Consider the following 144,179-nt stretch of genomic DNA (forward strand, 5'->3'; position numbering starts at 1 on the left):
TAAGGATGGCCCAACCAGTTACTGGGTTTAGGGGGCAAACACTTTTTCACACAGGGTAATTTAGTTTTGGATTTTGTTTTTGCTTAATAATAAAAACCTTCATTTGAAAACTGAATAATGTGTATACTTGTGTTATCTTTGACTAATATTTACATTTATTTAATCATCTAAAATATTAAAGTGTAGCAAACATGCAAAAATTAAAAAAAAAAAAAGTCAGTAAGGGGGCAAACACTTTTTCACACCACTGTATGTAACACGGAGGACTGGAGTAATGATGCTGAAAATTCAGCTTTGAATCATACAGGTTTTTAACTTTTAACCACAGACCCTTATGCTTGCTTTAATTGATTATAGTGACAAATGCGCCAACTTTCATTAAATGTACTTGCCTTTAAATACAAAAGCATTGCCGTTTTTCTGCAATTAAATTATTACATAATGACCCTCTGGTTTATCTTCCCTCTTTTATGTAATGAAAAATGTAACTGCAACACACCTGCAGCTCAGACAAAACTCTTCCATATATGTTGCTTTGAAGCTGGAGGGAAAACAAAGAGGCCTGACCCTGAGATAACAGATAAACAGCCTATCACGTCTCCATTCAACTATCTCAAAAGCAGAGATATGAAAGCAGAAACAGAGCTCCCATCTTTGATTGTACCTGTATGTGATGCAGTACATCACTGTATCTGAATCCAATAGCAAAAGCGAGACTTCAAAAGAGCAGGGAGGTCTTGGATTTCAGTTTTTGGGACCCCCTGGCCATCGGATAGATGAGGTAGGGCTTGTACGACGAATGAAGACAACATCACAATGAAGAACTGTCCTGAGAGCCACAAATTACATTGGGAGGACAGTTAATGAGGGTGATAATGCACATCTTTGCAGATGAACGATGAGGGGACGGCGATTACAGGCCAAATGTGTGAGATTTATGGTTACATTTTTTTAACGCACTACAGGCTAAATACGACAGTTTTTAAGGATTTGATATGCTCGTAAATTATTATTTAAACAATGGGGGCCTGGGATGCAAAAGCATGCTGAATGGAATTTAAGAATTGTCTTTACAAAAGTTCGGTACATATTTTTTTTTCTAAAAATAATTATGTTTATTGGATTTTCACATAAATACAGACATAACAATACATCTTCAAAAGATATGCAAAGAAAAAATATGAATAGAAAACGGGAGAGAAAAAAAGAAGTAAAAAAAAAAACAAAGAAGCAAACATAAAAAAGCTCATGTTATATATAAAGCAGGGCTACCTCAAATAAAACAGATCAGAAAAAAGCTAAAACATTTGCTTATTTTCCAGATAATAATACAGTTACAATATTTCTTTTAACAATGACTAGGTTCCAAATAATCCAAGTAAGGAGTCCAAACTTTGAAAAATTCTTCAGTTTTTTTGTGCATGGGTAAGATGTTCCAGGGAAATTAACTCAAAAATTATCCTTTAAGTAATGGAGATTTATCACTAATCCAATTACATACATACATATACAGTTGAAGTCAGAATTATTAGCCCCCCTAAATTATTAGACCGCTTGTTTATTTTATCGCCAATTTCTGTTTAATGGAGAGAAGATTTTTTTTCAACACATTTCTAAACATAATAATTTTAATAACTCATTTCTAGTAACTGATTGATTTTATCTTTACTATGTTGACTGTAAATAATTTTTTGCTAGATATTTTTCAAGACACTTCTATACAGCATAAAGTGACATTTAAAGGCTTAACTGGGTTAATTAAGTTAACTAGGCAGGTTTGGGGAATTAGGCAAGTTATTGTAAAACAGTGGTTTGTTCTGTAGATTATTGAGAAAAAATATAGCCTAAAGGGGTAATAATTTTGTCCCTAAAATGGTTCATAAAAAATTAAAAACTGCTTTTATTGTAGCCGAAATAAAACAAATAATACTTTCTCCTGAAGAAAAAATATTATCAGACATACTGTAAAAATTTCCTTGCTCTGTTAAACATAATTTGGAAAATATATAAAAAAGAATATATATATATATATATATATATATATATATATATATATATATATATATATATATATATATATATATATATATATATATATATATATATATTTATATATATATGTATATATATATATATATATATATATATATTTTTTTTTTTTTGGTGACAAAAGTTAATATACTATACAATTTCTTATTAGCTGATGAAAAAAATGTGTCCATTAGGTATACCCCAAATCGGGGAAACTGGGTCAAAATCCAGTTGCATATTAAAGATATTTTCCATTTACCCTATCACCAAAGACCAATACCTTTGCAGTCTGTCATATGACCACATAAAATGTGTTAAAAAGGCCTACATAAGTTTTACATTTTACACAAATTAAAAGGGTTAAATAGATGTCTGTGGTTATCTGCAATATGAAGTCTGTGTATTATTTTATATTGTATTTCTCTTGTATGTTTACAAACATACATTTTCTCAGCATTAGACCAAATATTATCCCATGTTTCCTCATCAATATCAGTAACTAACTCTTCCCCCCATTTGGTTTTAATACTCTGTATATCAGAAGATGGGATTGAACATACAAACCCATAAAATCGACCCACAGACATCTTTCCTGATGATAAACATAATAACCGATTAATGGAAGACATCTATTAATTTATAACAACTGTTGTGCTGTCAGCGATGCATTGTCCCAATTAAAGAAAACGAAAAAAAAAAAATAACAATTTTGACTAATTGGTATTTCTGAACTAATTTCTTCATAAAAGAAATTAATAAATCAGTACATTTTTTGATAAAAGATGCAATACAGCAAGGCACTTGGAGTGAGCTGGGAAAGTTACTAGATACCTGCACACAAGTGTGTGAGTCCAGTAATGTAATACTGGAATAAAGTGTGTCACCATTGCTCACACTGTCTGGACTGAAGCAACATGTTGGCAAAGTTCTCATCTGTGACATTTATTCATTTATTTATTTACAGTAAATGAACTATGCATCTTTTTTTTTTTTTTTTTTTTTTACGGATTTAAAATATTAATGGGTCTTTAGTTCAACAGAGAATATATAAATAATAAATAAAAGAAAAAGAAAAAAAATAATAATAACTTAAAATAATCAACATGTATTTACTGGAATTTAAGTAAAATAAACACTTTTCAGGTCTTAATGTTACAATGTAATTTTTGCAGTAGGATAAGTTGGCGGCCCATTCCATTGTGGCGACCCCTGGTTAATAAAAGGACTAAGCTGAAAAGAAAACAAATGGTTCTCTTTAATAATATAATATAATATAATATAATATAATATAATATAATATAATATAATATAATATAATATAATATAATATAATATAATATAATATAATAGATAATTTAGTTACAGTATTTTTCTATAAGTTAGAAAAAATATATTAATCTATTTGTTTAATCTATTTTATATGTATCGTATATGTATATTTTTATTAATTAAATTATTATTAATGTTATAATGTAATTTTTCAAGTTTGGTTCTCTTTAATAATATAATATAATATAATATAATATAATATAATATAATATAATATAATATAATATAATAGTTACAGTATTTTGTTCTATAAATTAGCAATAAATATGTTTAATATATTTGTTTAATATAATTAATTAATACATTTTATTAATTTATGTTTAAGCATAGCTATTATTAAATATTCTTCTATTGTTTAAATATCTGAATTAATCACCATGCTTTAAAAAAGCGGTCCTTTAAAAAACATCACAGCACATTCATAATGCGTTGTGCATTACCTGACCTAATCCTTCAGAAACTGTAGGTCAGAACCGTTTTTTTTTCCTGCATGACAAGGTTTCTGACTCAAGCCCCGGGCGACGTCACTGCATGTGAGATGAGTTCTGAGTCTCTTCCAGCACCAAAAAGAAAAAAAAAAGAAAAAAAAAGTCTCCATCTGAGAGCAGGAAAAAGCTTGACGAGACGATCACGAAATGCCTTCGTCTACCTGTGTAGATCGGGATGAGCTCAGGAGCGCTCGCAACAGGGCGCGCGCGCACAGGTTCAGCACATGGCACTCAGATCAACACTCCTGCGCCTCACGAGAACATCTAAACAGCTTACATTCCGCGCGGAAACACTTTTTAAAACTTCTGGCATTTTAGTAGTTCAGGAGGTTTGACTGCATTCCACCAATCTCGAGATCTAAGTACGCTTTTGACTGGATATATTTTTTTCCTCACTTGAGCTGGATGAAGGTGTCCCAGGAGCAAGAAAGAAGATGCTGACCACTTTACAAGCGGATTTTGCGTTCTCTCTGTGTGGAAGTGTATTGGTATCATTCAAGGGTGCTGAATCGCCTTAGAAATTGTCAAACTTCCGAGCCTCTTTCATCACTGAACTGGCATCAGACCTACATTATTGTTCTTCGAGGGGCATCAGACCATGACGATTCCACTTTCCAGAACGCAGCTTGCCCTCTTCTTCATCCTCCTTTGTCCGGTCAACATAATCGGGCTCTGGTGGTAAGTAATGTGTCTCAGGCGCGTGCTCTATCGCCTCCAGATTTTTTAGCAAGCTTAAGAGTGAAAGCTCGATCTGTTTGATTATGTGGAAACTTCGAGGTGAACGCGAAAAAATAAAAAAAAACGCCAACACTCGTTCGCATAATAAATGCTTATCGGGTTTAAAAATTATGTTGTTATCAGGAAAATCTTACTGTATTTATGAAATGTTTCTCTGGAGGTTAAAACGATGTCTATGTTGCATGTAGGTTCAGATCAGTGTGCTTGTTTCTGAAGTTTTCAATGCAGAATAAGATACACTCATAAAATAGGAATTTATCATTGGTATCAATTGATCTATCTATAACCTTTAAAATCAACAGAACATTCCCATTATATAAAAAGTTTCAGCATGATAAAAAATTGTTCTTTATATATATAACTTATATATATATATATATATATATATATATATATATATATATATATAACTTTATATATATAACTTCTGTTCTTAATATATATATAACTAATATATATATTATTATTATTATTTTTTTTACTGTCTTGAAAGAGCCCAAAAGTCTGATGGCATCACTGCAAAATCTTCCTTACAGTACATGTATTTGTATATGTGTAATGGGCAAAGGTTATTTATGGAAAATATTGTTTCATGTGCAAGTGGTGCTGTTTTCGTGATTACAAGCATAACATTTATGTATAATATTACTTAGGATTTAAATTGATTTAAAACATGTTAAAAAGGAAAGTTATGAAGCCAAAGATGACAGTTTTGTAAAGCCTTTGTTAATAAAATTGAATTGAAATGGAGCATGAACAGCGCATCACTCTAAATATGCTAGTAAATGTTAAATGTGCTCAGAGAACTTGACATAAAAGTTGTTGATCATAGTTTTAATTATTAAGGGTTTCTAAGGGTTAATCTGTACTCAGAGGCAGACACATTGGGGGTCAGAGCTGGAATTTTAGGTGGACCTCCGGGCTGTGAGTGTCATCATAAACTACTCCTTCTCTTAACACTCTGAAATGCACAGGTTTGACAAGTGGGAGATTGTTTGATAAACAGAGACGAACCAAAGTGGCTCATCACCTGTTATTTAGCTTCTCAACCCTTCAAATTTCCAGCTTACACAAGGTCAGCTGCACCTAACGCTCTCCTCACACACACACATGCACGCACATACACCTGGAGGTCTGAAAAAGTTTGCAGAGACAATGATGCTTTCTTTGGGATACGACGCATGCCATCACAAAGCTCTGGTGTGGTGCTGGGCTGTGCAGAGAGTCTCTGACAGACAGCGTGCCATTCACATGCTGAGAGGAGATGAAACGGAGGCAGATAAACTGGCTCTCAGGCCTCTGATTGTGCTCTGATCTGCGAGACTGAGAGCTGAGTGCTTGAGGAAATGATGGGAAGCCTCACCTCCTTTGGAGTCTTCGGGGTCATGTGCTGGCAGCCCGCCAGGAGTCTGTCGGACAGGTGTGCCTGTGCACGCGCCATACCCTCTCACTTTTATGTCTGAGAGTCCGCTCTCAGTCAACATTTTTGCATTGAGATACTCATGTGTGACCTTTTAAACACTCTGTGCATTCACATTACTTATGCTTACGTAGCGGCTCTCAAAAACATTTTACTTTGAGGCCTTCTATTGTGCAGCATTTTTCAAAGGCCCCTCATATGAATGTTCTATATACAGTTGAAGTCGGACTTATAACGGAAAAAAAATTGAAAGGGGGCTAATAATTTTGACTTCATATATATATATATATATATATATATATATATATATATATATATATATATATATATATATATATATATATATATATATATATATATATATATATACTTGACCAACCCAGACCATATTGTTTCAGGCTGCTAAAAATGTCTAATATATATATATATATATATATATATATATATATATATATATATATATATATATATATATATGTCTAATAATGACCAAACGCCATGTAACGAACTATTTTGCAACAATTTAAATATTAAAATAATTAGAACACAAATAATGATAACAACATATGCGCAGTAACAATTAGATATATTGTTAATTCATAATTGGATATATTAATTTTATCATAAAAATCTAACATTTAGTTTATACTTGTATATTTCTGCATAAAACAAATCTAGACTAAAACACAAAAATAAATTTAAATTGGTTTGGACAAAATGAACATTTTATATAACATGTGCATTAGTAATACCTTTCATTCAGAAATCTCCCACTTGTAATATGTAAGCATATTTCCTATACAAAACTTGTCAGAAAACTGATTAAAAAAAAAAAAAACGTGGAAAACTGGGCGATTTGGCCTAATATTAAAATCTCGATTAATTGAACATTTTAACTCTTACAATTATGATAAATGAACAATTATTTTATATATTTATTTTGTTTTTTTTGTCCTCATAGTTCACTGACAAGTTTTGTACAGTAAATAAACTCACATATTACAAGTAAGAGATTTCTGAATGAAGGGTGCATTACTTGATTTTAAAATAATTGAAGAAAACACACACTATCTACCATCTATGTCTATTTATTGAACATAAATGTTAAATAACTGAAACGAAAACACTCATTGCCTAAAACGCGATCTCCGCGCTGTCCAACCTCATCACCGCTACCAAGGTGACCAATCACAACGCTTCATTGTTACTTGTAGTTACATTTTTTGGAGAGGTGCACGGGTATGCGAAGGCTGCACTGGACCATACGTGTGCGCTTGGCAGATGTATAATATCAGAATAATATAATAACTATAAAGCATAATATAATAAATATAAAGCCTAATATAATAAGTATAAATCAGCCTTAACAGAGCGGGGTCATGTGACTCCACACACTGTTTGGGAAAGTAATTGAAAAAATTTACCTGAAAAAATTAGATCGATCATAGGATCTGAATATCAATTTTGCTTACTTTTCAATTAATCGCCCAGCCCTAATGTGTATTTTAGAATTTTTGATAAGTTAAAATATTGGAATCTAACTTAAATTAAACAGTTTTCATAGCTGATGAAAGGATAATTCACCTTATAATCACAATTATGCTTTAATCACTTTTGTTTTGTGTCATTTCAAACATTTATTGGTTCACTGGAACAAAAAAAAAACAAGAATGTTTTTGTCCATGGAGTGAAAATCAATTAGGTTCAGTACAAAAACACGAACATCAGTTTTACTATTCAGACGAAAAGCATTTTTCAGAATGTCGTCTTGTGTGTTCCACAGAACCCGAAAAGTCAAGTTTGGAATGACATGATGATGATTAAATGATGACAAAAGTGTCGTTCTTATCCAAGCACGGGTCTCCAATTGGACCTAATCAATGTACGCGAGTGTGTCCCAGACAGCACAGTCTCCTCTCTCTGATGTTCAGCCTGGGTCAAGCGAATCTCATTTGGAGAATGGACAGATATCCAATCAAGCGGTCTTGAGAGATGGATCAGATAACGATTAGATGACAGCTGCTTGGCCCGTTTGGCCGCACTTACAGTGTTTCACCTCCAAACATGCGTCTGCTGCCGCTCTCTTGCTCCTCTGCTCTGGCCTGTCCCATCTGCATGTGACAGACAGCGTCGTAGTGATGGAGCTGGTTCCACTTGCATGATTTAGTGGCGCGCTCCAAGAAGAGATTGTGCCATGGCTCTGCGCCACGCGCCACAGAAATGAACCCAAGCCACTCTGCGCTGTTCCAGCCCTGTCGTGACTGACTTCATATCCAGCATACTTGGGGGATTAAGTAGGGATGAATTTCGCTCTTTCACAAAGTTAAAAAAAAGAACAGACTTATCTGTAACCGTGCAATTCATAATGTAACCTGAGGTCTCAGCAGACGCATTGGACGACAGGCCTATGAAAAGATAAATGCGCATGTATACGTTCGCACTGATTATTTGGATAACTTCTCTTAATCACAGTTCCTTCCTCCACCCCTCATCTGTATTATCTCTCTCATACATCACATTGTGGCTTTTTTTTGGGGATATTCCTGATTGCACAAGATGGGTACATCCTTTTCCATGTTATGATTAGGCCCCATCTACGGCTTATCACATCCAGGGGTCTCACCAGATAAAGGCCAAGCAGGAAAGAGTGACTTTGAATGAAGCCGTGAGGATGGCGGTCGATCTAGAGCGTGTGGTCTAGAGCTGACATCAGATCAGCGTTTCCTTTTAAAATCAAAAAGTGAATCATTGGATGAGAAGTGGCAGAAGTGAGCTGCCATCATTGTGTCCAGATTGACTCTTTCTGCAGGCATGTTATTTTGCCTATTGTTATAGCTGGTTTTCATTAGAGCCAGGGAAGGGATGGTTCATCAGACGCAGATGAATATCTTTATATCACCCAAGCCATAATGGGACCACATATGCATCCCAGGGCCGCTTATGTGATACTCAAGCTTTCCGTTAAATCCAGCGCTTCGCCTCGCCCCTTCTGACAGAGAAACAGGACTGGGAAAGAGAGAATCGCTCCAACACTGTCTGCTCTTTTACGAGTCTACACCTCCTGCTGTAAAATGTGGCTCCATTATTTGAGCAGTGATCCTGGCTCTGAGAAGCTCACCAGTTTATAGATAATCAGAGACAGAATGGACGAACTTAGTATCTATATTCTGGCATACTCATGTAGTGTAGGGTTGTGTAGCCTGTTGTGTGTGTGAACTCATAGTTTCAACTAACTTTATTTTAGTATTGAGAAGTATTTTCAACTGAAATGGAATACTGAATAGAGGATGGGGTTTTATTTCATTGTCCGAGCCATCAAGCTGACATCATGAGAGTAGGAATGCCATTACAGAGCAGAAGCTAATTTTTAGATTCTGTATAGATTGAGATTTGTCTGGGGATTTGTTTGAATAGATTAATAAGTATAGTCATGTGTACAAAAGATTCTGATTTTGTGATGACTTTAAGCATTGTGGAAATCTAAAAACTCGGGTTGTCATTTTATTACGTCCTAACTGCCTGTCAGTCTATGTATATACATACCCCTGCTCAACTTGTGCTACATTTCCCAAAACCATCGTTAGCTAACTAAGGTCACATGTTCCGTTGTTACAGACATAGTTTGTTGATTTGGTGTTTCCCAAATTCGTCTTTCCAATATACATTTGCAAACTAAGTCGCAAACTTGTTCATTTGTAACTACACCTCTAGAGCTGTAGTTAAAAGCAGAGTTCCTGTTGTGTTCTATTCCCCGTTATCCCCCCTTTGACCTATTCATTTGCAACATTCAAACATTTAAACTTGAAATGATTGAAAAAAACAAACATTAAAGCCATCTCTCTCAGGTAGGGCTGGGTCGATAGACGATGCCAGCACATCATGTGACCACACACACACATACTCACACACACACACAAACTCTTTCATGCACTGCAGCATGTGAGCTCCAGCAGTAAGCCCAGAGTGCAGTGCTAGTCGGACAGTTTATCAAGGATGCTCCACTGGATCTTTTCTCACTATAGTTGTTAAAAGGGATTTTTAATTAATCTTGTCTCTATCTAATGACTCTTCGGTCTTTAGATCAGGTAGCGTTATATCAGGTAACGTGTCACAGCGTCAGAACACTGCTTCAGTCTTTCTCTTTCATGCTTGTATACTTAGTAATTTTAACGAAAATCTCAGATATACTGTTGGTTGGTTCCTGTTGGTTGTGCACCTTTTTTTTACTAACATTTTGTTGACGCCATTATAACAACACCGATCACTATATATACGCCTATTTATGCCAGTGTCCTGGGGAAAAAGTGATTGTCAAGTGGTCATTTGTGTGTAACTTATCTTTATTTATTTATGAATTGGTTATGAGCATGCGGGTCAGGTAGTTGAAACAGAAGGCTACAAATAATTTATTTGTTATCAATTAATTAATTATTCATAAATAATTAATTCACAGACGACGATGCCATTTTCCATCGCCATGTTTCACGTTAGACATGGTACAATGCTAAATTGGTCATCATCGCTCAACCCTACTCTTAGGTGTATTTGCTTTTAATGTATTTTTACAGTTCAGTTTTAGCCATCTTGATATTGACAATTGCGTTCCCTTCGTAGTGCACTTTGAAAACATTTATGCCATTTTGAACACAGCCGTGGCTCATGATGAAAGATGAAAAATTTACACTATGTAACGTCTTCAAAAGCTTTTGAAAACAAATGTATATAAATGAATAGCATATGTTAATGTTTTTAATTTGTAGTAGGTTATTGATTAAGAAATGTATCTGTACTGTATATGACATGGGCCTGTTGGTTAGAACATTTCTGCAGTGGTTTGAATGTCAAATTGTATATTACTTAATAATAATAATAATAATAATAATAATAATAATAATAATAATAATAATAATAATAACAACAATTGATCAAAAATTAGCTTTAGTTCCAAAATACCATTTTTGCAGTGATGCCAAATAAGTACCATTTTAGATTCCCTAAAGAATCAAAAAATCTACTTTATTTTCTTATTGTGAAGAATGTGAATAACCAGTATAAAGAACCTTTTGTATCTATGAATGTTAGGTTATTTTGTTACCATCAATGGTCATTTTTTTTTACCAATCATAAGTTGTTTACACTCGTTACTGTAATGCCTTGTGTTTTGTAAGGAAAATGTACATAGACAGTTATTCTCACAGAATAAACTGAATGACCTGATGGACTGAAGGGCTTCATTCTGTCAAAACAACTGCCTAGATGTACATTATTCCACTCATCATATGACAACTTGCCACAATCACAGTAACAATAAACAATCAGAGACAAAACATTGTTCTGAGCTGTCATGAATGATGGGTTAGAATCAAGTATTTCAGAGAGCTGTAAAATTGCTCACCGGTGAATGAGGTAGAAACAAATCTGAAAGCAATGTGTTCAACCTTACAAAAATGACACCTCATCTTGGTGCTTTGCAGACTGTGCTCTGATTGTGAATGATCTTGTGTTTTGAGGAGGCGTGATTTTGGAGAGAGCTCTGAAGGGGATGTGGGATTTTATGCTTTCAAAGCTAGCTTGCTCTTTCTAACCTCTTCAAAATTCCCCACCCTATACTCAGCCATTGTTTGCATTAAGACTTTTCATATAAACACTTTTCATAGATCGTAAAGATTTAATGAAAGATAATAAATAAATTATTTTAGAAATAAATATGACATTGTTATACATAAATTATGGCATCTGTATAACTGTTACCATGACTGGGGTGGAGTGACAGGAGACAACAGGAGGTAAGATCCACTATGCAGTTTATTCAAAAGTCAGGCAAGCAATGGTCATCAGGTGCAAACAGGTATATAAAGGCAGTCCTGAATCGTACACGTATAAACAGGCAAATGGTCAAAAGGCAGGCGGCTAAACAGGATAACTGGGATACGAGGCTAGGGTCTAAACACAGAAAAACAGGACAGGGAAACGCGTTGTAATGTACACAGGGAAACAAGACTCGGCCAACTGGTAGCGTGAAAGAGTGACTTATGAATGAATGAAATCAGTCTGTGAACAAGGCTCAGCTGGTGCTTGCAATCAGGATACATGAGTGAGCAGGCGTGCGTGTTTGGGAGCAGTGCATGTATGAATGTGTAGTCCTGGGGAATGCGGAAATGTAGTCCTGAGATCGCGTGAGAACCAGCTATCCTCTGGGGAGCGATCGCTGGTTGTTACAATAACAAACAAAACATTACGTATTCATCTTAACAAGGTAAACAATTTATGTTTTTGCCTGGTTGAAAATAATTTTCCTGGATAATAATTCTTAAAAGCAGGGTTTGGCAATAAGGATGGTCCAATATGCATGCAAAGATGATCTTAGAATTGAGCAGCAACATGACTGACAAAAATAATTGCATTCCCGCGAGCAATAGAAAGCAGTGAATACCGAATGAGAGGATATTCACCTGCACAGCTGAGGTGATGCGCGCGACTGTTTATAATGTGTACGCGCTCTCATTTCCTTGCGTGAAGCAACTGTTTAAAAACACAACTGATGTGATTGGTTCTCTTTCAAATAGACTAGACAAAAAGTGATAAACATGCACCCTCAGTCTTACTGCTTTCAAGTGTTCCAGATTTGTCTTTTTGTAAGCGCCACCGGTTGCTTTTGCTTTAACCATTCGTTGAACAGATTATTCATGGGTCTATTGTTAACCGAGTGTGTGTGATCATCCTTTCATGGGAGATTAACTCCCCATTTATGTGTAGTTAACTGGTGATCTGGGACCTTACGCCAGGACAGATTAAAGCCTAATGTACATAGGTTTTGTTAAATAAAAAGTGTAGTATGCAGCTATATTTTACTTTGTTTTGACACATTTAAAATTTTTGGTTAAGAAATAATTAATATTTTATGTTTGGTGTGGTCATACAAAAAATTGGTAAATCCTTTATTTTGGGCTCTGAAAATTATGTGTAATAAAAACTAATTGTAATACTACGAAACCATGACCCACTTGCCCATGATCATGTGGACATAACACAAGATCTAAATCAAGTAATTTCAGCATGTCATAGTCATATATATGTATATAAAACATATTTTACCAACAATAAAATTGTGGCTAGTAATGTTGGAAAACTACTAGCCACAGTGGCTGGTGATCAAAAAAGTTAATGTCAATGTATGTATGTATGTATAATTAGGTAATTAGGCAAGTCATTGTATAACGATGGTTTATTCTGTAGACTATCGGAAAAAAAAATGTATAAAGGAGCTAATAATTTTTTCCTTAAAATGGTGTTTAAAAATTTTTTAACTGCTTTTATTCTAGGCAAAAGAAAAAAAGATTTTTTTTCCAGAAGTTGAAAAATTATCAGACATACTGTTTGCTATGTTAAACATCATTTGGCAAATATTTAAAAAAGAGAAAAAATTCTAATAATTCTGGCTTCAACTGTATATTACCCATATTCACTGAGAAATGTATCAGAATATTTGGTCCCACTTTATATGAAGTGTCCTTAACTACTATGTACTTACATAAAAAAATAAATACAATGTACTTACTGTGTTAAATGTATTTGAGAACACTTGTAATGCTTTTGAGTTGGGATAGAGGTTGGGTTATGAACAGGTTTGGTGGCATGGGTAGGTTTAAGGGTGGATTAAGGTGTAAGGGATGGTCAACAGTGTATTTACAAATGTAACTACAAAAGTTAATTACAGATGTAATTACATACATGTATTTAATCAAGCATAAGTACACAGTAAATACATGTATTTACACAATTAGTACATTGTAACAAACTATTAATTCCTGTTTAAGTACATATTAGTTAAGACCACTTAATATAAAGTGGGACCAAATATTAATTTTCAAAATGTGGTGTACTCATATATGCTAAGCATTGATTTAAAAATTATTTAAAAAAACTAAAAAATGTAATGCTGATAGGGTTTAAACATGGTTCGCTGTGTTCATAAACATCACATATTTCTTCTCAGCAGCATTACTAGAGATTTATGGTTTACTGTCTCTTTTGTGCTTCTTTTGCAGTGTAAAAATGCCTTTTTGAAATATATAAAATATTGTAAAAATCAATATATACATGTGTATGCCCATCATCCATCAAAATCTATCATCTCCTGCTAATTTGTGCTATAAGCAAGGTCCAAAATGAACACTGTCCAGGCGCCGAACGCAAGTAAAAATTGACATTGGCGAGTAGGTGCCAGTTGGCCTGCAACTTTATTAGGAACTGCAACATAATACAAGGTTTAACTCAAACTGTAAAAACAATAGTCTGACCTTCAATGATGTGAGAGACATGAGCGATTCAAAAGAACTGTCTACTAGATTTACCACTGTGGAAAACTGACCATGAGATGTTTATTGTTTGTAAGTTTTTTTATGTGGCCACACAGAGTGAAATATTCCTCATCATTTCTTGCCACCAAAACAAAAATGAGCTTTTATATATGGTTATTTTTTACAAAAAGAATCCAAATCAAATCAAATAAATGTACTTAATTTGGCTGCATAATATATCATTTTCTAATGTGCAATGAAATGAATCCTCTGTGGCCTTTTGCAAATGAGCGAAACACGCTTGCGCTGCTCCATTGCTCAGACTTCTGTTGAGTGGTCATATGTAAATGAAATATTAGGCCTATCAAGATGGGATGCATCACTTGTAAAGCCTGTTATCTTCCCTCTCATATTTCTTATCAGACCGCCATGGAAGGCGACTGGCAAGAGCGTTGGTTTGACTTTTTAAAACAAACTCGCACGGCAGATGAATGTTATTAGTCTGAAAGATTAGCCCTGACAGGGGTGAATGAAAAGCAATGAGGTATTCGCACAGAGCTCTGCTCCCCCAGACGGCAACGTAATGATAAAAACTGACTTCAGCTGCACGGATCACAGACGCTGAACTCCACTCAATACGGCGAGAGTTATTAAAAAGAGAGAACCGGAGGATTGTGTCGTTCTCACATTACGTCATAGCGGCGGTCACGGGAAGCTCTAGCAGGCGCTCCACGCTTTGGACCTGAGGCCTCTTCTCCCATTAGCAGTTGAAATAAACAATTGATTCCAGTGTAAACACACGTCTGTCATCACTTTTGATAAAAACCCAGCAATTAAGATGTGGCTTTTTTGCTTTCAGTGTTATCTGTTTGTGTTCAAAGGGGTAATACCATTACCGCTGACATTATAGTGTGTCTGACTCTAGTAGTTGTCTTTTTTCTGTATATTTTCTTTGTCATCCGCGAGGAACAATGAGCATGCCTAAAAACCAAGAAAAGCTCTAAATAAATGAGGATCCGCTCAGACCTTGAGGTGAACCTTGCGGTAAAGCAAGAGAATGTTAAATTTATAATGCTTTACATCATTTAAAGTGGTTTGTGTGCCGTGCAGTTTGAGAAGATAACCACACTTTATCTTGTGAAAGCTTGTGTAGTTCAGATGAGTCATTTGATGAAGCTTTGTTCGTTTCAGGGCAGTGGGGAGTCCCTTGGTCATGGACCCGAATAGCATTTGCAGGAAGACCAAACGTCTGGCGGGCAAGCAGGCCGAACTCTGCCAGACCCAGCCGGAGATTGTTAACGAAGTCGCCAAGGGTGCCAAGCTGGGCGTACGGGAATGTCAGTACCAGTTTCGCTTTCGACGCTGGAACTGTACCAGCCAGAACAAGTACTTTGGCAAAATTCTTCAACAAGGTCAGTGAAAAAGAATATTGTTGAAACATACATGTCAAGCGCTCCAGTGTGTATATGTGTTTGCACTCTGGAGAGCATCAATAGTTTGTTTACAAAGTGTTTTTGTAGTGATGAGCATACAAACCATTCACAGACATATCAGTTGATGTCTTGAATTCAAAGGCAAACCAAACTTTACATTGATGGTCCAAAATATTGTGGAAGCTAGCTTTTTTGCTATACCCTGACATCATGCATCTTACCTATTGTTCTTGGTTAAATTCAGTGTATTTATATAGTGCATTTATTGTGGATGACCATACATCCAAATTGCTTCACTATCATGAGGGGGGTCTCTCCAAACCACCACCAGTGTGCAGCATCTACTTGGATGATGCGACGGCTGGCACTGATGATGCGCTCACCACACACCAGCTATTGATGGAGTGGAGAAACAGTGATAGAGACAGTTTCGTGAATGGGGATGATTTGGGGGGCCATGATCAGTAAGGGTTGATGGAGGGAATTTGGTCTGGGCACTGAGGCTAAACCCCTACTCAATATGAGAAGTGCTATGGGATTTTTAATGACCACAGAGAGTCAGGACCTTGGTTTAAAGTCTCATCCGAAAGACGGCGCCCACTGACAGTATAGTGTCCCCTTCACTATACTGTGGCATGAGGACTCACACAAACCGCAGGTTGAGCTCCCCCTACTGGCCTCACTAACACCACTTCCAACAGCAACCTAGTTTTCCCATGTGGTCTCCCATCCAGGTATTAACCAGGGTCTGCACCGCTTCGCTTCAGTGAGTAACCGGTCTGTAAATAGCCAGTACAAATAAGTAAATAAATAAAACTATATACATGATGTACATGAAAGATTCATTGTGCACAATTTCAGGGACACACTCCCTAAAAACTATCTTTAAGATGAGTACAGTATGTGTGGTGAAAAAAAATTACAATTACGTCCTAAAAAGTATTTTAGATCACCAAATCAATTATAGTTTATTGTAATTAAATGTATTACATTTAGACTTTCATTTGGACTCTATTAGTATTGAATATGTATAATGTAGCAACATGTTACAAATTGCTTACCAAGTGTGTATTTTTGATAGGGTACCTGATGCAAAGAGTAGGCAAACAACTGTTAGATGCAGAGTGGAAGATCCTGCTTATTCTGTGGTTATTTATAAAGAAGTTAAAACTAGATTTGCTTTTTGCAGAGCAACATTTAACAGCATTTTCCTAGATCTTCTAGTTCCCACATTGAATCAGTCCCAGAGTGAATGTGTGTGTGTAAATGACATAGGCATATCTAATACTCTGTAACGACGAGACTGACACGGAGGGATCCATTATGCAGTATTTATTAATCACACTCTCACTCAAACAATCAATATGCACAAAGGTGCAAACACACATCAACATTAGTAGTAAGGGTTTCAAGGCTGGCGGCTGACAGACACGGAGTGATTTACCAGGAATGGGTCAGAGGCAGGCGGCGAGATTCAGAGTCCGTGTATCAGGCTTGGGTCGAGGGCAGGCAGCGAGTATCAGAGTCCGTGTATCAGGCTTGGGTCGTGGGCAGGCAGAAGGCAAAGCAGAGTCAGAAACGGGCTGGAATAATTCACAGGAGATCAGGCAGGATATAACGCTCAGTAATGCTGGCCGGGGCTGAACAAGACTTCACACTGACTGAGTGTTTGAGTGCGGCTTATAAAGAGTACGTGGGTCGTTAACTGGAATGTGAATTAGGTGTGCACGATCAGTGTAAGTGGATGATGTAATGCTAGAAGTCCGGAGATGGCGGCCTCTGCTGGCCAGCGAGGGGAATGCCTGGGACCGAGTCGGTGACATACTCATAGTATTGCATGTTAGCTACATCCTCACATATATTTTTGACCATATTTGTGAGTTGGTTGTTCAGTATCGGCTCCCTGTACATGTTAGTGTACTCGAGATCACACTGATGGATGAAGACTGCATCAACTGACCCTGAATTGCTATGGCTACTATTAATGTTTAGGGAAGCACATTTACTTCAAACTGTGACCAAAACAGAGTCCCTTTAAGACAAGTCATTTCACTTTCATGCGATCTTTGAAATGCTGCATTCTTTTTGAATAGGGAAACATCAAATTCTCCAAAATTATTTGCTAAGCTTAAGATTACATTTCATATTTTGAATCACCAATAAAATTAAACAACAACTGTCTCATAAGTTTTGTTTCCAAACATTCGAATCAAACAAAATTTTCAGGTTTCCCAAGCTGATGCGCATACGCACTCGAAAAGAACGAGATCACGACACCAACCTCATTTATGACCGTGTTTATACATTTTTATTCTCTGAATAATGCTTTGTTAGGTTGCGCTGCTCTTCAGAAGTACTTCACAACTTGGTCTTGATGTCCAATCTCCTCCAGCAACTTTGGGCTCTATTTTGACGGTCCATGCGCAAAAGCATTAAGCGCAGGGGGGCAAACGCTTTCAGGACGTGTCAGAATCCACTTTTGCTAATTTAAGGATGGAAAAATACGCTTTGCGTCGTGGCGCATGGTCTAGAAGGGTGGAGTTTATTTTCTTAATGAGTTATAGGTGTGTTTTGAGAATAAACCAATCAGAGTCTCATCTCCCATTCCCTTTAAGAGCCAGTTGTGTCACGCCATGGCACATTTGCTATTCACATGATGTAAAGTAAGTGTAAGTGAAAAAACGTTCGAGGTTACTAAAGTAACCCTTCGTTCCCCGAGGAGGGGAACGGAAGCACTATAAGTGGATTTGATTGTAAAATCCACGCATTGGGAGGTTCGGTTCAGAAGCTACTCGTCTGAAAGAGTATTGAACGGGCCAATTAAGAATGAATTGGCAGCGCAAGCCTGCGCAGGTGAGCGGCATAAGCAATCAACTGAGTATATAAGCTCACCTGGCGCAGCAGACGCTATCCTTTTTAAGCTGAAGAGACTTTCAACAGCTAAGGGACAGTCATTATGGCGACGGAGTATAGTGCTTCCGTTCCCCTCCTCGGGGAACGAAGGGTTACTTTAGTAACCTCGAACGTTCCCCTTCGGGGGGAACTTCAGCACTATAAGTGGATTTGATTGTAAAATCCACGCATTGGGAGCCCATTGAAAGCGCCATAATGACTGCACCTTACCAACACCCCCGATGAGGAGATAGTCAAGCAAGCGTGACGCACCCACATCATGGGGGGCGCGGTCCTCCAACGTGTCCCTGGCCCTAATTTATCCTACTTCAACAGAAGTTTTACGGATTCATATATATTTTTTGGGGTGTCGTGAGCATCTAGATAATTCTAGGAAATACGACAGTACGTTGGGAAGCGTGCAATCCCGATAGGGAGGACGCTGCGGAGGCCATCCGTTACCCAAGGGGGGATAGATGGCAGAATTTACATATGGACTAGCCCTAAAAAGGGGGAGTACGCATAGCAAAAGAGTGGTTAGCGGGGAGGGAAGACACGGGTCCGCCCAGGGGGGGGGGGACTTAACCGTGGCTGAATAAGCATATGGGATCGCCTAGTGGGGACCACGCATAGCAGACACCTTTACCCAAAACGCGGGCTGACCAGCGGGCAGACCTACAACGTAGTGGGCCAGCAAGTGACTCCTCCGCTGAGTCAGTGCTGGGGGCCACGGAGGAATCTGCAGGGCTCACCTGACGGGGAACTTTACTGACAGATAAAAAGGCGCACGTATCTCCGTGTTAGGGAAAATGGCGCAGCAAGCGTGTTTCAACACCCTACCGAGTTGTTTCCTCAATCACCAAGGGTTACCTAATACCCTTGAGGAAACCGGCTCCACTCGCAGATTGTAAAACCTTGCAAATGTGTTGGGTGTTACCCAGCCCGCAGCTCTACAGATGTCTGTTAGAGGGGCGCCGCGTGCGCGCGCTCGAGAGGATGCGAAGCTCCGAGTGGAGTGCGCACGCGCTCTCGGGGGACGCGGCTCATCTCGGCTCTGATAGTGAAAGAAAGGCATCCACAATCTAGTGGGAACTTATTTCTGTACGGCACTTCCCTGCTGCCGACCGCTATAACAGACGAAGAGCTGCTCAGATGATCTAAACTCTGAGTGCGGTCCGGATAATACGCAAAACGCGAACTGGACAATAAATAAGGGCTGGGTCTGCCTCCTCCGAGGGCAGCGCTTGCAGGCTCACTACCTCGTATTAAAACGGAGTGGTAGGAACCTTGGGCACATATCGCGGGCGGGGTCTCATACGTGAGAGAAGCCAGCCCAATTACAGGCACGAGTCACTGACCGAAAAATGCCTCCGGGTCCCCGACCCTCTAATCGATATCAACGCGACCAGCAGAGCTGTCTTCAGGGACAGAAATATACTGAGTCGAGGATCGAAGGGATCTGACGCGGCTTGTGTAGCGAGGGCGAGATCCTAAGAGGGCATGAAGGGGGGCGGGGTGGATTAATTCGCTTAACGCCCCTGAGGAACCGGATGATGAGGTTATGCGTTCCCACGGTGCTGCCAGCCACCGCGTTATGAGAGCGGAGATGGCAGCCACGTAACCTTGAGTGTGGAGGGCGACAGCCTGCGCTCCAACTTCTCTCGGCGTAAAGAAAGCACAACGCTGATCTGGCAAATTACGGGGGTCTTCTCAGCGAGAGACACACCATTCAGTGAATAGACTTCACGTCAGGGCATAGGCGCGCTCGGGGAGGGGGCTCTAGCCCGAGTGACGGTATTAGCCACCGCAATCGGAGGTTACCTAAGTCTTCCTCGCGTCTAAAAATCTCTTCAAAGATCGGCGAGGGTGCCAGGTGGTGCCCTGTCCCTGAGAGAGTAGGTGCTCTCTCGAAGGGACTGCCAGGGGAGGGCTATCGCGAGGGAGAGCTCTGACATCCAGGTCCGGTTGAGCCAGAGGGGCGCAACCAGCAACCTGTTCCTCGTCCTCCCTGACCATGCACAGTAACTGCGCGAGCAGGCTCACTGGGGGAAACGCGTATTGCGCGTGCCCCGAGGCCAGCTGTAAGCCAGTGCATCCGTGCCGAGAGCACTCGGTCAGGGAAAGAACAACTGGCAATGAGCGATCTCGGGGGAAGCAACAGATCGATCTGGGCTTCCCCGAATCGCGCCCATATCAGCTGAACAGACTCGGGGTGGAGTCTCCATGCTCCAGGACGCAAGGCTGCCGTGAGAGCGCATCGGCTGCACGGTTGAGCTTGCCTGAATATGAATGGCGTGCAGCGATTTCAGCCGCGGATGACTCCAGAGGAGCAGACGGCGGGCGAGCTGAGACATGCGGCGAGAGCGCATACCCCCTATACGGCTGATATACGCCACCGCCGCCGTACTGTCCGTCCTGACCAGCACGTGTTGCCGCTCCAACACCGGAAAAAAAACGGTGGAGAGCGGGGAACACTGCCAACAGCTCCAGGCGATATGCCAATGCAACTGGGTACCTTTCCACAGGTCCGCAGCCGCATGCCCGCAACGCACAGCCCCCCAGCCCGTGTTGGAAGCGTCTGCTGAAACGACAACAAGACTGGACGCCTGTTCTAGAGACACCCAGGCCTGTAGGAACGAGGGGTCGCTCCAAGGGCTGAGGGCGCGGCGACACAGCGCAGTAACAGAGACTCGGTGTGCGCGCGCGTGCCATGCGCGTCTGGGGACTCGATCGTGAAGCCAGTGCTGAAGTGGTCTCATATAGAATAATCCGAGCGGCATGAAGCGGCTGCGGATGCCATATGCCCCAGGAGCCTCTGAAATTGTTTCAGTGGGACCACTATTTTACTGTCGAGCTCTCTCAGACAGTACAGCATCAGCTGAGCGCGCTCTCCGGAGAGGCGCGCTGCCATGGTGACCGAGTCCAGCTCCAGCCCGAGAGAAGAGATCCTCTGCACGGGGGCGAGTTTGCTCTTTTCTCGGTTGACCTGAAACCCCCACAGGTGGAAGTGCCAGAGCACTTTGTCTCTGTGCATAATCAACTCTGTGCATAATCAAAAGAGAGGGCAATTCAGCCAGTCGTAAAGAAATTGAGTATGCAGATGCCCGCGAGCCGAAGGGGCGCTGAGGCACCCTCCGCGGGCTTGGTGAGGACCCGCGGAGACAGAGAGAGCCCGAAGGGGAGGGCTTTGTATTGCCAAGCTCGACCTTCAAACGCAAACCGCAGAAACTGTCGGTGGCGAGGAAGAGTGGAGACATGGAAATACGCGTCCATCAGGTCTAATGCTGCAGACCAACCCAGAGGACGAACGCACCGGAGGATGCGCTTCTGCGTGAGCATTCTGAACGGCAGCTTGTGCAGGCAGCGGTTCAAAACGCGCAGATCTAGGATTGGCCGTGACCCACCGCTCTTTTTGGGCACGATGAAGCGTGGGCTGTAAAACCCGCTCTCCATCTCGGCTGGAGGGAGCGGCTCGATTGCATCCTTCGCCAGGAGGACAGCAATCTCCTCTCGCAAGACAGGGGCGGACAGGGGGCTGACCCTGGTGAATACACACCCGTGACTTGGGGGGCCGTTTCGCGAACTGAATCGCATAGCCGAGTCTGATTGTGCGTATGAGCCACCGCGAAGAGCTGGCCCGCGCTAACCAGGCAGGCAGAGCTCTCGCTAATGGACTCATCGCTACAATCGCTGACGTACCAGCAGTGGGGCAGCGCGGAGTGGGTGTGCTGATCCGGGAAGCTCGCGGGTCCCACGGAAAAGCTGGAGGTGGGATATTTGCTCTCACTCCAAACCCGAGCTCCGGAGGGGAGGCTCGAGGGGTGGGAGAAAGGAGACCGTCCTCCCAGCGCTCGTGAGCCACTGGCGAAACGCACCGAATCTGCAAGCTAGAAAGCATAGCGTCCCAGACTGGCAGATTTCGGGCTGTCACATCTGGGGAAGTGAAAAGTGCCCTTTCATAATGTTTTCATGGCAGTAAAAAGTGCCGTTGGAAATGGGGCCCCGCCCTCCAGCGGGGAAAGAGCAAGTTCCCTCTTCTCCAGATGGCCTGTCCCAGGGGCGCTTCGCGGTCCGTTGCCGGACTTAGCGGCGTTCTGGGCAGGGGGGCTGCCTGCTTCCGAGGTGCCCGACGCGCTCGCTTCGCCTTAGGCGTGTGCGGGGGCGGAGCAGCTCTCGTAGGCGGACGCCTTCGGCGAGGAGCAGGTATGAATGGCACGGCGGGCGGAGCGGGCTACGGACCGCCGATAAGACATCACCCACCAACTGCTCTCTCACCGCCTTGAATTCCTGGGTGAATTCACAGACAGTGTCGCCGAACCTGGCTGGGGATATGGGGAAGTCAAGAAAGCGGACTTTGTCGACTTTGCGCATATCAGCCAGGGGTGGCGCTCCTGGACCACTAATGTGGACATCGTCCTCCCCAACGCACACGCAGCGGACTCAGTAGTCCGAAGAGCTAAGTCGGCGGCGGTGCGAAGCTCGTAAGCCTGGGTTGGACCCACCCTCGTGCAGCTCGGCCAGCGCCTGCGCTTGGTAGCGCTGGTAGGTGGCTATCGCATGCAAGGCGGAAGCAGCCTGGCCCGCAGCTATGTAAGCTCTAGCTCCGAGGGAGGTAGATAACTTACAGGCTTTGGATGGGAGACGAGGCGGACCCCGCCAAGAAGAGGCGCCGCGCGGATTTACCGCCATCGCGCACTCAACCTGAGGAATCGCCACATACCCCCTGGCTGTTTCACCGTCAAGAGTGGTTAGGGTGGAGGAACACGCAGCACGAGCAGAAAAAAGTGCTTTACAAGACCGCGTGAGCCTACTGTGCACCTCCGGGAAGAAGGGAACGCCCCTCTAGTCGGTCCGGCCGCGGAGCTGGGGGATAAACCATCTCCAACCCACGGCCGAAGCAGCCCGGGAAAGCACGGCTAACATGTCCGTTTCAGGATCCGTAGTGACAGCGCTCACCAGCCCGAAGGGGGCGAGCGGGTCTGGATCATCATCGGACAATGAAAGCCCACCCTCCGATGCCGCGGTGGACATCTGGTCTCCGGTGTCATCGGGCGTAAGGGCTACCATCTGTTAGACGGATCGCTTCCTCCGCCCGAAGCTTGGATGGAGCGCTTAGAGGAGCGGGAGGTCCGCGGGCCCGTGGGCGACGGATTATCTCTCGCTGAAACCCTCAGATCTGCCCGAGTGCCCGCTGCAGAGCAGGGGACAACTGGGGTGGTTCGCCTTTTTGCAAAGGCTAACCGCGATCTTGCGCAACAGTCATGGCATCGCAATGACGACATGAACTGCCCGCGAGCAGCGCATTAACATGCTGGACCCCCAGACATGTAACACAGTGCCCGCGCCCATCATCCGAGGACAGGAAACCACCGCATCCAGAAACGCACAGTCGGAGCGCCGTCCTGATAAGGACGTGCTGCACGACTGTGTTGCTCTTTCTGTGAAGTTTGCAACTTTATACGCACCGCTCTGGAGGACCGGACCCAAAGAACGCCAGGCAAGGGAGAAACCCAGCTCGACCGTCTGCCACTGCGTGTACACACTCTGGACCGGGAGAATGCTCTCGTTCGCTCAGAATCGCTGGTCACAGCAGGAGGAACCCTCATCGACTCGATCAGAAAGTCTCTGAAGCGAAAAGGATAGCGTCTGCTGCGCCAGGTGAGCTTATATACTCAGTTGATTGCTTATGCCGCTCACCTGCGCAGGCTTGCGCTGCCAATTCATTCTTAATTGGCCCGTTCAATACTCTTTCAGACGAGTAGCTTCTGAACCGAACCTCCCAATGCGTGGATTTTACAATCAAATCCACTTATAGTGCTGAAGTTCCCCCCGAAGGGGAACTGAGCATTTCACTAGCAAGAAAACAGTTAAACAGAGCATCTGCAACGCGAGAATGAGAGATAAGGCATCTCATAATCTAGTAAAGTATATATAATAAATAATACTGCTAATAATAATGACATTATAAAAAAGCTAATTGAATAAACTGAAAAAGCCTCCCGAGATAAAGAAGGCATGAAGGCAGTGGTTTTTCATATTTATGTAGGCTAGAACATAATATGTTTTATAATATTTTAATCCTTTATATTTATATCCTATATATCCTATATATATCCTAAATATTTTAATAAAATTTCATATATAAAGATATTTGCGTATTGCTCTACATCTTGTGTGTATTAAGCAGTGTGTAAGCGAGGCGCACTCTGCCTGGAAAAAAAGACAGGCTTTGTTCTGGTCTAAAGAACAGACTATTATAGTTTCTCAAAATAGCAACGCGCCAAAACACGCCTGCTTTTTTAGACCAGAAAGCCTATTGGGCGCACATATGAGCGCAAATACATTTGCTATTTAAACAGCGTGGCGCAAAATGTCAAAACAACTTTTGCACCGAGCTGAAACTAGCAAACAATGATTGTCTTTGCGCCACATTGCGCCGGGTGTATGATAGGGCCCATAGTTTACAAGTTTGATGGGCGTTTGAGTAGTTTCCGTCATGTGATGTGGGTTTGACAGGACGAACTGTACCTCGCGTTGTTTCATACAGATTACAAAACCAAAATCTTTTGTTTGAAGTAGGTTATTTAAAAGTAGAGATTTCAAGTTTTACATCGATATATTTCAAATGTCTGTGAAGCGAGTATTCGCTGATATTTTAGTGTGTTTGTTGACCACAAAAACTGCTGTAAAAGCACACGTCTGGTTCAAGCTTCTCCCCTAGAGTAACATTGATGATTGGCTCCTGTACTAGTAGGCAGGGCTTCATTTGCCATGTTGATCATTACACTTTTCCCCAATCAAAACTATACAAGTGACATGTCTTTTGTTTTCTATAGTCTTTGTCAAAACTGACTCAGCCAACCTGCGCATTAAATAATTTAATTACACACATTCCAGGCAAATATACGCAAGAATTTTAACAGACCATAAAATAAATTAAATGTAACTAAAACCTGATGCATTGTGAAGAGAAAAGAAACAAAGTGATTGACTGCTGCTTTACCTCGTGAAAACTATGCAATGAAGGATACAAAAATATCCTGTGTAAAAATAAAGCATCCTCACTAGCTCCAGAAGCACCATCTGTGATTTTATTCTGGAACCGGACCTGCCACTCTCCCACCAAAATTAATCAATCTTTGTCTTGATTATGGGTCAGCTTCATCCATCAAAGGGCATGAACTCTGGCCCTGAGACCTAGAAACCTCTGCCATCATTTCAGCATGTTTCATCCAAGTTCAAGAGAGAACAAGGACAGCTGTTGTGTCCAGTTTACCTTCGTGCTTAAATTGCTTTCTAAAAAGGATCCCCAAATTGCATAATCATTGATCTGCCACATTTTTCAGCCCTTTGAAGAGTAATAAACTTGAGCAGCCTCAACAATTATTAGTCCGTCCTCTCAGGGTTCAACCCCTCCCTTCTCACGTTTGCTAAAATTGTTCACTAGGGGCCATTATTTTACCCCACAACAGTGCCGATAAATTGCAAATATTTTCTTTTAAAGATCTGACAAACAACACAAAGAGAATGGACCCTTTTCACATGTCCAGGTTTCTCAATAGTGGAAGTTGTCAGAGTTGGGTAAACTTAGAGCACAGTCAATGGGACATTACATTTTTTTTTTTTTTTATATATATATGATCCTGTTTGCTGAAATAATAAAAGAAAAACTCCACCATGGTGTTCTCAACCTTTTTCACTTCAAGGCCCGGTTCTTTCGCCAATCAATTTTTAAAGGCCCACTTTTCTGATTTTTCTCTAAAATGTTTGTTTAAAATGCTCATTTAAACCTTTATGCATTAATTTATTAAATTTTCAATTAATTCATTTAACTTTATTTATCTTTATTAATCTGTGGCGTCTGATATTGCACAGATAATATTGACATCTAACTTATTATTTGAATAGGTCATCTTATCATATAACAGTCTTTTCATGAGCTAGTAACTGGATACATGATCACTAATCAAATCTGGCATTATTTGTAACTTTAGGGGGTTTCTAAAACTAAATCTGTCAGTGTTGTTTTGATTCTCTCGTATCCAGATCTTTACGTTTTGAGGCTGTAGCTCCCTGTCATTGGAACTGAGTGATTGACAGCAGATATTAACCAATCCATTCAAATTCTGTTATAGCGCAGTGGGCCAATAAGAAGAGCTTGAAGGCGGGGCAAGCATGGCAGGCTTTGTTTACTGCAAGTTGATGTGTTAACTGTTTTAAACCATTTCTGAGCATGAAAATAATATTATAAAAAATATATATATATTAATAGTAGATCATATTCAGTCAGTCCAGAAAAAGCAGAAGCTGGTCTTTTGCAATCTCCCTGTTGACCTGTGGTTCTCTTTGAATCTGTGTATGCTTAAAAAAAAAAAAAAAAAAAAAAAATATATATATATATATATATATATATATATATATATATATATATATTTATATATATATATATATATATATATATATATATATATATATATATATATATATATATATATATATATATATATATATACAGATTCAAAGAGAACCACAGGTCAACAGGGAGACAGGGAGATTGCAAAAGACCAGATTCTGCTTTTTCTGGACTGACTGAATATGATCTACTATTAATTATCCACTATTAAAAAAAATACAGACATTTGTAAAACACAGTAAAACACCCTAAATCTGTTGAAACTTGTCGATCTGATGGCAGTTGAGTTTGCAGCTGGATATTATTGGAAGATCACTGATAGGAACAGTGAACAGCTCAGCCAATGTGCGTCTGATGCTCATATGCAAGTTTATTTTACATTCTATGGCAGAACCACCATTGAGCCTTGCTATATCCTCATGTATGGGTGTGCGTCCATTAGAAAACACTCACAGGACATTAATTTATGCGTATATAGTAAATAGTTCACACAAAAATACACATAGAGAGACTTTCACTTTCACTTCACGCATAGTTTGTGAATAAACAGACTTACGTCTACTAGTTGCAGACGTGATCATGAGGCTGTTTTTGCACAGACTTTCAAGTAATCAATCAGGGAACATTTCCCTAAATGATCAGGGAATCCTTTAATATAGCATATTAATAATGAAATCAAAAAATTATATTAAAATATTGAGAGCTAATTTTAATCTCGCAGCCCACCTGCAGGATCGCTGAGACCCACCGGTTAGAAACCCTACATTACCTGACAAAAATTTTGTTGTCAATCCCAGTGGGAAGAAAAACAAATAATAGCTTGACTTCTAGTTGATCATTTGAAAAATTGGTTGAGGGTAGATTTTTCAGATGAGTCATCTGTTGAACTGCATCCCAATCATCACAAATACTGCAGAAGACCTACTGGAACCAAATATTCTCATAGAAATCAGACAAGATTGGTGAAGAAAAAATTATGGTTTGGGGTTACATTCAGCATGGAGGCGAGCGAGAGATCTGCAGAGGTGATGGCAACATCAACAGCATGAGGTATCAAATCATTTGTGCGGCCCATTACATTACAGTGGAAAATTCTTCAACAGGATAGCACTCATCCTTATACTTCAGCCTCTACATCAAAGTTCCTGAAAGCAAAGAAGGTCAAGGTGCTTCAGGATTGGCCTGGCCATTATTGAGCATGTCAGGGATAAGATGAATGGGGAGGCTTTGAATATGAATCCAATGAATCTATACAAATTCTGGGAGTCCTTTGTCATTTTACATGACTTTATTAATAAGTTATTAGAGTCATTGCAGAGATGCATGGATGTATATTCTACACTGTACATTATTTCTGTTAAATGACAAGACTTTTGTCTAAGCAAACTCAGACCTTACTGCCCTAATTAAATAATTAAAAATCAAGGCATGATTTTATTTTGGTAATTTATTATTAGCCCATGATAATTATGTTGCCTTTAATATTAGCCTATATCATACTAAATGATCAACTAGAAGTCAAGTTATTATTTAGAGTTCCTTAAACTTGGACAGGCGACAAGTCTTTTGTCAGGTAGTGTATAAATATTCATACTTTTTAAAATAAATCAAAATATTAAAAACTTTCTGTTTGACTTTTAAATGCATCATAACAGTCTTGTGGAGAGGGTCCATACAGTGGAAATAATCTCCAAAATGAATTTGAGACTGATAGCAATCTGATTAAAACATAATAGGCCTAGGGTCAGTTCTTCGTACGTGGATTACTCAGTTAGCTGGATTTGGATGTTGACGATTTGACACGATCCAGGATCGTTTCGTTCTTCAAAGCTGATCCGAGAGTTGTTGTCATGGCAACAGTTCTGCTAGGTCAAACCTGATCGGAAGCAGGTTCAATTACTATAAACAGGATTAGATCGGCTCAGTTCAAGCAAAGATAATACAGAAAGTATGTTCCGAATTCTGATATTTTCTTACAGTAGTAGTTATATACACTTGGGAAAATGGTACATATTTTTTTACTATATATATAAAGTTATAGTCATTATTAAAATAAATAAAGTTATACATATTAATAAAACTTATGCACCCTCGAAATGAAAGTACAAAGACTGCCATCTGGTGCAAAGAGAAAACTTATTAATATTAACTTTTTAGATCGCTTTAGTACAAATTGTGTATAATAGAAATGCACAATATGTGACTTTTTTTTAACGCAATAATACATTTATGCAGTCATAAACATATTTTGATAGTTAATATGCCAGTGATTTGATGCTTCACAAAAGTTGCAGACACCTTTACCAATGTGAAAATGCTTTTGTAAACAACCAGTTATTCTTTACACCGATTAAAAAACGGCTACTATAATAAAGAAAATCTTTTCTAAATGTAGAACTAAATACATTGATTTGCATTGAAATACATGATGAATACTCTTGTCTTGACAAATGAAAGAGTAAAGCCTGCAGCTCACAACAAATGTGTAAAGTTCTTGCGTGTCATATTTAACAAACTGTTTACTGCTAATTTGATGTAATTTTGCTCACATGGATAATTGAATATTAATCAGATGATGTCATTACGCTGCTGTGCCGTCAGCCAATCGTTGCATTGCTGATCATGATTTCGAGGATCGATAGATCTGTCCTTCATAACACATGCAGCGATCTCAGATCAGTTCATCCAGACATTCTAATCTAATCCGCGAACTTGTTTGAAGAACCAAATTAGCGAGAGATAAATTATCAAGATTAAAAGATCCAGGATCTGCCAAATAATCTTAGATCATTTAAGCGAGGTACGAAGAACGGACCCCTAGTCTCATGCCATCTTTTGCACGTTGCCCACATTTCTGTTTTGAATCAGGTTGTCACCATTAGAGGGCACAATTTTGGCTCAACATTCTCCATCCTGAGCCAGCAGGGTGTGAGGTTAAGATGGTCAGTAATTTTTTTGCCTAATTTCACTTGAGATTTCTCTGTAGACATGCCCATATCGCAGAGATGTAGAGAGATGCAGGCTTGTCATATCCAGGTCTGGAGCTGAGAGTTCACGATTTGGCCTCCAGTGTGGACGTGTTCACACACGGATTGCAACATGATTCCTCTGTCTGCATCAGCCCATCTTAGACTGAGCGCTGGAGACCGCCTCACAAAATGGAAATTAATCATAAATTCCTCTGTGTCTATAGGTGAGGCTTAAGTGCTCTTCTGTTTTCATGCATTTAGTACAATTACCATGAGACTCGGCTGTAATGACCACGTGTCAGGGCTTAGAGTTCTGCAAAGGCAGGTTCACTTCCTTCACTGTGCGATAGGGTTGTACAAAGTGTCTCGCATATTTCTTCCATTGCTAAATAACTGGGGGCTATTTTCTTCCCCTATTCAAACATGTAAACCAGAGCTTGTTTTCTTGGCCCAAGGGAGCGGCCTTCCAATGCCAGAATTTGCTGGAAATGCTGCCGGCTGCTCTTACATGTTGTCTCTGAGGTTGTAATGAAGTCGTTAAAATCGCTCAGAGACAATATGCGGTTCCAATTAGAAACCCCAGAAATGATAAGGACGCCGTGTGTGCGTAATTTGCCCTGTCACCTCAGGAATGCAACTCATTATTTTTGCTGTCAAAACCTCTTGTTTCTGTCTGTGTCAGTGAGTGTTTGGAATGGCACATGGTCTGATGTTCAGAGGTTACTGAATATTCCTCAGGTTTAAGTCTTACAATGACAACAAACTGAGTACTTAAGTTATATATTCCATTTATAAATTATGTAATTTAATGTAACTTAAATTTCTATCCAAATGAGGTATATGTATATGTAAATCATATTTGGATAGAAAGTTTAGATTTATTACACTTCATTATTTATTTATATGCAGTTAAAGGCAAAATCATTAGCCCTTCTGTGAAATTTTAATTATTTTTTAAGTATTTCCAAAGTTGTTTAACAGAGAGAAGATAAAAAAAAAAACACATTTTAAAACAATAGTTTAAACTAGAACCTAAAATTTGTTGACAAACTTTGATGTTGGCTTGATAAGGCCAACGTGACTGCGCTAGGACTAGGAATGGCAGTTAGCAAGAAGCACAGCGGTTGTTAAGTGGTTGCTAGGCAGTTGCTAAAATGTTTATGGCATTGCTAGGTGGTTGCTAAGCAGTTGCTAAATGGCAGCGCTCGTGTACATGTTTGATCCAATGCTAATACTTAGTAGGCATTTCTAGCATGTGTTATTGCACCTAGATAATCATTAATAGCATGTAACTAATTGTTATTAAGCACTTGACAACATTTTCCCCTTTCACACATACAGAACTTTCTGGAAAATGACTGGCAATTTTCCAGAAAGGTCTGTATGTGTGAACAGGCCCTTTTTAAAAATACCGGTAAATTTGTTCTGGCAGTTTTCCGGAAAGAGAAGTTGTAACATTACCGGTCATTTTCTGGAATGCTGCTCTTCATATATATATATATATATATATATATATATATATATATATATATATATATATATATATATATATATATATATATATATATATATATATATATATATATATATATATATATATATATATATATAATATATCAGGGTGACGCAGTGGCACAGTTGGTAGTGCTGTTGCCTCACAGCAAGAAGGTCGCTGGGTCACTGTTTCGCTGGTTCGAGCCTCGGCTCAGTTGGTGTTTCTGTGTGGAGTTTGCTTGTTCTCCCTGTGTTTGCGTGGGTTTCCTCCGGGTGCTCCGGTTTCCCTCACAGTCCAAATACATGCGGTACAGGTAAATTCGGTAGGCTTAATTGTCCGTAGTGTATGAGTGTGTGTGTGAATGTGTGTGTGGATGTTTACCAGAGATGGGTTGCGGCTGGAAGGGCATCCTCTGCTTAAAAACATGCTGGATAAGTTGGCGGTTCATTCCGCTGTGGCAACCACGGATTAAATAAAGGGACTAAGCTGAAAAGAAAATGAATGAATGAGTATAATATATCAAATTTTAGTTATTTTTAATTGATTGGCCTAAATTTACCTAACCTGCCTAGTTAAGTTGCACTTAAAGCTGAATGTTAATATGTTGCAAAAATAACTAGTAAAACAAATTAGAAGATTTGCAGTAATTAGTATTACTAGAAATTAGTTATCATGTTGTCTTGAGAAAGATAGTATAACATACTGTTATACTTCTCTGTCTTCGAAAACAAACCTATCTGCTCCTAATTCATTCATGCTTTGGTCAAAATGTGCTTTCTGCATTTAGGATTGTTGCTATATCTCCACATACCAATCAGGCTTATATATATAAAAAAATTATATATATATATATATATATATTACATTTTAATACATTTTTTTTTACCCTTATTATCATCCTTTTACACATTTTTATCTCCCATTGATAACCAAACATTCACGACCGATTAACCGGAGGAAAAACTTTTCTCACTCTTCACGTGTCGTAGCTTCTGCTCGTTGTGTGTGCATGAGATCTGTCAACACTCCCACAGACAATCTCAAGTGCTCTGCAGAGACCCAGGGAGATGCATCTTTTTGAGACTTAAAAAATTCTAAATCTCCTAAAATGTCCAGGATTCGGCTTTTGCTTTCACTTTCTGAAGTCGATGTTAATTGTTTGTGTTTTTGCGTTACCCTTTTATTCAAGTCTACTTTTGCTTAGCTTCACAGCTGACTGGGCGTGTACAGCTGCGAGAGAGAAACATTAAATCATTCTTTAATCTAAACGACTCTGAAAAATGATACTATATACTGTGAGAGGTCAACGTGACATCTAAACTGGCTGCAAAACATTTGTGCGACATTAGTAATATTTAATCAACTAATTTGCCTTATTTAAAAATCTATGTTTTATTCTTGTTTTTATTATAATTTCTAGTGATATTGTCTGTTTTTATTCCTTTTTTTTCTGTCATTTATTTCTAATTTGCTGTATATTTTACTGATATGATGATGCTAATACATCACATATTTTATACATATCTAAAATATTTTGCCAATATTGTACAAAATCTCATGCCAACAAAGCAACCTGAACTTGATCTAATATAATACACACACACACACACACACACACACACACACACACACACACACACACACACACACACAAACACACACACACACACACACACACACACACAAACACACACACACACACACACACACACACACACACACACACAAACACACACACACACACACACACACACACACACACACACACACACACACACACACACACACACACACACATACACACACACAGGTGGTGTTTTTCTATGCCCAGACACTTTTCAATTAACTTTAAAACAGGGTCTCTTTCAATTCCATTGTCATTCCCTATAAAATGTATATGCTTTTTTGTTTTTCTTTTATTAAATCTTATCTTACCACCCAGTAAGCTAGAACCACCATAGACGCATAATGCCCTGGTATTCTTTAATAGGACACAGAGTTTCTCTTGAATCTCAGCATCAGAAATAACATCCTTGTTTCCCCATATTGAACATTTGCTGAGCAGATGTGTTTGGTATCTTCAGTATTCTGATTGTAGTGACTGTGAACTCACAGTTGAACTCATGCGTGCATCAAGAAAGGGGCAAGGGATAGAGAGAAAGAAAGATGCAGAGAAAATAAAGATAAAAAGGTAAGTTTAATAAAGTCTTTCCAGCCACCGGGAAGGAGGAGGAGAACCAACAAACTTTAAATAATTTGAATAATAAAAATGAACATAAAACATACGTCGGCAGAACACCATTTGTGACTGTAAGCTTATATCACGTAGCAGTTCATCCCAAAACCTGGAAGCATACAACTTTTGCCAACATATATATATATATATATATATATATATATATATATATATATATATATATATATATATATATATATATATATATATATATATACAAAAGTTCTGTGTGTTTCTCAAATCTTGGCTGATAGTCATATAATATTCAGCAAATGACAACACTCATACCGCCTCTTTACCCTTGTGTTTTACTCTGCCCACATACAGCGACAAGCGGAGGACACTCCATGTTGTAGCTGTTGGACAGCATGATATACTTTTGAGCCTTTTAGTCAAGAAGTTAGTTTTGTTTTGTAGTCGTTTAGATTGAAACTATGTAGTTTATTTGTACGGATAGTGCCTATTTTTAAATATTTATCAATTTGGAGCATTGGATTCAATGCATCAGCCACTATCAGCCTGTGAGAGTTGACATTCCACCACAACATGGCGACAGAGCCCGCATAATAAGTCCTTAGGGGAAAAAAAAAATGCATTTTCTCAGTGTAAATTTCCAACTACAGCTGAACAGTTCATTATAAATCAGGTAAGTGACATTCTGAGTTGATCTCTCTCTTGTATTTTGTAGTGCTGTATTCATACCACAGAAACTGGTAGTGTTTGCTTCGCTCTGGCTTTTTGGGGTTAATTATTGTGAAATTCCAACTGCAACCAACAAATACTGGGAAATCTCTGTAGACTGATGGCATTTCATGCCTTATAATCTTAAAATGTCAGCAAAATCAGCTGTTTTGTCATCACTGTAGACCAGGGGTCACCAATCTCGGTCCTGGAGGGCCGGAGTCCCTGCAGGGTTTAGCTCCAACTTGCCTCAACACAGCTGCCTGGATGTTTTAAGTATACCTAGCAAGACCTTGATTAGCTTGTTCAGGTGTGTTTGATTAGGGTTGAAGCTAAAATCTGCAGGACACCGGCCCTCCAGGAACAAGTTTGGTGATCACTGCTGTAGACATTACGCTAGAGAATCATTCAAGCAATAGCTCTAAAGTGACGTTTGTAAAGTATCAGCGGTTTCTGTTGTTTTGACATCAACTGCAGATGTAAATGAATGGAGTAGTAGAAGAAAGTAGTTCCTCGTACAAAAGGGTTTTTAAGCTCTCTGTGTTTGATTTTCTTTTTTTTTTATATACACGATTGTGCCATCAAACTTGTTTAAATGCAATATCACACTCATAGCAGTGCAATGTAGCGGTATATCATCACTGGTGGGACACAACACATGCCTCCCACCAGTGTAGATATACAGCCATATCGCACTGCTACAAGTGTGAAGTTGCTCATATATATAAAATCCCATTTCAAGCCTATGATTTATCCTTCAAGCATTAGTACAAAACAACTTTCGCTTCTTCAATCCTGCCTAAGAACTCTTTATTTCCAGCTCCACTGTTGGAACAGGTCAGAGACCAGTACACTCAGCATGAGAAGGACTGCATAAATATGTGTTATCATTTAAAGGGATGGCCAGTCCTCTTGAAATTGATCCCTTGTGCGTGCAAAAATAACTGTAGTTGACATATATGAAGGTGGAAACAATCCATTTGAAGACAAAAGTCTGCTATGAAATGGTGCTTTATGTAAGTTCATACCTTCTTTTTTTGGAATAGAATGCAATGTTATTGGACGTCAAGTATTGTGAGCCATTGACTTACACTCTCATTTTTAGATGGCACCTTGTACCATTTACAGGGTATATGCAGCAATCTCATAGGTAATTTCAATACCTTTTTAAGACTTTTTAAAGACCAGCTCAGTATATTTTAAGACCCTATCGCCATTTTAATCAATATAAACCCTTTATCTTAATAAACAGCTGTTAATAAACAGTTGCAGTTAAATAAATCAATAAAGCACAACCATGCAACAGAAAGAAACAAAGCTTGAAAGAATAAATCACGCGGTTGTTTTCAGCAACAAACCTCAGCCACTGTTTAAACTCATCTTTCTCCAATCTGGAGTACGCAAACTTACATTTTCCCATTTCCGTCGGTTTCCCTGTATTGTTTTGCTACATGTGGAGAGTGCCACATCACCTTCCTGCATTTGTTGCAAATTATGCAACATCACCTGGATGGAGGAGCTTGACCAGATGCGCCACACCCCAAACCAATCGAGTGGAACGAGCACACCGCTGTTAATATTAGGAAGAGAATAAATATATTAATGCTTTTTTGGAGTCAAGTATTTTTGACAACGCTTTGAACAACATTTAAGAACTCGTAAAGACTTTTTTATACCTTTTGAGGGCCTTCATTTTCTCATAATTGATTGATCAACTTAATACTTTTTAAGACCACGCGGACACCCTGATTTAAATGTAGCCTCCACAATTTGCCATTGCTATTGTAAACAATAGTTTTGCTTGCTTTTTCCTAAATAACCCAAGCAAATGTAATTCACAAAGAAAATATTTGACACAGAAATGTACTGCCCCACTTTACTAACATACACTCATTGAAGAAGTGAAAGTTTAAAACAAGCAGCATTTTGAAAATCACACACCATAGTAAATGTACAATACAAACACAAACTATCATTTTTGGAAATGTAATTGCTTAAATGCTACGCTATTTTTCAGTCTTAACATAGCAAAGGACCAGAGATGGGAAGTAACAAAGTACAAATACTTTGTTACTGTCCTTAAGTATATTTTTCTGGTGTCAGTACTTTACTCCACTATTTATTTTTCTGATAACTTTTTACTTTTACTCCTTACATTTTAGAACCAGGCTTGTTACTTGTGTTTTCATGTGTTTAGTGTCACAATCTATATTATTGTTTTGTTATTGTGCAACTTAAACTCATATTTAATTGTTAATTATTTTTTTAATTGTACGCCTTCAACCCATGTTGACCATGCACCATACACAAGCTAGTTTGTGAAGCTTACAAAAAGAAATACAGGGATGACTAAAGTGGATGAGACAGAGAGAGTCAGCAATGTAAACATGACTGAAACTCCCCTGCTTACACCAGGCAGTAAGCTGCGTTTGAGTGGATCGGATTACATGTAAATTAGACAAACTCCCGTTCAAATTTCTGTCTTTTATCCGCTTCTGAAACATGGTTTACTATACGCATCTCTGATCTTTTAATCTAAAACCGGATTTTTTATTTTTTTTTAACAATAATATGTTTTTTGACAGGCCTAATCCCAATTCTATTTTTGTACCCCTACCCCATCCCCTTGGCCCTTGAAACAGAGTGAGAAGTAGAAGGGCTTTAAAATGAACCCCTTTATAATTAGGACAACACTACAATACCTGCACACCTCATCATATGTCATCTCAATCTCTTGCTTTATATGAGATTGACGATGGCGACTGCTGTAATTATTCCAGTTTCGTTACTTTTTGGGGATTTATCTTCAGGAAATCACTGAAGGCATATATTATGTTATCATAACAATCTAGTGAGGCAATAAGACTGTAACTGTACTGTGCATTTACACAGTGGCCATATTCATCTACGAAATCACACGAAAACAACATTAACATTATAGCACTGTGAAAGGTCATAAAAAAAGGTCATTCCCAGCCACTAGACTTTTCTGAAAATGTATTCCAGTGTCATCAAGTGTCAGAATGTTGTGGAACTGCTACACAAGAGTTATTTATAGGGATTTTTAACCTATAAAATTAACGGTTTCAATTTTAACTTTTTTTTTTTTTTTTTTTTTTAAGCATGATGATAAAACACAAACGGGGTTATTAATGTATTAAAACATATGCTTGTTTGTTGTATAAACTTATTATAATGACAAAAACATACTAATTTGTGCATCTCCTGACTTCCGGGTACAGCTCTCCTGCCATTGTGGCTGGTGTATTCTTGAAAAATGTCTTAATTTTTAAGGGAAAGGGGAAGGGGAAGGGCTAAAGAGGTATAATTGGGATTGGGCCTAAACAGTTAAATCCTTTATGAAGTCTGTATGAATTGAGATATATTTATTTTTTATTTAGTTCTTGTTTCCTAATTCAGAATTCATACTGTTTTACGGTTGTCTTCATTTAAATTAGTTTAACAAATGTTTTGAAATCAAAATTATTCATACTGGGTGATTTATGAGTCCAATTATAATAATTTATCACATGAAAAAAAAAAAAAATTGGTGCCTGTAATTGTGTTTGTGTTTTTTATTTATTTATTTTTATTTTTGCATAAAACAAATGCATTAACAGCATTAATGACTATGTCCATGAAAACAAAAAATATCCACAATACTGTTGTAAATATTGAAGCAGCGTTAGCCGAATGCCCAAAGCAGTAAAATATATTAAGTATTTAATATAGCTTAATAAAAACTATTTTCGGACAGTTAAATGTTAATTTAAGATGTTTGTTATTTGTAAAAATAAAATAGAATAAAAAATATTGACCTTATTATTATTATTATTATTATTATTATTATTATTATTATTATTATTATTATTGCAGAGTGTGATGTTGCTTGGCTACTTTCCTGCAAAAAATAAAAAAAAACAATTTTTACATCAAAATCAGAATTGTATGTTGTTTTGTATAAATGTATCAATATGATGTGAGGTCTAGTTGAAACAAAAAACAGGAGGTAGTAATGGATACTTGTTACTTAAGTAAATTTTTGTGGCCAAACTTTTTTTACTTTTACTTGAGTTCAAAAGTGTAGTCAGTACTTCAACTTTTATGTTTTAAACATGAGTATCTGTACTTCTACTTGAGCAAATGATGTGTACTTTTTCCATCTCTGCAAAGAACCAAAAATGCTCCTTAACATGCCTCTTTTTCAGACCTGCACACGCATGGGGACACATTTATTCATTCATTCATTCATTCATTCATTCATTCATTCATTCATTCATTCATTCATTCATTTTCTTTTTGGCTTAGTCACCACAGCAGAATGAACCACCAACTAATCCAGAATATGTTTTACACAGTGGATGTCATGGGCACACAAGTAGGTGCAAATGCATTTGGCACAGGACGTTAACACGATACAGTACCTGCGCCAGGCTAAAACCACAAAAAACCACCTGCCGTCGCAATGCGGTGGATGTATGATAGGGCCCATATCGAGTTAAAATGTTATTTGTAGAGTGTCAGTGTAAGATAAGTAGATATTTTGACATATATTTGCTTATAGTCAACAGAATTTAAAAAAGGGACCATCAAAATGAAAGTGCTCCCACTTCATGTAGACCCTGAAGTAGTTTTCATTTGAAATACATCCAACTTTGCATGCTCTAAAAAAGTAGTTTAGACTAAGTAATTGAGTTTAAATAGTAGGTGAATTACTTATATCGTCCACGAGCATGAGTGTGTGTGTTGTTGCGGTTGATAAAAGTGGATCCCAGGTATGCAACAAGATCTGCTCAGCGTTAGAGATTGTCTCAACCCTCTCTGCATGCAGGCAGCACATGGTGGCAAAATAAATCCATCAAAATGATTCCCGCCCGTCAGCACCGGTGGAGCCTCTGGAGGGGCCCTGCCTTCTCCACGTTTCTTTTCATCCTGCAACCCCATGCTTCATTGACTCAAAGATTGAGTATTAAAAAAATATTTGCTAATTCGCACAGAAGCCCCTTCTGGCATTGAGTTCTCTCTCTCTTTCCTAGGCAGGCCTGGGCATAGACAGCTGCATAAAATTTGTTTGGAATTTGTGTCTTGGAGGAAAAAATAAGAGAGGGAGGTGAAATCAAGAGACTTTTTGCCCTCTGTCTGTCATGGCAACCACTTATGAATGTATTGAATTAGATCCAGTGGGGCAACATTTGTCTTTGTAGTAGTTCAAATGTTGTAGTGTTTACAATATATTGTTTGATCATGAAAGCTGGGGTAATACCAGGGCTCCCATGGGCTGGAAATATAATTTCTGTTAAATTATGATATCTACTCACTAGCACATTGTTTTAAAAAGAATTAATGGAAGAAAAGGGAAGCTTTTTGTTTGCTTTTTGAGATCTCAAATTTCTCTCGCGAGTGCACCTGCTGTTCCTGTGTAAATCCACCAGAGACCGCTGTCGACTGATTGACTGAATGAGTGACTAACTGACCAATCGACTGACCCACCCTCCTTCTCCCCTAAACACAACCAATAGTGTTTTCAAAAGCACCGATTGACCTGCCCACCCACTTCACTAAATTCAACTTACAGTTTTAAAAAGCAATCCAGAAAAAGAAAAGCCCCCTTATTTTTACCACGTTTTCAGATTTTACCACATTCTCACCCGGTAATTTACTTGTTTATTTAAATTTTTGGCTTTTGTTTTTGTCTTCCGAGCAAACTTGAAGCAAACTGAAAACAGCGGGAAAGCCATCCATGTGGAGGTCAGCTGGTAAGCAAGAAAAGGAACGAAGTCGGTAACACAGTACAATAAGGTTCATTATAATGTATTCACTAACATGAACTAATCATGAACAACACATGTACAGCATTTATTAATCATAATTGAACATTTACTAATGTATTATTAACATCCAAGTCCGTGCTTGGTAACATTAGTTAATGCACCATGAGTCAACACACTAACAATGAACAACTGTATTTTCATTAAATAAAGTTAACTAACATGAACAAATACAGTAGTAGATGTATTGTTCATTGCTTGTTCCCGTTAGTAAATGCATTAATTAACATTAACTAATGAACCTTATTGTAAAGTGTGACCACAACGTCATACCGCCCCGTAGCATTCGTTTTTATAGATGAAATGCAGTCATATGTAATTCTGGCTACATAAATCACAATCTCCAGAAATGTATATAGGGCTGCGTTTTCATGAGCCTTGTTGCGAGTTTTCTCCCTGTGTTTGCTTGGGTTTCCTCTGGGTGCTCTGGTTTTCCCCACAGTCCAAAAAAAACATGTAATATAGGTGAATTGGATTAACTAAATAGGCTGTTGTGTATGAGTGTGTGTGTGTGTGTGTGTGTGTGTGTGTGTGTGTGTGTGTGTGTGTGAGTGAGTGGGTGGGTGTTTCCCAGCACTGGGGGTTCACAAGATTTACACGATTTTAGCCCTGATTTTTGCTCGCCAATAAGTTTTGTTAAATCATCACCTAAAGCCCATAACCAGAGGCTAACCAATGCTCATTCATGTGAGCAACAATCACACAGTGAGTACATTTACATGGACACCAATAATCCTGTTGTAATACTATTAAGACAATATTCTGAATAAAAGTCTACCACCAAAAAAGGCAACTTTTGATCAATTTAATCAGATTAGGGTCATAATCTAACTAAACAAAAATCAGATTAAGACATGTAGAGTATGCCGATTTTCGCAACAGTATAGTCTGTACACACACAGCTGTTTGACACTATTCTCTACCGAAGGACCACAGACTCTTGCATCGTAAAAAGTGGATTTTTTTATTTTTTTTATCATTCTGTGTTTGGTATCAAATTCCATTAAACAACACTCTTCCAGCCTTTCATACTCACATCCAATATCTTGTTGACAGAGGGGCATGCATGAAATGTTCCTGAATAAAAGTGAAAATGCCAAACTGCAGTTAAAGTCGACAAATCGAAATATGTGCTATAACGTGTAAAATTTGATTTTAAAAGGAACATTCAAAAAGCAACTCATGTAAACACCTTAATCATATTATTGTTTTATTCAGATTAAGGCAAATAATTTGATTACTGATGTCCATGTAAACGTTGTCAGTTTGAGTTATCAAAAATTAGATTAGAGAGAATGGCTGATGTGCATGCTGGGAGAATGAGTTCTGACTGAGAGAGAAGGATACAGGTCAATGGAGAACACAGAATTATAGACCACAATATTACAAAAAAATAAGCTTTACTATAACATTAAAGGGGGCAACACGGTGGCGCAGTGGGTAGCACAATTGCCTCTTAGCAAGAAGGTCACTAGTTCAAGCCTGGCTGGGTCAGTTGGCATTTCTGTGTGGAGTGTGCATGTTTTCCCAGTGTTTGCGTGGCTTTCCCCCAGGTGCTCAAGCTTCCCCCACTGTCCAGAGACATGCTCTATAGGTAAGCTAAATTGTTCATAGTGTGTGAGTGTGTGCTGTTTCATTCCACTGTGGCATTCTCTGATAAAATCAACCCAGGCTAATTCTAAAAACAATATATTCATTTTTGGAGAGCGCCAAATGAGTACCAGGAGCCATGTTTTTTTTAACAGTTTTTGTTTTCGCAAATCCACCAGAAGCTGCTGTGTTCGATTTTTTTTAAGATTCCAAATTTCTCTTGCGAGTGCCTTTTGCGCCAGCTCTTCTCATGTAAATCTACCAGAGGCCGCTGTCGACTTACTGTTGACTGACTGACTGATCGATAGACTGATTGACTGACTGATAGACTGACCCACCCTCCTCCTTTGCTAAACTCAACCAATAAAAGTAGACCCTGCCCACCCACTTCCCTAAATTATTAAAATTCCCTGAGTTTTATCACATTTTCAGATTTTATCACATTGTCACCCTGTTATTTACCTGTTTATTTTATTTTTTGGCTTCTGTTTTTGTATTTCTGGTCAGCTGGTAAGTGTGAAAAAGAACAGTGTCAACCACCCCATATCATTCATTTTAAAAGCAAAATGCAGCCATGCAAACTTCTGGCTACATAATTCACAGCCTCCAGAAATGTATATAGGACTGTTTGTCAGAATGAGCCTATGTTGGATGAATTACATGTTGGATAAATTGGGACAAAGCTAAAAGAAATTGACTGAGGAAGTAAAGGGAAATCATGACATGTGGTCAAGTATGTTCTCTAATACTCAGATTTTGTGCTCTGCATTTAACCCATACAAGTGCACAGACAGTGAACACATACACACACACCCATAACAGTCAGAGAAAACTTGGATTCGAATTTATTCATTTTTTGTCCTATTTTTTAGAGCACTAACACTAATAAAATGCCTGTTGAATTAACATTGCAAGTAGAAGGGCACACGCATGCATAAACATAATAGCTTTAAAAACTAATTTCTAGTAATGAATTTATTTGATCTTTGCCATGATGACAGTGAATAACATTTTACTAGATATTTTTCAAGACACTTCTATACAGCTTATTTCAGCCTGATCCCACGAGAAAACGTAAGTATTTTACGTTTTGCCAGTTTAGTGGCTAATTCAAACAAATTCGTACGAGTTTAGTCGTACGAAATGGTACGTTTTAAAAAGGAGGCGTGGCACCTGACCCCACCCCTAACCCCAACCGTCATTGGGGGATAAGCAAATCGTACTAAATTGTAAGAATTAGATCGTACGAATTCATACGAATTAGCCACTAAATGAAAAAGTTACTAATCGCCGTTAGATTGTGTTGCTTATTTAGACATTTAAAGGCTTAATAGGTTAACTAGGCAGGTTAGGGTTTAGTCTGTAGACTATCTAAAACAAATTGCTTAAAGGGGATAATTGGCTAATTTTGCTCTTAAAATGTTTTGTTTTTTTAAAACTGCTTTTATTCTAGCTGAAATAAAACAAACAAGACTTTTTCCAGAAGAAAAAAATATTAACAGACATACTGTGAAAATTTCCCTGCTCTGTTAAACATCATTTCTTTCTTTTGTTAAACATTGAACACAAAAGAATATATTTTGAAAAAATGCTGACAACCTGTAACAATTGACTTCAGTTGTATTTATTTTTTTCTCCAAAAGTGAGTCAATGTTTCAAACACTCTTCAAAATCTCTTCTTTTTAAAGTGCAAAAAAAAAAAAAAAAAAAAAAAAAACTTGATGGAGATTAATAGTGAGTACATTTTTGCTTATAGGTGACCCATCCCTTCAAATGGTTAATTTTGGAGCAAAATCATGATAAATGATGCTATAATTGCTTGTTTTGACATGTTAAGCTAGTGTGCTAGCTAGCCCTTATGCGTCTGTTGCCAGAACGTGATTGTTTTGTGTCTAATTTTGAAAAGCAGATCCATGCAAGATCACTGGAATGTTTCTTTCTTGAGGGCATTCCATACAATGGCAAAAAAAGGTGAAGTGAGAAGTGTGATTAGAGAAATGAGATTAAGCCTCCCATGTGAGCTCTGTAGAGGGGAATGGTCAAACTAGTTTGAACTTATAGCAAGACAACAATGGCTCACTTTTTTAAACGGTTGCGTATGGTGTAATATTGTGGAGAGGATTTTCCTGGAACACCTTTTGGCCCCTTACTATCTACCTATGTAGTGATGGCTGCTTCCAGCAAGGATAATGCATCAGATTTTACAGCTCAAATAATCTCAATCCAGCTGCAGCAGAAATTATTTGCACTTCAATACTAAACATTTGAATGACACACAGTGTCGCAACATTTGAACAGTCAATAGTGCAGGGTGATGGCAGGAGAACAAACTGGTGAGGGGAGGAGACTCAGGACTTCAGGATGAAACAGAGGGGAGAGTCTTAAGGGGGTGACACAGGCTGGTCAGGAAAGGGGGATTCCAAACTTCAGAGTAGCAAAGTAGCTAGCTGAACCTCCGGTTTTGGACAAGTCAAGGGGATCCACAACCAGCGAAGACTTAGGAGGCAAGTGACAAGCAACACAACTACACAGCTGGGGAGACAAAAAAAAATTAAAAAGAGCAGAAAGAAAAACAAACTAGAACAAAGTAAAAATAAATATTTAAGAGGGGGGAACAGAATAGAGCTCAAAAAATAAAATGAAACGAATAAAAAAAAAAATAAAACTACTAAAACTTAAAAGGTCGAAAGAAATAGGCTATAGTTAGAAATAAAACAGCAAGCAAAACACAGGAACAGGCAGTAAAAAATAAAGAACTAACAAAAAAAATAGAGCTAGACTGGGCTGAGAATAAAGCAGAAATAAAATAAAAAATGACAGCAACCTTGCTGAAAGATAAATAAATAAATAAACAATCAAATATATAAATAATTCGAGATAAAGATTAAAAAGGCTAGTACTAGACTAAGACTAGACAAAAAAAAAACTATACTACATTTAAAAAAAAAAACTCATGCACTAAACAAGATTAGCTAGACATGCACACAAAAGATGAAATGATGAACCAACAAAGCTAGTGAAAAATGAACTAAAGGGAGTAGAGAACACGGGGAACAGATGAACAAGGACTAAAGAAGGGGGCAAGGCATAGGAAAACAAGGAGGCAGGACAAGGGAAGCACATGGTCAACACTCAAAATAGACAACCATGTGCTAATACACAAAACAAACAAAGAGACATTAAACAGACAGGAGTGTCAGGGCTGCAAGGGCTGGATCCTGACACCTGCACTATAAGTCTATCACACAGCAATATGGGTAAAGTAGTTCCTTAAAGCTGTAAATATTGCAATAATTAAATGGCCAGCAGAGTCCTGATCTAAACCTGACTGAAAATCTATGGAACATCCTTGATAAACAAACCTTATATCTTAAAACCCCCCTTCAGTTTCTAAACACTGGAAGTGTTCATTAATTTTTCTCTAAATTTGATCTCCACTTCAAATCTTTGAATATTTTAAATATTAAATCATTCTTTATTTTAATGTATCTCAAAAATTGTGTTCTCCCAATCAACATGAAAGTTACTCGATTGTGATATTCTGAAAGTAATCAAATCCAAGAATGAATAATATAAAAAAAAAAAACAGAATCTAAGGATCTGTCTTATGCCAAAGGGAGTTTACTTCTCTCACATTCCATGTTTAGATAAATGTAGTGAACAGCTTTCGGTTTGTACAGATTTGTTTGGTGTTTCTTGTGTGCCAGAAATCTACAGTTGTTTTCAGGTGGGGTGCTGTCAGAATGGCCATGCATGTATCTAAAGAAAAACACACACATAGTTTCACAGTATGAAGACGACAGTGGGTGTGTGAATGGACAGCTGGGATTAATATCTGTGTGTGTGTCTGTGTGTGTGTGTGTGTGTGTGTGTGTGTGTGTGTGTGTGTGTGTGTGTGTGTGTGTGTGTTCACCCTGAGCTTTGGTTCCATTTCTCTGGCTTTAATGAATCCCATTCACTGAATCATGCGATGCAGAATTGGCACACGGCTGAAGAGTGACTGCACGCTCACTGCATCCAGCGTTTACACAGGATAGAAGTCATGCCTTTCAACTGCCTTACTACGAATTGCTAAACATCTGTTTTTTCCAACCTCTCCATTTCTTTCTGATTCTCCTCACTCTTTTCTGTTATTTCAGAGCAAATAGTTTTCAATTAGTATTAGTAAATGTTAGCATCTAAATACTTCTAGTGAATGGGTGTATGCTCTGTCATTTTCTCTAAAAATCATGTTTTGTCAGGAGTAAATTAATATTTTTTCCTCGAAGAGTGTAGTATAAATTTAAAATATACATTTATTTAAAGACTAGACAAAAGACTAAAGATTATTATTATTTTTTTTATTAGCAAAGCTGATTCAAATTAAATGTTTGCATGTGTAGCAATTTTTTAAACTTTCACCAAGGCTGCATTTATTTGGTCAAAATACAGTAAAACGGTGATATTGTGATAATTAATTACTCATTTTAAAAACACATTATGGTGTTATAATACATATTATACATAGGGCATCCATTGCATAAAACATGTGCTGGATAAGTTGGCGGTTCATTCCGCTGTGTAATCAAAAAATATGTGTGCTTCTTTTTTCAGTTTTTTTTTTTTTTAAGAAATATTTGTGGATTAGAAAGTTCAATGGAACATAATTCATTTGAAATACACACAAATAGGTATATAAAAGTATGTGTATATGTGTCAATATAAGGAAATTCTGCATCTGCATGATCTGCTTAGACTTGTGTTTTGAATCAAACACTGCATTGAGCTGTGTTTTGTGCATTTAAGATGTCAGTTGTCTATTTAAAACTGTATTGGCATTTTCTCAGCATTTGTAATGTTCTTTTTTTCACTTCACTTTTTTTCACTGTTATCTTTCATTATATAATTGCTTTATTTCTATCACCTTTGATGAATTTAATTGAGAACATTAAGCATATTTTGCATAAATATTTAAATGTGGCAACGCAGTGGCGCAGTAGGTAGTGCTGTCGCCTCACAGCAAGATGGTCGCTGGTTCGAACCTCAGCTCGGCTCGGCTTAGTTGGCGTTTCTGTATGGAGTTTGCATGTTCTCCCTGCGTTCGCGTGGGTTTCCTCTGTGTGCTCTGGTTTCCCCCACCGTCCAAAGACATGTGGTACAGGTGAATTGGGTAGGCTAAATTGTCCGTAGTGTATGAGTGTGTGTATGAATGACTGTGTAGATGTTTCCCAGAGATGGGTTGCAGCTGGAAGGGCATCCGCTGCGTAAAAACGTGCTGGATAAGTTGGCGGCCGCTGTGGTGACCCTGGATTAATAAAGGGACTAAGCCGACAAGAAAATGAATGAATGAAATATTTAAATGCATTTATATTTATTCAAATTAATTAATTTATTTAATGTATTTATTTAAATTATTTCATTATTTTTTTCCCATTTAAAAAATAAATGCTATTGCTATTTAATCAGCCCATTTGAATGTTATTACTCGATTGAATGGACATTACCAGTAGTTATCAGCTGATAGAGATGAGCCAGTAAGGACCTTCTGTGCCTCTCAGAAGCCTCTTCTGTTGGTTCAGAAGGCTGTAATCATGCATCTACATAGTTAATCAGTCATAGATCACATTCGGCTATGGCCGGAAGTTAACAAAAATTATTAATATTATTTATCAAATGTTCCCATTAATTGTATTTCAATAACGTCTACCCCAACCCTAAACCCAACAATCACAGTAATGTAAAAACAGATCTGGATCTGGAGTCTTCTTCATAAGTTTAGCTTACTAACCATGTGGATGGATGATAACAGCCTTTTGAGCCTACCAGTAGGCCTACTACTGCCCCATATCTTTCAGCTGATAACCATTGATAATGCCCATTCAATTGAGTGATAACATTTGAAGCGGCTGATTTATTCATGTTCTTGTATTTATTTCAGCACTATAATGGTCCTTTTAGCTTTATGTCTGCACTATGTTTGTACTCTTGGTACTCTATGTACTGGAAGCAAGCACACTTGGCAATAAAGCTCTTTCTGATTCTGATATTACATTAATATCTAATATCTAACCACAAGAGATCGCTGGAAATCATTCACACACACATAGGACTACAAATCTGCTTGTAAATGGACTACATATTCAGTCATGCCACACACACACACACACACACACACATCTGCTCCAAGTCTCCACTGATTAGACTCCCACAGCTGATGCTGCTTCAAGACTGATTACTGCATTACATAAACAGCACAGAAACACTCACTGTTGCTGAGTCTTGTTATCTGCTATAGTGATATTACAATGCGGTTCCTAGTGGTGGGCAAAGCGAGGCTTCGTGAAACACTGAAACTATCGAAGCAAATGTGTCGAAGCTTCGAAACGTTTCGAAACACCACTCTATGGCGACACCTAGTGGTCATTTTAATTGTATTTCACTGAAACAACTTCAGCAAAGAACAGTTGAGCAAATTAGGGTATGAAACCCCACTTTGTAGCCCTGAATCTGCAAGTGGTTTAGATGAGCGGTTAGAGTCTGTGACCACCATGCGGGAATAAAGGGATCGAATCCATACTGAAACATTTATTTTGAAATGCTTTAATACCAGTTGGTAATGCTTTGTTATTGTATCGTTTTGTTTCAACATTGCTCTGACATACGAATAAACACCTTGTAAATAAATTTGTATTGTTTTGTTCATAAAACAGGGTTGTTGCTAGATCAGATACAGTTGTGGCCAGAAGTTAACAATAATTATTTATATTATTAATTAAATTTCCCATTGTATTTTATTAACGTCTATCCAAAACCTAAACCCATCACAGTACTGTAAAAATATGAATTATTGTTTTACAGTGTTACAAAAATGATGCTAAATTGATGGCATATCCGTAGCTGTATCCTATCTAGACTACACCATAAAACAGTAACATGATTAAAATATATAAAATCATGATTTTGTAGTATTTGGACTAGTCGGGATTCGAACCCAAAACAAATTTGTAACACAGATCTGTTGTGCACACGCATGATCCACTAAGCCATACAAGACACAGTTACGTTATTGATCATGCCAGTCAAATCCATATTCTCCGGGTCTTGAAACGCCTCTGAAATGATCAATGCTTTGAATCGCTTTAGTCATGTGACCAAGTGTTTCGAAACACTTTAGTCACGTGACCTGGGTGTTTCGGATCATGCTTCGGTGCAGTGTTTCGAAACACTTGCGCTTCGGGATCTCGACACTGTGTCGAAACGTCAGTTTCACGTCAGCCATCTTTAGCGGTTCCTTTGTCTGCCTTTGCCGTGTTTTTGATCATTTGCCTTGTTTATTTGTTTCATCCTGTTTACTACCTGCCTTGCAACCATCTGCCTGTTAATTTGACTATGACTCTGGATTGCCCTCGTACATCTGTTTACCCCTGTATTGACCACTGCTTGCCTGACCTCGCTAATAAACCTGCATGTGGATCCGCACATCTGTTGTCACTGTCACTCCCCGTGTTACAACAAGAATGGTATTGTTTAAAATACATTTTGGTTTTAGGACATCTCTGATAAAACATTTAGAACCACGGGGCATTTAGGATTAATGAGTCTTTTTTTATTTATTTATTTATTTATTTTTAGAGTTGCCTCTTATGACAAATTGTTTAATGAAGTGCTTTTAAAATCCTTTTATACAGATGACCATGTCTTTTTCCAGGCATTGGTTCACAATTTAAAAATTATGTAATATTTTTAGGCTTCTTTGAGCATAAATGTTGGTTTGTTTCATTGTTTTTCTTTGTTCTTTTTAAATAGTAAAACTCTGATTAAACAGAATTAGCACTGAACCATAACACTTCTATTGCCTGACCTCATATGCTTGTGGTTGTAGATGAAACTGTCACAGAAATAGCCCATGCAACTTATCTAAAGTGCCATGATTATCAGGACCCGACGCAACCCAGCCTTAGCCAGCAATCACAGGCTCTGTTTGATCTCTCTTTTTGTCTGTGTGTGTCCCTTCCAGACATCCGCGAGACGGCGTTTGTGTATGCCATCACAGCAGCAGGAGTAACACATGCAGTGACGCAGGCCTGCAGTATGGGGGAGCTTCTGCAGTGTGGCTGCGAGGCCACACGGAGCAGAGGACCACCGCCGCGACTGGCCAGCATGGGGCCTACTGAGGGGGTCAAGTGGGAGTGGGGCGGCTGTGGGGACGACGTGGAGTTCGGCTATGAGAAGTCCAAGCAGTTCATGGATGCCAGACGGAGGAAGGGCAAGAGTGACATACGTACACTAATAGATCTACACAATAACGAGGCTGGACGACTGGTGCGTAGTTTTATCTTTCATCAATAGCTTTAGAAAGATTTTATTTTTAAAGTGGATACAGATGGAGTCCAATACTTGGCTATATTTCAAGTTATTGTTGGGTAAATTATTTCAGAAAAAAAATGATTACTAATTACCTCAATAAAAAGTATTTTAATTACTTTTGCAATTACTATGTCAGAAAAGTAATTTACTTAATAGGGTATTCAATTACTTAAAAATTATTCAATCTCAACATGTATATGTATTAACTTATATATGGTTTATATATGGTTTTATTTAAAAATGTAATCCTTAAGCATTTAATAAAAAAAGAAAAAAATTCCTTAACAAACAGAACTGTTCTGCAAAAAAAAAGACACGTATTAAAATATGAAACAGTTTATTCAATAAATTTGTCATTGCAGATATTTGTTCATGGTTAGAAATATGAATGAACACATTTATTTAGCAATAATAAATTATTGTTAATGTATTTAAACTAAGCATATATTAATGTGTTCCTTAATAGTTAACAAGTTAGTTAATGCATTGGGTAATGTGAACAAATAATAAACAAATGTTATTAACTAGCTTGGTTAATGACAAATTATGTTTGTACAGCATCCATAAACATGAATAACTTGCAAGTTGAATCTAAGGTTTCCACTTTAACACTCCAAAACAGTGTCCATTTAGAACTTTTTTGTCCCTGACTTTGATTACACTGTAAAACTGGTTGCCTTAAACTTTTAAGTGAAATTAAATAAACCTTATCATTCATTTTAACTTGCATTATATTAAACTGACTTAAAATAGCTTGCGAAACGTCTAAAATTAAGTTGGAACTTGATTAACCTACAATTAGCTAAAACCCTATGTTGTCAAGACTAATTGATCATATATACTTTTTCTGGTTCAAATAACTTATTTTTATTTGTCCCAATTCTTTTTTTTTTTCTAGTTAGTATAACCTATTTTTTATAACTTAACTTTTCCTGGTTACCCCAACTTAATATTTCTAATTAAGTTAACTCCTTTTTTCTAGTTACACTAAATATTTCAAATTTATTTAACTTATTTTTTTTTCGAGTTACCACAACTTAATATTTCTAATTTATTTAACTTTTTTTCTAGTTAGCACAATTAAATATTTCTAATTTCATTAACTTTTTTTATATTTACAACTTAATATTTCTAATTCTTTAACTTATTTGCCTAGTTACCACAACTTAATATTTCTAATTTATATAATTTATTTTTTTAGTTACCACAACTTAATATTTCTAATTTATTTAACTTATTTTTTAGTTGCCACAACTGAATATTTGTAATATCTTTAACCTATTTCTTCCTACTTACCCCGACTTAATATTTATAATTGCATTAAATAATTTTTTTAGTTTCCACAACTTAATATTTCTAATTTAGTTAACCTATTTTTTAAGTTACCACAACTTAATATTTGTAATTTCTTTAACTTTTTTTTCTAGTTAGCACAACTCAATATTTCTAATTTGTTTAACTTTTTTCTAGTTACAACTTGATATTTTTATTACTTTAGCTTTTTTCCCCCAGTTACCACAACTTAATATTTGTAATTTATTTAACTTATTGTTTAAGTTACCACAACTTAATATTTCTAATTTATTTAACTTATTTTTTTAGTTGCCACAACTGAATATTTCTAATATCTTTAACTTATTTCTTCCTACTTACCCCAACTTAATAATTATAATTGCATTAAATTATTTTTTTTAGTTTCCACAACTTAATATTTCTAATTTTTTTAACTTTTTTTTTTCTAGTTACAACTTATTATTTTTATTACTTTAGCTTCTTTTTTTCTAGTTACCACAACTTAATATTTCTAATTTAGTTAACCTATTTTTAAGTTACCACAACTTAATATTTGTAATTTCTTTAACTTTTTTTTCTAGTTAGCACAACTCAATATTTCTAATTTGTTTAACTTTTTTCTAGTTACAACTTGATATTTTTATTACTTTAGCTTTTTTCCCCCAGTTACCACAACTTAATATTTGTAATTTATTTAACTTATTGTTTAAGTTACCACAACTTAATATTTCTAATTTCTTTAACTTATTTTTTTAGTTACCACAACTGAATATTTCTAATATCTTTAACTTATTTCTTCCTACTTACCCCAACTTAATAATTATAATTGCATTAAATTATTTTTTTTAGTTTCCACAACTTAATATTTCTAATTTTTTTAACTTTTTTTTTCTAGTTACAACTTATTATTTTTATTACTTTAGCTTCTTTTTTTCTAGTTACCACAACTTAATATTTCTAATTTAGTTAACCTATTTTTTTAAGTTACCACAACTTAATATTTCTAATTTCTTTAACTTATTTTTTTAGTTACCACAACTGAATATTTCTAATATCTTTAACTTATTTCTTCCTACTTACCCCAACTTAATAATTATAATTGCATTAAATTATTTTTTTTAGTTTCCACAACTTAATATTTCTAATTTTTTTAACTTTTTTTTTCTAGTTACAACTTATTATTTTTATTACTTTAGCTTCTTTTTTTCTAGTTACCACAACTTAATATTTCTAATTTAGTTAACCTATTTTTTTAAGTTACCACAACTTAATATTTCTAATTTCTTTAACTTTTTTTTCTAGTTAGCACAACTAAATATTTCTAATTTCATTAACTTTTTTTTCTAGTTACAACTTAATATTTTTATTACTTTAGCTTTTTTCCCCTAGTTACCACAATTTAATATTTCTAATTTATTTACCTTACAGTATTTTTTAAGTTACCACAAATTAATATTTCTAATTTCTTTAACTTATTTTTTTAGTTGCCACAACTGAATATTTCTAATATCTTTGACTTATTTATTCCTATTTACCACAACCTAATATTTATAATTGCATAAAATTATTTTTTTTAGTTTCCACAACTTAATATTTCTAATTATTTAACTTATTCTCCTAGTTACCACAACTTAATATTTCTAATTTCTTAAGCTTATTTTTAAGTTGCCACAACGGAATATTTCTAATATCTTTAACTTAGTTTTTTTTTCAAGTTACCACAACTTAATATTTCAAATTTATTTAACTTATTTCTTCCTACTTACCACAACTTAATATTTCTAATTGCATAAATTGTTTTTTTTTTTGTTTCCACAACTTTATATTTCTAATTTCTTTAACTTATTTCTTCCTACTTACCACAACTTAATATTTCTAATTGCGTTAAATTGTTTTTTTTTTTTTTTTTGTTTCCACAACTTTATATTTCTAATTTCTTTAACTTATTTCTTCCTACTTACCAAAACTTAATATTTCTAATTGCTTTAACTTATTTTTTTTCTACTTTTCTTAACTGGTTACTACAACCTAATTTTTCTAGTTTTTGCAACTTATTTTTTCTTGTTCTCATAACTTAAATGTTCTAGTTCTTATAACTTCTAACTTCTTGTTCTTATAACTGTTCTGAAAAATTGTGTAGTGCTGAACTTAAGGCAAGGTGTTCATTTAACAAAGTTTTTATCATTGCTGAAAACATGTGTTGCTATTTAAGGTCATGTTATAATATATTAACAAATACATTGGTGTATGTGTAAGTAAACATTAACTAACTAAACTGGAAAAGTAAAGAAATCATACATCAGAATATGAAATAAAGTTAACATTACCTAATGGTTAACTGTTTTTTTTTTTTTTTTTTTTCATTGTTAATTTGTGATAAATAATGCATTAACTAATGTTAACTAATAAAACCTTATTGTGGTGTTATAATAGTAGTAATAGTATTAAACAGTAGTATAATATGTCATAGCATTCTTACATAAAGTTCTTCATTTATAACCACTATTAACTAATAATTAGCCATTTGTATTTGCTACTATTATGACACCATTCCCCATCACTGACATTCCTCTGTCATAATAAAATGATTTCCTGCCATTTATGGTATGTTTTGTCTATTATGACACAGTGATGCCTTGCTAGTATTAGAATTGTCTGAACATCTGTGTTTTTACTGTAATGTGGCAGAGGACATCTTATGAAATACCCGATACAGAATATCTAGATCCATTAGAGATTTGAGGGGATTTAATAGATAATCATTCTGAATCTGATCTGGACTTGCTCACACAAAACTGCTAATTTATCTTTTATGCTTATGTGATTTCAAAAGCGTGGACCGAAACAACAAGTCAAAAGGATCTTTTTTTTATTTTATTTTTTTTTTTAAATTGATTTATAAGCTCTCCCTTTCTCCACTGATGTATGGTTTGTTTGTACCTGACCCCAGATTTATACATCACTATAAATCTAAACAAATAAGCTCCAATTGATGTATGGCTTGTTATGATAGGATATTTGGCTGTGATACAACTATTTGAAAACTTGAAAAGGGAAAAACCTAAATAAATCGCCTTTAAAGTGGTTTAAATTAAGTTATTAGCAAATGCACTTTAATAATTAAAAGAAAAGTTTTGATATATTTATAGTAGGAAATAAAAAAAAAAAGTTCTTTAATTAATATTGAATGATTTTTTTTTTTTTTTTTTTTTGCATAATAGAAAAATCAATCATTTTGGCCCATAAAATAATTTTTGCTATTGCTCAAAATATACCTGTGCAATATATGGCTGGTTTTGTTGTTAAAAAATAATATTTCAAGTTCAATAAAACTTTGGAGATGTAGTTAAAGCTCATACAAACAGTTTTACATTGTGTCATTTTAACCAAAGATGTTACACAAAGTCTCCACAAACTGCTGATATTCTCTCATAAGAATATTTTAGTGAACTGTGGAAAAATAACAATAATGTAAAACAATAAAAAGAAAAACAATAATAATTTTACAAATTAATTTAAAACTAACCTGTCATCTATACTCAGTCAAGGGGTGGTACTTTCTCAAAGGGTTCAAACTGTACATATTTGCACATTTTTATGGACTAATAGGTAGCTCAGTAGCTAGCACTGTCACCTTACTGCAAGAAGGTTGCTGTTTCGAGTCCCAGCTGGCCCAGTTGGCATTTCTGTGTGGCATTCCAGTTTCCCCAACTGTCCAAAGACATTCACTATAAATGAATTAGATTAACTAAACTGACCATAGTGTGTGTGTGTGTGTGTGTGTGTGTGTGTGTGTGTGTGTGTGTGTGTGTGTGTGTGTGTGTGTGTGTGTGTGTGTGTGTGTGTGTGAATGTGAGAGGGTATGGGTGTTTCCCAGAACTGGGTTACAACTTAAAGGGCATCTGCTGCATAAAACATATGCTGCAATAGTTGGCGGTTCATTCAGCTGCGGCGACCTCAATAGGGACTAAGCAAAAGGAAAATGAATGAATGATTGTGCATTTTACTGTCCCAAGTTTTGAACCCATTTCTGGGCATGTATGATAATAGACCTGGCAAATCTTTATTGAAAGTTATTTTTTTGAAAATGAGGGCGTCACGGTGGCACAGTGATTAGCATGACCACCTCACAGCCGGGTGCTCCGGTTTCCCCCACAGTCCAAAGACATGTGCTGTAAGTGAATTGAATAAGCTAAATTGGCCGTAGTATATGTGTGTGGTAGTGTGTATAAGTGTGTCCCAGTGTTGGGTTGCAGCTGGAAGGGTATCCTCTGCGTAAAACATGTGCTGGATAAGTTTGCGGTTCATTCCACTTTGGTGACCCCAGATTAATAAAGGGACTAAACAGAAGGACATTGAATGAATGAAAGAATGTTGTCATGTAAATTTAAACATTGATGCAGAGTAAAGAAGATGCTCAACATGCTTTTTTTTTTCAAATTAAATAATTCAAATAGTCAGTTTAAACACTTACATGCTTTCAAGCATAACAAACCCACTAAACTGATATTGTTACATTGCTAAATACAATACTTGACACATAAAAATGCAAATCCTGTACAAATATTACAAATGGTAAAACTGTTTTATCTACTGAACTTTTATGACATTTTGTTAACATGGCTGATAATTGAATATTAATCAGCCAATAATGTCTTCAGGGGCGATTTTCCTTTCAAGGGGCTATAGGGGCTCCCTATAAGGTAAAAAAAAAAAAAAAAAAAATATATATATATATATATATATATATATATATATATATATATATATATATATATATATATATATATATATATATATATATATATATATATATCCTAATATTACAATTTCTAAGTAGTAATTTAATAGTAATACACTTAAAAATGTTTAAAATGGGTTGTATACTAGTATTCCACTGTATTACATAGACAGGCACAGCCATTTGAGGTCTAAAAAAGCCAAATAGGCTCAAATCACCTGTTTACAGTAGTAAAAATCACTTTCTATATTCAAGTGCATTTTTTGTTTCCATATATTAAATAAATACACTGCCACTTTTCTAAATAAATGACACTCATATAAATACATATTAAATATATATTTTAAACTTACAGGCTAGTTCACATATTTCACGATCTGACTGATAATAATAATTAAGAAGTATTTTTAATACTAGACAACACTTGATGTCTCTATCTCTGTCAGTGACTTAGTGACAGTTAAAACTAGTATTTTCTCTGAGTGCTTCTGTCACTGTGTTTAATCCTTTCTGTGCAAGACTATATGGTATAGTTAATGCCACACAAACTGTAAAAGGTTTAATGTTGGTAGTTCATTTTAAAATAAGCTATGCTAATGAGGTGAACTCAGAGAAAACCCGACTGCTCCTCCAAAAACACACCTCATTCTTTGCTGTCCACGGCTGTAGTTTGCTGATCAAATGAAAAACAAAAGACGGGGAGGAGCCGAATTCTGTTGCCGTTTTCTTATCATATTTAAAGGGGACTGAGGCCACAATTTAGTGTACAGTTTATAAGATAATTGCAAAAGTTTTAGGGGGGAAATATAGCTACAGCCCCCCTAAAATAGGCCTAGCAATGGCCATGAATGTCTTGGCATCAGCCAATTGATGCATTGGAGATATTGAATTCGAGAATCGATAGATGATTATATAAATGCAATAATCTCAGATGTTTTAATTGGATTGGCCAACTTGTTTGATTATACAGATTAGCCAGAGACCATGATTAAAGTCAACCTAAACTGGATGTTCCTAAGATGTTTATTTCTATTTTGTGTTATTGTACTTATCACTAAAATTGAATATTGAGTAGGGGGTGGGGCTAAAACCATCAAACTGTGGTCAACAGAAAAGAACCGCCACTTCAAATGCTGAAACAATTGGTCAGACTTACCAAAACATTTTTTTTTATTATTCACCTTTATTCATGATTTTTCTTTGGATTAGTCCCTTATCTTTCAGGGGTCGCCACAGCAGAAATTGAAAGACCAATTATTCCGGCATATGTTTTACACAGTGGATGTAATGACAAACACTCATAGGGCCCTATCATACACCCAGTGCAGTGTGGCGCAAGGCGCGGCGCAATAGTCTTTTGGTAGTTTCAGCTTGGCGCAAGAATCGTTTTGAGGCATTGCGCTACGCTGTTTAAATAGCAAACGCATTAGCGCTCATTTGTGCGCCCATAGGCGTTCTGGTCTAAAAAGGAAGGCGTTCTGAGGCGGAACGCTGGCGCGTTGCTATTTTGAGAAACTATAATAGATTTTTCATTAGACCAAAACTAACCCGGTCTAAACTCTAAACTTGCGCCTCGCTTACGCACTGCTTAATACGCACAAGAGAGCAATAGGCAAATATCTTTACATATGAAAAAAATTAAATATTAAGGATATACATAGGATATAATAAGAATAAATATAGGATATAAATATAAAGGATTAAAATATTACAAAACATATTATTTTCTAGCCTACATAAATATGAAAAATCACTGCTTTTATGTCTTCTTCATCTCGGGAGGCTTTTTCAGTTCATTCATAACAATTTGCTTTTGTATAATGTTATTATTATTAGCAGTATTATTTATTATATCCATATTTATATTTGTTTTATTAAAAACACGCTTAGATTTGCCCACCTGTCAGGTTTTAGACCATATGGGGCACAGCATGTGTTTTAGGATATAACTTAGGTTTTTGAGCACATTTTGTTATTATTATTAATTTATTAGTTTGCTGGAAATTAGAACTGAATTTAGAAATAGTTTTGAAACGAATATTTGCGCTTAACAAACAAAATTATTTATTTATAGACTAATTGATGTCTGTGCGTAAAGGTTTCTCTATCCAAGAGCCAATGTGAAAGTAGTTCCATTATCTCTCATTCTCACGCAGTAGATGCTCTGTTTAACAGTTTTCTGTTAAAAAAACTGTTAACTGTTTGCTAGTGAAATGCTCATTTTTTCCACGTAGACTTACTTTGCGTCCTGTAAATAGTGAATGCGCTCTTGGCGTGACGCAGCTGACTCTTAAAGTGAATGGGAGATGAGACTCTAATTGGTTTATTCTCAAAACACACCTATAACTCATTAACAAAATAAACTCAACCCTTTTAGATCATGTGCCGCGGCGCAAGGCAGATTTCCTGTCCTTAAATTAGCAAAAAAGCGTCCTGACACGCCATGAAAGCGTTTGCGCCCTGCGTTTTGCGCTCTGCGCATGGACCGTCAAAATAGAGCCCATACACTTTCCCATTCACACACACACTCATACACTACAGCCAATTTTGTTTACCCAATCACCTAAATCGCATGTTTTTGGACTGTGGGGGAAAACAGAGCACCCGGAGACTGGCCCAACCAGGACTCGAACCAGCGACCTTCTTCGTGTGAGGCGACAGTGCAAACCACTGTGCCACCATGCTGCCCCTTACTTTATCTTGCAATGATTTATTGTTCACCTGAAGAAAAGCAATGTGCACTAGCTAAATAAACATTGTACATTTTCATTTCACACAGACTTAAAAAGATCCATGATCTGTCAAAGCGCTGCACTTAAAACTTGTTCTTAATATATTGTGTTCTGAGAGCCATGACATTTTTGAGATTTTTTTTTTTTTAAATGCTGGCACTGGTTGACGACTTAATAAAAAATAGTTAATACACATTAACAATAAACAAATGCAAGAAATAGCCTTTAGTTTTAGTAATATTTACTCAATGTTTTATGCCGACAGCAGCTTCAGTACTGTTCGCCCTCATGCAGGTTTGGTGTAGATGTTTTTTGTTTTTTTTTCATGTTCCTGGTAAGATATAACTCCAGATAGATTTTTTTTGCATCGATGCATAGATGATACAAGCACAGTCGTGTGCTGTTTTGCCTGTACAGCCCTTCCGAGATAGTCAAGCTCAAATGAGCAGATGGTGCACTTCAAAAGCTCCAGCGTGGAAGAGCTCAAAAATATTATGGAAATAAACTTGGCAGAGACTAGAGAAGACACAATGGACTAAGTTGAGACTAGTTTGCCAACATCACCGCTCTCTCCTTTCCCTTATTGTTTTGAACGGTTTAGCAGTGCAGTGTTTTGAACTAGAACTTTCGGAAAGACGGCATTAACATGTGCAGTTAATCAAAGATTTTAATCCATTTATTGGATTTGACACTGAAAATGTTTCAGTCTGTTCTGTGTGATTACTAAAACTAATCACAATGTTGAGAGCTGATTGAAACTGATCAGACCTGCAGCGTAATCATTCATCTTTACAAAACCACACATGCATATCCTAGAGCAAGTGTGGCTTAGTAAACGGAGTAAGATATTCTTTATGGATGTTTATTTGTAGAACACTTTGTACAAATTTTGACATGTGTGTCCATCAGGCATGAAAATATATTATTGAATTATTGAAATATTGCATTTGTGGAGGCTGCATTCGTTGTCATACCCACACGTTGTTCAGTTTTGTTTTCTGATAATGATGTTTAACTTGATTGCACCTATAAATCCATTCAAATATTTTAGGTCAGATTTATTTAAATGTGCTGTATGTAAGTTTTTGACTCGTCTACTCTAAAGCATAAAAATTCCATAAAATGTTTGCAGATATTTAAAAAGCATGCTAAGTGAACATTCTTGTTTATCTGAAAACAGTGCTGAAGTCAGATATTCAACAGCGTATTTCAATCATTCATTCAGAGAGGCTCTCAAAGTATGCGTCCGTGACCTAATTGCGACCTACGGTGGACAGTAGCAGACTCCGAAATGAGATTCAGCTCCACATAAGGTTTATTTTATTTTCAAGATCTGAGGTGAATCTGCTGCAGCTTTCATTGTTAGCAATGAACACTGAAGAAAGCGCATGAGGATTACCTGAGGTGGTCATTGTCAGTTTTCTGTTGTTCACTTGTGAGCAATAGAAGCCATTTCTAATATATCAACTTGAGGTTTTGGTTTGGACAAAAACTCCTTTTAAAATGAAAAATATTCCTTTTATTGGGAGCCGTTGCTTTTATTTAGAACACGGTTTAAATCACTCGCTCCTGTCCTCAATCTGGCTGTCTTGCGTTTGTTTTGATCCTGGAGTGTAATACCTAGTTCAACCACTGGGTGTCAAACTTACATACTGCACCGTTATGCAAATAATGCATTTATTCAGCAAGGACACATTAAACAAATCAAAAATGTATTACAAAAAAAAAAAGTTTAAAAAGTGAAAAAAAAAAAACTTTTATTTTTGTTCTTTAATTATTTTATTTTCTGTTGAATCCCTGAAAAAATGCCACTGTTTCCAAAAAAAAAAACTGTTGATACACAGAAGTATTATGCAGACAATAATAGAAATGTTAAAATTTTATTTTACATTAAATTGTAAGATGACTTATTACATTAATAAACATTACAAATCTGCATGCAGCTTTACAGATACCGTTTTTTAACAATGTTTTTTATTAATACATTTTTACATGCAACTTTAAGCTTGAGTATCTTTAGACCTGAATGTTATTATTATTAAATGCCATTTCAAAAGGTCACACTTAGCTGATGATTGATTATGAAGCGAGTTTGGCATGCTGTCCCAGGAGAAAGCCCTGAGCTCATAAGATCCTCGTGCCATGGGTTCCCTTACATTTGCTGGGCGAGAGGGGAGTTTGAGCTCAGGTATGTCCCAAGAACTTCCCCCTTATTTAGAGCTGATGACATTCAAATTGCTATACTGGTAAGATATACTGGTCGTTAAAAGCTCGACTATAGTGATCATTTATATTGATCAATTCACTTATGATGCATGTTTTTTGAACTGTGGGGAAAACCCACATGCGCACTGGGAGAACATGTAAACTCCACACAGAAACAATAACTGGCCTGTTAAGGATTTGAACCAGTGACATTTTTGCTGTGAAGCAACAGTGCTTACTACTGGGCCACCGTGCCACCCTATAAAGTGAAAGCTGGAGGAGTAGAAGTGGAAGGGGGGATTGTTCAAGGTGAAGATAACTGAAGTAAGAAACTCTGGTTATTTATAGTTAGTTAGGAATCATTTGATTGGTGAATCATGCATTAGTTAATGCAGGACCAGCTGTGATCAATCATAAGCATGTGCTCCTCTCGAAATTTGTTTATAAATAAACTCCACTCAATGCCGCTGTAGTGGCATCTGTAACATCGACATTGCAGCTACTTTTTCTAATACTGTCCAATACTGTTCACTGTTGCTTTTGAAAAACTCTTCTTAAAGATTTAAATCAATTTTTTTTTTTTATGATTTTCTTTTTACTGTTTTACATTATTGATATTTCGTCATCTTGGAATTCTAAGGATCTATTTGTGTGAATGATTTTGAGATGTTGAGCTTCAAAGTTTTTGCATTCCATAGCAAACAGTGTATGTGTAACATTTGTTTCTTTTAAATATAAAGTCTTGAATTGTAAACAACTTATAAAAAGACATCACATAATGTAAATAAGTTGTCATTTATTAAGAATATGTCAATAGCTTAATTTTGACAAAAATATCAGACAGAACCTTAAAATTCTAAGGTGATGATTTTCCCTCAACTCAATAAAATACTCTTGTTAGAAAATATCAGCTGTTTGTAGAGACTTTCGGTAACAGCTTTGCTTGAAATGAGACATCTAATCTAATACTTCTTATATGACAAAAAACGCAGTACTGCACTCGAGTACTCTCATCTCAGTTTATCATCATATTGTGCATTATTAATCAACAGTCCAAAAAGATCAGATTAATGGTTTCCTCCGAGCCATCATCAATCGGCCACTGGCCACAATGTCAGTAGTGTTTCATCATCAGGGGTCACTGCCTCACAGCCTCAGGTTGTTGTTAGTACGGGGTCAGTCACAGGTAAATCACAGAAGACAAGCTAGATCTGTTTGGCAGATCGAAGTAAAAGTGGACTCGTTTCAAATGCCCTGCAGTAACTTGTTTGGAATTAAAACAAGAAGAAAAGAATAAAAGAAAAAGTAAATGCGGCTTTTATCAGACGTTAATTTCAACAGGTATAGAACTGTATGAATGTTTGCTTTCAAGTTGTTGGATTGGCTTTCAGGTTGCTGGAGGCTACAGAGGGAGGGGAGAGAGAGAGAGAGAGAGACGAGGGTAAATTCCTCCTAAATAGCTTCTCCTTTTATCTCACTAAACTATCTTTGTGTCTTGAACTGCAGGCGGTGAAGAATTATATGAGGACTGAATGTAAATGTCACGGACTGTCTGGCTCATGCACTCTGAGGACCTGCTGGAAGAAAATGCCTCACTTCCGCGAGGTGGGCGACCGGCTGTTGGAGCGCTTCAACGGGGCATCCAAAGTCATGGGTGGGAATGACGGAAAGACTCTCATCCCGGTCGGGCAGAACATCAAACCTCCGGACAAGCAAGATCTCATTTACTCGGCCGAGTCACCAGACTTCTGCTTGCCCAACCGGAAGACGGGTTCCTTGGGCACACGCGGGAGGACGTGCAACAGCACGGCGCTGGACGTCAGCGGATGTGACCTTCTGTGTTGCGAACGAGGTCACCGGGACGAGACGGTGGTCCTGGAGGAAAACTGTCTCTGCCGGTTCCACTGGTGCTGTGTTGTCCAGTGTAAAAAGTGCTTGGTCAGGAAGGAACTGAGTTTGTGTCAGTAATCCAGACGCTTGCCGATTCCGAAAAAAAAAAAAAAGAATCTAGAACATTCCAGATTCATGTAAACACATTTCAAACCCTGAGGCTTTGGAAAGGCCTGGAGGAGTGTCTGACTTGTGATTCACCCTTCGGAAACCCCGGGACTGTAAGGACTACTCCAGACCCAACAGGGGTTAATCAGCTGTGAAGTCATCAGGCTTTCGTGTATATATATTTTTTTTCTGTTACATCAGCCTTATTTAATAAGTTCAGACTTGATGAACTGAAGCTCATCCACATCAGCACCGCAGCCACGGTGTGTTGGCTGAAAACTGAAGTGACAGAACGTCAAGATAAGGATTTTTTGGCATATCGCTCTGGATATGAAACGAGACTGTTATTTATAAGCATTTAATATCATGACTACTTCTTGTGACTAATGCCCTGTCGTTTTCTTTCAAAAGCACTTTGAGAACTTTTAACGGAAAAAAATAACAGGCCATATTACTCTTAGACTCAAAGGTAAAAAGCAAACGGAAGAGAAGCTACATGTTAAACTAGGGCTGGGTGATAAACGATGTCTTCATCATTATGGATTGATCTAATACCTATCATCACTATCACATGAGTTTACATGCACATTCTAAACCCGATTATGTTTAAAGGGAAAGTTCACCTGAAAATGAAAACTTACTCATGTTTGACTTATCCTGTGTGGTTCGAAACCTTTATTCTGACATCATTACTATGATGAAAATACTATGGAAGTCAAGAAAATAATATGGATACCAGTTTCCACTTTTCCTCCAAATATTAAATTTTGTGTTCAACAGAAGAAAGAAACTCAAACAGGTTTAGAACATGTGGTAATCGAGTAAATTACATCATGGTCACTGTTGGTTGAACTACCCCTTAACAATTCATTCCTTTTCTTGTCGGCTTAGTTCCTTTATTAATCCGGGGTCACCACAGCGGAATAAACCACCAACTCATTCAGCAAGTTTTTACCCAGCGGATGCTCTTCCAGCCGCAACCCCAATCTCTGGGATATATCCACACACACACTCATACACTATGGACAATTTAGCCTACCCAATTCATCTGTACCGCATGTCTTTGGACTGTTTTGTGGGGGAAACCAGAGCACCCAGAGGAAACCCACGCGAACACAGGGAGAACATGCAAACTCCACAAAGTAACGCCAGCTGAGCCGAGGCTCGAACCAGCGACCCAGCGACTTTCTTGCTGTGAGGCGACAGCACTACCTACTGCGCCACTGCTACGCCCCCCTTAATGGGCACATAGTTTACCCCTTTTTTATGATTTAATATTCATATTATGGTTCTTCTGAGTGTGCCACTTTAGGTTCAGTTCAACACACAATTCAGATGTTTTTATTATAATGTGTTCAAAAGTGTCATGTTGGGGGCGTTTAAACAGTTTGCTGTTTTAGGGGCGTGTTGCTTCACAGTTTTGGCTTCCCGTCCAACGTAACAAGGGGCCGGAGCCAAGGGCTCCCACGCTCTGTGTTTACAACAGACTGACTGACAGACAGAGAGAGAAGCTAAGCTAAGCTAGGATGAGCATTTAGCCGTACATGTACAACTCGGGACACAGACCAAGCAGAGAGTACAAAATCATTTGTGTCTTTGTATGGTTATGATGTACAAGTGCCGAGCTTGTACACCGAGACTAATAACCACACACACTGAATTAACTTTGACTGAGGCACCGAGTGCGCCGCGACACGGCACACCAGACATTCAGTGACGCGGCAGAAACATGAAGTTTCCCGAATCGTCGCGCCACGCATTCCAGAACTTCAGACACAAGCCTCCACCAGGGCAAACACAACGGTGCCGTGGGCGCCTAGCAGCTGACCCGAATCTGCACCGCATGCACCCCGACAAAAACCCACCCCCAGAACTCCGAAATGCACGGCGATGAGCCACGCAAAAGCAATAATTCCAATTACAGTGATATTGTGGAGAATATTAATCTTGTGTTGAGCCTAATGAGCTTCATCAAAAAATAGAGCGCAAGTGTTCCTTTAGTGATATCGCTTTGACTCACACGCTGAAAACGGTGGACGTGCAACAAGAAACCGAGGATATAAAAATAGACTGTGTGTGTTTATGTCACCCCAATATGATGGTCTATACACTATAATTACACACCTGTCTGTCCAAATAGCTTGAAAAGTAGATTTTTCACCATAGGTGCCCTTTAATAATTCGACAATGCACAATGCTATAAAGCCTGAACATAGCTTATATATACAGTAGTATGTGAACTGGGAAACAATAGGGGCAGCAAAACCCTTGAACATAATAGACACATAAAAGAAACAGGCCGGGCTCATTGGAAATATGCGACTCTGGAAACATTTCCAGGTTTATTTCACTGGACTTTTTTATGAAATGTTTACAAGAACACATTGTTTGTCATACATTTCAAAGAAGCTAAACTATACCCTAAAATTAACCAGAAGGTTTTAAAAATGTCAGGAAAGTTGTCCATATGAAGACGCACACGTATTTATTCAAAATCCATGGTCGTTTCAATGTGTTGAGATATTTATAAAATAATACTGTACAATTTTTTAAATACTGAAATAAAGCTTAATTGGCAAAAACCAGCCCATTTAATCATAATAACAACATTTATTTAGAAACTACATTAAATGGCCTATATGCACACAGACTTATAGTTTTCAGCGAGACAGCCCAAGGGCTTCCTGTGAACTGTCTTTCCATTAAAAAATTGTCACGTTTAAGATCTGATTTCTTTAAAAATCAGCAATCTTCACTGCCTTATAGATATACAATATGAAGTGGGTCTCAGATCGGACAAGAAGCACTGCATTAAAATCCATTTCCCCCAACCATGTCTTAAAAAAATAAATGGAATTTCTGCACTAGCCTAATGATGGTGTTAGTGGTTACAACAGTCTTTCGTCTCGTTTTATGCTTGAACAACTAAATAAATGCTCAAGTCGATTTAACTTAATGTATTGTAATTACATTACAACATTACATTATCAGCTGTAAAACAACCTCGTGAAATTAAAAATTGTCACATTAAGCTATCAGTGGAAGTTTATCCTTGGCTTTAAAACTCTAGCTGTGCATAGAGCCCATTGGGTTTCAATGGAGTGTTTCTGTTTTGGGATATTTTGTTTGCATTTGTTAATGAATGACACAATTTGCCCTCCACAACTTTAAACACACATGATGCTCACAGTATTACATATTAATATTTAAAGAAAATAAGCACATGAACTTCATCTCCAGAGCTGCTCTGTTCTGCAATGACAGAAATGTATTGTATTTTAAAATCTTAAAGTAATTATAACAATATTATTATTTTAAAACATCAAATAAACAAAGTATTTTTTCGACCATGGTTTAAAGGGCACCTATTATGAAAAAAACAGTTTTTCAATAAGTCTCTTTTTTTTATTTACTGATGTTAAAAATATGATCCAAATCCTTCCCGTTTTGATGCCCACTGCAAAGTGATGTAGGAGTGTGGTTTTCGCGCCCACCAAATTGATTGACAGCCCCATATAAACATGTCTCAGAAGTAATGCGTATAATCATATCAACAAGACATGACGTGATCAAAAAAACTGGGATTAAAGGATCTGTTCAACTCTCTGTGATCATCAGTCATCGTCAAATGTGATCAGGAATGTGTTTTACAAGTTTAAAACATTTTTAAAACAGTGCATGTTTGTAATAAAATACAGCGATTTTACCGTCTGTACTTTATCACCACAGCCGCATGTCAGTACAATTATAAAAGAAGAAGCTTCAATCCCGGTTTGTGGATGTTAAATTAGGTTTATTTTGTGCATTAATATAACTGATATCCATACAGCAGTGAATATTAACGTGTATCCTGTCATATTTGTCGTGCAAAAACAGTGCAAAGTAACACGCACACTGTGTGCATAAACTTTGCAACAACATTGTGTGATACTCATGGTTGCAGAAAGGCATGAAATAACTCAGTAAAGTTTTTACTGTAGTATTTCTCACAATCATTATGTGAGATCTGCTTCCTTCATATCTGTCACTGTGCTGTTTATCTGACGCAGCCAGAGATTGAGGCATACTCTGACAGGCAAGTGAGAATGATGGGCGGGGAGAACTTGCATTAAAGGCACAGACAACAAAAACAGCTACATTGTGTTCAGAACAGAAAATTCAAAATTCTGAAAGGTATAATAAATAATCTAATGGGTGTTTTAAGCTAAAAACTTTACAGACACATTCTGGAGACACTAAAGATTTATCTTAAATCTTCAAAAGGGGGTAACATTTATACAGTTCTGTTGTGCAGTATCTTTTTTCACAGAAAAATGTGCTTCCATTTTAAAAGATTATTAAACTCAAAATGACAAAATGGTGTCCACATCACCCAGCCCTTTATGTAAATTTCTTTATGTTTGTGAGATATTTATTGTGTGGGGCTTTTAATGCACTTTTACTGATACTGATCACTATTTTTTCATGGGTTTGCTCTCAAGTGAAATGCATTTGTTTCAGTTTTCGGCTCTTCTTGTATTGTTGACCTCATATACACTTATATGATGAAATACCTTTCAGTATGCTAACACTGCTCAAGAGTTCTCAAAACCAATGACAAATGAAAAATAAATCACAGGAATGTATGAGAAATTGTCATGATTTGATCACAATCTCTCACTGGAGGGTTAGCTGTGATAATAGTATTCATTGCCTCAAATGTATGTCATCGAAACATAATTTCAGTAAAATGTTCAATAAACTTAGTGTCACCCAAATGTATTATGTTTGAAATCTAAAATACCCGTGATCTCTGCAGTTAACTCTATCAGAAAACAGAAATGTTGAGAAAAGACATGAAGAATGCAGAGCTTTGAGAGCTACTTAAAGGGTCAGCCATGATACTTTCATCAAGTGTTAATCTCAAGCACCCATCCTTTGTTTGGAATGTGTTGCATTTTTGGAAAATAACTCTGAAGGGTATCATCTTAGCTTGTATGACACAGACCATAGAAGAATACAGGGCATAAACACAATGGATTAAAAAGAGACAGCATGTCCATTAGATGTAAAGTAAGATGAAGCTCATTGCTTGAATTCAGCTCTGTTTATCTCTTCCCACATAGCAAAATTTCTCTGGCCCAGCTCTGGCCCACACAATCAGGTTTTGCTTGGCCCACATGCCGCAGTGAATTACGGTACATGACTGGACCAAATCTGGCTTCCAGACAAGGGCCAAACACAGACCATATCTGGGCCAAGTCTCAGCCAAGTTAATAACTCATAACTGGGCCTGAACTGGGCCAGACAGGTTGGTGTGTCACGATGACAATGAAATTGATAAACCCATGGAGTGATGCGCTTTAGGCACACTATGGGCACGCTTTTTCTCAAAGTGACCTGATTGGTAGAATTTTTTTTCTTTACTCAAAAATGATTTTAGTGTATTTTAAATGTGGGTCAAGACTGGCCAAACTCACATGGCCCACTTATCAAATTTTTAAATCTGGGCCAAATACTACGTTTTTCATCTGGCCCAAATCTTGTGTGCCGCCTTAAAAACGGTGCCACCTCTGCCAAACCCGGGCCATGTTTGGCCCACATGCTGTATGCCAGTGGCGGATGAATGCCTGCTGTGCCAGCTTTATGCCAAATCTGGGCCAGAATTCTTTGCTACTAGGGGACTCTTTTGTAAACTGAGTTTGTCTCTATTACGCAATGCCATATTTGAGAAATGTGGTGAGAAGATTGCTTCAAAACAACGTGATCTTGCTATAATTCATGCCAGAATGGTATATTTTGCATACCTGACAAAAGTCTTGTCGTCAATCCCAATTGTCAGAACAACAAATAATAACTTGACATCTAGTTGATCATTTGGAAAAGTGGCAGAAGGTAGATTTTTCTGATGAATTATCAGTTGGACTGCATCACAATCATCACAAATACTGCAGAAGACCTATTGGAACCCACAAAGACCCAAGATTCTCACAGAAATCAGTCAAGTTTGGTGAAGGAAAAATCATGGTTTAGGGTTACATTCAGAATTTGGGCGTATGGGAGATCTGTAGAGTGGATGGCAACATCAACAGCCTGAGGTATCAAGACATTTGTGCTGCCCATTGCATTACAAACCACAGCCGAAGGCAATTTCTTCAGCAGGATAGCCCTCCTTCTCATACTTCAGCCTCCACATCAAATTTTCTGAAAGCAAAGAAAGTCAATTTGCTCCAGGATTGGCCAGCCCAGTCACCAGACATGAACATTATAGAGCATGTGGAACTGGTTCTGCGTTGTGTTTTCTTTTTGAATGTGGGAATAACCAAACGGATATCAGCAGTCGTGACGGCTCTTTAATTGCTCCTGATGTAAACAAAAGCACAGAATTTGACAGTGTGTCTTCACCCTTATACCTCTCTCCCATGTGCAGTCAGTGCAGAAAGGGGTAAGAGGGGAGAGAAAGAATACAATTCCTATAACACAGTAGGAAAATAAATAGCAGCTTAAAATTGTATAGTTTGGAGGTTTGAAGTTAGTTTGGTGGTTGTAGTATGTACGGTCTAGGAGAAGTTACATTCTTAAAATAGTCTAAGAAGAAGAAGACAGAAGAATAATAAGTTTAGTATAACAGTATGTTGACTATCTGAAGCCACCATAAACATTCCTTGTGCCCAAATGCTTTAAACTCACTTTAAATGCTTTCTGATAACATGCAAATGATAAACTTTCAATTTAATTAGGTTACACTGCAATGACTCTGACTCTGAACTGTTTACCTGGTCAACTCTAATACAGACTCCACAATGCAGATCCTGCGATGTGACTATTGTGGATTCATTGCAATGTCGATGCTAAAACAATATATAGTGCAGCGCTACTGTGATTATTTCATTAAGGGAGATAGTGTATTTATAGTGGTCATTATTATGCAAATGTAGGTATAAAACAAAACTACTGATACAGACATGTGCTGTATGTGATCAAATGTGTACTGTTTTAATACAACGTGATATTGCCAACCATTGACCTGGCATTCAAAATACAGGAGCTGGAATCGTTTTCACAACATTGTTGACCAGGGGCGATTTTAAGATTTTCATTTTAGGGTGGCTCAGCTACTTATTAGGTCAAAACTTTCTGAATAAGCCAAGTAGGCTCAACTTCCTTGTTTACTGTAGTAAAAAACACTTTCTATATTCAAGTGCATTTTTGTTTCCATGTATTAAATAAATAAACTGCCACTTTTCTTATTAAATGACATGTATATATATATATATATATATATATATTTTTTTTTTTTTTTTTTTTTTTTTTTAAACTTACAGGCTAGTTCACATATTTCACAATCTGAATTATAATAATAAATAAGAAGTATTTTTTTAATACTAGACAACACTTGATGTTTCTATCTCTGTCAGTGACAGGGACAGTTAAAACGAGTGTATTCTCTGAGTTCTTCAGTCACTGTGTTTAATCCTTTCTGTGCAACACTGTATGGTATAGTTAATGCCACACAAACTGTAAAGTGTTTAATATTGGTAGTTCATTTTAAAATAAGGATAGTGAAATGTTCGTTAAGAGTTACATTTTTTGTTGGAGGAAACAGCTGTGCTGATAAGGTGAAGGCCGAAAAAACTCCTCCATGACATTGGGATACAGGTGATACAAGATTATCTATCTCAAAGAACTGCAAATAAGCCGATATTATAACAATTTATCGATAAACACACACCTCGTTCTCTCGCTGTCCATGGCTGTGGTTTGCTGATCAAATAAAAACAAAAGAGGGAAAGGAGCCAAATTCTGCTGCCATTTTCTTATCAAATTTAAAGAGGACTGAGGCGATAATTTAGTGTACAGTTTATGAGCTAATCACAAAAGTTTTAGGGAGACTGGGTAGAAATAAAGGGGGCTATAGCCCCGCTAAATAGGCCTAGCAATGCCAATGTTGTTGACTTCTCCAATCTTTTCAAAAATCCAATCGAAAGACATTTCAGTTTCTAGTGGATGTTGCCATATTATACATCTGATTATATATATATATATATATATATATATATATATATATATATATATATATATATATATATATACAGTATATATATATATATATATATATATATATATATATATGTATATATATATATATATATATATATATATATATATATATATATATATGTATATATTAAACAAACACTCAAGCAGATTTTGACAAAAGTGAAACTATGAAACAAACAATCTACAGTTCCACCTGAGAAAAAAAAAATCTCCTCAGTGGTAATTTGTTGAGTCTCGTAGCTCACACATGACGTTTGACTGGGAGATATGATCCCGTTTCGGGCTAAGATATTTATACAGACAGCATAATGAAGCTTATGTCACACTTTCCTTTCATTGACGCTAAACAAATCGTGCAAATGTTATTCTAACCGACTCGCTTCACACAGGGTCAAGGCTCAGCGCTTTCCATCTCGCTCTCGCTCTCTGCAATTCAGCGATTTCAAGTGTATCGCTTTGCCACTCAACAGAAGAAAGGTGTTGTTTTGAGTTATTTACGCAGTTGGAAAAAACTCCCTTTGTATTAGTACGAGTCCTGCAAGTCGGCACAAGTTCATGTTTTCCAGGAATTTGGGCTGCCTAGCCAACAATGTTGAAGATGGAGAGCGGGAATGTGCCAGGAGCATTGGTGAGGGAAAGAGAGACACATGAAAAAAGACAGTCAGACGAGTGGATTTATAGAGGCGCAGTTATTAATATACTTGCTTTGTTTCAGTGGCTGAGGAATGTGCAGGATGAGACAAATGCTCTGTCTTTGCCTGCTGATAGTAAAACACACGGGACACTAATGAAGGCCTGCCACTGTGGGTGGATACCCGGCATGATGGGATAGACTCTCGTTTCCTCCGATCACCCCAGACAAAAAAGTGCAAAAGGCCGTGAACTCCCACCGCAAGTCTGTAAGCGGTAATCATCATCATTTTAATTGTTGAATACTTTAATTCATGATTTTTTTTTTTCCAGTAACAAAGAGATTTATTGTGTGCAGCCAAACAAAAAAACTATTCAGACATTTTTCATGAGAGAAATAATGTCAGCATTTTTTACATTATCAACTTTTATTAGCTATAAACTGTCATGTTTACAAATTCATCTTGGTGTAACATTGATAGAAAGATGCAATATGTAATGTAATACAATTAAAAAATCATTTAGACAACTGTTTTTCAACCACGTTCCTGGAGAACCACCAGTACTGCCAATTTTCCATTGTCTCCTTAATCAAACACACTTGATTCAGATCATCAACTCATAAGCAGAGACTGAAAGACCTGTAATGGGTGTGACAGATAAAGGAGACATCCAAAACATGCAGTGTTGGTGGTCCTCCAGGAACATGGTTGAGAAACACAGATTTAGACAACAGAAATAGACAATGTAAAAATAAAAAAAAATAAAAATAGCATAACGATAAAACTGAATTATGATTTGGTGTCTTGTTGTTTCAACATACCATAATGCTTTTAAAAAAGTCGGATGTGGATCCAAATGCAGGCTTATTAGAGAGGTCAGGTAAGCAAGGGTCTACACAGGAGCAAACAGATGAATAAGGGCAATCCAGTCATAGTCAAAATAATAGGCTGATGGTCACAAGGCAGGCAGCAAACAACTTAAAACAAGCAAACAAGGCGAGGGTCAAAAACACAGCAAAGCAAAACAAAGGAAAACACGTTGTAATGCCACTTAACAGATAATAAGACTCAGCAGCAACTGTGTGTGTTTTAGAGGTGCATATATAGTCTGTGTAATCAGTCCAAAAGTGTCTAATCAATTGTGACTTCTAACAGGTGAGTGTGTGTGTTGCATGACTGGGAGCTTTAGTCCATAAACTGGCTGATTTGTAGTTTGTGTGAATATGAAAGTTTTCCAGCGATCTATGGAGATTAGATCGCAGGTGATTGTCACAATATGATATCAATACTTATGCATATACCCTCAACAATAGTCTGGAGTCTCTGCTGTCAATCAGGTTTATCCAAACCTGAGCTTCAATATCGTCTCAGACTCACTGCAGCAGATTATCCAATTCCTGTCGGGTTTGAGTACACTTTATGAAGAATGTTTGACACAGTTGTTTTTTTTTTTTTTTTTTTTTTTTTTTGCATATAAGATATTGTCTATAAAAAATAAATAAATAAAATTTTTAAAAAATTCCAAAATGTAAACACTGATGAATTTTGTTTAATTAAGGGAAGCATTTCCATCCAATAAATTAGTTTAGCACCAACTAAAAAATCATATTTACACAATTAAACGCAGTTGAATTGGTCCAACATGATTTTATCAAATAAAAATGGTGATACATTTGTATTTTTATTTAACTTAACCTCAATGGTCGGATAATTTCATATATCAAGTTATCCTAAGTAAAGCATATTTTAGGAATAGTTCCTGAGTTACATATACAGTTGATTAAAACTAATCTTAGAACTCATTTTAGGGCAGTTATTGCTCACTGAGCAAAACAACAAACTGCATTTTTGCTATTTAAGCAGCCAATACCCAAAGCATGGGTGCTTCAGCAAGGTGCTAATCTCAAAACTCAAAGCATTACATGAAACTCTTCTAAATCTTTAAACTAAAGTGAAGATTAAACTCTAACACATCTTTTTATTAACTTGCACCTAAGATTACTTTTATTGTCAACATTTCCCTGTCTTGATCCAATCCCATTCAATGCAAGCTGGTAACTACAAATTTCCTACCCAGATAGTTGGACCAACACAAAACGCTTAAGTTAACTTAATGGTTTACAAATTTAAGTGGAGTCAACATAAAACAAATAAATTGGCCAAAGAAATTACAAGAAGTGTGTTGTTTCAGGTCATTTAAAATAAGTAGTTTGAACAAGCAGCAGTAATCTTTTTTTTTTTTTTTTTTTGTGTAGCTAATGTCTGAATCATTTTTTAGCTTGACTCTAAGTGTGTTCTTTCATTACTGAATACACAGGGAATGGTTTGTGCGTATGTGTACACAAGTGCATGTGTGTGGTAGATTGCCCAGAGTGAAGAAGAAAAAAATTATAATGTAAAACCACCATTTGTCCCTCTTGTTCTGACAACCGGTCTTTATCTAAATAGAGATGCTTGCTTTTGGAAGACATACTCATAAAAGCTGAGCTGTGAATAAAGGCTTTGAAAGCTCACAGGAGATTTTATCGGTAGGTAATCGGTCTAATTACAACTTAGGCTTTGTCAGACTCCATTCTGAGAGTCTGTGAGGTGCATGATGGCACTGAAGAGTGCACTGTACAACATTTAGTAAACAAAAAGTTAGAATTGCCAGATAATATAATCTCAGAAGTGAGAGAAATAATGTCAGAAATATGGGGAAAAAATAAACTTTAATTGCTATAAGTTCTAATTCTGAGAAATTTCAGAATTTCAAGTTGTAAACTCACATTTCTAGAATTTTCTTTTAATAAAAAATGTAAAAACTGCAAAGTAGGGTTGCGCAAAATATCATTTTAGCATCAATATTGCAATGTGTGCATTCACAATAGCACAAACTTTAATTTGGATCATAGTTGATTAGGAGCCACAGTTCAGAAAATGAGATTTGTGGAGTCATTAAAGATGTTTATCATAAATAATGGACCAAATGTTTATCATTTGCATGTGTTTTTAAGTTCTGTGACCGTATGAGCATATCAAGAGAATTTAAGGCATTTAGGGACACGGAATTTTACCATTTGTGAGTTTATTTAAAAATATTTTATTGAATTATTTGACGGCATGATAAAATCCTCTCTCAGTTGGAGGATGGACTGGAGCAGGCAAGGAAGAAGGTAAAACTACATTCTGATAGACATTGCTTTATTCAGTTTAATAGGTCAGGAGAGAGCACTGCAGCAGGACGAAAGAGAGGAGGGGTTCTGGCTTCAGCAAAGGATTGGGAAATGCGGGAAGACCTTAAAAAGCAGCTTAAATACCCAGAGGAAATAGCACACACTACCCTCGGACAAGATATTGTCCTCTGGTCTAGAGGCACCAAACAGGTGGTGCTTATAGAACGTACTATACCCTGGAAGTAAAGAATGGAGAAGGCAGATAAACGCAAGCTCAAGAAATATCAAAGTCTTACTTGAGAGCCATGCAGAAGAATGGATGGAGGGCCTGGAATTTACCAATAGAGGTAAGTTGTTGGGGGTTTGCTAAGCAGTCACTCTGGAGAGCCTTCGGACTGCTGGCCATAAAACAGCTAAAAAGGAAAGGTCACTGAAGAGATGGAAGCAACATCTCGCTGGATTTGGCTACTAAGGGAGGTTCGGTGGAAAAGCCAACCTGTTGAAATCAAACCATATCATAAAGTTGGGTGGTGGTCAGCAGGAGTAGATCCTAGAGCTGCTATCGAGCCCTCCCGAAATCGGTGAAACACCAAAGAAAGGGGGGTGCCCATCTGATGACCGGCTGTGACCACCAACCCTTATATAGAGTATATCCCTAACTGGTGCTGAAGTAAGAAAGGGGGTGGGGGGTGGTGTGGGGGGGTTATGCCACTGGCCCACAGTTGGTGCAGGGCAGAGTATCTGTAAAGGTGGGTTGCGATAGTCCCATCATATTTTGCATATATTATGATGCCTATTCAGTGTTATTTTACATTGATTATTCAATTTCTGTACCTAAATTCTTACCAAATAGCTATTTAAGACATGGTGAAATTGTATTAAAGAGCCCCTATTATGGGTTTTTAAAAATGACCTTCTATACAGTGTGTAACACAGCTCCAAGTGAAGTGAAATATCCAGCTAAGGCTTAATCTAAAAGTACACAAACACTGTAGAAAGAAAAAGAGGAAGACAAACACTGGCAGATGGTTGAATCAAGTCTCATAGACTCTGCTCTGAAGTGTGAGGGATAGTTAATGTTATTTTCCCTACGCAAAGATGAGGCTGTGAAGAGTCAGTGGTTGAAGTTTGTTTTAGCAAAAATACCTCAGCATTATAGCCCCAGCCTTGTGCTGTGTTCCCGTCATTTTTCTAATGAGTGCTTCAGCAATCTACAGGCTTACAACGGGGGATTTGTCGGTCATTTGTTAAAAGAAGGATCGGAAAAGACTACACACTGTGCGTGCCGCTTTGTTTACAGATTTAAATGTGTTTGTGAGCCCGCAATCAACTGCCGCTATGGCCATCATCAGCTGTTCCTACATGCGCTTAAGTTTAAAAATAGTTCAGTCATGGTAAAGAACAGAGCAATATGTTAATGTTAAACTGCATTGCTTTAATGCACTCTTGCATTGGGCTCACACATACACTCTGCACTTTGACTACTTCAATGTTGATAAGCTGTGGTGGGCATTTCTCTCTTCCTCACACTGAACACAGTCGACCAATCACAACAGACTGGGTCATCAGACCAATCAGCGCAGATTAGCATCACGCTAATGAGGGGTTTGAGAACAAATGAATCGCTGAATGCATCATATGGGAGTCATTGGGATAATCAGCTAAAAGTAAATGCATATTATAAGACAATAAATGTGTTTTTTGACCTTGCATGCATATCAGCCTGTTGTTGGAGACTCCAAAAACCAAAAATATTACCTTTTTTAATGCATAGTAGGGGCTCTTTATTATTGCAACTTATAATTGCAGAACAAAACATCGCAATGTCAGATTTGTTTCCATTATCGTGCAGCCCTACTGCAAAGTTTAAAGTCAGAATTCCAAATATAAAAAGCTAATTATGTGAGATATAACCCGGGGATTGTGAGAATGGTGAATTAACATGGGATTGCATTTTTTTATTCATTTATTTTTTTTTACAAAAAAAAAAAAAAAAAAAACAGCCGTAACAGTTAGGTAATTTATAAATAAATGTCATTTGTAACCATTAATTGATTAGTCACTGCATAAAGGTGACCTATCCTGCATAATATATTAGAGTAAACTTCCCTATATAGTTTTAATCACAATAAATGACTGCTAAATCCTTTAAAATTCTGGAGGGTTTTTTGTCATTTTTATGTGTCTTGCAATAGGTCATAAAAGTTCATTGGTTTGGAGGAGGCCTGAACAACCTCGTCTCCCCTTAATGGCAGCGACTCTCCTCTGTAAATAACACAATTACCTGCACCATTTCTTCTTGTGGATAAACGCAGTTTAGTGCTCTCAGTGGGTTGTTAACCTCTCAAGTCAGGATTTTAAGTGCTGATAATATCTCCAGTAGAAAGCTTAGTCATACTTACCATTTTTGTCTCTTTTTGGGTGGACTGAAATGTAAAGACCCAATAAAGTCAATAAACAGTTTTGTTTGCGCACTCTTCTCGCTGGAATCGCCAGATGGAGATTGAATCCCTGTCCTCAGTTAAATCAGGACTGCCTTTCCAAAATGGGCTTGCAATGAAGTGTTTATGGATTTGTGGTTAGCAGGCATACAGTTTCATAGGATGATGCCAACCTTTAAACGCACACACACACACATACAAACACACACTTACTTACTCACTTTTACAGCTATCTTTATGGGGACTTCCCATAGACGTAATGATTTTTATACTCTGCAAAATGTTTATTCTATCTCCTTACCCCTAAACAAAATCACCAAAGGAAACAATAAGGATGTTTACATTTTAAACATACTTTATTCTGTGTAATTCATAAGCCGTTTTCTACAATGGGACATTTGGTCTCCACGACATTACACTGTAAAATCCCAAAAGTTAAGGTAATTTAAACCATTTGAGGAAACTGATTGCAACAAACCATTTGAGTTCAAAAACTAATCTATTTGAGTACTGTATGCATACTCCATTTAAGTGGAAGTAATGAGGTATTTAATTAACTCATTGCCTTCAACACTGAGTTCAAAACTCTTTTCAAATGAGTAGAATTAACTTTCAATTTTGAGTTAACTTCACTCATTTTATTTGATTAAGTTTAACCATTAGGTTTTAGATACACCCAAGCATGCATGCACACACAACAGTGCTCTCTAACACACCTTCTGCCACTTAACACAAGATGGAGCTATTTGTCTCATTTAATGGCTGCTTGCTTTAAAGAAAACTCTTCAAACATGTTTGTGCCATTGAAGTACACTAATGAAAGATAATACTGTCTTGTTTTAAGATGTCAAATCAGGCTAAAGAAAAAAGCTATGAGTTCAGATGCAAAAACTGTTAAGTGCCATCTGAAATTTTATTCCAAAATGAGGTTGCTAAGTGGCGCAGTAGGTAGTTACTGCTGTCACCTCATAGCAAGAAGGTCGCTGGGTCGCTGGTTCGAGCCTCGGCTCAGTTAGCGTTTCTGTGGAGTTTGCATGTTCTCCCTGCAATCGTGTGGGTTTTGTCCGGGTGCTCCGGTTTCCCTCACAGTTCAAAGACTTGGTACAGGTGAATTGGGAAAATTGTCCATTGTGTGTGTGTGTGGATGTTTCCCAGAAATGGGTTGCCTGGAAGGGCATACGCTGTGTAAAAACGTGCTGGATAAGTTGGCTAAGCCGACAAGACAATGGATGAATGAATGAGGTTGCTAAGTGTAGGTTCAATAATTTTATTTTTATGACATATCATAGGTTATATGTTCTGCCTTCAATGTGAAATAACTGGACATAAACATAGGAGGCTAAGAAAAAAAATTTCATTTTAGAAGAACATTTTTTGATGGCACGTTTTGTATCTGAACTGTTTATGCGTAGTGTATTACCTGGATAATCAATACTATAAACTCTGCTTGGGAAACAGACAAACAAAATTGATAGAGAGCATAATTTGTAATGGCTTTAATGATTAAATGGGTACTGTATTGCTAATTTCTTGCATTATATTGGTGTTGCGTGTTGAAGCCCAATAAACCCTAAACGAATATGTCCTATACACATTAGAAACCATTAAAATGTACTACACTGTAAAACCCCAAACGTTAAAGTAACTCAAACGATTTGAGGAAACTGATTGCTACAAACCATTTGAGTTAAAAAAAAAACTAATCTATATGAGTACTGTGAACTTACTCCATTTAAGTTAAAGTAATAATGAGGTATTTAATTAACTCATTACCTTCAACACTGAGTTCAAAACTCTTTTCAATTAAGTAGAATTAAGTTTCAGTCAATCTTGAGTTAACCTCACTCATTTCATTTGATAAAGTTGACTATTGGGTTTTACAGTGCAGTTTTGATGGTTAAGATTTTATGATTTATTGTTTTTTATGATGTTTATAGTAGAAACCTCTGTTGTTTTTCCTTTGTCAGAGAATCTGCATGAAATACCAATTTGTGAAAAAAGTACATACAATTAAGAAAACAAGTACTTTAATGGATGTAATGTACTTTAAAAGAATGTAATTAAGTGTGAACTGAATGTAATGTTTTTCGGAAACTTAATTACACGTCACGCACTATTAAATAAAAATGTTTCATACTTAAAAGTTTTATCGCATGCAATTAGTTCTTAGAACATGCAGTGTGTTTTTTGAAAGTTTTTCATGTTTATAGCCTGCGCAATTGCATAATTGTTTCTGTTGTCTTTGAAAGATGGTTAAAGTGCACTGTCGAATCTACTGACAAGCATTTATAGTAATTAAAAGTGACATTAATGTTGCTTTATATTGAAACTGGTTTTATTGAAACCATTTAGTACATTTGAGATATATTAGCGTTTAAATTTAATATCAAATGACAGTATTTTATTTCAACCCATAAAAATATGTGTACTCGTTTAAATTATGATAAAAGATTCAACCACAATGATTACTTCACATATATTTTTACGTTTTTAAGTGTACAGTAAGTGTTTTGAACAATCCAAGTGTGCTCTCCAAATAAGTAGTTATTTAAATAAATAAATATATATATATATATATATATATATATATATATATATATATATATATATATATATATATATATATATATATATATATATATATATATATATATATATCTTGTATCTTATATATCTTTCTTTTCTTTTCATTTTTTATTTTTTTTAATGGGATTAACATTTTCAATGATAGATATGTTGTAATCCATCTAAACTAGAGGTGCCTGAAAGTTGGCCCATGGTAACCCATCTGAAAAGAGAGCAAAAATGATGAGGAGTTGGTTGGGGGCGAATGCCTTAAAAAAAATAACCTTTTGTCTCTTTGTGTAATTGAGGAGCTACAAAAAAAGCCATCTAGAATTAAATGTTGTAAATGTATCAAACATTTAAAATGTTAATGCTGCCACTTGATCGATGCACAAGACGTCGGCCAACAAATCAAGCCAAAGACAGAACCAGCTCAATTAGTGTTTTCCACATTGAACTCCAATTGTGTGATGGGTTTATTCATGAAATAATAACTTCATTATAAAATTATAAAATAACTATTATAGTTATTTACCATAATAACTTTATTGTAAAATGTAAAAAAATATACCGCATCATTATTTAAAATGTTTTAAAGCAACGTTTTATAGTTATTTTTAAAATAATAAGCAAATAAATTAGAAATCCCCCATGGCAAATTTAAGCTAATACGGTTTGGTATCTTTAACTTCGGCCCGCAGCCCACAATCTAGTTTGGTTTTTGGCTTTTTAAAAGAAAAAAAGTTTGGGCACCCCTCATCTAAACCTTTTGGCTTTCTTCTTTATGAATTTTTGTGTATGCATAAATTAATTATTTAAAGAAACGGCTGCTTAATGTATGCAGTTTAAATATAAAGTCATCATTTACTCATCCTCCTCTTCATAAAAAAAAAAACAAGTTTCCTCCTCATGTTGAAAAAAAGAAGATATTCAGAAGAATGTTGGCAACTGGTAGTTACAGATCTCCGTAGTATTTTTGTTCCCTTACTATAGATGTCAAAGGCTATCTAACATTTTTACAGTTTGAACTTGAGTTCAACTGTAAAAAGAAATAAAAAAAAATTAAGTTCACTTTAGGGTCACAGGGTATTCGCAGGGTCTTAAAAAGTCTTACATTTTAAAAGCTTAATTTAAAAATAGGCCTTAAAAGTCTTAAATCTATACTGAAATATTGTGTTGTAGGTCTTTTGTCTTTTTTACAGCTCCTAATTTACCTTTGGTAATGTATAGCTATCCGACCTGGTCATTAACACCCATACAATCACCAACAATCTCAATAAATCTTTTTAAAATAGCATTTAATTACTTTTCTTACAATAAAATTTGCTTAAAAGTCCTCCATTTATTTAATGCTGAGGAAACTGACCTGACCTGTAGTTTTTTGTTATTAACTTATTATTATGAATAATTATTATATATTTTTTCTGATATGGCAAGTGAAAATCTTTTCAACCTGGGATCTTTGAAAAAATCCACAGTGTTTAGCTTTGTATAAGTCTAAAATTTCTTTTGTAAGTGTCTGAAAAATTCTTGAATTGAACTTGGTTAAACCTGCAAACCCTGGGTCAGTATATTTTAATTTTGGATTTAATTCATCCTATTAGAATTCAGAACAAACTTTAATAAAAATTTAATCAATTGCTAAAATCAATTTGATTTTAAATATTAATAAATAAAAAATCTCATATCTTACGTTACTCATCCTTATTTTGTTGTAGCTGTTTTCTGTCACAGTCACCAAGTTGAGTGTCCACCAGAACCACTAGAGGGCACTCTCATCTGCCACTGATACATACTGTACCAGACTACATAGTCCATCACGCACTTCAAACACACCAGTTCCAGTTCACCACTATTTACAACCACACAGCTGAATCTTATGAGGACTGATTACCCAGCCTGATCTCACGAGAAAACGTAAGTTTGTTTACGTTTTGCCAGTTTAGTGGCTAATTCGTACGAGTTCAGTCGTGCAAAATTGTACGATTTTAAAAAGGAGGCGTAGCACCTAAGCCTAATTTGTTTTGTTTTGGGATTTTGGAAGTGTTTTCTGCTTGCCATGACCATTGCCTGTCTTTATGGATTTCTCTACTAGACTACCCATGTTGTGCTGTTTGCTCCTGTTAACCCTGCCTGTCTGACCAACCCTTTGCTTCAATAAAAGCTACATTTGGAACTTTACCTTTGTGTACACACTGGTAACATTTTCTTTCTTTCTTTCTTTCTTTCTTTCTTTCTTTCTTTCTTTCTTTCTTTCTTTCTTTCTTTCTTTCTTTCTTTCTTTCGCGAACTAGTTAATAAACAAACAACTATATTAGATCGATAAATAATGATGAGACTGGGACTGCCTGCAGACAGACTCTGTTGGTAGCAGAGCAGCAGCACCTGTCAGACCGTCGTACAGGATTAACATGAGGGTTAAGAGCTTGCCAGAAGTGGGAAGCTACTCTTCTGAAAGCCGGTAGTCTTTCCGGACAGGGATTTGTTGTACATTCCAAAAGAAAGGCTGAAAGAAATGATGCGCTAAGAGATAAAAGGAATCATATATTATTCTTGTGTCCCAGAGTGCAGTTTTTTCTGTTGTAGAGGGAATTGCTTGCTTCTGCTATCCAGTGTCATTATCTATGAGAGTTATGGATGATGTCAAGACAAAGTAAAAGAGTCAAATGAAAGCTGCTGTTTAATTTGTCCAATGATTTCTTAATTTGTCTGTAGGTTAGTAAAATACTTTTTTGTTGTTTAAGTGATTAGCTTTTAAGTCTGTTCAGACCACTGTAAAAAAAGCCATATACACCAACAATAAAATATTAATATTTTACGGTAACATTACTGATATTGTACATAAACGGCATTACTAACGGCAATATTTTTTTCAGTAACAAGTAATCAATTTAATTTATGTTTCCCCTGTTACATTGCTGTTACCATTACCAACATTTTTTTTTTTTTTAAGTAGCACAATAGTTACTTTCCCTGGTAATTAGTTGCTTTTATAATTATGTCACTCAGTCACTATTTGTGAGAAGTAGCCAGTAACTATAACTAATTACTTTTTGGAAAGGAATGTGCCCAACACTGTAAAAAAAATCATGTTACTTTAAGAATTTAAACTTATTTATAATGACAACTTATACTTGGAAACAACAGTTAAATGGAAATTTCTTAAAGCTCACAGCAGAGCACATGAACATTTAAAAAATAAATCTCTTTTGCTGGTTGTTTAAACTACTTATTTGAAATAAGTTGAATTAAAACAATTACTATTTTTTTCGGAGACAACTTAATTGATTCATGCTCAATTTACTTAAATTTGTAAAAACTATTAATTTAACTTAATTTATGCTGGACAACTTGAAGAACTTGTGCATTTTTTACAATGTACATCTAGAATAAGCAAAGACATTTTTTATTCTATCAGAAAATACAGTTACTGGCTTTTTACGGTTCACCATAAACGGGATCAGCTCTCCAGTACAATTGTGACCCATAATAGACAAATTCAACTCTAAAGTCTCTTTCACACCGCACACGCTAGCAAAACAGGAGCAGTGGGTGCACAGCACATAAGAGAGAGCAGAAGCACCTGATGGGCAGCTTTTGCACATTTCCTTCTATGTCTATCTATTGTATTCATTCTATTTACCTAAAAAAAAATGTACAAAATTCTATTTACAAAAAAAAAAAAAAAAAGTAAATTTATTTTAAAAAAAAATTCATTGCAATAGCCTATTGGTTAGCATAGTCATATGGTGCAATACTATTCCAAGATCAAATCCCGGCTCGAGGATGTTTCCTGACCTTACCCGCCTCTGTATCTCCCACGCCGCTTCCTGTCTCATTACTGTCCTATTTAATAAAGGCAAAAAGGCCAAAAATAAATCTTAAAAAAAAAAAAAAAAAAACTTTTAAAATTTTTTTACATTTACTTTCCATATACACATAGTGTCACAGCAACTTACTCCCATGTTCTTTACTTCCTCTGCAAGTCTATAATACCAATTATGGAGTTCGTAAAGAACGTAATGCTTCTCAACCTGCTGAGGCACGGGTCGTTTATTATTGTCTGTTGTCTTATTGTTTGTACGTAACCTTGGAAAAAATATCATGGCTCCACGGTATCACGGTATTGTGATTACTGCTCTAAAATATATTATTTTTAAATGTCTGGGTAAAAAAACTAAAAAATGTTCCCCTTTAAACACAATATATTTTATCTTTAGAAACATTTGCAATATTTAGGAATATTTTGCTAATATAGTTTTAGCAACATTTAAAACAGCATCTTTGGATATTTTTATTTTATTTTATTTTTTATTTATTTATTTTTTTGCTGAACATGCTGTCCAAAAAACAAACAAAAAATAAAAAAAAAATAAAATAAAATCGTACACATACCTTAGGAAAAGTATTACAGAAAATTTTGCCGATTTTAAAACATTTACTAAACTTTTCTAAACCGCGGTATACCTTGAAGATGGTTATCATCCCATGCTTAGTACGTATATAGTTCTAGTCATTAAAATAGTTGTACAGTTAAAATAAACTTAAAGTCCCCATGAGATCTAAACTAATAATATGATTTTGTTAGCTCACATTGCTAGTTTTGTGGTAAATAATTCACCTGTGCATGTCATAAAAAAAAAAAAAAATAATAATAATAATGAATAGTTTGCTTTCTAATCTTTTATTTAAATCTGAAAATGAACTACCTGTTTGTTTTTGTTAAATTGTCAGTTGTTGTGATTTTGAGGTAATGGGCCTTGCTAATGCTGCTCCAACTGTCAGTTTTGACAACAAATACAAATGGTGAGCAGGATGAGTCTGTTAGGTTGTAATAACTCTTTTTCTGATCTTTTAAATGATATGGCTACTTTACTACATCTATTCAGCTAGCCAGCAATAGAAAAAACAAGCCACGTTCACTTTTTGCTCATTCAACATTTCGTTTCTCTAGGAACTGCATCACATTATGAAAAGAATAAAGATCGCAGTTTCTGGTTCATGGAGACTTTAAAGGGGTGGTCCACTATGACATCATATTTTAAATGTTAGGTTTTTGTGTGGTGTAGCTGTGTGAACATAAATAACATCTTTGAATAAGACACTCCAAAAGACACTGCAAATGGAGACATTAGATTTTACTCTAAAATGTAAGTTTGGGGAACTACAGAAAAGATATATCAAGGTTAATGATTTCATAAACCCTTCTGTTTAAACGTTAAGGGACACAGAGGCGTTGTCCAAACACTGCTACAGAACTTGTACTCTTTCTGTATTTGGGCTTGTAGAGGACATGACACAAAGTGCTTACAATTTACATTATGTATTTTCATTTTTTTTTAAGAATAGAAAAAGTACATTTCTACATTTTACTACTTTTAATAATGTATTTTATAAAATATATACATAAGTATTGGTATGTATGTAACTACATTAACATGTTTTAAATATTGATTATTTAAATATACATTGTTAAATATTTGGCCATTTTTTTTTTATGTATATTTTTACCATACTTTTAAAGAGCATGGAATCACCAAGAGGCGACACTTTAGTGCGATTTGGGAAACCACCACTAGATGTCGCTAGTGTCATGCGGCAGCCATTTTGGAATGAAAATTCCAATAGAACAACAGCATATTATAAGCCTGTAAAATAAACTATTAAAAATGCTGATGATTGTGATAGTAAGTGTTGTATTGTCGTCTTTCAGGTTGTATCTCAGCTTTAAAGGGCCATGAAACCCCCTCTTTTCAGCAGGGTGTTTTCACACCTCTACTTTGGAAAAAGTCAGAAAAGTGGGCGTGTCTAGCTCTGTTTAGGGGGGAGTGTCGGAGGAACTAAAGTGGGAGGGTGTGGGAGTGTCTATTTGGGCACGTGCGAGTTTCAGAGTCAAAATACACACACAGGAGAAAGTGATGGTGTTTAACCTACATGGACATCTGTAGTCGAATTGTTTGCCAAATTATTAAATGTTGGACTTTAACTGCAGTTTGGCTCTTTGATTCAGGAAATTCATTCATGCCCCTCGCGACAAACAAGATATTTGGTTCGAGGATCTGCTGTAAGCGTGTATTTTTCATGCAATGTTTGATACCGCACGGCGAATGAGAGCATTTCCCAGAAACTTAGATGCACTCGGCAGGTAGCGTCAGAAAGCCGCGTGTGTTATTCCTGTCACAAAATGCAGTAAAAACCGTACACAAGGTTAAAGTTTGGTTGTGGTGCTAACATGTTTACACTCGGTGCAATAGTTAACTTAGTTCGATACGAACAAACTGAATAAACAAAGAGCACTGGTCGCTCACTTATCAAATCTGTAGAGACAGGACAATCACCAGCAACTAGAGCCGCGTCTTTATGAAGAGAACACTACAAGCGAATCCGGATCTCAGTGTTTGCAGATGAGAACAGCTCTCAGGTAAACAATAATCCTCCTTAGACACGTAAGTAGATTCACCACTATTTACAACCACACAGCTGAATCTCATGAGGACTGATTACCCAGCCTGATCTCACGAGAAAAGGTAAGTTTTTTTACGTTTTGCCAGTTTAGTGGCTTATTCGTACGAGTTCAGTTGTACAAAATTGTACGATTTTAAAAAGGAGGCGTGGCACCTAAGCCTAATTTGTTTTGTTTTGGGATTTTGGAAGTGTTTTCTGCCTGCCCTTTGCTTCAATAAAAGCTACTTAGACACGTGAGTCTGAGCTCTCACAGAGAGAAAATGAAAAAGAAACTTAACTGCAGCAAACTATGAAAGCAACATTTCACGCTTGTTTTGCCAATATAATGTGGCGTCTCTGCCGTCTAAACACTGTGACAGTAATGATTATTAATGAAGTTGCACAATAGAGTGCGCTGATTGGTTTGAACCAAGCCTTACTCATGCATTAATGCAGCACACTGTAAGACGTAATAAGACACACTCTGGCACAGACGTCCAGTCTGCACGCTGGAATACAACGCTAATATGTCATGACCGTGATGCAGCTTTAAAAATTTGTTTCAAACCGGAAGTAAGAATTTGCTTGAAATAACGCAAAAACAACCAATTTACACTTTTTAGTGAAATATAGGTGTCCTAATAGTGTTTTTAGCAGTGTGGGACACATATACGACTGTCAACAGCTCAAAAAATGTGTTTTGGTGTTTCGTGACCCTTTAATACACTTTTTAAATAAAAAAATAAAAAGCAAAGTAGCTGCTTACCATCAGGACAGCAATCCAATGGGTGGCCCGATCGCTTTCACTTCAAAATGGTGGAATTGCGAGGCTGTTGCTGGGCGCTGCTGTTTCAATAGGACGTTCTATTGAGTGTCGCCTCTTGGTGATTCTAAGCTCTTTGATACTGCATATGGTGAGTGCAGTGCATCGTGGGAGGTTTAAGCACAATATCTTGATGTAGACGTCCTGCAGGGTCAGAAACATTCAGCTCGTCCAGCTGTTGAGAGCAAATGACCTCTGAATAACTTGTGCTTCTGCTATCTTTACCATGATCTTAATGGCCACAATTCACAGGTGAAACGTCTCCTTCAGTTTTATACACTCTGTCTGCCATTGTCTCATTGTTCTCCTTCCTTTCTGTCTCTTTTTCTCCAATTTATAAACCTCCAGCATGCAGTATTCATCTTGGACTGGAGCTTTTATTCTTCTCTGGATAAATGCTTTGTTCGCGAATGAATAACAGAAGCACAGATCTGAAGAACAAATCCCCTGTGACGACACAACACTACACACTGAGCACACAGTGTTTTACAGGTTAACATATGTGAAGCCACATGAAAATATGGGATTTAGAGTGTAATTATCACCTGGATGTAAAGGAAAGGTTAAAGAATAAACAAAGTTCTGTTTACAACAAGGTACTAGCTGCCAGCTAACTCTCTGCAACACTCACATGGTCGCCTTCTAAAGCTAAGCAGGGCTGCGCCTGGTCAGTACTTAGATGGGAGACCACTTGGGAAAGCTACAGTAGGTTGCTGTCAGAAGTGGTGTTAATGAGTTCAGCAGGGGGAACTCAATCTGCAGTCTGTATGGGTCCTAATGCCCCAGTATAGTGAAGGGGACTCTGTACAGCACCGTCTTTTGATATAGATATTTGAATATAATTAATATAAATTACAAATATAAATTATTAATATTATATATTTTGAATAGATATTAAACCGAGGTCCCAACATTGGTGGTGAATGAGGAGATTGCCCCCAATGTGTAACGTGCTTTGAGTGTCTAGAAAAATGCTATATAAATGTAAGGAATTATTATTATTATTTACACTCTGAAGCCGTGCTAAATTCAGTACTACAGTACATTCAAGCTGTAATATACAAGTTACAAGTGTTGAGCTTCAGTTTAAGTGTTTACTTACAAATGTAAATACTAAATACATCATTCATATTTTTTGTTTAAATTTCTTAGTCTGAGACATAATTAAAATACTCGATAAGCTAAATATTTTCATGACTCAATTCTTCTTAAATCCCTATAAATCACCAATCAGACAATAAAAATTAAAAAAATTGAAACATTGGATGCCTTAAAACACGATTTTTTTCTTTCAAATCAATGACACTATTAAACTGTTTCAACATTATCTAATGTGTTACTTAAATTTGTCGATTCTTTAACATGATTTATTACTAAACGTTATTGTTCTTAATTAATTTTTTTTTTTTTCTAAAAGTGATGTGCAAATGGCTTTTACTGATTTGAGGTCCAGTAAAGTCAATAATTACTGCTTTGTAATGAACCCATAGATGCTAGTCCCACATCAGTTAATGTAGGGTAAGTCATGTTAACAAAAATACTACAATGGTTGTAACAAATTAGATAATGTTGGAGTCGTCTAAATGAAGGTACTAGTCATCCCTTAACAAATGCTTTGTAAGAATAAGATGCGAGTTGAAGTTGCTTTTTGGGTGATGAGCAAATTGTACTAAATTGTACGAATTAGATCATACAAATTCAAACGAATTAGCCACTAAATCAAAAAGTTACAAATTGCCATGACATTGTGTTGGATTTTCTGCTTTGAAAATGTATTTTCTGTGCCTGAACGCTGTCTTTGTTTTGGTAATTTTAACCTGCTCAATGCCAGTTAAACCAATTATATTTCAGCACTCTGGGTTGCCTTGGTGGAAAACAAGAAATTTAATTCATTCAGAAAGGCTCTGAAAGCGTCTGTGACCTAAATGTGACCTCTAGTGGACAGTAGCAGACTCCGAAATGAGATGCAGATTTAGAGTGCTTTCACACCTGTGAATCAATTCAGTTGTTCCGAAACAGAGATTACAAATGTTACATTGTTGCTCTTTGCTCATGGAGCGGTTCGCTTTCACACTGCAAAGTTTCTTATTTAGCTCCAAAAGAGCTAAAACAAGTCACGTGTGAGTAAACTCTCCTCACATTAGTCAGAGTGTCAGGGTTTATTTTGCAGAGTCCCGCTCAGCTGTCAGGAGAGGTGGTGGTTTGGTGGTGACTGACAGGGTGCACGCGACGTGTCTGAAGAGTGAGGAGAGATGGGGTGGGGAGGGGTGAGAAGGGTGTGCGACAAAGCCTATTTGAGGACCGGGAGGGAGACGCGAGATTAATGAGAGATTACCACTCGTTTGTGGGCATCCGGAAACTTGCGAAACTTCCCGCCATACTCATAATTCTCTCTTCATATAGCCGTTTGCCTATTACATATCCATAAAACACAGTGATATAACTGCGCTCGGATCAAATCGCTTTCTCACTGCAATCGATCTTCTCCAGAGTTTGTTTCAATCGAGCCGAGACCACCCTCATTCAATCGATCTCGGAGCGATTGATTTGGTGTGGATCCGAGAGCGATTGGTGGTTTCACATATGCTAAATGAACCACGCTAACTGGGCAAACGAACCAGGTTCTGAAACAAAAGTGTAAGTGTAAAAGCACCCTTATTTCCACATAAGACGGAGCAGGTTACATTGTAACCACATGTCTTAACAATATGCTTCGTGATGAGTTACGCAGTGAAAAGCAATTTGGCTGTTTGCAGCAGACGAAACACGACAGAAATTTAAATACATTTAGAAACACAGAATGTGCACTTACTGATGAAATGGTAAGGTTTATAATCTATTGAATACATATCATATTCCATACATTTGTTTATTTATTATTTCTACAATGACAATATACAACAAAACAGCCACCTATTTCAATCAAAAGCGAAATACAATTTCCACCTGTAGTCCCCAGACAGTTAGGTGTTAATGGAGTTTTTCAGTAATATTACACAATTGTAAAAAATATACACATATATATACATACATTTCAAATATTTTAGTGTTCCATTAATCAACCAACATTCTTCTAAAATCATTTCAACACTGTAAAACCAAATAAGTTAAGGTAACTCAAACCTTTTGAGGTAACCGATTGCAACAAACCATTTCAAAAAAGAATCCTAATGAGTATTGTGAACTTAATCCATTTGAGTAAGGAAGCAATTTGAGCAGAGTAAAACCCTTAGAAAAGGCAACTCAAACCATTTGAGTTAAAAAAAAAACTAATCTATTCGAGTACTGTGAACTTACTCCATTTAATTTGAAGAATGAGGTATTTAATTAACTCTTTCCTCTCAACATAGAGTTCGAAACTCTTTTCAAAAGAGTACAATTATAAAGTTGACTGTTGGGCTTGACAGTGAATAATATAACCCTACTCACTCACAACACATTCCTCACATACAACATACAAATGTGTAAACTAATTTGTATTTTGATACTCTGTTAATGGGCTTTTCATTAGAAAATTATCGCATTAATTACAAAACAGTTATTAAAGAGTAGTTGGTGGATTTTAAGATCATTCAGAATGTTCTAGTTACTAAATCTCAATTTTTCTAATCATCATAATTATATAAAAAAATAATCATTATTTTTTGTAGTTCCCATAACATACCTGTTGCAGTTCTCAGTGATGTCATTTTTTTTAACCACAACTTAATTTTTCAAGTTTTCATTACTTAATAGCTCTCATAGCATATTTTTGTAGTTCTCGCAACATGATTTTTCTAGTTACCACCACATCGTTCTAGCTACTGAAACATAATTGAAGTAAACATTAACAAAGATTTTGCAATGCTGAAATTAAGATAATATTAACTAATACAATATTCATAAACTAACACAATATGTTAACCCTACCAAATATTAAGTGATGCTGAACAGATCTATTGTTTATCATTAGTTCATGTTAACTAATGCAAAAAAAAAAAAAAAAGGGGGGGGGTGCTAATTAGAAACATTTTCATTTGATTTAACTGTTTTGTACAATATTGTCCTTTTCAGAATGTAAATTTTTCTTTATGCGCTCCATTACGAAATCATGGCCCTGCAAGAATATTTCTGTTGAGTAGCAAAAGACGCTCATCTCCGAAACATTCTCCTGCTTAACATGCTTTTATAGTCATATCATCTGCAACAGTAACCCAAACATCTTCACAATACCAAGAAAAGCAAGCAAACAGGGTGTAATTCTACTCAATTAGTGATAGCAGCAACACAAGCGGTAAAGAAAACAAGCAGCGCTCTGCTGTTTTTCAATAACAAACTCAGCAGCTGCATGGCCAAATCTGAACATCACCAACAATAAAAATTAGTTATGAAACACAAATGAAGCATCTCTGGTAACTTCATTGCAGATTGAGATGCACATGTGGCCAATAAAAGGCGCTTCAGAAATCATGTTCTGACATTAGTTAGTGTCATTATTAACAGATGGCAGAGTTGCTTCTTCATGTTTCATGCTGGCTTATGTGGTTTTACTCCTAATCAAGATTTTGGTTATGCTTTGTTTTGATGTTATCCTTTTGATATTCTGTTGGCTATATATAATTTTTTAAACTTTAGGTCAAGTAACTCTTTTTAGAGTTAAGTTCGCAGAGTAAGTTGACATGAAATCGCAAGTAGTCAATGTATTTTGTTAAATGTGGCATATATTCAACCTACAAATCAATCTACGTAAACATGTTGATATACTAAAAGATTAGTACATTATATGTAAACAGATATGTTTTATAAAGTATATAAAGTGTTGCTTGGTTTCAATAAAGAGCTGTGTGATATGACATAATGCATAAACATGCATTAACCATTGTATATTCTGCATTTTGCATTCTTACGTCCTATAAACAGATGGCTGGTGGAGAACGGCTCCATAAAGTGATAGTTCACCCAAAAATCAAATGTATGTTATTAATTACTCAACCTCATGTTGTTCCAAACCCCTAAGACCTTCATTTGATATTTTGGGATTTATTTTTTTTATCTGAAAGCTTCCTTATCCTTCATTGAAAGCAAGATTCCCGACCAGCTAAAAACCCATAAAAATACCAAAAAAAAAGCATTATCATAACTAAGATTTTTGGCTAAACTAACCATTTAAAGCTAATTCCAAACTGGAAATGAATCGCTTGTCTATCTTATTTTTTAACGGGAGTTAAGTCTCACTGGATTTACATGAGAACAAGGAAACAGTAGTGTCTGAGACTCACAGTATGTGTCATTTCCATGTAGGGCTAGGCAATTTGGCCTAAAATCAAAATCTCGACTAATTGAACATTTTAACTCAATTAATGAACAATTATTTTATTTTTTTATTTTTTTTATTTTTTTGCCCTCATATTTTACTGACAAGTTTCACATGCTGTCAAAGTCTTCACTGGCGCAGCTTCCAATCATTGTCAATGTAGTGCAAATTAAAGCTCAAGAATGAGTCCATCGTTCTACTTGACCAGAGATCAGATGTGGCTGCAAAGTGGCTGCAGAGGTAGAAATCAGCTGCAGAAGTAGAATGTTAACAGAGCAGGGTCATGTGACATGTGGCGAAAGTAATTGAAAAAATCTTCCTGGAAAAATTTGATCCATTATAGGTTCTGAATGTTGAACCTATATAATAATTTTGCTACATTTAAGCTATATATTGTATAAGTAACGGGGTCTAAAATGACCTTATCATGTACAGTTTTGTGATGCTTATATCTCTTAAAAATGTAAATATTAAGAAAAAATGTATATTTTAAGGTTTTTGCAAGTAGTAAGTTTCATACCCTTTATGACTATTTTATATATCTATATATAATACACATGTATACATATAACACATATTTATATATCTAGTGTTATTTATATATGAGGTTACTTGTGTGTGAGTGTATATATATATATATATATATATATATATATATATATATATATATATATATATATATATGAGGGTTAAATAAATATTTGATCTATCAGTAATTCTGAAATTGTATTACCATGTACACTACATCTGCAGTGGCTCATTGAAATGTTTATATTTAAGGATTTGCATTCAGCTGTTGAAATGAATATCTGAGTGTCTTAATTAAGTACAGGTCTCCATCAAAGAGAAAACATCCTGTTGTGCTGTTTTCAAAGTCAGCTTGCATGTTAGTAAGTCCAACAAACTAGCTTGCATTATAAATACCCGCTAATACCACACCGCAGCGAACACATTTCACAAACGATCTGACTATGATCAAAACAGACCGCATCATTCCATGGCCTATAAAGATCTTCTGAGGCCAATTTAAGACCTCTCTTAAATAACACAAGTCCCTCTTTGTTTGGGTTGCTAAGACAGTCAATAACAAAACTTCTCTAATCCCCAAATGTTTTTTTTTTTTTCCTTTAACACAATGAACATGTAATTGATTACAACCGTTCTTGTCTCCGCATATCAACAATCAGATCAGAAAGTTCTTGGGAACTGCTCACGCTGCTTAGTTTCATCTATTATTTGAGTCTCCTCAATTTTTGTCTCTTACGAGCCAATACCTACACCATTAGGCCAATCAAAAAGTTATTTTCCCATCATGCTCTAATGGCTCGACAACAAAAAAAAGATGAATATTCCAGTCGGAACATCCAAAGCTTAGTACTCATCTTTACTCTCCTCTCAAAAAACAACTCATTTCTCCACAGATGTGTTTCTGCTCCACTGCAGGGGGTTGAACTTTTTAATTCTTTTAAAAACCTTCTTAGTGAAACGTCCTGCCCGAGTCCCAGTAATTGCACAGTTGATTTTTTTTTTTACCCTCTGTTCTGTTTCTCCTGTAATGTCACATCTTTTGCCTACTCATGAAAGTAAATAATTATTAAAGGGCCATGTGTTACGATTGAACGGGTGGATGGAGGCAAAAAGGTGTCACAGAAGCCGCTGGTAAAAGTGAAGAGTGATTTATCTACACAAAGTGAAAACAAAAATCCAGTAAAAAGGTAAAAGTGACAAAATAACAATAAAGAAAAATAAACCATTCAATATTTATAATGTATATACAGGCTTGTTCAGCTAAATCAAGTAAATGGCCTGAACAAAACCTGTTACCAATACTGACACAAACACAACCTTCTCCTACAACTACCCACACCAAGTGACTGTTTGGGGCCATTTTATTGTATTGGCCCCGCCCATGGGTTAAACCATTTTACTTTTTGTGGGTTGACATGTAGAAAAAAAATACATAAAAAGACATTCAACACAAGTATGAATTAATGCAAGTAAATGAATATGCATACAAAACTCAAAATACAACACAACAAATAACCAATACAAATTTAAACAACAAAACTGTGATTTTTATTTACCGACCAGGGGGTAGTGACCCTGATGATGTCATGGAAAATGGCTGCTCCAAAGTGAAGGCGGGAAAAATCTGTATAAATGGCTTTTTTTTTTTTTTTTTTGAAAGTTAAACAGGTATGGTGCTGAGAATAGGAAACTGGTAAGTATATGTAAACTCTCTATGTTTGGTTAATAAATGAAGTTTAAAAGAAAATGTTTCTGTGGTTATTTCAGTGTTGATATGGGCTATTGTTTGACATAAGTGAAATTTTTACTTAAACACAATGCTAATCTTGACAAAAAAAACAACATATACACATTACACTAAAACACATGCACAATACAAATAACACAAAGGTCCATGTTTAAAAGTATGTATTTTATGTAGGAGTGCAATGTGATGTGTGTTTGTTAGTCACAGTGTCTTTAGTTTTACACTGTGACACCATGCTTGAAATATAAAGCACCATCAGGCAGTTGCTTCGCAAATTGTTTAATAATTCAGATTTGACAAATGAGAGAGTTTTTGATTGGATTGTTTAATGTATATAGTTAAATGAGCTCAAACAGCCACAGAACACCAGCAGTTCAACTATTAAAGAGATAGTTCACCTAAAAATGAAAATTCTGTCATCACATTCTCACTTATGAACAGTTTGAGCTTTTTTTTCTTCAATTGAACACAAAAGAAGATGTTTTGAAGGATGTTGAAAACCTGTAACTACTGACTTAGGTTTTTTGTTTCATGTTTACAAGTTTTCAAAGCTCTTCAAAATATCTCATCTTTTGTTCAAGGGAACAAAGCTTTTTGGAATAACTACCTCTATTAACAAAATTGTGATCCTTATAAAATGTATTATGAGAGAGCGCACTAAAACAAGATGTTCGTGTGTAAACCCACTGGTCATACACTACCCAACCTGCTCCGAGCTGGTATCGAACTGGCAACTCTCCGCATAAGAGTCGGTTGATCTAACAAGGAGGCTAAAGACCATGACCTCTAGCATCTATCGCTAGAGCATCTTTTTGGGTTCAGAGGAGTGAGGTTTACCTGCACAGCACTTCACTAGCTGGCCTCTGTTACACTCACCCCTAAACCTCACTCCCATTTGGGTCACAGCACCAATGCAAACCCGCCAGTCCTACACTACCCAACCCGCTCCAAGCTAGAATTGAACCGCCATCTCTTCGCCTGAGAGGCAGTTCCTCTTACAAGGAGGCTAAAGACCATGGCTTCTAGCGTCTGTCGCTAGAGCACTTTTTAGAGGTGAGAGGAGTGAGGTTTACATGCACAGCACTTCACTAGCTGACCTCTGTTACACTCACCCCTTAAACCTCACTCCGATCTGGTGGACCCAATGAAATGATGAACCTGGCTACTTCCTGTTTATGCTCTGGTATACTGTTGGCTATTTGTGTTAAAAAAAATACAAACAACAATCAACTGTATGACCAGGATGTTAAAATACACTAACAACATCACTGACACTAAACAGGAAGCAGCCTGTTAGCATGCCTTATTTAGTTTGTTCTGTAGTCTGAGGAAAAATATAGCTTAAAAGAAGCTAATTATTTTGTCCTTAAAATGGTGTTTAAAAAATTCAAAACTGCTTTCATTCTAGCCAAAATAAAACAAATAAGACTTTTCCAGAAGACAAAATATTATCAGACATACTGTGAAAATTTCCTTGCTCTGTTAAACATCATTTGGAAAATATGTTTAAAAAAAAAGAAAAAAATCAATTTCAATTTACAGTTGAAATCAGAATCACATTTAAAAATAAAATCACATCTATATAAGTAGTCACAGCCTTTGCTCAATACTTTGTTGATGCATCTTTGGCAGCAATTACAGCCTCAAGTCTTTTTGAATATGATGTCACAAGCTTGTCTTTGGAAATTTTTGCCTATTTCTTTTTGCAGTACCTCTCAAGCCCTATCAGGTTGGATGGGAAGTGACTGTATAGAGCCATTTTTAGATCTCTCCAGAGATTTTCAACAGGATTTAAGTCTGGGCTCTGGCTGGGCCACTCAAGGACATTCAAAGAGTTGTTGTGAAGCCACTCCAATGATATTTTAGTCATTGTCCTGCTGGAAGATGAACTGTCGTCCCAGTCTGAGGTCAAGAGCACTCTGAAGCAAGTTTACATTCAGGATGTCTCTGTACATTGCTGCATTCATTTCCCTCTATCCTGGCCAGTCTTCCATTTCCTGCAACTGAAAAACATCCCCACAGCATGATGCTGCCACCACCATGCTTCACTGTAGGGATGGTGTTAGCCTGGTGATGAGCAGCGCCTGGTTTCCAAAAGTAACGCCTGGCATTCACTTTAAAGTATTCAATTTTAGTCTCATCACACCAGAGAATGTTGTTTCTTATGGTCAGAGAGTCCTTCAGATGCCTTTTGGCAGATTCCAGGTGGGGAGTGTTCTGTCTGGCCACTCTACCATACAGGCCTGATTGGTGGATTGCTGCACAGATGGTTGTCCTTCTGTCTCCTCTTTCCACAAAAGAAAGCTGGAGCTCAGACAGAGTGACCATCAGGTTATTGATCACCTCTCTGGTAAATGGTACCTCTCCAAGGTAATTCAGCTTAGATGGCCGGTCAGCTGTAGGAAGAGTCCTGGTGGTTCCAAACATCTTCCACTTACGGACGATAGAGGCCGCTGTGCTCAATGGAACTTTCAGAGCAGCAGATTTTTTTCTGTAACCTTTCCCAGCCTTGTGCCTTGAGACAATCCTGTCTCTGAGGTCTACAGACAATTCCTTTGTCCTCATGCTTGGTTTGTGTTTTGACATGCACTGTCAAGCCTAGGACCTTGTATAGACAGGTGTATGCCTTTTTAAATCATGTCCAATCAACTGAATTTACCACAGGTGAACTCCAATTAAGCTTCTGAAACATCTTAAGAATGATCAGTGGAAAAATAATGTACCTGAGCTCAATTTAAAACTTCACAGCGAAAGTTGTGAATACTTATGTACATGTGATTTTTTTTTTAAGGTTTTATGTTTTTGATAAAATTGCAACAATTTAAAAGAAAAAAAAAACTTTGTTCACATTGTCATTAGGGGGTATTGTGTTTAGATTTTTGAGGAAATAAAGTAATTTAATCCATTTGGAATAAGGCTGTAACATAAAAAAATTAAAAAGTAAAGCGCTATGAATACTTTCCGCATACACTGTATGTTTTTGGTGTGTTTTGCTTTCTGATTGGCAGACTTTTATACAAATCAATTTAAATAACGCAAACAGATGGGTTCAGAAAAAAAAAAAAACATAAATACAACCTTAGAGCTCACAACTAAAATAATTATATTAAAAAATTCTCAAAAAAATTAAATATTTTTTGGGGAGGAAACAATAAATGGATGGCAACACATTTTGCTTTTCTTCTGTCGTTTTTGTGATGTTGTTGTGTTCTCAGTCTATATATTGGATCAGTCGTGAAGAGTTTCCTGAAGAAGTTCTAAAACTCAACAGACTGTGTATAATTCAGAAGTCACAAGTGGGACTTTTAGACAAGCACACTAGCTGTTAGCATCCACAATGCCATTTCACCAATAAAAAGTGCACACTAGTCCTAAGCGCACCTCTATTTTGTGGGAAATTCCAATTCAGCATTGTCTTTTGCCTTGCGGCTCTTCTGGTAATCACTACAATCAATGAACAAAACACTTTAACTCATATGAGTCATTACATCACAAGACAGAAATCATTATGTGATTAATCAGTGTAAAATTGCTGTAATGATTTTGCCATTTGAGCAAATTAACACATCAGAAGATGTGTTATTCGGCCGTGGATAAATGTCGTTACTAAATTATCTTAATGCTGTACGATTAAAGAGATCACAGAGAAAGGGTTTCCCCAGTTAACACTAGGACACAATTAGAATCAACATGTGTTGAATTCTTGACTACAGATCTCTTGGCAAGGATCCTCACCAGATGGATTCTTGTTTTTCTGAAAGTTGGGACATCTTGCTGGTAACCGTTCGAGCGGGAATGTGTCCATTGTAATGTTTCTAGCTTGTCATGAACTCGTAATAAAAGCTGAGTTGTGATGGTGCCTAATTGAAGACAGCGGTGATTATCTATTGGTTTGGAGTCAGTGGAGACTCGAGACTTAAGTTTAAAACTGTACCGACTCCCTCCTTGTGACTTCACTGTGACTAAAACCTCCCTGCCACATCGGAGTAACTTTCTGTGGTTGGCTTTATTGATACCACTGTGCACACACTCTTCATTTAAGTCTCGAAATGAAGAATTACAAAGAAGCATATGGGATTCAAACATTACAAAAGCTGCGGCAAGGTTTCAGCTTTAATGGGCTTTTGGCTCTTTTCTCAGCATCTAAGATGTGGTTGCATTTTGCATTTGTCATGGGGTTACTATAGTATAAATTCAGTGCCTGGGTTTCCAGGTAACATAAACAGCAAGAAAGAAGAGTATAGGAGCATGGCAACATAAAGTTTACAGTAATTAGGCAAACATTGCATTTTTAGTTAAATTATTATTCTAAAAACATGTATTTTGAAAAGAAATTTAAGGATAAACTGATTTCTTTTTACATAATAGTTTTATACAAGTTTAAATGATTCTTATTCAATTGTAATTGATTTTATATACATATAAGGGCGAAGCAGTGATGCAGTAGGTAGTGCTGTCGCCTCACAGCAAGAAGGTCGATGGGTCCCTGGTTCGAGCCTCGGCTCAGTTGGTGTTTCTGTATGGAGTTTGCATGTTTTCCCTACGTTCGCATGGGTTTCCTCTGGGTGCTTCAGTTTCCCTCACAGTCCAAAGACATGCGCTACAGGTAAATTGGGTAGACTAAATTGTCCTTAGTGTGTGAATGTGTGTGTGCATGTTTCCCAGAGATGGGTTGCGGTTGGAAGGGCATCTGCTGCATAAAAACTAGCTGGATAAGTTGGCGGTTCATTCCGCTGTGGCGACCCCGGATTAATAAGGGGACTAAGCCAACAAGAAAATGAATGAATATATATATGAAAGTTAATTCTACTCATTTGAAAAGAGTTTTGAACTCAGTGTTGAAGGTAATGAGTTAATTAAATACCTCATTTCTTTAACTTAAATAGAGTAAGTTCATATAAAAAGGAGTAAGTGCTCATATAGATTAGTTTTTTTTTTACTCAAATGGTTTGTAACAATCGGTTTCCTCGAATGGTTTGAGTTGCCTTCACTTATTGGGTTTTACTGCGCTCAGATTGCTTTGTTTGGTGAAATGGATTGAGTTCACAGTACTCATAGGATTAGTTTTTTAAGCTTAAATGGTTTGCTGCAATTGATTAAAGAGTTTGAATTGCCTTAACTTGGGTTTTACAGTGCACAATCTTAAAGAAAGCAATTTATGAAGAACAGTTGATAAATACAGCATTTTTCATGTAGTTCTATAACTTTTGCAGAAAATGTAACATTTAATTTATTATGTGCTACAATAATAAGCAATTAGACATATATTACATCAATATTAAAATATACCACATGTCTTTGTACTCGTGTGGGAAACCGGAAAATATTATAACAAAAAATATTAAAATTAATAAACGATCATGTGTCCCACTCTTATAATTATGGAAACAACTTAAAGCTATTTATCTTTATTATTTAATCATACTGTATAGTTTCACTTCTTTAAATTTAGTAACAAACTTTGATGACGGCTGTTATTATTGTTATTTTACATTTTTAAAGCAGCTCTTTTACACCATATATAAAACTCTTTCTAAAGAAAACATTGTGTTCATGAATTTTTGACTCTGACTTATTTTGATAGACATTTTGTTTGCCAGTCCCTCCAGGAATATGCAGACTTTTTTTGTTGTTATATATCAGGCCCGTAGCCAGTCTGGTGAAAGGGGTGGTTCTTATATTTAAAAAAAAATATAAACACTGCATTTTAGTGACATTCTAAGCACTATTTTTGCTGGATTAGCTTGTCGGATGGTCATCATTAGCACACGTTTTTATCATGGTCATCATAACCACACGTCACAAGATTAAGATTAAAGAAACATAAAAACAATACTTAATTTTTCAATACAGAGTTAGTATCATATATCAGAAAAAAATAGGAATCTGTTAAAGTTATAAACTAAAGACTAGCCCATTGTCATTTATTAGGCAAATAACAAACTACCCAGCACATTCAACTTTTCTCAGTCACACTGGTGCAACAACCAACACATGATTCCACTTGGTCTTCAAGCTTTCTTTGATGGGTTATTTTCATGGGTATTTTTAACAATTTATCATGGCATGCATACCAGTCAAAATAGTAAAAATGAGCACATGTATGGGGCAAAATTTGGACCTTTCTCAGTAAGGTGTGGGTCTTTCAAACCACCTGAACCACCCCTGGCTACAGGCCTGTATATGCAGCCTAAATTACTGATTTTGTGATGGCTTTCTCAAAAAGTAGGGCATTATTGGCTTCAGTCTATCTGTTTTGCTAAAGAAATCTTGTAAAATATTTGTATTTTTATCATAAGAACCACTGGGCTCCCGAAATCCTGGAGGGATTGTTTGTCTGATGTTTTATCTGTCTTTATGGTCAATCATACAACATTTCTCAATCAAATCAAATGTAATACAGACAACTTCCATGTCTTTCCATACTCAAGACATGAAAGTACCTCGTTAGATTATCTCATTCCCTCAATAATCCCTCACAAGACTTCTCATTAAGTCAAACTTCCCTGATAATCGCTTCACATCTGTATTCGTCTAATGAGGCACTTGTCCTCTACGGCAGTCTGCGTGTGTGTGTGCGCGCTCGCGCGCTGACGTAGAGGTGGGCTGGCAGAGAGTTAAAGTGGAGTAGTCTAAGTAGTCATCAAGATAAGGCAAACATCAGAAGTCCTGAACACAGTAGATCGTTCAGTCTGAGCACTGATGTAGGCTACATGTATACACGAGTGTCCAGTGTCAGATCAGATGAAAATATCCGCACCGCGTCGCCTCACATCTTCATTCATTCTCATCAAACTGAAAGCGCCAGCAGAAAAAAAAAAGTTGTAAAGTGATTCCATGAATGAGCTCTCACGACATCAGTTGGCACTCTCCAGCATCGGTTTATTTCTCGTCAGATTTGGACGTGAAGCGGATCGCTGGAAAGCTGCGCGGGTGTTGGACCGATCTTCTCCTCAGACAGGAGAGTTGTTGTGAAAGAGTTTTGCAGAAGAGCAGCAGCAGCATGGATTACTTTTTATTTCGCCTCTTCTGTTCTTTGGCTTTGGCGTCGCTTTTGGTTCAAAGGTAAGAACTTGTTAGTGTCTCTACATGGTTCCTGCAAGTGAAGGTCTGTTTATTGAACACGTCCGCTCACTGGACTTTCTGACTTGCGTGAATCCCAAAACTTTCCAAAGCTGTTTTTATTTTAAGTTAAAACTTTTTTCAACTGTTTTAAATGAAGTGTCACAACTTGCTGAGGCTGATTAATTTTTGATTGATAGGTTTTAATATTTTGCTGACAAAGAATTACTTCACCAAAGTGTCATTTAAATTAAATAAGCTCTGTTATAAAATGTGTACAATGTAGCCTATTGGTTGTTTGCAATTTAAAATGGTACTTCATTATACCTACATTATAGCATTTACATACACTAAGTTAACTTTATAGCTGCCCAGGTGCTTAATAATTGCCAGTTAAGCAACAATAATTACAATAAATTTAATTTATTATCTTAATCTATTATCTTAATCTTAATTTATATCTTTATTTTTTTAAACCATCATATTTTGTTGCCAGTTTTTCAAGCATTAGACTTATAACTGAAGTTTTGTTTGACCTTTTTTCTATTTTAAAAGTTTCCACAATTCAAGCATTACACAAAGATACTTTGTGCACACACAAAATGTGATTTATTTATTTATTTATTTATTTATTTATTTATTTATTTATTTATTTATTTATTTATTTATTTGCCATTGTTGGTCCTGTGAAAAACCTTTAAGTCATTGAAACTCATTTCATAAAATGTTATTTATAGTAGAAAATGATTCTTTAAATTATGAAACTGTTCTTCACACTGTTGAGGAAACTGCTCCATTGAAGAACCATTCAGTCAATGCTTCTTTGGGAAGTCCAAAAAGGTTGGCATCTTTAGAGTGTAAAATATGTGTTATTAGTAAACTACTACTACTATATACTTGATAATGTTTCATTCTCTCTTCTAGGGCAGACTCAAATGAGATCCTGGGACTAAAGATCCCCTTTGACCCCATCCTCAATGCCAACACGGTGTGTTTGACCCTGCCAGGCCTGACAAAGAAACAGCTGGACGTTTGTATGAGAAATCCAGATGTGACGGCCTCAGCCATACAGGGCATTCAGATTGCCATTCATGAGTGCCAGCATCAGTTCCGAGGGCACCGCTGGAACTGCTCAAGTTTGGAGACCAGGAATAAAATCCCTTACGAGAGTGTGGTCTTCAGCAGGGGTAAGCGATCAAATCAAACAGTCAAATTCGCTTTTTTGAGAAGTTCAGGTGTGGTCTGTGAAAATTTTTGAGGCCACAAAAAAATTAGTTAATTGTATCTAAGTTAGTTGGATTTGCCATACATTGACACATGGTGTTAAAAACAAATAATTGAAGATTGCATACGGCCAACAACTCATAAATGTGCGATAGAAGAAAAGCTCTATCAGTTATAGGTATTTATCACTTAAAAAGGAGGAATGCATATAGTGAATTAGCTCAAGGGGGAAATATTAACAACTAATCATAAGTTATAGCTAATTATACTATTTAGATAAGCTATACTCTTTAACTTGACGTCTTTGGGTCAAGTGTTTATTCGTTCAAAGACACTGAGTGTGGTCTCCAGCAGGGGTAAGCAATCAAATCAAATAGCCAAATGAGTTTTTTAAGATGCTCAGGTTTGGTCAGTGAATATTTTGGGGGCCGCAAAAATGAGTAAGTTGCATCTAAATTAGTTTGCTTCGCTAGACACTGACCCATACTGTTAAAAGTAAATAATCGAAGATTGCATACGGCCAACAGTCATATATGTGAGTTAGCTCTATCAGTTATAGGCTTATATCACTTAAAAAGGGGGAATGTAAATATCCCTGGCCAGCTGATGCTTTTTACTCTTTGCCAGTGCAAGTGCTGTGAATTTGCTTTCAGCGCTTTCCCAACCCTCAGTGGCAAAAGCATAAACCTGTTTAGTTAGTTTCTGTAACCCAAAGTGACAGTTTCCTTCAATCTTTAATTCATTTTCCCACTTCCTCCACCATCAGCGCAGCCGGGCATGCCTCTCACTTTAAATAATTTGTTAGATTGATTTGTTCCAGGTCTTTCATTGGCTTGGAAGGAAATCTAAAACAGCATTTCCATGTCCGTGTCTTCTGGCTGCGCCTAAGTGCCGTTTGCCCCCCATAGAATCATGAGAGGATTGCACGAAAAAAAAAGTTGAAAAAAAAAGCAGCAGCGGCTAGTGTCATGTTTGTGTGCATGAGTGTGTGTGTTTCAGCATGCATGCAGGTCTCCTCTGCTTGAGTGTGTGTCACTCTGGGTGGGTGGGTTAATAGGTGTGAGTTCCTGTGTGTTTTGAAATGATCAATTGAACATCATTCGGCTATCTCAGATCTTTGTCCCCGAGCCCTAAGGGCAGCTCTGCCATCAGGGAGGATTTTTGGAAAACAGCAAATACCAGACAGACCCTGCTTCACACCTGATTTAAGTCTTCTTAAAGGCTCATTAGTCATTTGTAATGCCCAGAGATGGACAAAGCAGGACACGGAGGTGAGGCGGGCCAGCATTCAAAGGTCTAATATGACAAGCCCTAATCTGCATTATACACGCTTTACTAAGTGGTAGACATGGGGTCACAGCCAGTTTCAAACTTGTTCAAACTTGGAACTTTCTGGTTCTCTTGAAGCATCCTTTACAATAAAGTAAACGTCTTAAGTGGTCACACGAATGCATTTGAATGTAGACAGGCAATGGTGCAGAAGTAAAAATATTTAATATTGCTGTCGTTTTGGTTGTCACGTAACCCCTGTCTGCTAGCTTCTTTGACACACCAATGAGTTTTCTTTTCTTCTTTTGATGACTTTAATAGCAAAAACAGCTATTTCATATGAAACATGCAACAGTTTTAGACACATTTATAGTCATTTTCAGGCTGTTATTTCTTATTTAATGATTTAAACTTCAAAAAGAGCAGTCATGCTTTCTTTCTTTTTCCTCTTTATGCCTCTCAACATACATATTCTTTTAGATATTTGACATTTACCAGGATTTTTATGACATGCTGAATTCTTGTATGTATTTATGTTATTTATTTATTGCAAAATAGTAATATCATAGGCTTTCATTTAAATACATCATAACAATAATGGTCAGACTTTACATTTAAGTTTCATTAGTAAATGTAATCCCTAACATGAATTAATGTAATACTTGTATATCATTTATTGATCATAGTTCAACATTCACTAATGCATTATTAATATCCAAAGTCATGCTTGTTAACATTAGTTTATGCACTTTAAGTTAACAAGAACTAACAATGTATCCCTTATTTTAAGATAAATAAATACTATAATCATTTTATTGTTATTTAGACTTTTAGGCTGTCATTTCTTTTTTGATGATTTAAACTTCAAACACAGCAGTCATGGGCTTTCTTTTCCTCGTTATACCTCTCAATATACATATGCTTTCAGATATTTGACATTAACCAGGGTGAAGCACTTTTTTAAATATAGTAAAACAGCCTTTTCATAGGCTTTTTATTTTAATACATCTTAACAATAATGTTCAGACTTTACAAGAAAGTTCCATTAGTTAATGCTAAGTATTTTCTAACTTGAATTAATTTAATACTTGAGCATCATTTATTAATCATAGTTCAACATTCACTATTGCATTATTAATATCCAAATTCATGCATGTTAACATTAATTTATGCACTGTGAGTTAACAAGAACTAACAATGAATTATTTATTTAAATACTGATGTTAAGATGAATAAATACTATAATACATTTATTGTTATTTAGACTTTCAGGCTGTCATTACTTTTTTGATGATTTAAACATCAAAAACAGCAGTCATTGGCATTCTTTTTCCACCTTTTATACCTCTCAATATACATATGCTTTTAGATATTTGACATTAACTAGGGTGAAGCACTTTTTTAATTTTTATGACATGTTAAATACCTGTATGTACATTTGAAGTCAGAATTATTAGCCCCCCTTTGTTTTGTTTTTCTCTTCTTTTAAGTATTTCCCAAATGATGTTTATCAGAGCAAGGACATTTTCACAGTATGTCTGATAATATATTTTTTTTCTTCTGGAGAAAGTCTTATTTGTTTTATTTCGGCTAGAATAAAAGCAGTTTTTAATATTTTTGAAAACATTTCAAAGTCAAAATGATTAGCCCCTTTAAGCTATATATTTTTTGATAGTCCACAGAACAAACCATTGTTATACAATAACTTGCCTAATTACCCTAACCTGCCTAGTTAACCTAATTAACCTAGTTAAGAATTAAAATGTAAAAACAGAGGGTTAATAATTCTGACTTCAACTGTGTATATAATTTAAATATAGCAAACTATAGCAATTTCATAGGCTTTTATTTGAATTTCAAACATCATAACAATACTTTACAATGAAGTTTCATTAGTTAATGTTATTTAGACTTTCAGGCTGTAATTAATTATTATTTTATTTTTTTTATTTTTTTGATGATTTAAACATCAAACACAGCAGTCATGGGCTTTCTTTTTCCTCTTTATACCTCGCAACATACATATGCTTTCAGATATTTGACATTAACCAAGGTGAAGCACTTTTTTATTTTTATGACATGCTGAATACTTGTATGAATATATAATTTATATATAGCAAAAAGAGCCATTTAAGGCTTTCATTTTAGTTTCATACATCATAACAAAAATGGTCAAACTTTACAATAAAGTTTCATTATTTAATGTATTTTCTAACATGAATTAAAATAACACTTGTACATCATTTATTAATCATAGTTCAACATTTACTAATGCATCATTAATATCCAAAGTCATGCTTGATAACATAAGCACAGTGAGTTTACAAGAACTAACAATATATATTTTATTTAAATAACTGATGTTAAGATCAATAAATACTGTAATAATTTCATTGTTCATTATTTATGTTTGCAAATTCATTAACTAACACAATCTTAATGTAAAGTGTTTGTATAATAATAAACATTATTTGAAAATAATCATCTGATATCTCATATATATTTGAGATCAGCCATTGTTTTAGATTAAACAATCATGACACTTTTTTATTTTAACTTCAAAAACAGACACTTTGTATACTTAGGAGGTTTTTTTTCATGCTGAAGAAGTGCCCTTTGATTTTAGCACGCAGAAGGAACTATAAACTATTTAGCCCTTAGTGGGCTCTTTCATGTTTCTGAGCATGGCCGTCTTTAATTCCCCATCTGTCCCTGAAAGTGATTCAGGAGAGTCTGCTTTTATGAGACCTCCGTTTATTATAGTCTGAGACCATTAGCCTTCAACAAGCCTGTAGCACATGCAGTCACCTTTGGTGAGGCACCTTCTTTACTTCAGAAACCCTGGTGAGAGAATAACATTGTAATGAAACGTCCTTACACCAAACACAACAATATAACCTGCTACTGCTACATGTGGTTCTCATGTGTTCAAATGTATTTGCTGAGGAATTTCTTAAATCTTGTCGGAAAGCCTTAAAGTCTGCCTCACTTTGGTTCCAATAAAGAGTATGGTGGATGAGAGCTGAAATCCAGATGAGCGGCATGTGATTAGCGCAGATCAAACGGCTGCTAACGGTAGCCAGGTTAATTGCAGCCACGTTTTAGAGCTCAGCGCAAAGCTCGTGTACAGCTGAGCATGTCTGTGCTTAACTGCTCTAACCAGAGCCCTTGCACACCTTTTCCCTTGTTCCTGCATGCTTTGGATGCTTAAGCGCGCTCACTAGATATGTCCTGTGAGGTCCTCCTGTTGTTTTTGTGAAAGGAATATACTGGTAGTGCTGTCAAACATCAGGGCCCTTGCGGTTTTGCTGATTAAAATCTCCCACAAATGCAAGACCAAATGTGTGCGATGGATGGACAACTTTTGAAGGCAGCTTGCCTGAATAATCTATTGCATTGTTTCATTGGCAGGTTTCAGAGAAAGCGCATTTGCTTATGCCATTGCTGCAGCTGGTGTGGTGCATGCCGTGTCTAATGCCTGTGCCATGGGCAAACTGAAGGCCTGCGGCTGTGACGAGAAGCGCAGAGGAGACGAGGAGGCGTTCAGAATCAAGCTCAACCGTCTGCAGCTGGAGGCCATCAATCGAGGCAAAGGCATGGTGCACGGTGTGATGGAGCACTTCCCTGCCGAGGCACTCGGCCCCCAGGACTCCTGGGAGTGGGGCGGCTGCAGTCCCAACGTGGAGTATGGGGAGCGCTTCTCCAAGGACTTCCTGGACTCCCGCGAGACGTACAGAGACATTCACTCCAGGATGAGACTTCATAACAACAGAGTTGGCAGGCAGGTGAGAGACGGCGTTGTGTGTGATGTGTGACACTAAGCCTGAATGAATCAGCAGTGTTGGATTGCATATCCAGAGAGTGCAAAGGGGATCGCCTTACGCTCCCTTTTAAGGTGCGTTAAAATGCGCTGTTCAAAGATGAGCGCTTCTTTTCTACCGAGATACTATAACAGTGTCACATGTACTAAAGGAGACAATAGCGGTTGAGTTCGTCCTTTTGATGTACCTAGAAGCTACAGGTTTACTCCGAGCGGCGGTTAAACATGAAGGGACGCCCGTGTTGCAGCTGTGCTCTTGAAAGCTTGAAAGCCAAACGTAACATTTTTGTTTGTGCGTTCCCTACGTTGCGTGATTTGATGGTTGTTCAAGAAGCGAGGCGCTGGCATTGCGAGAGATCTGTTGAACTTTTTGCCTGGGCTCCTGCCTGTGAGTAAATGTACAAGCTAGTGCCCTGTCTGCGCTCAATTAGATGCTCTCATGAATCTTTTTCCCATCTCCACACAAGAGCCGTCCACCCTCGAACCACCTACCAACAGCAAAACACTTAAATGAGCAATAACTCCACTGGAGCAAAAGCAAACATGTGCTTCTCTGAAATGTGTTATCTTTGGACTTGGGAATGTTTAAAAGGCATTTAAGATTTATCAAAATATGCCTTTCCCGGTGTTGCCTTTGATCAGAGAGTCCCTCCTGGTGGCGACGTGTGATTTAAGGGATGGTGGTGCTGTCTCTTTGCCTGTGTCGGACTAATTAGATAATAAGAGGCAGATTAGTGGCACAGTAATGTAGTTAGGTTAAAAGCACTCTGAGGAAAACGTGACATGATCCCATGGCCTCTCTAAGTGATTACATGTTACCTGTGTTTCATAAAGAAAACAAATGGGCAGTGCGTCATCTGAAAAAACAAGACATTTTATCCAGTGATCTTTTGGAGAATTGATAACAGTTTTCTTTATGTTATCAATTATAGAAATTGCTTCACGAGAAGCATCCTGACATGTCTTGGGTATTCCATGCCATCTGGCAACTTGTCCAGTCCCTTTTTTCCCAATGATTCTTGAGATTAAGCCAAAAAGACTGTATGTTTCACTAGGGCTGCACAATTCTGGCTAAATGAGAATCACATTTATTTTTATTTATTTATTTATGTTTTGCTTAAAATCAAGATCAGATTTTCTCACAATTCTGTAGATGTAAATTAAAGGTTAATATGAGTTGGCTGTAATTATTTTTATTTCTCAAACATGGTAAACCAACAATAATATTAGGCCTATGTGTAGATCTACTGTTGGTTAAAATGCTAAATTTAGTATAGACTTGGAATGGGGGACTTTAATAGACTTTAAATACGTCCTGGTTGTTAATTCACAGTAAAGTGATGACATCAGAATACAACTATTCATAATTCTCAAGTTGAATTATAGTGTTTAAGACATATGCATGCAATCTGCCATCGACAACATTATCAGACCATTTAATCACTAGTAAAATGGGACAATTGTCATTATCAGATTCCCTCTTGCATTATTTTCAGTGTCATTTAAATATGACACTGTTAAACATTTATTCTCATGCACAACACTTTGTGTTGCCTATGAATGAAAAAAGCTATCAATCGCTTGTCATAATCATAACTCAAAAATGCGAAATGAACATTTAAATGATGAGTGCGGTTTAGGTTTTTAGAGTGCTGTTCATGGCTGCCGGCACTTTGAGGAAGAAACATTCATGGAAATGATACTTCCCGTGTGGCTCCCAAACAATCGCTCAATTGCAACAAACTAAACATTATTTACAACTTTATCACCTGTTATTCACAGCCTATGCAGGTTCTGTTCACTAATGCCGAGTTCAGACTGCATGATTTTAGCCCTGATTTTGACTCGCCGACAGGTTTAGAGAAATCACCATCAAATGCCTAAAATCACAGGCAAATCGGTGCTCGTGCTTGCAAGTGACAATTACACAATACGAACTAACAAAAACGCGATCTGAGAGAATGCCTTTGAGATATTTGGCGTTTTAATATCTGGAGCTGTCGGCGATTCAAATCATGCCGTGTGGAATAAGTTTTAATTGAAAATAACACCGGCGATCACCTACAGCCAATGAGAGAGCAGCACTAGTGTGTGTGTAGCTGCAGACCAGAAGGAGGTTGGGGGAGAAGTTAAAAGCGTTTTTAGTTTTTCTGGACCCAAGAAATAGAAGAAAAACTAGTGAAGGTTTAACAGGAGTACCCGGCTCTGTTTGACATTTCATACAGAAGCTTAAAAAAGAAAGTTGAGGAGAAATTGCTAATTCGCTTCAAACCCAAGTGAGCAAATATGTACATTTTCTACATTAAATGCTTCTTTCTTGTTATGTAGTTAATAACAAAAGATATACTACGCATTTTTGGCTGTGAGACGTAGTTTGGACAAAGTTGTCAGGGATTCTTACTATTGTAAAGTCATGCAATGTGAAAGCCCCCGTCGCCGATTCATCTTGCAGTGTAAACAAAGCAGCAAAAAAAAATGCTAGCCCAGATAGTCATGAGGTGTAAAAACATCTGTAACAAGACTGCTTTAAAAAACATCCAGTCTGAACTCGGCATTAGTGCATTTTATTTATAAACTAATTTCGAGAGGATCACATGCTTATAATTGCTTGCGGTCTCCAACATATGATTCATCAATCAGAAGATTCCTAAGCCACTATAAATACTTTAAGTTCCATATAACAGCCATCTTTATTTTGAAGAACCCCCCTTCCACCCCTACTCCTCCTTTCCTATATGAGTGACATGGTGGCTCAGTGGTTAGCACTGTTGCCTCACAGCATGAACAGGCTCGAGGATTTTATGTGCTCAGGGCTCTTTTCTGGGACAGCATGCCAAATAAGCTTTATAATCAATCATCGGCTAAGTGTGAACTCTTGAAAGTAGGCTTCATTCGCGAGCACGCACACATCCTCTCGATAGTAAACAAAAAGTGTCAGCTCACAAGTTATTTCCTGGCAGTGAATACATCATTAAATTAAGACCCAAATTGCATTTTTGGGTGAATTATACCTTATAAATACAGTATGTGATGCTTTTAGCACCATTTGGATGTGTTCACATTGCTGAACAATATATGTAAAACGATGTAAACAAGACTTGTGCGACCACCTTTATGCTTCTCCCAAACTTGAAAATATAATTGGCTGAAGTTTAAGAAAAGCTGTCACTAAATCAGTCATTTTAGGCTTGTTCTTTTCTTTTCTGTTACTCTTCATTGCAGTTTAAATTTAGCTATATGATTAATATCAAATACACACATAATATCTAATCTAAAATAATACACAAATCATATTTTTCTACAAAACTAGTTTCAGGCACAAGCACTTTAAAACAGTGACAAATGCCAATTCAGTCTCAAGTGCCCAAAAGGTTTCAGTAGTGCTGTATCCCTCTAAATCTCAGACAGAATCTGCAGACATTTCTGACTATTTCTGGTGAAAATTTTGTAAAAAATCTGCGGATTTAGTCTGAATGATTTTAGGAGTATCATAACTAAAAACTAAATATGTGAAACAAAAAATAAAACCTTTTTAACGTTTATTTAATATTTATAATTAAAATCCAATTATTTGGTCAACTCTCTCATATATTATATGTACTAAAAAGACAAAAAAGATGACTTTACAAACTGTATTGTAAATAAATCATATAAACATTTTCATATTAGTCATCAATATTACTTAAATTATTTAAAAACTGAATAAATATAAATGTATACACATTTGCACAAGTAAATAAATAGACTTGATGGGCTAAAATGCGTGTGCAGATTCCGTGTGGGCCCAATCATTGGTAAGGATCACTGGTAATTGTTGCACAATTGTCCTTACAGTAATTGTTCTGGGACCATTTTCCACCAAAGAAACATTTTTTTGTCCTCTTAAAAAGCAAATGCAAAAACTTGTCATCACTGTTATTCTTCTAAAACACTTTTAATTTAATAACATTTCGACAACAGTTTTATTGTTCGTTTTATTGCTAACTCCGAAATATAACAAAGCAATGTTTCAGTGTGGAATTAATTATGCAGAGCTGTCGCTTTCTCTTTTCTTTTGTTATGTTGCTTTAAATTCTCGTTACCGTCTCCCACAAACTAGTTAGGCAGCTGCATGTTCAGCTGGACAACAGACGCTTCAATTATAAACTGAAAACATCAGCTCTGCTCCGTATACACAGCGCGGCTCGGATTTCATTGATCACAAGAGGAGAGTAAGGAGAGATGACTGACAAGTCTATGATGGATGATTTAGTGCAGAACAGATCCTAAGCAGCGTTGTATGTTTTAAAAAGTGCTTTCAGTACCACTGTTTCTTAAAAATCAGTTGGGTGACCAGATATTAAAACATAAAAATGAAAAGCCAATGTGTATTCTAGTGTCAATAATGTGCATATCGATTGCTGCATCCTGATACAAATGACATACTGAATCAAAGTTTCGAACATTTCAAGAATCAGATCTGTTAGTAAATGCACTTTTCATTTAAGAGACAAGTGGGAAGATCTAAACAACAAAAACAGTGTGAGTAAAGCTATAAAAATGTAAGTACTATTGATCAGAAATTTGTAATATATAAATATTCCAATAATAATAATACCTAATATTATCGTACCTTGACTTTCCAGTAACTTTGGTTGGCTGTGCAACAAAGCAGTTTTACGATTTCTGCGGGAAACTGAATTTAATTACGTTTTTAATTATCATATGCTGGTGAAGGGTGAGAAACCTGGCAAGCCACAGGATTTTTGTCAAAAAGCCATGCATAGCTCATGAGCCATAGATCCTCAAAAACTTTCAAAAATGATATGGTTTCTGGTTACTAATTTATTTTAGAAGAGCTCTGAAGGGCATCACAAAGTTACCATGACTGCTTTATGCAGATAGAGACTAAGTTAAATATATTCAAATGATTTAGTAAAACATTTACACTCATTTTTCTGGAGGGACAGCAACAAATAAGCAATTATGTGCTAAATATTTTTGCCCCTGTTTTTTCATTGTTGTATTGATATGAAAAAAGATTCTCCAAGACAAAAATATATAGTTTTATGTGACTTGTCAGGGGCTTTGGCAGTTTGCTTGTGCTGGTTAATACGCCTGAAACATTTTCATCATCATAACATCCCGTTATGCATAGTTACCCATATGCACATCCCATATGCACATTACCGATGTACTCTTTGCAACTAATTTTAAAAACAAGTGTGACAAGTCACTGTTAACCCTTTAACTGCCTGCTTTACCGAATGGCTGACCATATTTAGACTGTTTTAAGTAATGACTGTTAAAGTCATTTAAAGAAATGACTGTTTTATATAATGGTTTACACTACACCGCATTGTTGATTCACTACACTTAAAAATCGGAAATATTTTATGTTGAAAAAGCTATGCTTCGAAAAATAAAGATGATTTAGCATTCAAAAAAGTTTTTATTTTAAATATAATCTCAACATTAGTAGTTAAGATTTTTTTTTTATCTTGGTGGGGCACTTAAAGGGTTAAACTTACAATATGAGCGTGCATGTGAGTTTTTTTGAATAACTTGTTAATTTTTATAAACATCAGCTATTTGATAATAAAGGTTAATTGAAAGTAAAAACAATAACTACTCTTCCAGGCCCATTGTCACCTGATTCAGTGTTTGAGGCCATTCTGACATCACATTACTGTTTATTAGTACTGCAAACTGCACTGATTTGTCAACTAATACTTAGCATCATTAACATTTATTACATGACTCTCTGGAATACTTGATTCATATTGGTCAATCCCAACATTATACGATCTGTTATTTCCAGATAACAGTAATTAAAACTAATTAATCCTAACTAATACTTTCTACAAGCTTTACTTTTAATTAAAGGGATAGGAAGTAAGTATAGCTCAGATTCTTGTTCTCAACAACTGGCTAGATATACATTATCTATTACTTACAACATTGTGCCAATCTAAGGTTAATCTGAAAGTGCTTGTTTAAACGAAGTGTTTGATTGCATTACTCTAACTAAATTCTCATTAATTATCAATATTTTAAAAGGCAAACCGGCAGAACCACCTAATTATCGTCCACCAGTGTTATCACCCATATTATCACTATGGGTAGATTTTGAATAGAATTTAAGCATCTGTGCATTTCTGCTGTTGACCTTGCTTACCAGATGCTGTTTTAAGAAAGACAGGCCAGTAGTGATGTCAGCTATGTGTCTGCTCGCATACTTTCTGTAGTTTGCCTTTGTTGTTTGGGTACTTGTGCAAAAAATAGTCTGAACAAATACAACATATGCACAAAATATGATTTCAATAGAGACAACAATGATACCATTGTTTAAAGTGTATGCTTTGAAACCTGTTGTTAAAAGTTGACATTTTTAGGACCCAAAACACAGTTGTCATGTACAGTGCATTCAGAAAGTATTCATAGCACTTCACTATTTCCACATTTTATTATGTTACAGCCTTATTCCAAAATGGACTAAATAAATTTATTTCCTCAAAAATTCTACACACAATACCCCATAATGACAATGTAAAAAAAGATATATTTTTTTAAATTTTTGCAAATTTATTACAAATTAAAAATCTGAAAAATCACATGTACATAAGTATTCACAGCCTTTGCCATCTTTTTGAATATGATGCCACAAGCTTGGCACACCTGTCTTTGGGAATTTTTTAGCCCATTCCTCTTTGCAGTACCTCTCAAGCTCTGTCAGGTTGTATGGGAGGCAAGTGTGTACAGCCATTTTCCGATATCTCCAGAGACGCTCAATAGGATTAAGGTATTGGCTCTTGCTGGGCCACTCATGGACATTCCTGAGTTGTTGTGAAGCCATTGATATTTTTGCAATGTGCTTTGGGACATTGTCCTGCTGGAAGATGAACCGTGGCCCCAGTCTGAGGTCAAGAGCACTCTGAAGCAGGTTCTCATTCAGGATGTCTCTGTACATTGCTGCATTCATCTTTCCCTCTATCCTGACTAGTCTTCCACTTCCTGCTGCTGAAAAACATCCCTACAGCATGATGCTACCACCACCATGCTTCACTGTATGGATGGTGTTAGCCTGGTGATGAGCGGTGCCTGGTTTTCTCCAAACGCAACACCTGGTATTCACTCCAAAAAGTTACATTTTAGTCTCAACAGAACAGAGAATTTTGTTTCTTATGGTCTAAGAGTCCTTCAGATGCCTTTTGGCAAATTCAAGGTGGGGAGGTCCTTCTGTAAGGTTCTCCTCTTTTCACAAAATAATGCTGGAGCTCAGACAGAGTGACCATCAGGTTTTTGATCACCTCCCTGACTAAGGTCCTTCTCCCCGGTCACTTAGCTTAGATGGCCAGCTCTAGGAAGAGTCCTGGTGGTGCCAAACATCTTCCACTTAGGATGATGGAGGCCGCTGTGCTCATTGGAACTTTCAGAGCAGCAGACATTTTTCTGTAACCTTCCCCAGCCTTGTGCCTTGAGACAATCCTGTCTCGGAGGTCTACAGACAATTCCTTTGTTTTCATACTTGGTTTGTGGTTTGACATGCACTGTCAACCCTGGGACCTCACATAGACAGGTGTATGCCTTTTTAAATCAGGTCCAATCCACTGAACTTACCACAGGTGATCTCCAATTAAGCTGCTGAAACATCTCAAGAATGATTAGTGAAAACTGAAAGTGGAGCTTTATAAAATCTAATAAAACATCTACAAGCATAAATAAATACAATAAAGAAAAAGTGAAGTGAAGTTTCACAAACTAATTTCAAGAGAAGTATGTGATATGATTGTGCGCAGCTGATCCCTATCACTAATCATTAGCTAGCTAATCAGCTTATTCCAAAATTTAACACCCTAACTTCATTCCCTATCTTCGTTTTGGAAGCCCCTCATCCATCCCTTCTCCCTCCTCCTCAATTCTAGGGATCAGTGGCTAGCACTGCTGCCCCACAGCAAGAAGATCACTGGTTCAAGTAGTAGCTGAGCTATTCGGCACATTTTGTGCGGAGTTTACATGTTCTCCCCATGTTCCTGTGGATTTTCACCGGGTACTCTGGTTTCCTCCCACAGTCTAAAGACATGTGACATGAGTGAATTAAATAATAGTACAGTCACAAGCACTTAAAACGTACACACAAGCATGGTTGGTGGTCTACTCCCGTAGATATAGGCTAGACGAATTAGGGGAGCTCTCGAGAACTACCTGATCTTGTATCTCTCCTAACGCTCATTGACCAAGCATTATCTAAGTGTGAGCTCTTGAAAGTGTTTTATCATTTTCCGAGTCTAACTGTTTTCAAGTATAGTAATTGAATAATAAAATACAAATAATTCAATCAAATTAATTGTTATTAAAGTTACAAATGGTACAACTTCTGAATGTTTTAAAATCTTTATAAAGTCGCTGCCCTTAAAAACACATGCACAACGTATAAATGATAATCCAGACCCACATTGCATATCCTGAAACTACATATTTATTGATGCTGAAACAATATATTGTGCAACCCTAAAATCAACTTACATTTCATTCAAATGATCTAGTTTTACATTCGAAATCAAGCCAATCTCAACTTCTTTAACAGAATACTAACCCCAGACTTTATCTACTACTGCTATGCTATTTTTAAGCATTACAACAAACAACAGCTCACGGGCTGTGTGGTGTAGATGTAGAAGTTAAGATATCATCGTGGATTCATCTGTTGTCGCTCTTTATCTGCACTGTACAGAGCTGAAGTGTAAGTGACCATGATAAGCTGAGATGGGCCATCACTGGCAGGTTCACACAGACAGAGTTGCAGATTGTTCATTGTTTGCAGCTTCCTCTTTTCCAGTTTGTCTCTGCATCATTCCATCAGATTTCTGGTTCCCTTGATTATTCAGACAAAACATACTTGGCCAGTCCCATTAAAGTAACAGATACTGTAGTACATGTGTTTCTGATACTTCTCATGGCCATTTCTGTCTCACTCTGTACTCGTCGACTTCGTTTCTTTGACTGTGAATCTGGTGTATTTCTAGAGTTATTGATGAACTGTGTCACAGTTTCATGATTTACCAATGGAATTATAATGATAATTGGAGATTTTTACTGGCAAAAGGCATCCAATCTGTAAACTTGAGAGATGACACTTCAAAGGATCTTCACTGTTATCGGATTCCAATCTGATAAATTGTTATTTATGTTGGAGGATCTATAAAGGATGCTGGAAGTTCAGGATTTCAGTCTGAAAAGCTCAATTAGGAGGTGTGGCGTTTGATCAAGCTGCCAGCGAGGGTGTGATGTACAGAGAGACGCCATTGTTCATGAGTATTTCTCCTGCCAGTAAGCCTATTTGGCATCCAAACCTGATTGTCAGAAAAGAAACTTTGCTGCTACCGAAAAATGTTACTGTTGGCAGGTTTACTCAAGTAAGTGTCAGCAGAATGAGAAAGAATAATCTGCAAATTCTTCCTTTAATTAAACAGATTTTCAAAGGGTGTGATCTCAGATTTCATGATCTATTTATGTTTTTCTATGCTTAGCTCAGTGTCATTAGATATGTTTCCATCCACCCATTTTTATGCACATTTTGGATTATCACATAAAAAAATGCTTGATGGAAATGAAAAGATGTGTATACATTATGAAAATGCGCATAAAAAGGGAAGCACACAACTGAGTTGGATCAATTTTATACCTGATAAGGAAGAAAAATGGTTACATTAAAATCGAATGAATAAATTCCAGCATGTGGATAAATGTGGTTTTGTTTTAACAGATCATGCGAATAATATTATAAGTGCAATGGCACAGCATTAATGGGCAAACCAGTGGAACAATCACATTGTAAAGCATCTGAAATGCTGTTTTGGACAGTCTAAAATCCCTCAGCCAAAGTCTGTCGTCAAAGTGGTTTAGCATTACTGTAAATGGAGAAGTCAAGGTTTTAAAACTGTAAAAAAAATTCTGCTATAACGTTCCTAAAAGGTATGTGTAAGGTTTTTTTTATTTACATTTTATCATTTTTTATTACAACAACTATCTCCAGCAGAAAAGTTGTCCAAATATGCCAATTACAATTGTAAATAAATCTGTTTTTGAAACAAATGAAGATGGCAGAAGTCAGTGATTAATTTGAATTATTTAGCCTGACATGTTTACTGCTCCAAAATATTTTAAATGTTTCTCAAAATATATAGTGTTCAGACATTTAAAAAGATCTTATTTTAGAGCAATACTCACAATACCATAAAACTGTGATATTTATATCCAAGTTTATCATACCGTCAGAATTTTATACTGGCCCATGCCTATTTAGCATTATTACTTCTCACAACTGTCTTGAGTGGCTCCACTCCCAAAGAGGGGTTTCACACCTCCGGCAAACACAGAGATCAGGTTCGTCTAGAGTTTCATTTGAACAATATGGTTTTATGACTCATTAGAATATCTAAATAATAGTAAAATAATATATTGCACACAAGATCAACTCAACAATCAATATTATTTCAGCATTGAGAGAAGAAAAAAATGATTACGAAAATAAAATAAAAAAGATGATGAGAGTTAAGGCCCGTGCACATCAGGATGCTTTTTGCTCGCGTTTTCCATCGACGCTTAATGCCTCGTGACTAAACAAAGGGCACCAATGTGATCGTGCACACCAACACACAAAACGGCAAATGTAAAAGCATCATTTTTTTTAAAAAATGGGCTCATGTTCGTTTTTTTGTTTTAATGTGCCGCGTTAAAACCTTCTCCACCAATCAGGTTGGCACTTTTGTTCACGTGCATGGAGCAGAGGCGATATAAACGAGAAACTGCTAATTGCTCTGGTGAACAATAATCATTTCATAGCTAGAGCTGGAGCTGCTACTTGAACCATCCATAACAACAAGCGTGTCAAATTTGTCTCCTTTTTCTGTGTTACAAGCGGGTGTCAGAAGCTTAAGGTTGTGTAGCGCCATTTAAGTCAAGGAGTGAATTTGCATACTCTTCTTCTCGACGCCAGTGAAAATCGATTGGGTTTGAATCCGGAAATACGTTTTGAAAAACGCTTAAGAAAAAGCGTCCGGTGTGTATGAGCCTTTATACAACATATTTCTTAAATAATACAACTTTGATGTATATAGTGTCAACAAAATGATACTATATACATTGCACTGCCTGTTCATTGTGTTTTGTCATAAGGCTGGTTTATAGTTTTGCATCGAGTGATCGCCCTGATCCTCGACGCCTGCCTTGCATGTAGCTGTGCGTTTATACTTATGCGTGCGGTTTGTGTTGCTCTGTAATAATACTTACAAAACATTAGCTGGCAGTGAGGTTTTTATGTTGCTCTGTGTCGAGTTTCTCGTGGGTGTTTTGTTTATTAAACCCTACCTTAATGTACAAGTAGCTAAAACTTGCGGGAACCGGCAGACATGCAACGACTTTAACCATAAGGTAAACACTCCACAGGTTTCAACACTTTGCTGTCTTGCCTTGCCTACACTCGTCAACACCACCAAACCAACCAATCACAGAGCTTAGGCTACACGTCATTTCAACATGTAGTTATATTTATTAAGAGGCTTCAGCCACGGTGAGGTGTATGTGATCGCACTGCGCCGGACAATACGCATGTGCTTGACACGGTATATATCAGCCTTTAGGTCTTTTGAAGTGCAAGCAATTTATTATATAAGAAAAAAGGCCCACAGTCGGTTCGTTTATATAGACACCAATAATTGGATTTTAATATGATTAAGCGTCTACAATGTAAACAGCAATTTTTTATTAACTTAATCCAGTTAAGGTAATAATTGGAACTAAATCAGATAAAGACATGTGGAGTATGCCAATTTTAGTCGCATTACTTAAGTGCTGTACAGACATGTAAACATTGCAAACTATTACTGTCATGTAGGATTTTCAGTGCATTTTGCGACAGGACAGTCTATACACGCACACTGTTTGACACTGTTCTATGCACCTACCGAGTCAGTGATGGACCACAGACACCTACATTGCGAAATGCTGAATTGTTTTTTTCTCCCATACGGCGTGCAGTATCAAATTCCTTTAAAACAACACTCTTCCAGCAGTTCATACTCGCATCCAATACCTTGTTTGCCACGAGAGACATGCATGAAATGTTCCTGAATGATAGTGAAAGTGCCAAACTGCAGTTAAAGTCGACAAATTAAGAATGAAACACCCAAAAAATTACAAGAAACTCCAGAGAAAAAAGTGGATAACACTTTGACGCAATGACGTTAATTAAACTATGTGCTTTAACATGTAAAATGGGATCATGAAAAGAACATTCAAAAAGCAACTCATGTAAACATCTTAATCATACTATTGCAAATAATGTTATTACTGATGTCCATGTAAACATAGTCAGTGTCTACCGCAGCAAATTAGATTTTTATTTTTGATATTTGGTGTCAGTTTATCAGGAAGTGACGGTCTTGATGGTGCTAAATTTACAAAAGATATTCATGATATTGCAGTTTTGCGCAAAAATCCAATCTTAATCTTTGGATGTAAACATAGCTATTGGCAATTTGGTCCCATAATATTTGCAGATGAATGAAGTGACACTGGGGTCCCATGTAGGAGGGGGGGGAGTCGTGTGTCGTATTTCCACAGAGCAAGTTTTGCGACCCAATTTTACCACACAACCCCACCTTTATTCACAGGAAAGGTAGTCGCTTGTCGAAGAATGTAGTGACTTTACTGGGATGTACATGTCGCCTCATGCCCACCCTCTGGTTCTCACGACGTTCAGTCTTGTTAAAAGCTCTAATTAGTGGCTGCTGGCTATTTGGAAACAGATGTTTAAAGCCAGCAAAAGATTTTAGACATCAAACACAGCGGGAAGTAGAAAGACATTCGCCCTTCCTTCCCCAAATACAACTTTTAAACAGTCTGTCACTGGCCAGAGAGAGAGAGAGAGAGAGAGAGAGAGAGAGAAAGGAAACTTCATGAAGAGAATCAATGTAGTTGTATTGTTTTAGTATTTGCCATTCACCGCTTTTGGCAACATCATATGAACTGGCGGGGCGAAAAGAACAGGGCATGTTTTTATGTTTGCAGTAGTTGCCGATTACATGGCAACGTCTAGTGGGGTTGTAAATTATTTTTTGCATGTTTTCATTGGAGCTCCTTCCACTCAAATGAAGACCGCTCGCAAAGCCAGGCAGCATTTCTACTTTTAGAGCAAAGCAAGGAAAGGGCAGGAGTCGAAATGCAGTTTATAAGCACAATGTTTTGACCTTAACGTACTATTAGTGACATTTCCTCTACATTTCTTTGGTATTTACACAGCACATGATTTAAATGTAAACACAGTTAATTGATGAAATGCATCACAGTCTATCTGAGACTTTAATGAAGACGTGTGTCGGGACGTTGAGGTTTTGGTGGAACGCCTCCTCTGAAACATCAAAGGAAACGGACAATTCTCATTCAGCAATTTATCAAGAGCCATTAGATGGAGGATCATGTTGTCAGGCACCCTGTCATCATTCTGTCCTGGATTTTAAGTGGACTTTCTGGTTTGTAGCTAACAGTGCAACTGCAGAAGTGCTTGCACATATGATCATCTCAATCAGTGCTGAATGAATACTAATAACTGATGTATATTAGTTCAGGATTTATGTGATCCTCAGATTGATAAGTTTAACCATCAATTGCAAGCTGCATGTGAGCTTTTACAAATTTAAGTGCAAGAAGTGTGAAAGTGAGCTCAATTTGAGCACAGAATAATCTGCAAAGACTGTTCTCTTTTCACTTCTTCAGCTTGGACAGACAGATACACTCAAAATGATGCAAAAAAATAACCTAATTAAGCCTTTAAATGTCACTTTCAAATGTCATCATGGAAAAGATAAAATAAATCAGTTATTAGAAATGAGTTATTAGGCTGGCTTGAGAAACAAGCCAGACTACTGAAATCCTATTTAAACTTATTATTTTTTTTATATATTATTCTTCTTCTTCTGAGACTAAAATTCAAAATCTATCTCCTCCTAGAGCTTTCGAGCCATGACCCCCAAACTCACACCAGACCTCCAAACTATTCTGATTCGGTATGCCATATCTTTTCTGACTGATCCGGCTTTCGATTTTCCGAAAAACGTCCCGGGACCGTCGGAAAAATCCCATAGACTTAACATTGGACCAAACTTTGTAACCTCATAACTCTGCATCAGACTGTCACACAGACTTCTAACTGGGCTCATTTAACTCAGACTACCTAACTGCCAATAACTGATGAGGTTTTAACTTTCTGGCCACGCCCTAGCAACCACTTTTGGACCCTAGAAACTGTCCCATAGACTTCCATTCAAAGGACTCTCATTGACTTAACATGGGATCAAACTTTGTGAGCTCAAAACTCTGCATCAGACTGTCATACAGACTAATGGCTGAGCTCATTTAACTTAGACTACAAAACTGCCAATAACTGAAGAGCTTTTAACTTTCTAGCCACACCCTAACTACCAGATACTGCACCCTAGCAACAACTGTCCCATAGACTTTTATTGCAAAAGACTGTCATTGACTTAACAATAGATCTATCTATCTATCTATCTATCTATCTATCTATCTATCTATCTATCTATCTATCTATCTATCTATCCATCCATCCATCCATCCATCCATCCATCCATCCATCCATCCATCCATCCATCCATCCATCCATCCATCCATCCATCCATCCATCCATCCATCCATCCATCCATCCATCCATCCATCCATCCATCCATCCATCCATCCATCCATCCATCCATCCATCCATCCATCTATCTATCTATCTATCTATCTATCTATCTATCTATCTATCTATCTATCTATCTATCTATCTTCATTTCATACTTTTTAAAACTGTTTAAATTAAACAAACTATTTCCAACAGACTTTCTTAAGCCAGCCTAAAGTTTGTCTCGACGAACTTTAATAATCTAGTTAAAACTATTATGCTTAGAAATGTGTTGAAAAAAATCTTCTCTTTATTAAACAAATGGGGGGGGGGTAAACAGGGGGGCTATTTCTTCAACAGTATATGTATATCAATTCTGGTTCACAAATATTTAACAATGAAATTTTTATGAGTTAGACTAGTTGTTTTTTTATTTATTTTTTTTCACACAATATAAGTCTTGTGAAATGTAGCACCACTAAATACTAATATTTCTATAATTATCTATCCAGATTTTTTAGACATTAATAGTGTGATAGTGCAGACAAAATGAAATGAAAACTGACCCAATTTACAATCGAATGCCAAACAATTAATTTCCTTACAATTTTTCACTAAATCATAAAAATGCATAGTTAGAATTAGGTTGGTGTGATTTTTCGAAGTACAATGTGATGTTGATCCTGGAACATCGTTTTTATAATTAATTTTTAGGGGAATTTTCACCTTTAATTTGGATAGGACAATGAAGGTTACAGATGGAAAAGTATTGGGATAAAATAAAAAGGAAGGGCTGACAAAAGACTTGACTTCGATTCGCCATGAGCATGTGTCTGTGCACTTAACCACAAGGCTATTGGGGCCAATCTGGAACATTCGAAAATGTTATCCATACAGTACCTATTCCCTACCCCTGAACCCAACCATAATTATAAATTATTTCCAAAATCAGAGAGGAATAAAAGTTAGATAACAATCATTTAGAAGTACATAAGCCTAACCATAACCATAACTTAAACTGTAAACGTATCCCTTAATTCTGATTGAATGATTGGAATGTTGTTCCAGGATCAACATAGATGTTAATCCAGGGACATGTTCTACCTGAAGAAATCACACTAACCTTGGAATAAAAGCAATGCCTTAAAAAACAATAATGCTTTTTTTAAATTGTTCTCTACTGCCTTTTCTGTACTCTATAAAGTGCTGTTGCCCTGTACACTTCTCCAACATCTGGATTTCTAAATGTTTTAGAAGTTGCATTGATCTTTTTGTTTACAGATCAGCTTTATCTGGAATACTGTTACAGTAAATTTAAATAATGTGAACCGCCATGTGGAAACTCTTTATTAGAAAGGAAACAGCCGTGTTGCCATATGGCAATTACAAACCACAGTGGAATTGCCATAGATAGTTACATAAATTACATTACTGTAATTATTTAAAATCTGTATTTATATAAGTGGGTACTTAAAAGCGCAATGATTTGTAGCATGTGGTAAAAAAAATCATACTAATTTTAAACAAAGCTAAAGAAAAAGACGAAAAAGGTGCAAAGATGGATGGATAGATCTTTCTAAGCTAATGCTGTCTCTCTTGTGGAAAGGTCCACAAGGAGGGACTCAACCTTGGGATGCCCGAAGCATAATACCGCTACAGTATATGTGCTCTTGGCTATCAGCACCAACTATAAGGAGCCAGTTACTTACAGAATACATGAAACTCTTAAAACTATTTGTTCAAGCACATCAAAAAAGCATTTTCTAAATTCTTATATTCTTATATGTCTCTAGAAGTGGCTTTTAAATGGAAAAGATCTCAGGGAAATAGTGAAATAGTTTAATGTAAAAAAGGCATTAAGTAAATTAGTTGCTTGAAACCCATCAACCAATAATACACTCAACCTAACAATAAAAATCTGCTTTAAATTTAACCTCAATCAATTTTTTTACAGTGAAGTTTTAAAGATGTTTCGCTGAAATCATGTTCTTTGGTGACTCATAAATGCTAGTGAATGGCTACTGGCACTTTGAGAATAAAAACCAACAACATACAGACAAAACAAAATGAATACCCGTGACTCCTGATGGTACATTGAAGTCTTATGAAGCAAGACGAACAGCCTGTGCAAGAATCCCTTTATTTTTGTATGCAATAAGAGCAGAGAGAGTTGTTCCTCTTAAAAAAAAGCATTACATTTAGACTTTATATATTATTTTTTCAAACAAATCTTAATGAAATACAGATATAAAGTCCCATTCAAAAATGCAGCACATTATGAACGTTAATTGACATGCTATCAGAGACTTCAGTGGCATTTAAAAGCTAACACGTCCAAATGACTGACTGTAGAATCTTTTAAACTAAGATATTACAGTAGTTTTATAGCTGATTTAGTGTGAAGGAAAAAGCATTTGACTCGAGAGGCTGTTCATTTACAACTGTTTTGCTGTGTACTGCCTGTGGTCCAAATGTGCTACCAATGTGTTTTACTTGATCTCAGTCTGGTGCCAGTTTATGAGCGAGCCTGTCTCACTTTTGCTTCAATTAAAGCGACCCAGATGTGGTTCCCAATTTTCTCTGCGCCAATGAAATCACAGCACACTCGTCAAAACATCCACATCCACTTCATGTCGGAAAAAAGAAAATGTGCAAATTTATAGGCCCTAATATGTTTTGCTTGCAAATCCATTTATAGTGGCTTCTGCTGTGTTACTGTAGTTTTTGGAGTTGAACGCATCAAACGCTGAATGAATAACTACAACTCTTCATTCACCTCTGCCAAAGACATGTCAGACCAAAAGACTTGCTCCCGTTTAAAAAATGCCTTTAGGATTGTTCTGTCCTGACAACCTCTTTAAATTTCCAGAACAACCTGTATGGTTGTACTGTACATGTATTTGTCACTTACACTATGGGGCCGTTGAATGCTTGCTGATTGGCTGTGTACTTATTTTCAGAAAATGACCAGCTAAAATAGGTCCCGACATGTTTCAACTGTATTATAGTTCCCAGCAGGCACACAACGTCATAAGACGTTAATATTAGGTTAGATTTAGGTTGAAACGTCAGCTGACCAAAATTTGATGTCTGGCCAGCGTCTAAAGACAACGTTATTTTTACGTCCAATATCGATGTCAAATGACTTTGATATTTGCTTGAGTTTAGGTTGTGTTTGAAAGTGACCAAAATCCAATGTGAAGCCAACATCTTAAACTAAAGTCAAATTGACGTCAAATACTAACATTTATTTATCAAGTATGGCAACAAAAAATGGTAATGTCCACACAACGTCAAGCTGTAACATCATTAGATGTTGATATTTGGTTGATTTCATGTTGAAAGTTGTTCTAAGGTCAACCCGATTTTAATTTCCAAACAAAATGCAACATTCCCATGATGTTTGTGTACGTCAGTCTGACGTCATGTTGATGTCTTGTGCCTGCTAGTTATTTTCAAAGTCCCTTCAAGGCCACTCTTTTCAGTAAGCATCTTTAAAATGCCTATAACAGGGGTGCCCAAACTCGGTCCTGGAGGGCGAGTGTCCTACATATTTTAGTTCCAAAGCCAATTAAACACACCTGAACCAGCTAATCAAGCATTTTCTATGTATACTAGAAACTTCCAGGGAAGTGAGTTAAATGTAGTTGTAGCTAAGCTTTGCAGGACACGACCCTCCACGGCCGAGTTTAGACATCACTGGCCTATACGATATATAATCTTTGAATGGGGAAACATCAAATTCTCCAAAACTGTTTGCCGAGCATAAGATTAAATTTCATATTAGAAATCACCAAGAACATTAACAACTCCCTTTAATTATGTTCCAAACGTTCAACTCACACACACACACAAAATTGCATTATTTTCAGGTTGTAATGTGCATGCACACTACACTACCTGACAAAGGTCTTGTCATCGATCGCAGAGGTTAGAACAACAAACAATAACTTGACTTCCAGTTGATCATTTGGAAAAGTGGCAGAAGGTACTTTTTGAAGATGAATCATCTGTTAAACTGCATTACAATCATCAAAAATACTGCAGAAGACCTACTGGAACCCACATGGACCAAAGATATGGTTTGGGGTTACATTCAGTATGGGGGCATGTGAGAGATCTGCAGAGTGGATGGCAATATCCACAGCCTGAGGTATCAAGACATTTGTGCTGCCCATTATACTACAAACCACAGGAGAAGGCAAATTCTTCAGCAGGATAGTGCTCCTTCTCATAGTTGAGCCTCCACATCAAAGTTTCTAAAAGCAAAGAAGGACAAGGTGCTCCAGGATTGGCCAGCCTAGTCGCCAGAGGTGAACATTATTGAGCATGTCTGGGGTAAGATGAAGAAAGGAGACGTTGAAGATGAATGCAAAGAATCTTGAACTCTGGGAGTCCTGCAAGAACACTGTTTTGCCATTCCAGATGTTTTTTTTTGTTTGTTTCGTAAGCTATTTGAGTCACTGCAGAGATGTATGGATGCAGTCCTACAAGCTCATGAGAGTCATACACAATATTAATTATTTTCCACTGCACCATGACTTTATATCCTATACTGTACATTATATTTGTTAAGTGACAAAACTTTTGTCTGAGCAAAGTCTGACCTTACTGTCCTAATTAAAAGATTAAATATCAAGGCATGATCATACTTTATTTTGGTAACAGAAGCATAATCTTGAAGACTTTGCCTTCTATATTATATTGCTTTTCACTTCTGATACCAAATTATCAACTTGATGTCAAGTTATTATTTTTTGTTCCTAAAACTTGGATAGGTGACAAGACTTTTGTCAGGTAGTGTAGAAGAGAACAAGATCACAACACCAACTGCATGTATGGCTGATTCTGTTTACAAGTTACATGATATCACCCTCTGAATAATGCCTCGTCTGATAACACTAGCTTTCTGAGGTAATTCCCAACTTGGCCTTGATGGCAAATCTCCCAAAATGTCAGCAGCCTCTTTGTTTACAAGTTTATAGGCGTTTAAGTAGTTGCTGTCATGAGATTTATGTTTGAATGGCACAGGTGGGAATTCATGAGGTCAGACAGGACAGACTGTACCTCGCATTCATTTCATACATATTACAAAACCAGAGAACATTTGTTTTCAAGTGTAGTTGGCTAATTTAAAAGTAGTATATGTCAAGCTTTATGTAGATATATTTCTCATTTCTATGAAGCAAGTATTAGCTGAGATTGAAGTGCATTTCCGGAGTGTATGGGTGTTTTCCAGCATTGAAGATTGTCCTTTCAGTGCTGACTTGTGGCTGGAAGGGCATTCAGCATGTAAAACATATGTCAGAGTAATTGGTGTTTCATTCTGCTGTGGCAACCCTTGATAAAGCAGGGACTAAGTCAAAGGAAAGTGAGTAAGTGAGTGAGTGTAGTGCATTTGCAAAGCCTAGAGCACAGGTGTCAAACTCAGTTCCAAAAGGGCCGCAGCTCTGCACAGTTTAGTTCCAACCCTAATTAAACACACCTGATCAAACTAATTGAGTCCTTTAGGCTTGTTTGAAACCTACAGGTAAGTGTGTTGGAGCAGGGTTGGAACTAAACTCTGCAGGTCTTCGGCCCTCCAGGAATTGAGTTTGACACCCCTGGCCTAGAGGGTTCATAACAATGAAGGTGCAGAAAGTGTTTGAAAGGACACATGTCTGGACTGAACCCTTCCTCCAGTGAATTCTTAGCCAATATCGATCAATGATTGGCTGTTTTACAAGAAGGCGGGGCTTCGTTCATTAATGTGGCCATATTGACACTTTCCCCATTCAAAACCATTTGAGTGACACGTCATGTGTAGTATTTAATCTATAGACAAAGATTCAAAACAAAAAGGTATATCTCCTGTTCAAAAATAGTATGCCTCATCATACTTAATATTCAACATCCTATCATCAACTATTCTTCTTTATTGTAAAAACCCTGAATCCCTGTATAGGACATGAATTAAGTCCATTGTTTAACGAGTCTCGTCCTGTGCCAGCAGAGCAGTGCAGAAGCTTGACAGGCTTCACTTTAAGGACATGAGTCTGTTCATGGCAGACACAGGAATGAGCTACAGTATGCTTCCTGCACTTCATCTGTAGCTCCTCAGGCTAGACGGGCTGCCAGGCTTCGTTCAGACGCTCCACCTCTTCACACACCCGACAGATTATCCTGTTGTCACTTAAGCAGGGCGGCAGCTTCCAAGAGAGCATTTCCTGTCTCTTCTTCGCTTCCTCCAATGCCAAACACCCGCGCCACTCATGCCCTTAGTTCGACGCAGAGGAGGAAGAAGAGCAATCAAACCCTGCCATCTTTCAACCCAGCTCTATTAGCATGAGCCGCACATGAGCATGAGCAGGCAGGTCTACTTCCTAAATGCTGTAGGTGAGATATTTAAATTCCCGTCAGGTCCTCTGCACTCAAGCGTAGGGATTTGAATATCTTTATTTGTCTGTACCCGCATTGCCTTGGCCCTCGGGCAACTGATTTGGCTTCCTTTTGGAAGGCTGCACTCTCTCGAAACAATGCTGACTGTATGAAAACGTTGGAGCCTGAGTGGTTAATCATTGTTTTGCATGACCAAGGGTTAATTTGAGCACTATCAAGTTGAGATTGAGGGAGATCAGGTTGAAATTCTTGTCAAATGTTGTGCAGTTTTGCAGTACCTGATTTGCCATTGTGGGAGTATTGTTGTGATTGATTGTTGTTATCTTTGGCCTCAATGAGGGTTTGATATCAGTTTCATATCTACACTTAGAGCCCATTCATATAAAACAAACCAGCTGAATTTGCATACGCACCTAGCCAGTATATGGTGGATAAAAGCTTGAAATAGAAACCGCTGGCATGCAAACCAAATTCTCAATCTTCAGGGATAGCAGATGTCTGCTTCTGACAACGGCTGAAAGTGACCTGCGACTCAAGGTGAACGCCAACACTTGTCAGAACATTCGGTTTTAGCAGACTTGTAGCTCTGGAGGATTGGAAAGTTGTTTCGAGACATTTAAAAAAAAAAATGTTGTGGATCATGACACCACAGCATAGGATGGGGGAAGGGGAGACCGAAGATAATAAAGCAAAACATGCAAGCCATGGCTGAGTGACACAAAATAACACCGCTTCATTTTGTACAGTGAAACCTAATCCCTTGAGTTTTGACAGACAAAACTTGACTTATCTCTAAAGATGTTCACACAGTGTTTTGTCCCGCGCTGAGCACTGGAAAGCCTGAGACAGTGTGAAATGTGGGATTGCTAAGCCTTAATGTTTGTGCTTGTGTTGTTGATATGGGTGGGTGCTGGGGCATCTGTCAGTAGTGAGGGTGGCCCCTCTTCCTCTTGGTAATTGGATCTAAAAGTTTATATCTGGGGATGACAGATGAGTGCATTGTTGAGAGAATGGGAGGTCTGAACTTGTGAGTAGGGCATCATCGTCTCCAACATCACTATTATATTCCAGATCTATTCATTTGTTTAAACAAAGCCGTTGTGTCTTTATTTTGTTTATTTACTTGTCGTGCGGACAACAGACAGGAAATTATGTGATAGAATAAAGAAGGGAATTGGACTGAGTGGGGAATGTACCTCGAGCAAGGAATTGAACTTGAGTTGCCTGAAATGCAACTGCATCACAAGGTTCTGAGTTCACAAGGCTATGGTTCTTTTTAAAAATGAAATACATAAAACTGTGAACATTCATATGTTATCAACTGATCGATCAACTTTGAATAATTTTCCAAATTTAACAAATGAGCGATTCTTCTTTTCTTTTACAGTAGGTGATTTTTGTCCAAGTGAATGCAAAGCAAGGTCTGCATTAGGCAGCTATTCTCCAGATGTGCTGCGGTTTCCAGATATTAACAACTTCCCCATCTGTTTTGCTTGTGTCCAGGTTGTGGTGGACCACATGAGGAGGAAATGCAAATGCCATGGTACATCGGGCAGCTGTCAGCTGAAGACCTGTTGGCAGGTGACTCCAGAGTTCAGAACGGTGGGCTCGCTGCTGAAGGAGCGCTTCAACGTGGCCACGCTAATCAAAGCCCACAACAGAAACACAGGTCAGGTGGAGAATGCCCACCACACACACCGGCGGAGAGCCAACATCAATGACCTGGTCTACTTCGAGAAGTCCCCTGACTTCTGTGAGAGGGACCTTGGGTCGGACTCTGCCGGGACGCAAGGCCGGATCTGTAACAAGACCAGCCAGGGAATGGACAACTGTGAGAGCCTATGCTGCGGCCGGGGCCACAACATCTTACAGCAGACTCGCAGCGAACGCTGCAATTGCAAGTTCCACTGGTGCTGTTACGTAGTGTGCGAAGAGTGCAGGATAACAGAGTGGGTCAGTGTCTGCAAATGAAATAAGCAAGCATCTAAGAAACGTACAAAAACAGACACTAAATATAGGGATAGACTGGAAAGATCCCTCCCTTGCGCAATGGACTGCCGTTTCCATGATTCCCATGGAAAGCACAAATGAGATGAATTGAGTGCTAGAGAAGTGTGCAAGTGTTTGCACGCTGCATGGGTCCAAGCACAAGATTTCAGACTGATTTTGGACTTGCACTGCATATAATTTCAGAAAGTATTTTTAATTTAAATAAATTAAGAATATGAATATAATGTGGAGTATATTGCCAACAGAGCACTCATCGACACGGCGTTGTGTTCGTTTTGTTTCGGTTTTCAAATAAATCAATGGCTCGTAGTCCTGTAATATAGCACCAAGCAGACGCATGGGATTCCGGTACTTAAAGAAGAGAATATATCACTGTCAGACAGAAACCTTGCATGTCCAAACCTATTACTGTTACTGTTATTATTTTTTTTTTCAATTAAACAGTATTGTTAAAGTTGGAAGTGTAGATTTACAAATGGTCAGACACTTTGATTAACGTACCAAAATCATACTTAGATGAAGATAAAACTTTTTTGACCAGTGAATGTTGAAAATATGTTGTCCGCCATTAATAGGGGCATCATCAAATCTCCTTAAGTTATACAATACAAAGGGCCTGAATCTCATGATATAAAAGATGAAATACAATTAAAAAAAAAACAAATAGTAGGATCAGTTTACAACTGGTATTATGATCTGTTTTGTGCACACGTAGACGAGAAAGTCACATTCCTGATTATACCTGATGTTTAAGTTAAACTCTTTCATCCAATTTCTTAAGTTTCACTAAGTGGAGAAGGTTAATATATTAACATTATTAGACCTTTAAATCTTATTTTATGAAATGAGCTTCCACAATTAACATGAAAAAACCAGCTGAAGAGCAGCCGTTATCATTAGTTGTAAACTACACCAAACATTGTGGGTTTATTTCAGATTCAGGACTAGTAAGAAAATAATTTTTTATTTTGTTTTTAGCCTTCAAACCAAACCTATTTTTTTCAGATGACACAATCTAAATCTGTTTAGCATGCTTCAACAACATATCTCGTAATACTTAAGATTTAGATCACTAAAAATAGCTAGTTTGTTTTTTGTTGTTGTTGTTTTGTTTGTTTTTTTTTGTCGCAGTTCAAAGACATTCTATGATTGCAATCCAGTCAAATGAGTTTTTGACTACCTCTGGAAGTGGCTGAAAGTTGTTAAGTTCATTACTTCTCAGCCTGTCCTTACACTTGGATTTTATGTTGTCCAAATGGTATCAAGCTGCGACAAAAAATCGAATTGCATTCTAGTTCTTGATGTAAACAGCACACAAGATACTCTTCTCTGCTTCTCGTATTTGTAAATTAATAGCATTTACATACATAATATTTACTGAAAAAGGTAAAGGTTGCACTCGCTTAAGCAGCCAGTTCTTTATTAACCCAACGCATTGCAAACAAGCAGAAATGTTCAAGACTATAAGGTTTGACTGACAGTTTGAGGATTCAAGGCTTATTCAAAATCTCGTTTTATACATTTTATTGGTTAAATATTTATAAACCCACAGATAGACTTGAAAAGTGACCAAAAGCACTGATTTGTGAAAAAAAAAAAACAAGGTTTCTGCCTGACAGTGACGATTTATATATTAAGTGTATCCATGATGTTCCATTTACCTTTGCACAGAGCCATTTGTCAGAAGAGTTTGCCAAATAAGCTCTTGAGTATAAAAAAACGGTATCATATACCAGTTAATATCAAGCCAGCATGTTTGTTTAGATTTCCAGCGATTGTATATAGAACCACTTTAACGCTGGTAAAAGTGCAGGCTGGCCTTCAGAGGCTTGTTTGCCCCATCAAGTGACACTTTTTAAGCACAGCCAGATGAAATGGATCATTTCTTGACACTGAAACATGAATATGGACATGTGTTATGGACGAAGGCATGAAATATACACCACAAAATGTTACTGAGGAGTCTAAATGTATGGATGAAGCTGGACTAAACCTCTGCAGATGTTTTTGTCTTGAACGCTTCCCTGCAAACGGCTGGCTGTTTCACTGCGACAGGAACATTTTCACCAGAGCTTTTAATGTCAGTCAGTAGATATTTAGACAATATAGTCACCGCCTGATCACCACACTCGAAATGTGGTAGCTTTAGCCCCCCTATCAACTCACCAAACTTAATATAAAATGTATATCTCAGCTTTGCCAGCTCATTTTTCAGGTGACACAACTGTTCAGTGTGACTTTTTTTTTTTTTTTGCTTTTTTGAAACTATCACTGTATATTTTATGAAAATAACTGTTCATGATCAGTGAAAGAACCCAGCAGACACACAATGTCATAAGACGTTAATATTAGGTTCAATTTAGGTCTAAAAACAATGTTATTTTAAATGACGCTGATATTTTGTTGATATTTTTTTATGTTGGACAGTGACCAAAATTTAACGTTAAGCAAACATTTTAAAACAATGGCATATGACGTCAAATACTGACATTAATTTGTCAGGTATGGCAACCAAAATCCAACGTCAGATAGACGTGATATTGGTAACGTCCAGTGGCGGTTCTAGCTTAAATGGCACCCTAGGCAAATCCACCCCCATTTATGACCCCCACACCTTCTCAAAACCATCTAATTAAACATGTACATGCTAAAAAAAATTTTTATTGTTTTGACCAAACTTTGGGTAAAATATAGAGAAAACCAGAATGGGGATTTTTATTGAGATTATTCATAATATTAATATTTATTAAATATTAATAAGTTAATATTACTATTATACAATTATTATTCTAGACCATCCTAAATGTAACTGGAAAACAATATACAGACAAACTGCATTGATATGCTAAGATCACTTACAAAATATTCCGCATGAATATTAATCATAACAATACTATAGAATACAAAAAAAAAATATGTTTTATAGAATCATCTGTTCATCGTTGACCTGGCTCAAGGCCTAAAATTAATGTTATTAAGTCTTACATCCCTGACCCTATCCCTTATTTCTGCTTCATAGACGTGCTTAGTCAAAATAAGATCATCATCTTCATCATCCGCTTCAGTTTTGTCAACTTGCAAAAGTCGCTGCCTGTCGACACATTATGCTATAAAAGTAAAAGAAAAGGCCTATGCTCCGGTTTCACAGTGCTTTAGCAGCGCATAGAATAGGGTAAGCTAAAACGTCTGTAGTGTATGTGTGTGAATGAGTGTGTATGATTGTTTTCCAATGATGGGTTGCAACTGGAAGGGCATCCGCTTCGTAAAACATATGCTGGACAATTTGGGGCTTCATTCCGCTGTGGATACCCCAGATTAATAAAGGGACTGAGCCGAAAAGAAGATGAATGAATGAATGAATGAATGAATGAATGAATGAATGAATGAATGAATGAATGAATGAATAAATGAATGAATGAAAAAGCAAAGCATATTTTATCAGCGTGCATGTAAAAAAGAGAAGGAGCAGTGCGTGCGTTACGCAGGAATAGTTTTCTGCATGCAAACATCAGTTTGCTTTCACCAGCGTTGCTTCAGGTGCATGTCTAGAAAAACAAACTTGCGCATGCAAAAGACGGGATTCTGGAATTAGCACTCTTAGGGTGCTTTCACACCTACACTTTTGTTTCGGAATGTATCTCGTTTGCCCAGTTAGTGCGGTTCGTTTGGCATATGTGAACAGGGCAATCGCGCTCTGTTCTGCGTCAAAGTAATTGCTCCGAGATCGCTTGAATGAAGTGGTCTCGGCTCGATTGAAACGAACCCTGGAGCGGTTCGATTGCAGTGAGAAAGCGATCCGATCCGAGTGCGGTTAAATCACAGTGTTTTATGGATATGTAATAGGCTTACGGCTATATGAAGAGAGAATTATGAGTAGGGCGGGAAGTTTCGCAAGTCTCCGGATGCCCACAAACGAGTGATGATCTCCCGGTAATCTTGCGTCTCCCTCCCGGTCCTCAAATAGGCATCGTCGCGCACCCTTCTCACCCCTCCCCACCGCATCTCTCTTCAGTCACGTCGTGCGCGCACCCTGTCAGTCACCACCAAACCACCACTTCTTCTGACAGCTGAGCAGGACGCTGCAAAATAAAACCTGACACTCTGACCAATGTGAGGAGGGTTTACTTGCACGTGACTTGTTTTAGCTCTTTTGGTCCGATTAGAAACTTTGCAGTGTGAAAGCGAACCGCTCCAAGAGCAAAAAGCAACAATGTAACAATTGTAATCTCTGTTTCGGAACAACTGAATCGATTCACAGGTGTGAAAGCACCTTCAATTTTGATAAATTTGCATAAAGTTACTTGCATCTCTCAAAGCTTATTGGGGCACGTTTGTTTTTTTTCTGCACCGTCTCCCTGTGCCGCCCTCAGCAAGATGCCACTCGGGGCAATCGCCCATATTGCTCATGCCTTAATCCTTTACTGTGTCCGACGTTGGACATTGACGTCGGCTCTGACGTTAGGTTCTGACAGCAAACAATTTTCATTTCAAAACAAAATGCAATGTCCCACAATGTTGGGGTACAACGTCAATCTGACGTCATGTTGACATCCTGCGCCTGCTGGGAAAGTGTGGGATGACTTTTTGATTCGAAAAAAGTATGAAGTTTCTGCATAATAATAATAATAATGGTAATATTTATACATAAAAAAGCTTTTAAACATATTTGCCCATCCAAACTTCATTTTATAGCATCTAATGAACTATTCACAATTATTTAAAACATTTTAAAGGGAACATCAGCCTTTGTTTGTTTCATTTAGTAATTTAGCTTTTAGTCCCATAATGAAAGAAGAAGAATTTACTTTAATCTGCAAATGTTGTTCTGTCCTTCTGTTTTGCTTTGTTGTTGTATTTATTTATTAGTGTGATTTTTGTTCCTCGATGTTATACCAAACCATCAAAAGTGTATTTTGTCAGTTGGACTTGAGTTCCCGTTGATGTTTAGTTCAGATTGATTCTTTGCACATTTAGACCAACTATCCTGAGAAATGACTGACATGGAAATACTGTGTGGGGTGAACGCGATAATATGCATTTGTTTATTTTGAATGGTATAATGTTTTTTTGTTTTTGTTTTTTTTAAGTTTGAATATATATAAGTTATTTTATTTTGTGGATAACTTAATATTTGTAAACAATAAAGACCTTAATTATACATGCTTGATGGGTGATGCTAACATTCCTGCAAACCAGCTTTCACATTGCCCTGCTTTGCATATGCAGCAGGAAGAAAGAAAACCACACATTATACAGGACTTTTGTGTTGGTCATCATTCAGATCAACATCCTGTTATGCACATTTGTTTTGTTTTTACATTTCTGGAAAGTTAAAGAGAATACGAAAGCACAGAGGAGAAATCATCTTTCCTGATCTGTGGCTAAAGTAAAGTATTTTGCATGTACATTGTTGCAGCCTGCAGAAAGACACCCTCGGGGCTTCAGTCAGTCGACAGCCATTTATAGAGTAGCAAAACTGATCGTCGGTGCCTTTATATAAACATGATGTAGCAAAAAAATTAGCCAAGTAAACCTTTTAATCCATAATTGTCATAGAGAACAAAGTCATAACTCAAGAACTGAGAACATAATAAAGCTCTTTGACAAATGAAAAGTGCACAGGCATAATTTCTGCTGTGTGAACATGATAGGCAAATAAGTATACATTAATAAATGACTGATTGCGTTACCATATTTTCCAGAATATTGTTTTTTAAAACATTGTTCAGAGATAAACAAAAACACATAAGTCACCATAGTGTACAAGTTAAATTATATAATTCCATTCAGAAACAATGTGAGTATGAAATAGGATACTCATAGCACTAAATTATACAAAATATTTACAAACATTATAAATATGTAGTTCCTTTAACAGTATAAAGAGCTAAATAAAAAAAATAAAAAACATCAAAATAAATCACACTGGTTGCCTTATTTTTAGGTTCACTCAAATTAACCATTTGAATCATAACCATTGGATTAAATTAGATTAAACCAACTTAAAGTAGCTTGTATAATAAAAAAATAAATAAAGTAAGAAAAGTATTTACTTCATAATAAGTTATAATGTACTTAAAAACATGTGGTCATAACTTATTGATTATATGTACAGTATATTGGTCACACTATATTTTAATGAACAATTCAGGCTATTAACAAATAATTAACTAAGACTTTTAGCTCAATAAACTACTACTTAGCTGAGTATTGATAGTTAGTAAGATAGTAGTTGGATTTAGGCATTGGGAAGGATAAGTGTATCATACTTTATAGGTGGTAATAAAAAGTTAATATCTTAATATTAGGAAGGTGGTAACACTTTACAATAAGGTTCTTTCGTTAATGCATTTACTAACATGAACTAATCATGAACAACAATTGTACAGCATTTATTAATCATAATTGAACATTTACTAATGCATTATTAACATCCAAACTCATGCTTGTTAACAGTAGTTAATGCACCATGAGTTAACATGAACTCACAATGAACAACTGTATTTTCATTAACTAACGTTAACTAACATGAACAAATACTGTAGTAAATGTATTGTTCATTGTTTGTTCATGTTAGTAAATGGATTAAGTAACATTAACTAATGAACCTTATAGTAAAGTGTGACCAGGAAGGTAATAAGCCAGTTACTTGCTGTACTTAGTAATTAAAGTGTTACCTGTATACACCCACTGGCCACTTTATAAGGTACACCTGTCCAACTGCTCGCTAATGCAAAAAATCAGTCAAGATGATCTACTGCAGATCAAACAGAGCATTAGAATCGGGAAGAAAGATAATTTAAGTGACTTTGATCGTGGCATGGTTGTTGGTGCCAGGCGGGCTGGTCTGAGTATTTCAGAAACTGCTGATCTACAGGGATTTACAAGCACAACTAGAGAATGGTCTGACAAAGAGAAAATATCTAGTGAGCGGCATTTCTGTGGGTGCAAATGTTTTGTTGATGCCAGAGGTCAGAGGAGAATAGCCAGACTGGTTCCAGCTGATAGAAAGGCAACAGTCACTCAAAAAAAAGCACTCGTTACAACTGAGGGATGCAAAAGAGCATCTCTAAACACACAACACATCCAACCTTGAGGCAAATGGGCTATAGGAGCAGAAGACCACACCGGGCGCTAAGATCAGGAAACTGAGGCTATAAATCACACAGGCTCACCAAAGTTGGACAAGAGAAGATTGGAAAGACGTTGCCTGGTCTGATGAGTCTTGATTTCTGCTGCAACATTTTCTTGGCACACTTTGGGCCCATTAGCACTAATTAAGCATCGTGTCAATGCCACAGCCTATTGTTGCTGACTAGGTCCATCTGTTTATGACCACAGTGTACCCATCTTCTGATGGTTACTTCCAGCAGGATAACGTGCCATGTCATTAAGCACAAATAATCTCAGACTGGTTTCTTGAACATCACAATGAGTTTACTGTACTTAAATGGCCTCCACAGTCACAAGATCTCCATCTAATAGAGCACTTTTGGGATGTGGTGGAGCGGGAAATTCGCATCATGGATGTGCAGCCAACAAATCTGCAGCAACTGCGTAATGCTATCATGTCAATATGGACCAAAATTTCTGATTAATATTTCCCACTACCTTGTTGAATGCCACAAAGGATTAAGGCAATTCTGAAGGCAAAAGGGGGTCCAACCCGGTAGTAGTAAGGTGTACCTAATAAAGTGGCCGGTCGGTGTATTTTTTTACAGTGCAGAACTGATGTGCTATAAGTGCTATTATTCACTATTAATAACATTTATTATTAACTTTAATGCTAAATAATTATTTAATTGTAAATTAAAATGGAATTTACTGTGTAACATGGAACGTAGTGTTAAAAAATCTACCTGAAACCAAATGTTCATATGATCTCCTTTGTTTTGTTCTTTCCTGAACAGAACATTGAGGCTAAACACAAACAGCTCCACCGAATCAGAGTCTTCATGCAAATGTGCTGTTGATTTCAAAAAGGCAGCATCTGAATTTTATCCAGCGCACAGAAGACGTCAGTTTAATCTTCACCTATTAATTCTGATGTCACATCCCTGCACGCACATTTCAGCTGTTTACAAAAACTATGCATGTGTGTAATAGACTAAAATCGAAAACTGTTTCACCCTTTGACCAGTTCCCAGCAAAACTAAATCCTGCACAGAAAACAGCTAAGACTTTTTATTTATATATATATATATATATATATATATATATATATATATATATATATATATATATATATATATATATATATATATATATATATATATATATATATATAGTTACTGTGTATACAGTACACATTGATAGATTCCTAGAAGATACATTCAAACTCATGTCACAAAGAAAGACTTCATTTGCATATATTGTTAATTTGATATCAGTCAGCAAAGTGTTGTGTGTGTGTAGTGGTTTTGGCAGTTATTGAGGACAGTTTTGTATAATATCATGGGTCTGATCTAGTTATTACAATGTTGAGATGGTTTATGAGGACATAAGCTGAGACTTCATAATTCAAAATATTTATTCATTCATTCATTTTCTTGTCAGCTTAGTCCCTTTATTAATCCGGGCTCGCCACAGCGGAATGAACCGCCAACTTATCCAGCAAGTTTTTACACAGCGTATGCCCTTTCAGCCACAACCCATCTCTGGGAAACATTCACACACATTCGCACACTCAAACTACAGACAATTTAGCCTACCCAATTAACCTGTACCGCATGTCTTTAGACTGTGGGGGAAACCGGAGCACCCAGAGGAAACCCACACAAATGCAGGGAGAACATGCAAACTTCACACAGAAACGCCAACTGAGCCGAGGCTCGAACCAGCGACCCAGCAACCTTCCTGCTGTGAGGTGACAGCACTACCTACCGCGCCACTGCCTCGCCCATAATTCAAAATAATATATATATATTTTTTTTTTTAATCACTCTTAACAAGGTGTTTTAATATTCAAAATATGCCACATTTTCTTCTAAGGAGGGAGGTTAAGAGTTAGAGCATATGGTAAGAGCATATAATTATTACAGTATAAAACACATTACGGTTATGGAGAGTCCTCAAAAAACTATCAAAACCAACATGGGTGTAAAGACGTGCAAGGAAGTTGACAATCATAGAAAAGTTTTAGCAGACATTGAAAAAAAAAAATAGGGGCCAGCTGGGGAAAGCAGCCGATGGAAAAAACAAGCACCTCAGTGCCAATGCCTGATGTGAAATAAATGTTCTGCGTTTTTCCCCAAGGGTGGATCACGTCAAGCTGAAGTGATGGGCCAGTCTCTACAAGCACAGGACAGAACAGACGGAGAGACTGAGCTCCCAATGACACACTTTTCCTTGCAGCCGGAGAGAAGTCATTATTATTTTCTTAGCTGAATCAAAAGCATGGCATGCGTAAGGCAAGGAGAGCGTTTGGCCATGGTTGTTTGACCATGATGTTGAGAGTCGAAGGCTCATTTAAATGATGTGTTTGCAAACACGGGTGAACTGTAAGACCACACATGAATGTTTGAGCAGGTATCGCTCTGCTGTTTTTACGTGAGGAATTCAGACAAACACACTGACAGTCTTTGGGTGGTGGTTTAACTGCGCCTCACTGGTTACAAAAATGACTGTTTTTCTTTCAACAGGTGAATTTAAGAGAAATATGAGGGGGAAATTTGATTTGCTGATGTAATAATGCATTTTTTTTTTCATGTCAGGGCGATACAACTGTCTCGGTTTTTATAATGTAGGAAAAATATATTTATGTCGTTGTATCTGCGTCAGGCTGGGCCATGATCAAGCACTTGTGTTTGCATTGCGTGGAGAGCTATGCACAGTCTATAATAAAAATATTTGATTACTCTCATACTGTTTGTGCTGATTTAAGACAAAATTATTTGTGTTTCAAATAAAAGACATCAGGATGAAGATGTTTACATATGATTTAATGTATTTGTATGTTTAAAAACACAACCAAATCCCAAATCAACCACTTTCCCTTGTCAAATCGCATGTACAGAAGCTGATCTGAGGACAATTCTATTCAATTCAATTAATCTTTATTTGTATAGCGCTTTAACAAGATTGTGTCAAAGCAGCTTCATAAAGAAGATTATAGGGAATTGGAACAGTGTCATTTCAGTTCAGTTTATTTCAGTTTAGTTCAGTTTAGTGTGGTTTAATATTCACTGCTGAGCAAATCCATCAATGCGCAGCTCTACAAATCCCAAACCATGCAAGCCAGTGGGGACAGCGGCGAGGAAAAAACTTCACCAATTGGTAAAAGTGAAGAATAAAAAAACCTTGAGAGAAACCAGGCTCAGTTGAGGACTAACATTTCTCCTATGGCCAAACGTCTTGTGCAGAGCTGCAGTCTAGGTGCCGGAGACTGGAGAATGCTGAACGTCAGCGAAGACTCGTCTGTCCCTTGAGTCTCACAGGAATCAGTCACCCCTGCTCCACTCCTCCATGACCATCAGAACTGAACTTTATATGGAGCACTTCCATATATCACACCTGGTTCACACTGCATGTGCAAGCTCTGATTTCCCCCACAGTCCAAGCACATGCAGTATAGGTGAATTGAGTAAAAAAAAATATTCGTAGTGTGTAATGTGTGTGTGTGTGTGTGTGTGTGTGTGTGTGTGTGTGTGTGTGTGTGTGTGTGTGTGTGTGCACTGCAAAAAATGCTTTTCTTGCTTAGATTTTTTGTCTTGTTTATAGTCTAAATATCTAAAATTTCTTATATCAAGAAGCATTTTCTAGACACGCTAACCATATTGTCTTGTTTTGAGAAATAATATGCCAATATTAAGTGAATTTTTCCTTAAAACAAGCAAAATAATCTGCCAATGGGGTAAGTAAACTAGTCTTGTTTGTTCTTTTGATGTAAGATTATTTTGCTTACCCTATTGGCAGATTATTTTGCTTGTTTTAAGGAAAAGTTCACTTAATATTGGCATATTGTTTCTCAAAACAAGGCAATATGTTTTGCTTGTCTAGAAAATTAATCTTGATTTAGGAATTTTTAGATATTTGGACTAGAAACAAGACAAAAAATCTAAGCAAGAAACGCATTTTTGCAGTGTGTGTGTGTGTGTGAATAAGTGTGTATGGGTGTTTCCCTGTACTGGGTTGCAGATGGAATGGCATCCACTGCATAAAACATATACTGGTATAGTTGGCGGTTCATTCTGTGGAGGCGACCTCTGAAATAGAGACTAATCAGAGCTTGACATTTCTTTGTTTGCATGTTCTCTTGTGTTTGCATGGGTTTCAAGTTTCCAAAGACGTGCAATACAGGCGAATTGGGTCAACAAAATTGGGCATAGTGTGTGTGTGTGTGTGTGTGTGTGTGTGTGTGTGTGTGTGTGTGTGTGTGTGAATGAGTGTTTATGGGTGTTTCCCTATACTGGGTTGCAGGTGGAAGGTCATTAGCTACGTAAAACATATGCTGGATAGTGGCAACAACTGAAATAAAGACTAAGCTGAAGGAAAATGAATGAATGAATGAATGCATGAATGAATGAATGTTTATACCTCTAGGGAAAATAAAATGTCGGTATATAGATGAAATAAGGTTTCATGTTCATTCAACATTACAGATTTTTTTGAGTAAAAATGAAACATATATTTAGGCACGGGACGATAACCGTTTTCAAGGTATATCGCGGTTTGTAAAAGTCAAGGTTTTAAAATTGTCAACATTTTCTTTAATACCATTCCTAAGGTATGTGTAAGAATTTTATTTCAATTTCTTTTTTTAGGACAACAGTATCTCCACATATATCCACATATGCCATTTAAATTGTAAAGAAACCTGTGTTTTTTAACCTAATGAAGAAAGCAGAAGTGATCCATTTGAATTATTCAGCCTGTTTACTAATCCAAAATATTATAAATATTACAACTCCACTTTTGTACAAAAATAACTTCCCAGGAGTTAAACAGTTTCACCTTTTATTTAAACTATTCAGCTGATCTCCAGGGGCCTCATGTACAAAGACTTGTGTTGAATTAATTATTGAATTAATTAAGACTTTATTGACAAGTTCTGAATAGATTTCTGAACACTCTTACATGTCATTGTCCCTTTAAGGTTGCTGTCAACATGATGATTGCTTCATTTATAATAAATATTGACATCATCATAATTAAGAGGAAATCGAGCACATTCCTCTTTTATCAATGCGATCAATCAAAGCTTTTCTTGCGATCGTGCATTGTAATAATGTTTGGTAACACCCTTTGTGCGAATGTCAGGCTCTGCATGCAACAGCTGCCCCCTGAAATTCTGTGGCTCTGTGATGCGTGTGATTTTCTGAACATTCAAAATGAACAGGCAGGATTGAGCTTGTTAAAGATTTTTTCTTATTGTATAGCACACCCACCACACCGCTATCCAGTTTTGGTCTATTATACGCTCATTCAGTTCTTGACAATATTTGCTTTTTATTTTGTTCTTTCGTTTTTTTCAACTGATCTCTGGGTCACAAAAAGTACATCTTAGTGCCAGGTAGGAACGCTCGGCCCTCTTAATGGCATTACGAAGATTTTGGATATCTTAAAAAATAAAATAGTGAAAGTGAAAAACAAAGACAAAAAAACAAGGCTCAGACCCTTGATTTGCAATAGGCCTCACAAGGATTAAAGCATGACGCACAGCGAGACAGCAGGAAGACAGAAAGCAGGGAATTCTCCACACTCAGACACTAGAAAGGTCAAACACAAAGCAACAGCAGAAAGAACAAACTATTAACCGCTAACTTTTTTATAAGGCGATACCTTTTCTTCCACTACTGATCTGCAGTTTTCAGTAACTTTTTTTAATGTTTGCTTTGACGGAATGAGACATTTCATGGAATAACATTGACCTTGCTCTTTTGAAATAAGTGAACAATCTACTCCATGGCATTCACAAACCCTGTTTTGGAAA

General features: G+C 36.8%; 2 protein-coding genes across 2 annotated transcripts; both read left to right on the forward strand.

Annotated features, from left to right (window-relative positions):
* The first annotated feature begins 3,997 nt into the window (after positions 1 to 3,997).
* wnt6b (wingless-type MMTV integration site family, member 6b) lies at positions 3,998 to 67,915 on the forward strand. Its single transcript, XM_087267536.1, has 4 exons — positions 3,998 to 4,526; positions 15,498 to 15,718; positions 49,840 to 50,144; positions 62,667 to 67,915. The coding sequence occupies exons 1-4, from the start codon at positions 4,447 to 4,449 to the stop codon at positions 63,126 to 63,128; spliced, it is 1,068 nt and encodes a 355-aa protein (XP_087123662.1). The 5' UTR covers positions 3,998 to 4,446; the 3' UTR covers positions 63,129 to 67,915.
* A 33,729-nt stretch (positions 67,916 to 101,644) lies between these two features.
* wnt10a (wingless-type MMTV integration site family, member 10a) lies at positions 101,645 to 131,465 on the forward strand. Its single transcript, NM_130980.2, is given in 4 exon segments — positions 101,645 to 101,891; positions 102,813 to 103,075; positions 107,793 to 108,166; positions 130,742 to 131,465. Coding segments are annotated over 4 exon segments (1,329 nt in total). The 5' UTR covers positions 101,645 to 101,667; the 3' UTR covers positions 131,210 to 131,465.
* The last annotated feature ends 12,714 nt before the right edge of the window (positions 131,466 to 144,179 follow it).

The sequence above is a fragment of the Danio rerio genome, chromosome 9 (assembly GCF_052040795.2).
Source record: "Danio rerio strain M-AB ecotype USA chromosome 9, GRCz13ab, whole genome shotgun sequence".
NCBI classification, from domain to species: domain Eukaryota; kingdom Metazoa; phylum Chordata; class Actinopteri; order Cypriniformes; family Danionidae; genus Danio; species Danio rerio.

What these genes read in the sequence shown, in the direction of transcription:
- wnt6b (XM_087267536.1), top strand. Translation starts at nt 4,447, where the DNA reads ATGACGATTCCACTTTCCAGAACGCAGCTTGCCCTCTTCTTCATCCTC. An exon ending in AACATAATCGGGCTCTGGTG is followed by an intron (nt 4,527 to 15,497) that starts GTAAGTAATGTG and finishes TGTTCGTTTCAG; the next exon opens with GGCAGTGGGGAGTCCCTTGG. An exon ending in ATAACGAGGCTGGACGACTG is followed by an intron (nt 50,145 to 62,666) that starts GTGCGTAGTTTT and finishes CTTGAACTGCAG; the next exon opens with GCGGTGAAGAATTATATGAG.